General features: G+C 34.1%; 3 protein-coding genes across 6 annotated transcripts in view; all 3 read right to left on the minus strand.

The window, feature by feature from the left end:
* Nucleotides 1–16,665: 16,665 nt before the first annotated feature.
* LOC128239357 (ras-related and estrogen-regulated growth inhibitor-like) lies at nt 16,666–27,282 on the minus strand. The gene is made up of 4 exons (XM_052955977.1): nt 26,583–27,282; nt 24,508–24,564; nt 17,732–17,805; nt 16,666–17,414 (listed from the first exon to the last, which is right to left on the minus strand). The coding sequence occupies exons 1-4, from the start codon at nt 26,647–26,649 to the stop codon at nt 16,974–16,976; spliced, it is 639 nt and encodes a 212-aa protein (XP_052811937.1). The 5' UTR covers nt 26,650–27,282; the 3' UTR covers nt 16,666–16,973.
* Nucleotides 27,283–46,041: 18,759 nt separating this feature from the next.
* LOC128239458 (uncharacterized) lies at nt 46,042–84,155 on the minus strand. Of its 3 annotated transcripts, XM_052956097.1 has the most exons (8): nt 83,709–84,155; nt 81,139–81,190; nt 77,017–77,142; nt 62,484–62,840; nt 61,334–61,702; nt 60,856–61,047; nt 60,233–60,314; nt 46,042–48,509 (listed from the first exon to the last, which is right to left on the minus strand). In XM_052956097.1, the coding sequence occupies exons 3-8, from the start codon at nt 77,090–77,092 to the stop codon at nt 47,516–47,518; spliced, it is 2,070 nt and encodes a 689-aa protein (XP_052812057.1). In that variant the 5' UTR covers nt 77,093–77,142; nt 81,139–81,190; nt 83,709–84,155; the 3' UTR covers nt 46,042–47,515. The 3 variants fall into 3 exon arrangements, with proteins under 3 accessions (XP_052812057.1, XP_052812056.1, XP_052812058.1); XM_052956096.1 differs by lacking the exon at nt 81,139–81,190 and having other exon boundaries at nt 83,709–84,154; XM_052956098.1 differs by lacking the exons at nt 81,139–81,190; nt 83,709–84,155 and adding an exon at nt 79,914–79,931.
* A 33,941-nt stretch (nt 84,156–118,096) lies between these two features.
* LOC128238783 (uncharacterized) overlaps nt 118,097–130,174 on the minus strand; it is a 21,050-nt gene continuing 8,972 nt past the window's right edge. The window contains exons 1-4 of one of the 2 annotated variants that reach the window (XM_052955025.1): nt 129,702–129,833; nt 127,844–128,067; nt 124,012–124,108; nt 118,097–123,541 (exon numbers count right to left, since the gene is read on the minus strand). In XM_052955025.1, coding sequence (XP_052810985.1) covers nt 122,497–123,541; nt 124,012–124,108; nt 127,844–128,042 — 1,341 coding nt within the window. In that variant the 5' untranslated portion in view covers nt 128,043–128,067; nt 129,702–129,833 and the 3' untranslated portion in view covers nt 118,097–122,496. Of the gene's footprint in view, nt 123,542–124,011; nt 124,109–127,843; nt 128,068–129,701; nt 129,834–130,174 lie in introns of those variants that run through there. The other variant, XM_052955023.1, reaches the window with a different exon arrangement.

A 130,174-nucleotide genomic window follows, 5' to 3' on the forward strand; every position in this document is an offset into this window, starting at 1 on the left:
ACGTCAATTTCTGGTTTGACGTATTTCTGATTACGTTGAATGAGATATTACTTTAAAACGTGTTTAAACTCGTTCTAACAACAGCGTTATTATTGGAATATATATTTATTCTGCGATGAACTTCAAAATGTTTATACGAGTGTCACTTTGGCATTCAACATCAGTCAACACTAAGAGCTTACTAAATATTTGCTTGTCGTTTTCTCAAAGATAACATGAATATTACGTTTTAATCACAATGTTTGGTAAACATATACTTCGGCCTCGGGCACGATAAGATTAAAATTGATCGAATGCTAATGAGTATGAAAACAGGGGAATGGTATGGTAGCCTTGACAAATGGCCTTTCATCGATTTTGGTAATATTCAAAGTGCTTGAAGAATATAAATTCCATTATATGCGATTATGATTTAAAGCTCATATTCTGATGATGCTTTAAGCCATTTTACATTACAAACCGCACCAAGCCTTTTCCTAGTTAAGATATAATGTACACCAGATGAATTCACACAAGCTGTTATGACGGCACAATTTGGAGATTGTTGGTTGTTGGTAGTTGGGGCATATTTAACTACCTGCTATATGGTAGTTGGTTATTCGAATTTTTAACTACCTGCTAGTTACCTGTTTGGGATTCGAATATTTCAACTGCATAGTAGTTCGTCGTTGATGTTGATATCTAGTTCCTTGACCATTTACAGTTGGTAATTTGTTAAAATATAACTAACAACCAGTTGGTAGATCGGGATTTACATATCGTCTTGTTTTATGGTTGGAAGGTACACATCTGAAGAAATCATACGTCAAATGTATTTTTATTCATTTTCACAGATGTATCGTCGTGAGAAACATGATTTATTTGAGTGTATTTCTACATATACCAATTGGATATTCGAAAATTACAAGATGGTTATTCGTAAATAACGAACTACATACCAGTTGGTAGTTTGGGATTCAGACTATAACGTGTTCTCTTGTCAAGATGTTTAAATGTTATTAGATAATACGTCCTTTCGTCTTTTTACCTATTTACACATATGTATCTTTGTTACAAACACCGTTTTATTTCGTAAGTAATCGTGCATTTACCAGAAGGTTATTCGAAGATTGCTAATTGGTTTTTCGCAAAGGTCCATCTACTTGGAGATTAAAAATATCCTATGTTCAAAATGTTAAAGTCGAATTTCGCGAGTTGGTGTCTGCCTGTACTTATGTTTAATGTGTCAGGCGGTATGCTTGCATAAAATAACAAATCAGCACAGAGCCAGTTATTTCCTGTACTTGACTTATCTAAATGTACTACGCGATGTACTTGCAGCATACTTTAATGTAAATAATTTTGACATTGTAAACCATCAGTATAAATCTTTTAAGGTTTTTTAAAAGGAAAACGACCGAGGCGCGTTGATTGTTTGTATTTTCATAAAAAAGTGTTCGACGGTGCAATGAAATGCCATTCAGGTGCAGGATTAATACTAATTTATCCGTTTAATGTAGCTATTATCCTGTTTTGCATTAGAAAAGCAACACTCCCTAGTGCAAATAGGAAAAAACCCCATAAAAGATCGAATATATCTCAGAGCGCTGTGCTTACAATTCTCCTAAAAAATGAGATACACGACGGACGTAACATTTATATGGTAATGTTTGTATGGGATAAAAATATTATTATTATTGTTCAACATATTCATACAACCTGATTCGTCATCATTGGGTTCCGGCGTCATGCTCTTCCTCACATGCGTAAAAAATATACCTACATGATACCGAACGACGCATCAAAATGAGATAATACATATTAAAATAAATTATTCCAAAGATTTCTGTGCTTATATGGAGTAATAAACTATACCACTTGTAACGTATTTTTGTCAGACAATCTTAAATAACAACAGCATTGCACATTTTCGCAGGTGTGAAAGTCGTTTCCTTCCTGTAGTTTATGTACACCACAAAACATCCCGGGCAGGGTCGTTTTGATGTCTACGACATAATAATTTAAACTACCTTTTAAATAAAAAATATCGAAGTTTCAGAGACAAAAGAAAAATACAAAATGCAAATTATCTAAGCTTCGATTAAAAAAGTGAATAATTATATTATTTTATGAGTTAATGAGTGAACAATGTCTTTAAATGACATCTTTGGAACTACTTGACCATTTTCTTTGAAATTTGATCAAAAGCTTCCTTGCAACAATTTCTCAAACTTGGTCACATGGTTCCGGTTAGGTGAAACACGTGACTACCAGAGCTTAAAATAGAGTTTAAAGCGATTCTTTAAACTATCCATATCCGATACTTCTGATAAACCTTTTTATCATAAACCAGAAGGCACATGACTTATGTATTTGGTAGGAAATCCAAACCGGGTCCCTACGATCAGATTTGTCCCTGCCCGTCCCGAACTTAATTATTTGAATATTGTAAAAATATGAAGGACCTTCTTTTCTAAAAGCGTACTGTGTAAAGTCTAGTTAAATCTTTATATTTACTGTGAACAATTTGATATATTTGACCCAGATGTCAAGATGCTCCTCGGGTAGCCTTTGAAGTTTGATATAGACTTAATGTTTAACGTACAGAGAGAACGATGTATGCACAGTACACTTGTTTAGTTCAAATTCCAGCTAGGCCTCTAAATAGCTAGCATGTAATTAATGAACATTAACATCGTTATTTTATTTCGTCGAAATTGTTTGCAATTTCAAAACATTTATGTTTTTATTCGGATGAAAATACGTACTTCAAACACATGTATTTCATCAGAATGTTATTCCAATCTTAAGTGCAAAGGCACAAACCTAGTTTTATACATAATTTATCAGGAAATATTCAGATCTCAAAGATAAACATATGATGTAAATTTTGATTTAATGTTAAAACAAGATTTTCTTGAATCAACAGTTCGATTCAGAAAGATACGTCAGTTTGATTAATGGATGTTTTTTCTCCCTAGTAATAATAGCTTGTGATAGCAATACACTTACCGAACGGATGGGTTTATCAGAGAATCACTGGTGGTCTAAATTAAACGAAACTTGGTAGATATTTGTCTGTTAATACAGACAAATGGTGAGCTATCTGATTAAAAACAATATATATATTTTGTGTTCAATGTACATAAATTCATAACTCGAAACCAGCAAGCACAAGCGCTTGTCAACCAACCAGAAACACACTTTTGAACGACTTTGTTATATTCCTCCAAATGATACAACATACCAAATATGATTACCATGTGCCTAACAAAGGCGATTTGAAGTGTATTCACTATGCATTTATGCGAGGAAAACTACAGAGACATCCCCCAGTAAATATCAACTTTGTTTCTTAGAGGCAAGGGCCAAAACGACGTGAACGAGAAACACAAGCAAGTCAGGAATAAGTTTCGAAGCAAGCGCCATGTGTACGTGATAAATATTTAATAACTCTAGCTAATGTTGAGTATCAAATTGCTTAGCCCTAAGGATTTTGAAATCTAGAAACCTACTTAGGAAGACGGGTAAATTGTTACAAATTTTGACCCCCGTGCGCGATTTGAAAAAAAAAACTACTTTCTTGAGACGTTACTTCATACCATATGTCAAAGCTTCCCATGACCTATTTAGTACTTCGGGAATAATGATAAATATTCTATGACCCATAAATAGACAATCTCTCATTAGTCCTGACAGCCATCGACGAAACAAAATATATATATCATATTCACTGTTTGTTTTTTTATAATCCTGATCTAGTTATGGAGTGCAATTTTATTTATAGGTTCAACAGTTTATTTCCGGTTTGGTTCTTAGTTTTTTCCTATTGCCAATGAAATGAACTTGGCTTAATTATATCGACAATTCAAGACAAAGTATAGATGCATGCAATAATAAGATGACTTCGAAGCTAGTAAACGACAAATTTTAATCAAATTTAAATTGCTTGTTATTAGCGAAAATTTGAGAAATGTCTCCCAATTGGTGTCTTGGTTGCTGTGCCATATGCATTCAGGTTCGAACAATACACTTAACGAGGTGCTAAGTGTCCCATTTATCACCTAGTTAACTGATGGTTAACATATGACCAATTGATTTCTTGACGGTTACGAATTGACTAACAAAATGGTTACGATATAACCAAGATTCAGCGGTTACGAAATGGTAAGGTTACGAAATGACCAGATCCCCGATTTTGCATTTTAAGATAAATTGTCATATGATAATACAGCTTCACCTCAGTCAATAGGGAAATCTGCCAGTGAATATCAGACAATATTCAATGGCTCACTAGTCAAAAATTCTCTAATATTACATGATATATATATATAAATAAACCGTTCATTATTGGACAGAGGGCAATATCCATAGACAGAATATCCATCAATATAAATCGGGATTTCCAAGACTCAGAAGTCAATAGTAATATTTGTCATCAACAAAACAATGACAATAACCCCATCGACTTTAATGTTAATCCACAGGATCATACGACAGTGTTTGTTTTGTTTTTCATTATTCACATTTTGGCGACAAACATTATATATAATAGTACAAACAAATATTTTCACTGCCTCAAAGTAACTTTAAAACTGTCATGAACTTACTTCAAATCTCATTTAATTATGTCTTAAGGTAATCTTACACGCCATTTTATAGGTCTTGGTTATAATAAGACATAACCATTTAAGAACATTCTCAAATAATATGAAGCAAGCTACATTACCATATATTAATGTTGAAAGTGAGTTAAATTGCACGAAACTGTATTAAATATTTCATATGTATAAAAAAAATAATTTAGTAATACATAATATGTATGTGAACAATATATACAGGAAGAAATGGATGTAGTTACCTTGAGAAGATCAGAAGATCAGGTCACTATCCTCATGTATATGTCAAACCATTATTTAGGATAGCTGGATTTTCCTGAATACATGTACTTTAAATTGTCTTAGGAAGGCAAAATCCCAATGACATATTCGAAATACACATAATTATACCAAAAACATGCAGGTAAAACTACAACAGTTCATAATAAAGTGTAAATAAACCATTTCAAGAAACAAGACGGCAAGACTTTATAAGATACAAAACTACTAAATCTATAGTTTAACATTTTGACTACTGGTATGCACATCAACAAATTTCTTTGAACGATTTTGACTTAAATACATTTGATAAAAAACACATGGACTTTTCATTTCATTGTATGTTTATTTTATTCTTATTTTTAATAAAATAAATAAAACTGGTGACCACCAACCCCAACCCTAAAATGTGGTATATAAGATGGGTATATAAGACTTAATCTGTTTTTAGTATGACCTGGACAGGTACAAAACATACGGCAGGTCTGACATCCTCAACAGATAGTAAAGCACGGACAGTGTATAATTAGAATAACTTTGTGTGTTGCACACATTCTGACACCATGAATGATGTTACCCATGCCGGTCACCTTCAAATGACATGCATTGGCAAGTGCTTTTAGGCGGCTGATATAATGGGTCATCTGGTATTTTATTGGTCATTTCCATCGCTAATGACTGACATGTACGTATGCGGATTTATCTTAACCTTTTCGGTGTGCATGTTTTACTTTTTGTCTGTAAACAGAGACTTGAATACGACTAGAGCATTCTTCATTCAAAAATGAATGTTCACATAACCCTAGTGTGATCATATTTGTGTATGAACCAGTTGGCGTTATTACTTATTAAACTGTTTATTTCCTTGCTGTACTATCATAAGAGACGTGATGTCGTTTAGCCAAATGTATACATCATTTATAAATCCCCTGTTTTTCCACAGGCGTAGAATGCCGATAAAATATTTATCTCCTTCATTTTACATAAAAACTTTGTAGGTTAAAGTCTGTAAATCACATGAAACGATAAAATGAAATGATTGGTTTCTTCAATTGCATGAATGTACGAACAATACAGATCAATCATTGAATGAAGTATCACATTTCCAAAGAATATAATTGTTTTCGTTCAATGTGTTGTACGCAACTCACGCACAGACATCACTAAAGAGCAAGGTTCTTAATTAAGGAAAATTATATTTGAACAATTTCAAAGAGCAAAAGACCGTATTGATCCTTTCGAACAGAATTTCATGTATAAACAGATATGAAGAACTTTCATATATTAAAATGTTCTTTAATCAACTGGCCATCTCAAAATGCTTTTCGTAAGTGTAAGTTTGGAAGCAATATGGTGAAATGAAATACTGCTTTAATCTTAATTGTTTTGAACCGCTTACATCTGTTGTTGAAGATGACTTTCTTTGAAACAGAAAGAAATGGGGAAAACAAACATGCAATATTTTTAAATAATGACTTCAAAATCAGTTATAAAACAATATACCTCGAAGAAGAAATGTTTTGAACTGAATTACATGTTAAGAAATCAAGCAAAGAACTAAATTAAGCAATATTATATATCCCTTCATCAGTGTTCAATTATTCCTAAATAATTTCTCTTTTTTTTCTTATAGCGTATATAGAAAACATGGGTGAAGCAAAGCTATGAAGGATGAAGGGCGCACTTCTTTTGCTTACCTTAGAATGTACACCCCGCCATTAAGATCTGGAAAATGTGAACTCGAAACGTTGTATCGTCAAATCCTAGTCTAAAATGGTGCATTTTGGTGTATTATATACTTTTTTTGTTAAATATATTGACATAATATCTCACCTGACCGCGCGTCGAGTACGCACACACATTACAGCACTGCATCATAAGGAGTAAAGTGTTTAATGTAATACATTCTTATAAGGCCAATGAAAAATGGGATTAAGTTGGCTTAACATATAACTGTCGAATGTTGCGGTATGACGTGTCTGAATCGCCACGCCGTCTACATAAAATAAATTGTTTGATCTTGTATTATTTATCTGATTGATTTAAAGTAGTTCGACCGCATCAGATAAGAGTTACATCATGTAAATTATATCACCGTACTTGTCTTGGCTTTACCAGAACCTTACTAAAACATAAAATATTAAGACCAATTGTTAGTAATTATGTTCTTTCATCCATATGCCAAAATATCGGAGAAAACATATTGTGCATCTAAATTAAACTATATGTCTTTTGTCTGGAGCAATATTTTTATGTCTATAAATTGCGATCTATTTCGATAAGAGTGCAGTTATCAAGACTTGAATCCACTTGAATGCCAATACATTACAATAAGGCTTTCTTTGAGCACAACAGTTCACTTCAACGAAACATCAAAGCCCAACCACAGATGCATGGGATCAAGGTCAGGTTAAATATTTGACGGGGTATAACCCTAACGTGGATTCAGCTACGATTATTGTTTGGACAAACGTTACAATATGAAACGGGAAGACAATATCTCTCCATTGCAACATTTACAGCCGTAGTTTGATGATTGAAACTTCGGTTATATTTGTTTATTGGCATGGCTTATCCATGTATTTGAAGTTGCTTCACTGTCAACGCTCCATGTCGTTGTATCGATTATTCCTTTTTGTCTAGACAAGCTTATTAATTTGATTGTTTCTTAAAAGGTTAGGCAACACAATAATACTTGCATTACAGGACAGAACACAACAGACAGTTTATTATATTATTGAAAATGTACATCGTCTTAATGCATACATTGAGAAATTAATACATGTCATGTATCTAAACATATAACGAACTAATGAGTTATTTTATTCAAATCAATAGTAGGGTATAAAGCAATTACAATGTATCAGTACTTGTTAATAGTGTCATTGAGAAAAATTATCATAACGCCTAAGCTATGTGTTATTTTAAAAAATGAGTTACGTACAGCATATGCCTCTTTTATATATTTACAAATATTCAAATATGTAGTATACAGCAAGGTAAGATTTATACAATTTAAAAAAAAAATGTGAATGACTACTTCCAATGTTTTAAAGCGAATTCTGCTTAATTATAATCTTATGATTTATAAATGAAAGGAATGCATAGTGTTGTTGTGTTTAAAGGTAATCTAAAAAATGACAACTACAAGCCCAGTCATGTTTACAATTTTGTTTGCCATTAAATACTCAACGAGAGACATGCAAGGTCACACGACGACAAACTCTTTACTCAAATATAACAATATGGTAATAAGTAAATGTTGGTATCACCTTCTTAGAACGGTCAGTAAAACATTTATTACGATTTAATATACTCCTATACATTTGAACATTCTTACAAACATTTTGCTCAAAATCGTTTTGATTTTTAATCTCTCTAATAATTATACACATGTGAAGCCATTATCTCTTACGAAAACGATGTTCGTTTTAACAAATTTGATTTTTCCTTCTCAAATTAAACATCTGAACGCACAACATTCAAAGATACTTATGATGGTATTTATGGCTATTGTTCCATTATACACGTGCATCTCATCAACGAACCTATAGTCAGAGGGACACCTCCATTGCGGCATAACTGTCGTCTAATGGCGACGTTTTACAAAACAATGGTACGTCATAAAAATCATATATCATATATTGTATGTAAATATAAAGGTCTTGGTTTCAATTAAATGCTTCCGTATACTGAACGCTGTTTCTCGAAATTCGCTAATCAACAATTTCCACACTGATTCACAAGATAAAAATACATTTAACCGCTTTTTAATATACGTTTTCTGTTGAAAGTTGCACGGAATACCGCTCTTTCGATACACAACATTCCGAATTCTGAAGATTGCATTGTATTTTGTAAAGGAAAACCGTATCCAAAAATAAGGCCAACCTCGTCTTCCACCATGCGTTTGAACATTATATTGTTCAACCTTTAGTTAATACTGCATGATCAAATTAATACGTAATTAATACTGCAATATTGTAATAACAAATTTAGCTGGAAAATATTCACATAATTCTCATTTCGTTGAGTGTGTGGTACTTATTGATCAAAATATCAGTTAGACTGAGCCGAATTATTAACATCATGTATATATCTACTTTTTAAGAGCTTAAAGATTAAGAGATACATCCTAACTGTGTGATATCTTCTTATGATGTCTTAAACAGAAACATTCTCCCTGAAAAACAGTTAAACCTAGATACTCAAGAACAATATTACCTTAAGATATCATCAACATAACTCTGTATGATAAGGTATGTCTCAGAATATTATGCAAAATTAGCGTATAACGTGATTTAAATTAAAATTTAGTGACTACTGAATAAGGTTTTATTCATTAAAATCACTTGATATAATTTATGATATAAAACATTAGACTATTGACTAAGAGTTTTTAGCTTTATATAAATGAAATACAGTTCAAAAGAATCTGGCATTATGCTTTGAATTTCCTGGTAACATATATGCATTTTTTATATTTCATGCTTTACGATGAAATATGGGGTTTTAACAGTGAAATAACAACAGTGAAAATATCAATTTGATATTTTCACTGCAAAATAAGGAGTGAAAATATCAACTTTCAGAACTACTTTTAAATTCCATTGTAGTTACTTGCCTTGATCAAAACAAAACACTTCACTTTGAACCAGTACATGTTGGCATAAAAAGGTTTAAAAATTAAAGATGCACACTTACTCCCAATTAAGATTTAACAAAATAAATACAAATGTTAAAATATACCAAGAAGGATTGATAAATGATAAAAACAATGGTTCTGATGAAGGACACCGAGTTAAATTGGAAAGAAATGTGCAGAATACACGGTATTTCTTCCTAATAAGAGGATAGTAAATCACAGTTGATCTCTTAGCATTCACCAATCATTTAATATTTTTGCGTTTTCAGCTAATAAATACACGGTTACAGTTTTATTATCAGTAAATAATATTTACCATAAATGCATTATTAAATAAGTAGTTTAAGGTTTATCACTCAAAATTTATGTTTGTTATACATGAGTATGTATTGATTTTTAATAAGAGTGTCACTTTAAAGAAATGTTTAATAAATTTAAATAAATATATATTTGGAAATTAGCAACTTACCGTTTATTACCGGTAATCCCGTGTTTCAAACATTTTCTTGATCTTGAAGCTGAATGGTCGAACATTTGCTTTCATACCAAACAAATTACAGACGAAAACAATTGTTCGAACATAAATAGAATTTTATATCATCGTTAAAATGTATTTTGAACGGTTTACCGTTGTAATACGTTAAATGAGCTTCCCGGAAAATTCACACAACAATTTACAGATAATCCGATATTTTTTACCCCACCCACGCCTCAAAATTTGTCAACAAACTAGCGTGGCATTCACTCTTTATCCGGAAAACAAACCTGTTTTCAAGCGAAACAGACTGGTCTCTGACAGTAAAATTACTGAATATTAATTTACTATGAAACACATGCAGTCTTAAACTAAGAAGAATGTTTAAATTCCAATGAGCATCCGCAATTGTTTTGCTATGGTCAAATACCTTCCAAATTTTCATTCATAAAAAGCGGCGTAGTAATTTGGTTATGTATTCATGCCCCACTTAAAATAAAAGTGTTTGTGTTATTTTTTGGAACAGATGTGCACTTATAAAACTTCATTGATAACTGTTCATTAAACCTTTGCACTAAAAAAGCGAATAATAAACTATAAGAATGAATAGCAGAGAACTATTTCTCAACAAAAAAAACTTGTGACTATAGAAAAACTACATTTTCACTCGTGGCTTCGCCGCTCGTGAAAATATGTTTTTTCTATGACACTCGTGAAATAAAATACGATCTTACACTGAAATAAACAAATATCCTCTATATGATTTGCTTCATGGTTATATGCATTTATATTCCGCTTTTGTCAATTATAAATTTTTAGACTTTTAACTTGAACTTGTTATAAGATTTCGAAATAATATAGTGCTCAATAGGATTTAACGGTACTCGTCTTGTTAGAAATATTTAAAACATTTAGCAAATGTTATTTACACATAGCAATTATACATAAATTATCATTTTCCAGAAAAAAAATCAAATAAATCATTATTACCGACACTTTTGATTTATCACGCAGGCAGCCGGTCTATACCTGGGATTTATTTCAAATATATGTGTGTATCTGTTATGATAGATAAAATACAAAAATCGACAACAAAAGATAAAATATTTTCCTCAATGAATTTTCTTCTTAACATGTTTCTTTTATCACATGTATTATCATGCGAACAGGGGTATATCAAAAAGTATTAATTGGGTATTGTTCTGACCTATTTCTTTCCATCATCAAAACTAATCATGATTGTAACAGAATTAGATATATATATACGAGTATATGTCTTTCATTGTTTTAAGATAGTTAAACTAATTCAGCAGTCAAGTGTAACTTCTATAGCAAATGTTGCTTTCAGTATTATGGAGGAACATGATTTAGTGTTTTATACATGCCTATTCATATCAGTTTTCCTATGGGATAAGAAACACATCACGCTACTTACGTATAAGCATAATGCCGCTTTTTGAGAGCTACCGTTTATCGTGGTTTATTTATGCCATTTTGTTTATCCGTACTTTCGCCGCGTTAATACGAATACACGACAATACAAATACGCTAAATTATCGAAAGTAAGCTTTTGGTATACCGGCGTTTTCAATGACTACAACGAATAATATAATTAATATTTCCTTTAGTTGTTTGGACGACCTGGATCAATGTTCGTACTGATTTTACAGGCGTACGCTGCGATACGTGCTAAAATATCGAATTTGACGTGACACAGAGCGCTATTAAAATGTTTTATCATACTGTCTTCTTTTTATCGCTTACAAATCATTCATTTGATAAGCCGGATGCCGATAATACCAGTTCCTTGCCTCACACACATTTGAATATACATACTCCAGTTTACCAATAGTATTTTAATTTATTTTTCTTTTGATGGCATTTCCCTTAAATGCACAGACTTTGAAACAACGATATTACCAAGCAACATCATGGCCGTTGAGTAAAACAAATATAACTTTTTTTAAGTCAAGCCTAAGAAATATGTTTTATTATCTATTTTGGAATAATTTATTACCGTTATCCCTGTCATATTCTACAATAAAGCTTTTAAAGCACCCGTAGTCTAGACTGTGAGCACATATATAATAAGTATTTGAAACATTTCAAGCCACGCAAACACATATTCTTAAATGTTAATGCCGTGGTCGAATATTCATTAAACAAAATATCTCGTAGCTGAAAACAATATTTAGGATGAAGAGCCATTGTGGTCTACCGTTTTCCTTTCATTTTGTTCATATCGACATTACCATTATTGCAGTAATGCTGTCACGATCTTTCAGCGATTTCTGCATCTTCCTGTACAGGTCTTCTAATTTATATGAAAAACTATAGAAACTATCTCAGTAGCCAAACATTTAAACATAAACCCCGTTAAATTGCACAGGGTAAATGCCAAAGACACAGAACACAAAAACAAAACATGTCTAAGTTCATTTCTTTGAACATTTTGATCCAATCACTCCAGTCGTTCATACTCATCAATTTCACTTTTGAAATAAACAAGAAGTCTTGGAATGTACACCTAGTGATGGTTAATTTATTTGTCAGTCTTTGGTTTTTATCTGTGAATTAAAGGCAGTTATACGTCAAATGTATTTCAAGTAATTGAAATTCCTGTAAATTAGATTGAAAGTATTTTGATCTATCACATGATAAGAGAAGGCATGATAATTTTTGGATAGTTTCTTTCAAATAAATTCAGTTTTTCGGCAATAACTCAATTGTGCGTGTCTCCTTGTTTCGATGAACGTAATAGATCATTATATCAATTTGTTTTCAAAAGCTTTTGAAAAGCGTATAGGTTTATTAGGTTGAACGGTACATTATGTTTATTTAAGTTCAATTTAATTCATTTGCACTGTTTCGTTGTTGATCAAGTGGTTTACTCGTTTCATTTTTATGTTTTAATTTTAATGATAAGAAATGCCGAAGCACTTGGCCCCAAAGTATGAGTATAATGGTCAGGCTTACGGTAATCCGTTCGAAGAAATTCACCAACGAGTGTGGCCTATATATGACATATATATTCACCCGAAATTCATAAATGTAACCTTATGGAAGCTTCTCATATCACAGTGTTTACTTGAAGTAAAAACACGTCAAAAAGTCCGTACATTCTTTGATTTAATATTTTTCTTTTGTCGGTTAGTGGGTACTTATGTTTCCTGATAGAGTTTAAAAGTTATAATTTGCCCAACCGTTTCTAGAAATATATTTAAGATAGATATGGCTATAATTGCGGGTGCAATTTCACCTGTACAGGTCATACACGTAATTTATAGAATAAACGTTGCATTGCTGTGTAATATACTGTGAACTAACATAACTTTTTCAAGCATCACCCAGAGACGTAAGAGGAAACCATTACTCACAGCCGTTCTTGTAATTGGCATTAAGTTTATTATTTTTACCACGACGCCTGTTTGAAACGTTATCTAAGTAGTCATTACATTAAAAACGCATATATTTAAAATGCATGTACAGATTAGAATATTGTTTACTCTATTATAATCTAAGATTGTTGTGTATGCTTTTTCTTTCAATGCCTAATCCTCTCTGTGTGATGAAATGGGAATCAATATGGGCTATCGATACATCAAGGTGTGCATTATTTTCTGGTAAATCTGACGATGCGCTTGGACGTGTTAACTTAACGAAAATGTAAGGTTGAGCGCTCATTTACCGATTTACACCCCTATGAGTTATTCCATAGTCTTAACTGACCTTGCCAGTGTTGTGACCCCAAACTTTTCGAATGACAATGTTCTGTTAGTATTCAATTTACCTCATCAATATTGATTGGCCATTATTTTAAGCATTTTCAGCAGTTGTTTCGTTTCTGTATGTTAAAAGTACTCGAATAAATCTCGTATATGTAATGTATTGGTGAGTTTCATTTAAAACACAACTGGTTATCTGTTTAATAATCCACACATTGGTCAAACTACATGTTCATATACATATCTGCCAACACAGATATCTGCATTAATGCGTAAGTGGACATCATTGTTCTTGTGGCCAAGACAAACGCTAGTATTTATGCCACATTGGTAGTGAACTGAGGGTAGAAATACATATTATATGTTTATGTATGCACACGATTGTGTTTAAACATTTATTGAAGATAAGTGCTAAATGTTCACGGTCAATCTGCATATCGCATTTCATTAATTGGGGGTAAGTATTAACAAGAAACACATGTCAGTTTCTTATTGCGTTTAAGCCTTCTGTGCTTTGCTGTAACATAGGCCATATAACTATACATCATTTAAGCCAGACTTATGTAACATGGTATTACTGCCTGGCAATTAGCCTAGATGATATCTTTCAAATGAATTCAGTAAGTCTTCTAAATTTTCGGTACTGACTCAGTTATGCATATCTCTGGGTTTTGATCTACACAAAAGATCATTGTTACCATGGTGTCATTTGAACATATAATCATTGGAGTACACATGACAATCGTGATTTCTTATCAAGACTTTTGAAACAAAAGGGTTAGGGTATAGAACAGTATAAATTATGTTTATTCCAGTGAGAGATCAAATTAATTTATTGTCTGACTTCGCACAGTTGCGGTGTTGGTCATTTTCTACTTGTTTCTTCTCCAAAACCATTTGATTATGTTGTGCTTTAGTCTATAAAACTATTTTGTTTTATATTTCAATAAAAATAAATCCTTATTATTAATTTGTTCGTCTGCCGTGTCACGTGACACATAGGTAAGATTTAAACGGCACAATGCCTACGGTAATGTCTGCAAAGAGATATACAAATGGTAGTGACCTGGATGACACATTCACTGAAATTTCATTAATTTATCTTTTAGATTTTTTTATATCTCAGTGATTTCCCAAAGACAATGTTAATCTAGAAAAAATCGTCATATTGTATTATATTTTCTTTGTCAGTAAGTAAGTACATATGTTCTGACTGGAGTTAAATCGTGTCTTGCAATATCTTTAAATTTAATTGAAGAATATACAACGACCTACTCGAATGGTTTTGTCATCTTGGATTTGATTTTTACTGGATACCATAAAAAGATGATTTATTCTTCCTTGCGTGACATAAATGCGGGTGAGATTTTAACAGTGCATGTAGTTTACGTGATATTTAAAGAAAAAAAAACTGCTTTGTTGTTTTATGTGCCGAAAAATAACAGTTCTTTTGAAGCATAACCCACATACTTATGTTGGAAACGTGTCACACATGTGTTTGTGATATTGTAACAAATGTTAATTACTACTGCTACGACATTAGATATTGATTTCACAGCGGTAATATTTAGTGTTTATAGTTTGGTCTTTCTGTCGAGAAAGATATTGTTTATGATAAAGAAAATACACTGTTAATTTTTAATATCTGTTGAAGATTTGAGCCATATTTTCACGGTCCATTTGCAAAGAACATTTACAGTTTATTACATGGGGTATACCATTTGCAATGAGGACTAATATTACTTTGGGTATATACGTTCCTTTATAGCTTTTGAGCTATACGCCTGTGTTATGTTATTGCAATGGGAATTGTTCCTTCTATCCATCGCACTTAGTAATGCTATGACAGCGCCGGAATTCTATACGGGATTAAAAAAAATCGGCCGTTAGTAGCGATTTACTCGTGTATCTTTATATACTCTTTTTGAAGATGTTGACATGCATTACATCCATAAATGAGAATCAATTCAGTTCAAAACTCGGAAGATTTTAAGTAAAACCAACTAATGCATGCTTAATTCAAGAATATGTTTTTGTATTAAGCGTATTCTTTATGTATGCTTTACCAGATGTGGAATTAAAAAGATTCAAGATTTGAACTTTTTGGCATTCGTGCATATCTTTATATAGAACTGATCTGCATCTGAAGTTTTTACTTTGTAAAATGCAATTGAATTATTACTAAGTTGTCTGACTAAATGAAATAAGACACTTACTTTTGTTAAGAATCATGTTTGAGATCATGCAACATGTTAAATTAAATGTTGATTTAAAAACGTGATCACTCTCACCTTGACGGTAAATTTTTAAGACGTTAAGTGAACCTTTACTGTAACTTTTTTTTTTGGATTTGTAAGCTCCTTTTTAACGAAACTATCAACTTTAAAAGATCTATACGAGTTTCAATTTGGCCTTAAACTTCAGCAAACAACCGATATCTAACTTGCGGTTTGTTTTATTTTAAATGTTTTCACAACGATTGTGAACAAACTAACATTAGGTTACACTCAGTCACTGATGTTGCCAGAGTATTTTGTTGAAACGGACATCGGATCTCCCGAGAAAAACCAATTTGTCCGACTTGGTGACCAGCAACCAAACTAAAAAAACGCATTTGTGGAAATATTTTAGTTTGGATCAATAACATGTGATTTAATTGTTTCAAAGGTGTATTTCTAGAAAGCTGAAATGCTATTTCACATTTTTGTAAAATTTGAATGTATTTTGCACTTACGTTTTTGAAATAGATACAGTCCAAAAAAATACTCCAGCTCGCCACTTGACATCAAAGAATTGAATACTGCATCATCATCATCATCATCATCATCAACAACGTTGTCGTCATCAACGTTGTCGTCATCGACGTCGTCGAAATCATCAGCATTCTGTATATCGAATTTCGAATGTCGAATGAACTGTTTTAAACTTGTGCAAAATGTATTGACAGACAAATAGGAACAAAACTGTAAAAAAAAAATGTTAAAGTAAACAACTACAATAATATCGTCAAAAATGTGCTTCGATACAAATTGCAATTATTATATCGAACACAAAACTTGCATAAAAACAATGGTAATTGTTCAAACACTGTTTAAAAATGTTGATTGTTTTCCTAATCGAAGCAGTAGTTGCACTTATAAACTGATGAACGAGCGTATATTATACATAATTATGCAGATACAATATCTGAAAAAAGCACGTATGGTATGGCACCAAACCGTTGTAATACTTATTCAAATGTTTTGTCATTAAATGGTGTTTGTATGGCTTCACTAAAATGTATCGCTATGGCTACGATTTATTCTTTTCTTAAATGCTTTCTTCATGCTGTAAAGTTTTGAGCGGGGCTTATTATCAGCTATTGCCAGTTGATTAGAAGTATTCATATTTTTCACAAAGTCACGCTTGATTTGACACATTATTTCATCCATAACTTCCAGCACCCCTTGACTGGTCTCTGCAACGGATATTTCAAATTTAGGACAATCAAATTTTTGTCCAAAATCACTCGATTCCTCATCATTTACTTCACGTGCAGAAATAAGGTCACTTTTGTTTCCCACCAAAGTCAAAGGACAGTCGCAACCTTTGACCTTTGTAATGATGTCCTTGACCTCTGATAAGTAAGTCAAACTTGCACGATCTGTGAGGGAGTAGATGAGAATATAGCCGTCACCCCATTTGGTGTGCTTTTCGATTGTTTCCGTGGACAGCTGAAAATATACGTAAAACGAAAATGGCGTTTCAATCTTAATATTTGATGAAGACTTATAGATGCCTAAGGATATATCTCTTTGAGCTGATGTGTGTGTTCTAGTAATTGTATAATATATATATATTAATATTGGTGTATATGCTCCTCATGGTCTCAATTTAATGTCACCAACGGACGTTTTGGTCCTTTAGGTAGATTTTCGCTACAAAACTTGTCACTTTAATCAGAATATGCATATTTAACTTTAACTTTAATCTGTGAGTGAATGAAGAAACATAATGGTGTAACACAATGTCATGTAGAAATGCCCCCTACCTTTGCGCCGGTGTCGAGGATATCCAGGGTAATTTCATCTCTTGGGGTAGGAAGGTGACGTGTGTACACCATCTCTGAAAGAGTTTAAATATAATAATATTTAGTAGTAGTAGTGTAGAAGCAGTTGCTATAACAGTAGCAGTAGTAGTAGCAGGTGCAGTTATACAAAAATTGGTGGTGTGGTTGAGGAGACAAAAACGGTAGTGGTAACAGTAGAAGCATTTTATTACATTGGTTTTTCAATAAAACAAAAAGAAGACTAGTAAAATCACTTTACGCAGGCCCTGTTTTAGGGCCAAACAGACACTCAAACTTAAACAAATGCCTTGACAACTGTCCACAGCTATAGTTAGATACACCAGAGGAAAGTGTATGCTTGGCAAGTAGTCTAAATGACAAGTGTAATGCACGGTGATGGCTGTCATCGTTTTTGTGAGATGTTTCGTCCGTCATTTCATCAATCTTATCAAATAAAAAATATTGAGTTAAAAATACAGTGTGCACTTTGCTAAATGTTGTGATTGAATTATTGAAAAATTGCGGTTGAAAGTGAGTTCTAAACACATGAAAGTAATATGCATTCATTTGTACAAAAATGGACGCTTTGTCCCATTCAAAAATTATAGCATTATGGAATAATTAGAAACTATCGTTTTTATGCAATGCCTAGCCATTTAATATGTTGTATTTTTTGAAAGAATGAAATCTTAAAACATGCAATATTTTTTCATTTTTCTCGCAGTTCTTAAGACTTCATTCATGACCAAAGTGTTATTTGTTCGAACAGTAAACCAGCAATCCAGTTCGTGTTTTCTCGATTAACAAATATATTAAGAAAGAAAATAAACCAGTAAAATACAGAGTTTAACTGAAACTCAGAAAACCTGGAGAGTCAATCAATGTTTTGTATTACCAGATAGCAAAAACAAACATAAATTGGCATTAAGACTTCCAAACAGGCGTATCATTTACGGAAACAGAAAAAAATGGAAAAATCAACTATGCAATTTTTTTCAAAATATTGGAATACTTGAAAAGCAATGTACCTTGAAGAAGAATTTTTAATTGAATTACATTTCCTGAGATAAGCAAAGGAGCAGGCTAGTTAGCAATATTGTAAATTTATTAGTCACTGTTCAGCTATCCCTAAATAATCTATAAACCTCTTCATGCATTTTTCCTTTGATTTTTTATTTCAATAGCATAAATAGAAATCATGGAATAATCAAAGGTCTGAATGTAGAAGAGGCACACTTTAGGGGTTTACCTTAGAACGTGCATCCCAACATCACGAACATTGTTTTATCTCATTTTAAACATCCGAAAAAGAGTCAAGGCCATGCTATACATTGTCAATCCCAACCGATCAACGTCAGGTTTAAGAATAACCCTTACGTTAATTGAGCATACACTCATGTACAAACGTTACTATATCAAAAGACAGTTTGTTTATTAGAAACAATGTCTTATTCACGTATTGGTAGATGCCACACTTTCATCGCCCCCGGAATTGTGTGTCAAGTTCCCTTTTCACACTGCTTATTAATGTGAATGTTTCCCAATTGGTCCAACAACATAGTATTTGTTGTGTACATTGGTATAAAGGTGGTCAAAGTTATATCAATATTTTGTTCAATAAATTTGTTTGTCTAAAGACCATCTTAAGATTTCATAATCAAAAGGAAACATATTATATATGTTTGTGCTTAAAATTAATCTCAACAATTGAAACTGCAAGTCCAGTAATTTTCATCTTATTAAACGCACTTAGATCAAAGCCGGTAAACACTAAGTAAGAGACCCACAAACTCAAATTACAACAAACACTTACTCATATATAACACTTGAAACAGGTAAATGTTTGTGTAATATTCTGGTAACGGTTACTGAGAAATCTCGAATCTCGTAAAGATACCACAATTCATGCTCCCTATACATTTGAAAATTATTTAAATCACTTTGCACAATTTTCTTAAAGCATTCTTATAATTATACACCTGTGACTTTTACATATAATGAACACATTGCTAATTTTAATGATTTAAACCTAAAACATAGAAACGCTAAACATATAATGGTAGTAACTTTTTTTAGAACCATTTATATTATGAATTGTAATTAAAGATAATTTCTTAAATATTGAATCAATTTGTGTTGTAGGTTTATAGAAAAGAAGAGTCGTTACCCTGGCAAAATTGCTTTCTCCTGTTTTCAAAAGTATAAAAATGGTTGATGTTTGATTGATAATTCAATCATTGTTCTTTTCAAACACAATTGATCTAAAATCAATGTCAATGTGGGAGTCAGTTCAGAGCTTTTTACCCTACGGGTGCAAGGACACACAACTTTGCAAGCTATGACGAACAATTTTGCTCGAATTCGGACAGTTGTTATGTGTTAATTAAAGCGTCATTTTTATGTAGTGTTAAACCTCTTTTGCCATATTTTATATTAGAGGTGCAACTCTATCATAGATGCATAACTCTTTTTCGTGAACACAGCTACCTCTATATATTTAAATGTACACCTTCTATTGCGGCGGCGCAGTCGGCTAAAGGCGGTATTTGACATAAATGGTTCATCATAACAAACACAGATTATATAGTGTGAGTAAATATTTAATTGTATTTACCAATAAATGATTCTCTTAACTGAAAACTGCTGCTCAAAATTCATACATCAACCATATCTAGAATGTTTCACGATATAAAAATACATCAAACTGCTCTTAAATATGCGTTTTATATTAAATGTTGTACTGAATATCACTCTTTTGATAAGCAACATGTTAAGGTTGTTTTATTGCATCCTGAAGTTTGCATCGTGTTTTGTATAAGATAACTTCCATTTAATTGTACTTAGAATTACAATGACAATTAGAGAAATAATTATCACTTGACTATACTAAAAATACTATTTGAACTGCGGGATAGCCCAATATCCAAGTAATTAATAATGACTTTGTTAAATGCCAAGAGAGAAATACACCATATTGCATAAACCAACCGTCAAAATACAACAACCACACCTAACCTTGGACGGTTAGTGGGACAGGACGAATACGGGCTTGGAACGGTCAGTTAAACAAGTTGCTACCGCCTTTTACGGTAAGTGATACAGGGGTCCACCACTTTAGAACGGTCAGTTAAGTAGGAATTCACTTGCAGTTTAAACCCAACCGCTCAATTAGACAACCACCTGTCAATAATAGCACAATTAAGCATTACAGTCTAATAGAATATTTCGGAATGATATGATATTAAAAACATTCTACGTATATGAGAAAGTCCAGTTGTGTTTTTCAAACAACATATATAATTAAAATTATAAAAGTGTATGAGGTTTGCGTGCATTGTGTCAAAGGGGCACAATATAGGTTGATGCATTATTATTATTATTAATTATTATTATTATTATTATTATTATTATTATTATTATTATTATTATTATTATTATTATACTCAGTATATGATCGAAATAGGCCAGCGGACCTTTTCATCCGAATGCTAGGAATGAGTTCGAACCTAGGACGGACTTTCAACAATGCAATGTAATTATTTTTAAAATATCTCCAAGATTTGTAATCGCCCCCGGATAATTGAAATGTCTTGCAAAAGACAAGTCAAATATAATACCATGTACCTCAAGTTTAGTTAGCTGTGTTACACCTGATTAGTTTGATCGATTATGGCCATATTTTGACAACAATTGATATAAGAATGAAAAGAATAAACTATTATCAAAACTCTGAAAAAAGTTACTTCCTAAAGATCTTATATTATATAAGGATAAACAATGATTTTTTTAATATAACAATATTATTTGCCAGCAAATGTTATGTGATATTAAATAGGTCTAACAACTAAAAGAGGATATTTAATATAGATATGTTTTGATAGCCCTTAATTATTAATGATGCTGTAATGTAAACAGCAACATAGCAATGATAACTGTTTTTTCCTCAGAATATTCACATTACTCTCGTTTCTTTGAGTGTGTGTTAATTGTTGATCATCGTTTCACAATATCTTAGCAGAATTATTGGTTTAAAGTCTGAATGTATTTTTTAATATCTTTTAGATTGAGACATAATTCCTAACTGTGCGATATCTTCATATAAAGTTGTTGTGGTGACTTAAACATTAATATAATTCACTGAAAAACCATTTAGCTTAGATAAACAAGAAATATACTATCTAAAGATCTCATTCACAGAAATCGTAAACATTAGGTACCATCTGATTTTCTGTCTGAGAAGATTATGTAAGGTGCGAGTATTACGTGATGTTAATTGAAAAATAAGTGCTACTGAATTTTGCTTTATGTGCGCTAGTTACTCGATATAAAGATATTAATTGAAATATTAGGCAGTTTAATATGGCATATAAATGCATACATATTTCTGTCGGTTCTCGGAATGTTATACATTTGTACATTCCATATTATTAAATATAAGATCATTTATGTGGTTTACAATTATCACAGAAAATATGTGTAGTATTGGACGTCTTACAATATCTTGTATAAAACCATTTTACTCTTCACAGTTAAGTCAAAACTTTATGGTAAACAATAAATATGAACAAACATTTCTCAGGACAGTACATACGGCTTTGGGTCCAACCATATTGAAATGATAGATATGAAATGAGGGTATTAACAAATAACTATGCCCTTATCATCTGCTGGTACTATTCCGACGAAATAATAACCGATCTTTCTGAAAATTTGCCATTGATCATTAAAATATGTAAACATTTACTACTATTTCTGTTGTTGTTGTATTTATAATTGACTAAAACATAACTCTCTAGGTACTACATCCATATTTGTATGAAAATCTACAGAAACAAGTACAGTAGTCGAATGTGTAAACATAAACCCCGTTTAATGACACAGGGTCAACGCCAATGATATAGTACACAAAACAAACAATTACAAACCAGAAACATAGAACAACAGCACAAAACTTCACAAACAACACGCACATAATATATACAAAAACTAGGCTTGTTTATCAAGTATTGTTAGGTACCGACGGTCAGTAAAATGCAAATTTACTGGGGCGGGGGGGGGGTAAACTATTTCGTGTGAAAAACCTCACTCTTATCCCAACAATTCCGAATAAAGTAAAGACGCAAATGGTAAATCATATCAAAGTATGCATTAACTCCAAGAAACTTAAAAATAAAACAAATAATAGTAAACTAATATGTAGACCCCAAGTACTTTTGTGATTAGGGATCCCGACTCTATCTGCAGACGAAGAAATACAATTCAGAGCACCTAATGCAAAACTTTTTTAAAGATATGATGGAGTAATTGTTTGAAACTATAAAAATCTCACACAGTCTACCTTATCAAATAAAAGGTTAAAAACGGTTTGATCGAAAAGTTTCATAATAAGCCATTCCTTCGAAAAATATGTCAAATGTTTTTCTTATTATCCGCTTCGTCGGGAAGACTGTTAAATGTATTTAGATCAAAACTGCAAAGAATCTAAGAAACTCTAGCTTGTTTTTCACTGATATAGTTACTATTTGTGTTCTTTGTATATGTTTTTTTATGATGTATGTTTATAAACGCTACAGGCATTGTATATTCCGCTTATGCCAATTTTCTTTCAACTGAAAAATATAGACCTCAAAACGGTTTCCCGAATATTGGAATCTTTTGAAAGAAATATTTCAATCTTCTAGCATAGTTGTTACCCTTCGCAATTATACATAAATTATCATTTGCCAGAAATAATCAAATATTATTACCGACATTTTTAATTTATCACCCCGGCAGCCGGTCGGTATCTAAGAATTATCTAAGCTATATTTCTGTATCTGCATTGATGGATAAAATACAAAAACAACAAACGAACGAATACTTTACTCAATGATATGTTCTTCTTAACATATGTTTCTTTCATCTCTTTTATGCTCTTGTGAACAGCAGCATATCAAAAAGTCAAAGTATTAATCGGGTTTTGTCCTGATTTCTTTCTATTATTTAAGTTTTTATCAGAAACATTTTTGTTAGTATATATTTACATTTACTTATTTCTTGAATTTTTTACACTGGTAAAATTCATTGCACAGTCAACGAGATTTTTCTGTAACAGATGTTGCTTTTAGTGTTATGGAAGATCATTCAATTTTAGTGTTTAATACATGCCTATCCATGTCTTTTTCCGTAAGGAATAGTGAAAACATCACGATACTCTAGTTTCCGATTAGTACGTATAAGCATCGCTTACAAGCATTGTTTATAAGAATTACGCACAAGCCTAAGGCCGCTTTTCAAGAGCTGTCTTTTATCTGGTGATTGATATTTGCCATTTTGTATGTTTGTACTTTCGCCGCGAAAGTACGAATATACGACAAACGAGTGTAAACTGAAATTACGAAAGTACGTTAATGATGTAACGGCGAATTATTTCGCCACAATCAAGAAAAAATAAAATAGTTAAGCTTTCTTTTAGCTGTTCTGATGACCTGTATCAAGTCCCATAAGGTGTATAAACGTTTTTAGTATAACGCCTCGATACGTGTTTACACAACAAGCGTCCTACTACGAGATCCTTACCTCACACATGTCTTTATAGTTATTTACCAATTGACCAATAGTATATTAGTTTTATTTACTATTGATGTAATTTTACATAATGTTGTGGAACAACGATATTATCCAGCAGCCGAATTGCCGAAGAGTAAATCATTTTTTGTATCCATTAAATGTATCTAAGATATTTTAGTTTTATATCTATTTAACGGATCATGTATTACCTTTATCCCTGTCGTAATCTCCAATAAACCTCTTAGTAATGTATCGGACTGCAAAAGCTGAAAATGGAAAAAAGTATTTATGTACAGAGTAAGTGAATATATATATTAATTGAACATTATCTTCAATTAATTGTTTGGTTAATATATTTCTAAACCATGGTGGGTCTTTTCGGCTGACATACTCTGTATACATTTCATCATTTACGTTCAAGTAATTAGAAGAACGGGTGGGATGCTTATCCGTAGGCAAGTTATTTGCAAGATCTTTAACACGATTAAATATATACAAACATACTGAAGGAAGTACTCAAATTATAAACATAAAATTTCTATTACTAACACAATAGCGATACAGACTTTATCTAGGGTGTTTGGGATGGCTATTGACTAAGTTTTGATGATGAATAATAAACATGTTACTATAAATAGTATCATTTTACTATAATAGAAATTCGTTCCCGCAATAATGATTATCGTCTCCGCCCGTGAGATTATCACGGCACGTCAGGGCGATTATGGCATAATTGACTGACGAAGACGAGAACGTGCTCACTGACGACATTTTAACGAAAATAAAAATGGCCGCCGTATACTTGGTAGGCAAACATTTAAACATTATTAAAAGCTTTAAAGAAATTAAAATGGAACTATCGGTGCAATAATAGTGTAATTAGTTTTACCAATAATTACACCTTCAGTGATTCCGTAACGAGTACTACCCCAAACCGTACCGGATGTTTACATTCGGTAAAGGTCATAAAGCAGTGAGACAAGGAAATGTTTTGTTGAAACGTTTTGTTTTACTTTATTCGCTGAGAAATGTTAATTCTACTAGCGAAATGGCTAGGGTCATTCCGTCAAGCCGAGATGCATATGAAACTGCTCCTAGGCTTGATCGACCCTAGCTGTGCTCACCTATTGAAATGAACATCACAATCAGCCGATGTAAAACAGGAAATATTTGAAGAATGGAAACATTGTAGGCTTATTCTAAAAATTCGTACGAAAAGGTTTGCTTTTTTGATTTTCAGTTACAAGTTATTTATCGCAGCTAGTGCCATTCAAAACCATTTTGTTATATCTCATTTTTAAGACTACATGCTAATGATATGACATATACTTCATTATTCCACAAAATCATTTTTAAATCCATTTGAAATCATTGACAAATGACAAAACACATGTATTATGCAGGATTATACATGGATCACCATCGCTTTTCGTTGATAATTGCCTCAGTGAAAATAATTGCCCATGGGTTGTACATGTAACCAAATTCCCTAAGAGGGCTAAGATAATGTAAAATTTTCTAAAACCAGCAACAACCTATCTGCTTAGGCCTAAAAAAATACATTTGGTGCGGGTTACCTGAACCTACCTACGAAATAGGCGCCGACCCTACCGTTTTTATAGGCAATTTGAAAAAAACTGAAAAATAAATAAAAAAAAACATTTGGGTTTTTTAAATATGGAGTTTTAAATCTTAAATGCTTATACAAAAGATAACTTTAACACCATTCTCCAATGACGAAAGTGACATTCTTATATAAAGCCTAATAATAAAAAAGCCTACCTACCCTACCTATTTTTGAAAAGGATGTAACCCTAACCAAACAATTATTTTTTTAGGCCTTATTGTATAAAAAAACATTATCTTTTTTCCAGATGTTATCTTTCGGTTAGAATGCATTTTTGTATTGGTTAATAATATTTTGATAAATATTCATCCATTAATCAACTCTTTGGATTGCATTGACCACATCAAATAATAAACCACTTTTATACAATTGGCTGCATATAAATTAATCCAACCATTGAAAGGATCTAAACGGATATAAATCCTATATTTATAAGATTCATGTCTAAACAGGAAAAAATATTACGCTGGAAATAAGTAAAATAATATTTTTATCGATGCTTTATATTCAGTCGAATGAATAAGTTAGCAATAATTATAAAAGATAATTGTAAGTTATTATCAATATATTTCTATCACTATATAGATAAAAATTATATAATACGAAATGAATAATACTACTACTGATATATTCATAAATAAATTAACGTTATCTTACCTGTTTTTCCGACACCGCTGGCCCCTAGTAACACAATTCGAGCCCCCGTAAATCGTTTTTGAGACATTTTGTTTGCTTAAAAAAACTCCAAAGTCAGTCCGTTATTTGTTCAATCTTTCTTAGCGATCTTTGGAACGCATACAAATCCGGTGACGTATTTAAAATTTTCCGTTGGCTAGAATATGACCACGAGCCGAATATTCATTAGTATTTCTATTATTCCAGGCACCTAACACATAAACTTAATGTATATTAATGAAGTGAACACAATCCATAATTCAATTAATGTCCAGTAATTCCCAATGGCTGAAAAGAAAAAATCGGGATGCAAAACGCATTGAGGTCTGCCTCTTCCTATCATGTAATTCCTTTTCACATAAGTATTGCAATCATACCATCACAATCTGTGATCGATTTCTGAAACTGTCGAGGATCTGTACAGTTCTGATTTCACTTTCCGAGAACACTTTGATCCAATCTTTCTTGGTTTGCTTACGCCACACTTTTCAAATAAACATTCGAAATAAAAGAAAACTCGAAATGAATACCTAGAGATGTTTAACATCAATTAATGGTTTACAAATTTTCTTGTCTGTCTTTGCTTTCTGTCGGTGGATAACCAGAAGTTATACGTCAAAGGAACTTCGCGTTTATGAAATACCTGTAAGTTAAAATATAAGTCTTGTTTTGTAGCACTTGATAAGAGAACGCATGTTCCTACCAGGAGAGTTTCTTTCAAGTAAATCAACAAGTTTTTCAAATTTTCGGCAATAACTCAAGTGTGCGTGTCTCCTGGTTTCAATCAACGTAACAGATCATTGTTACTATTGCGTCATTTCAACCCTGTATATTATTTTTTATTTTAGCGAAATTTCAACTATTCACACCTTAACTTCCATTGTTAATTAACCTGCCTTATGGCATTTTCGAATATTTTCCGATAAATGCAATATCTTTGGATATGTTCGGATAGAGAATCATAGCATAGTAGTATACATGTAAATTGAAAAATGTTCATTTTTAAATTAGTCAAGTTCATTCGTGTTTTGGAACTTATTTTTTTATCGAATACAATAACTATAATTCGCAATATACCCGAATATTTTCACATGCTTTCTACTACCACAACATGTATATAAATCAATTTATTAAAAGGCAAATACATTACATAACGATCTCGTATGACCGGCGACAAGCGAAATACAAACATCGGCAAATAATGTGTGGGGATGTAAATTCGTTTTAACTCTTAGGCTAATTCATGTTGAATGCCGTTTTAAAAGGTTTACAAAGTTAACAGTTAAATGAGTCAGAGAGTTGTTATCACAAAAAATCGTTTTGCTTATATATCTTAATTTATCCTTAGACATGTCCCCATTAGCAAATGCAAAAATATATACAATATATGCCTGAAAGCCATCTTTAACAAAAGCTGTATTTGTTATTTTACAGGTATCAGACATCATGTTTAGTTTGCAAATGTTGTTATGTCTGCGAAGTTTCTGTTTCTGCAACGCAAATTTTTGGCTTTTTATTAAGAAAGATATTTTCTCGATTGCCTTATTAACGCATAAAAACCCCAACCCAGATGTAAGTTTGTCCTCGTGGGTATAATTGCCACCCCAGGGTCAAATATTAAAGGTATAAATGCAGCACTCTTTTGTTTCATGTTGTAATTATCGCTTTAGGATGCATTATATACTCAGTGATTTGAAAAGCAAAAAAAGAGTTACCAAATAATAAGTTCTTGGTACATTTAATTCAAAATGATTATAAAAGTCGGGCACAGTCGTAAACCATTAAATGCTATGCTTATTATCTCATGCAGTTGGGTTTGCCGCGTGAGTGAAGAGGGTTAGTTTTGTCACGAGCCAATTGTTAGCTTTCATCATTTACATCGCCTTCGAGTAAGACACATAAGGCTCGGTAACACTAAAACACTATTTAGTATGAGGCATTGTCAGCAAAAAGGGAATCATTTTGGAGGTCAAAGTGACTTTTACCGAAGAAGTCTGATATGTGCGCAACAATAGCTCTACTGAAATATGTTTAAGAACAATTTTCGGATTTGATAAGATAAATACATCTCACAGGACTAATGTTCACCATCGACGTCACAATAGTATAGCGCAACACATAATTACATATTAAGTCATCAAAACTTTTTGTTTTTCAGTATAACATATGTGAAATAATTTTGGCTTTGAATTAATTTTAAAAACATCGCAACGCCATTATGATAACGTCATAAGGTATATTAAAATGTTAATTATTGATTTTGAATCGGGTTTCTGATAACGATGCATAATATATTGTTTTGAAACGTGTTTAAACTCGTTCTAACAACAACGTTTTCATTGGATTACGTATTTACTCTACGATGAACTTCAAATTTTTTTATACGTGTGACACTTTGGCATTCAACTTCAGTCACAACTGAGATCTTCTTTGTTTATCGTGTTTTCAACGATAACCTGAATATAACGTTTTAATCACAATGTTTGGTAAACATATACTTCGGCGTCGGTCATGATAAGGTTAAAATTGATCGAATGATAATGCGAATGAAAGTAGGGAAATAGTATGGTAACTTTTGAAAAATGGCCTTTCATCTATGTTCGTAATATTCACGAGGACATTTTATCCGTTTTATGGGATAATAATGTGAAGCTCAGATATTGCTGATGCTTTAAGCCATTTCACATCACAAACCGCACCAAGCCCTTTCCTAGTTACGATACAAGATAAAATATACACCAGATTAATTCATACGAGCTGTTATGACGGTAAATTGGGAGACAGTTGGTAGGTGGTAGGTGGGGGTTCGAACAATTAACAACCTGCTATTCGGTAGTTTGTTATTCGAATTTTCAATTACCTGCTAGTTGCCAGTTGGGGGATTTGAATATTCAAATGCATAGTAGTTTTATGTTGATGTTGATAGTTAGCTCCTTGACCATTTACAGTTGGTTATTTGCAATAATCAAGCTAGCAACCAGTTGGTATTTCAGGATTTTCATTTTGTCTTGTTTTATGGTTGAAAGGTACACATGTTAAAAAATCACACGCCAAATGTATTTTTATGAATGTATACAGATGTATCCTCCTGAAAAAAACGGTTTTAATTGAGTATGTTTCTACATTCGCCAGATGGATATTCGAAAATTGCCAGTTGGTTATTCGCAAAAACAAAACGAACTACCTGCCAGTTGGTAGGTTGGGATACAAATCATAACGAGTTCTCTAATCAAGAGCTGTAAATTTAATTAAATAATACGCTTTTTGTCAGTTTACTCATTTACAGATATGTGTCTTTGTTACAAACTCTTCGTTCCATTTCGTTATTTTTCGTGCATTCGCCAGAAGGTTATTTGAACATTGCCAATTGATTATATGCAAAGGTCTATCAAGTTGAAGATTAAGATTATGTCAAATACTAGGTTAAAATATTCAGGTCAAATTTCCCGAGTTGGTGGCTGCCTCTACTTTATGTTTGTTGTGACAGGCAAAATGCTTGCATAGAAAATAACAAAGCAGCACAAGGTCATGTGTTTTCTGTAATTGATTTTTTTTAATTTACTACGCTATCTACATGCAGCGTGGTTAAATGTAAAACTATATGTTTTATTATTCTGACATTGTAAACCTTCCATATAAATCCTAGGTAGTTTCAAATAAAAATGGCCGAGGTGCTCCGGTTGGTCAACGCAGGACAATTGATGATTACGTCATTCCTTTGAACAGATGGGTAAAACGAACGACCATATATATCTAATTGTTTATTAAATTTAGAACCCATTAACATGGCAATGGATTACTAAAAAACAACCCCCAACCCCACGCACATGTTTCAAAACTCGTCCAAATAACTTCAAATTCAAGCTTAATTTTATAGACTTAGATAATACAAGGATACATTTTAACTGAATATATGTTAGTGTTCTAATTGGCGATATACAGAAAATGGAATTAGCTGAAGCAAAGCCAATTCTTTTTCTGTAAATCGTGCGAGACGGAATAGTTTGTATTATTCATAAAAAAGTGTTCTGTTCGACGATGCAATGAAAATACATACAGGTGCAGGATTACCACTAATATATTCGTTTAATGTAGCTATTACCCTGTTTTATATGTGGTTATGTTTTAACACCGATGAAGGAAAACAAAACGCCGGAACCCAATGATGGCTAATATGGTTGTATTAATTTTGATTGTGCAAAAATACCTTTACGCCGTGTTTAAATTGGTGAAGTTAATTTCTATCAATTAGATTTGACTACACAGTCATATATGTCTTACAAACATAACCATTGAAATGTAACGTCCATCGTGCATCACTTTTTCAGAGATAATTATATTCGTTCTTTTATGTTTTTTCATTGCTCTTCTGAGTGTTGTTTGCTAATGCAACATGGGGTAATAGCTACATTTAACGGAATATTTCATCAGAATGTTTTTCCGTTCTTAAGTGCAAAGACACAAACCTAGTTTTATAAATAATTTATCAGGAATTATTCAGATCTCAAAGATAAACATCTGATGTAAATTGTGATTTAATGTTTAAACAAAATTCTTGAATTAACAGTTCGATTCAGAGAGATAAGTCAGTTTGATTTATGGATATTTTTTACCTTCCTAGTAGTAATAGCTTGGGATAGCAACATACTTACCGAACAGATTGGTTTATCAGAGACTCAGTGGTGGTCTAAACTAGACGAAACTTGGTAGATATATAAATGAGAAGAAGAAGAAGAAGAAGAAGAAGGTTTATTTCATATCCAAAAATATGTTTGTTACTACAAACAAATGATGTGCATTCTGGTTTAAAACCAAATTCATTTGTGTTTAATTTACAAAATAATATATGACTCGAAACCAGCTAGCGCATGCAAGGAACACAATTTTGAACGACTTTGTTAAATACCTCCAAAATGATACTACATACTAAAAATGAAAACCATGTGCCTTACAAAGGCAAATTGAAGTGTGTCTGACATGCAAAAATACAATTAAACTACTGAGTCAAGCCAAGAAATCGACATATTAAAAATATGCTTTGTTAAGAGGCACACGGCTCGGACCAAAACGAAGATGAACGAGAGACACAAGCAAGTCAAGAGTACGTCTCGAAGCGAGCACCATGCGTACATGCTAAATATTTAAAACACTAGCTGATGTCGTGGATCAAATAGTTAAGCTCTAAGACATCTGGGACTTTAAATGTCACTACAATATTCTTTTCTGCTAACTTTATTGTATTTGACGAGTAAAATTCTGATTTTACAAGGTGGTAACCTATCACTATGTTGAAAAAGGCTTTTCTCGGTTTCGACCCGTACAAGGGGTACTTTCTTTCCAAATCATATGCCAAAATGATGGAATATTGACCTTTTTGAAGACATTTACCTCAAGTTTTCTGGTTACTTTTTTATATTGCCCAACATGCGAACAAGTGTTTCCTATGTTGTTTTTCATACAAAACAAATCGTCAAGTTTCAATCGTATAATATTAATATTTTAATATTATCAAAACCGGTTCAAAATTGGGACTTATTTTATACAAAACGATGGAAAAGCTAATGTGTAACCAGCTAGTTTTCACAGTGCTGTGGATGAGCAACAAAGAGAACCGTTGGAAAATTTTATGTTTTAAACAGGTATGCTATCACTAGCTACAAGCAAATAAATTAATTTTAAATATTGATGTTAAGCTTATCAGATTCTTAAACGCCATTTTACTTATCTTGGTTAAAATCAGACATCATCATTTGAAAACAGCCTAAAATGATATAAAGCAAGCTAGATTAACATATATGTATGTTGAATGGGAGTTAAATTGCACGAAGCTGTATTTTAATAGTCCATATGTCCAACCCATTTAACCATGCATGATAACACTCATGCAAGTCACCTTCAAACGACATGCATTTGCAAGTGCTTTTGGGCGGCTAATGTAACGGGTCATCTGGTATGTCCAACCATTATAAAGGATAGCTTGATTTTTCTAAATACTCCAATTTGAATGAGGAAGGCAAAGATCAAATGACTCATTTGAAATACGCATAAATAATAATAAACCACTTCATGCATCTTAACACACAACATATTATAATAACGTGTAAATAAACTATTACAAGAAACAAGACAGTAAGATTATATAAGATACAAACGTCGACAGTTATTAAATCTGTTGTTTCACGTTTTAACAGCTGACACATACAAAATTATTTGAACGGTTTTGACTTTAATGCATTTTATATAAAATACTTGGAGTTTTCTTTCCATGGTTTCATTTTAATCTTTTTTTAATTAAACAATTGAAAAAGTGGCCCTTCAATACTTGTTTCAACTCCAATCAGATACATATATGTCTGTATCGGTTTTTGTTTCGACCTGGACAGTTGTCCATGTGCAGGTACACAAGGTACTGCAGGTCTGACCTGTTCAGCAGATGGTAAAGCACCGACATTGTATTATTAAAATTACTTAGTTTGTGGCAAATGACACACATAAAATAACTCAATCGTTTGAAAAACGTGCAGGTCCCCTTCAAATGACATGCATTGGCAAGTGCTTTTGGGCGCCTGATGTAATGGGCCATCTGGTTTTGTCTTCCCATCAATTATGACTGAAATGTACTTGTTAGGATTTATAGCACTTTCCGGCGTGACTGTTATACATTTCGTCTTTTTACTAGAACTTAAATAGGATTAGAGTATTCTCCAAAAGAACATGAATGGTTAAATTAACCTTGTCTGATGTTATTTTTGCATGAACCAGTTTGCGTTATGAAATAACTCTTTATTTCCTTGCTGCAATATCGTTTAAGAGACGTGATGTCGTTTGGCCAGTAAACAGCAACAAAATCCCCTGTTTATCCACATGCGTTAAATGCCGATAAAAGATTTATCTCCTTCGTTTTACCTAAACACTTTACAGGGTAAATTATATAAATTATATGAAACGATAAAATAAAATGATTGATAACTTTAACTGCATTAATGTACACGTTATACTGACAAATCATTGAATGCCATATCACATTACCAATTACAGGAATAGAATTGCTCTTGTTCAATGTATCGACACCACTAAAGAGCAAGGTTTTTAATTAAGGGAAAACATGCTGAAACATTTTCAAAGAGAAAAAGACAGCATTGACCCTTTCAAATAGAATTTCATGAATAAAAATACAACTCAAGAACATTCATATATTTAAATGGTTTTTTTATCAAATGTCCATATGGCGAAAGACTGCTTTAATCTTTATTTATTTAAACCACTTTATACCATTTTTAATTCTGATGTTGAAGATCACTTGGTTTGACTGTATGAAGTACCCTCTTAGTCGCAGAGCCTGTTGTTTTCGAGATCGGTAACTTGTTTATACAAATATATGATTTGGTAAATCTCAAAATATGAAACAGAACTCAGAGTTATAAATCAGAAGAGCCATTTTGATCCTTAATACTTACATGTGTGCCATAATTTGAACAAACTTGTTTATATTCCCCCATGATAATTCAAATAGAAATAGACACACACTTGCTTTACTTACAAGTTTATATGATGCCACATGGACAAGTAGAACTATTTGACGAAAGGTTTTTAGGGTAGAATTATCATTGTTTTTAGCTGTTGTTGTTGTTTTTTTTTTTTTGTTTTTTTTGTTTTGTTTTTTAAAGCATTCTTCTATCTTGTGGCTGCTGTCCGTTTTACCATTTGGGGGAGCTACCCCTTGAGCAAATGATTTTATATCTTTTTCATTTGAAAGTTGTAGATTATTACACCTATTTTAACCATTTTAAAGTGCATTTTTCACATTTTGGAGAAGCTGGTATTTGAGATGATATTGCTAATATCTGGCATCATTTCATATAATGATGTTTTGGTCAAGCAGCATGGAAGATGCAGACAGAAAGATAAATACTTAATTTAGGATAAAATTGCTTCAGCAGATTTGTATTTATATTTTAGTAACAATTACCGTGACCTTTACACCACCGATTCTTCGAATATCAAGCTTAAGCATTAATTAATAGGTTTTGCCTTTTTTATTTTTTTATGTTCGAAATGTTTTTTGGATGTTGTGCTAAGAATTATAGTAATAATAGTGTGACATGTTTATTTGTCTTGATTATGTATTATGTTTATTTATTATTTGTATTATTCGTATTCATATTGCTTGTGTATCATAATTATATTTATATACTACTTGTGTGATTAATTCTTGTGTTTTATGGCGTGTTTGGAGGCTGCTTGCATAAAATATCTTTGTTTAATTCACTTTACAACCTCCCGTTTTCCGCCAAAATTCATTAAACTATTTATTTTATGTCTGCTTTGTTTTTCTGTGTTCCGTCTTCATGATTTGAGCTTCTAGGATAATTATTTAGTGAGTGTAGATTTGTTTGTATTAACAGTGATCTGTACCACGGCTAAACTGACCCCTCAAGCAGTCCCAAGCCACGAATTCACTCAATCTTTTTACACAATAAGCCATGGGAAAGGGTAAACATTAAAATCAATAATTTGGTTAAAAATCACTGTCATGACCTATTCACATTGTTTATGTTACCTGAAAAAGGCGATATATACATGTATTACTTTTGGTGTTATCACATAAAAAATAACAGTTACTTAAGAATATTTGACAGCCGGTCAGCATTCGTCTAGCTCGGCCACTGATAGTGTATCCTCAGGGATGATCTGCCTTGGACTTTGCCTGGGCCAGCTACCAGAACTCCATGTACCGAAGGAGTAAGGAGACTCGTAGCCGTTTTACTTCACAAATAATGCAAGCACTTTACCACTGTGAGATTTATTCCAGTATTCCATAGGTAAAATGTGTTTTTATAGCTGCGGTTGAACCATCTATTATTTCATAATTTAAATAAAGTGTTTATGCAAAATGTTTTATAGAGTTCTGTTCTCTTGCAATCGGCTATTATATAAATATCATATGGCAGCATGAGTGACATTGATATTTTCAATCCGAGAGCAGAATGTCACCCGAGGCGTTAGCCGAGGGTGACATTCTGTTTCGATGGTTGACAATATCAATGTCACACATGCTGCCATATAATATTTATTTTATTATACCGAACAGAATTAAGTACATTAAAAAGTTTTAAATGTATCTAATCAAACAAGTTTAAGAAGGTAAACAAAATATAACAAAATAAAATAATTATTTCTCGAATAAAATTCCACCGTTGAATATGCGAAAATTCCTTCAAAAACGTTTGTCTGATGTTTTGTGTACACATTGAATAGTGACGTCAATGATGTATGTGTATAAGAGAGGCAATCAAGTCATGATTGAGCTAAAATATTGAAGCAGTTATTTGCCCTTATATGACATTCAAAATGTCACTGTGGTCACATGACCAGACAGTGAATTTTCGCTTGGTCACGTGTCAGAAAGGTTGAAAATGTTTCTGATAGTCAAAAGATCTCTTTTTCGGGTAATGGGATTTTACCATTGTAGACAAAAGTGACGTATTATAAACAAAAATGTTACTTTCTTTAAAATCAGTAAAATAATTGTTTTTAAAATTTGAATACATGTTTTGAAAATAGACATTACATTTCATCATTATATATGTTTGTAGTATATGGCAACGCATGTATGATAAAATAATATGTAGCTGACTTTTTATCAAATTCAATTTGCGAAACAATCGACTTAATAACAGATACAAACTGATTATAAACAAAAGAGAATTTATATATATTGTTCTAAAACGTCGGTCCTAATTCCCTTAACAACATACATATAACACAACATACGGGTAGTAGATTGGCCTTAAATATCGCTAAGCAGTGTGGTTTTTCGGTGTACCGTAAACAGATCGACAATGATAGTAAATAATTCCTAAATTTGAAACATTAAAATGGTTTAAACGGTATTTAAGATCTAAAATAGTAGAGAAAACCGTTTGCCATAAAAACACTTCTCACTAACATCTACTGAAACAATAACACTGTTCATAAAAATATATATTTTTACGATGTCAATAGTAAAGATGCACTTTTACTCAAAATAAGATTGAACACATTTAATACACTTGTTTTAATATACCAAAAAAAGATGAACAATTGTCGAAATCAATAGATCTTATGGAGGATACCGAGTTTAATTTGATAGAAATGTGCAGAAAACACAGTAGTGCTACCTTATAAGAGTATAGTTGATTGCAGTAAATCTTTAAGCATTCACCAATCATTTAATTTATATTTACGATTTCAGCTATCAAAACACGGTTATAATATTGTTAATAGTAATTAATATTTTACAAAAGTTCATTATTTAGTTAGTATTTCACGGTGTATCACTCAGAATTTATGTTTGTTTTACATGTGTGTGTATTGATTTTAAATAAGAGTGTCACTACGCTATCGCATGTTTGACAAGATCTAGATGATCTTTTTTTTATTATTTTTGTTTAGAAATTTTACAATTAATACAATATATAGTCAATGCTATAAAGAAATTCATTCCCCGTTTTTGTTCAAGTTTACTCGTATAAACCTCTGAAAAGAAAACACACTAAATTTCAACTAAATGGAACCACAACAGAAAACGCGTTGGAACATTTCCAGTGCATTACAACACGCTGTGTCTTCAATGAGTTTTCTTTGTGTACATTCATAGGGAAACGCCCATTGTCAGTGTCATAGTAAAACTGAGTGACCTTTATAACTAATATACCATTAGATTACAGACAGCACTGCATTTTGCGACCTATCATTTTTATCATTTTTTTTGAGAGCTGGGATTCTTTACCAAACCGTCCTATGTCACAGTATATAACTACTGTAGAAAAATGTAGATACAGTCGGAACTCGTTGGATCGAACTCCCAAGGTCCCGGCGAAAATACTTCGAGCCTCGGAAAATTCGAGCCATGCAGAAACGTTTACCTTCAGTATAAAGAAATCGGTCCTTTACTTCTAGTTCGAGCCAACAGGGAATTCGGGCCAAGCAAGTTCGAGCCAACGAGTTTCGACTGTATGGATATTAAATATTTGTATACGAGAAACGCCATCGTTATGCTTATTTGATGCTTAGAAAATATTGGAAACTTCCTAGAAGATTTTACTATTTATGTAAAGTATGCATATACTTGCGTGGAAAAATGGTTTCCACCCAAACACTTAGAATTTAAGGAAGATTTTACTATTTATGTAAAGTATGCATATACTTGCGTGGAAAAATGGTTTCCACCCAAACACTTAGAATTTAAGGAAGATTTTACTATTTATGTAAAGTATGCATATACTTGCGTGGAAAAATGATTTCCACCCAAAAACTTAGAATTTAAGGAAACTAAACACCTATGAAACTAAACTAGAGTAATTTTCATTTACATCTCTTTTGTGATAAAAATTGAAATTAAGGCTTATTTTTCTTTTGCTCATACAAGACATGAATTGGCTATAATTGGCTAAATGAATTATAATTTCTGATTACCAATATAAAAAACCTGGTTTCGTCTCATTGTGGCGCTTCTAGTTTATTATGATGGTGTACGTCTTGTTATGATGGTATTACATTTATATAACATTACCGGCGTCATACCGGTATAACGAGTTTTAAAGTGTTCAGAAATGGTGTTTAAATCCTGCACTGCACCTGGGGTCTGTCTTAATACAGATCTTATGCCGTACACTGAACTTATCTTATTATCATATTTTCATAATTTTTCAATATATTTATTTTAAAAATGAAAACACAGCAGATAAAACAACAAAAAAACAAACTTGATATTATCCGTGATGATACAACAGATTTACGATCTGCGGAAACAAAAACCTTTACTAAAACGGCACACAGGCTTCCAGATTGCACCATAATCACTAAATATCATTAGCAAAGGTTTTGTCATGCAACAGTTGAAATTAATATTTCAAATTTGTTGCTGCATGTTTCTGTCCATTCTCCCGATATCGATGAATGTGTAAGTTGTGATCGGATTTACCGTTCGAAAGTGCATTGATGGCCAAAGCGCCAACATAATGATTCAAGTAATCAGCATCAACTTTGCCTTGCTAGCCTATCAAATGGTCGGAATATTGTGTATTGAACGACTCATAGTATTTACTTGGCCAAACACGTAACACCTCTTGAAGAGTAAAGAAAACTGTAATTTGCATATTGCTTCTAATGTCGATTATATTATTTCAGTGTACGTATCGGTACATGTTACCTAATGACGTCAATTTTTACGTGGCTCGACGTCATCGGAACATGTAGCAAGGTTTCCTTAAAAAATGTTCTCAATAGGCGTTTCCATCGTCATTATATCATCGATACTTTGCTACATAAACATATTTAAAATTTTAGAAATGGAGCATATTTCGTTAAAAGCGGGTCGATTGAAGGGTACAGCAACGTCGCCATAACGTTATAAGGCAACAGCCTTATTTTTTATGCACTGTTAGTACGACAGAAGATTACTTAGTTATGATAAAACCACTCTGAAAAGTGACATAGATCGTGGTCTTTAATATTCCATGTGTACGTTGACATTGCGGGGAATATAACTAACTTTCATCTGTACGTTGACATTGAGGGGAATATAAGTAACTTTCAACTGTACGTTGACATTGAGGGGAATACAAGTAACTTTCATGTGTACGTTGACATTGAAGGGAATACAAGTAACTTTCATGTGTACGTTGACATTGAGGGGAATACAAGTAACTTTCATGTGTACGTTGACATTGAAGGGAATACAAGTAACTTTCATGTGTACGTTGACATTGAAGGGAATACAAGTAACTTTCATGTGTACGTTGACATTGAGGGGAATACAAGTAACTTTCATGTGTACGTTGACATTGAGGGGAATACAAGTAACTTTCATGTGTACGTTGACATTGAGGGGAATATAAGAAGCTTTCATCTGTACGTTGACATTGAGGGGAATACAAGTAACTTTCATGTGTACGTTGACATTGAGGGGAATACAAGTAACTTTCATGTGTACGTTGACATTGAGGGGAATACAAGTAACTTTCATGTGTACGTTGACATTGAGGGGAATACAAGTACTTTCATGTGTACGTTGACATTGAAGGGAATACAAGTAACTTTCATGTGTACGTTGACATTGAGAGGAATACAAGTAACTTTCATGTGTACGTTGACATTGAGGGGAATACAAGTAACTTTCATGTGTACGTTGACATTGAGGGGAATACAAGTAACTCTCATGTGTACGTTGACATTGAGGGGAATACAAGTAACTTTCATGTGTACGTTGACATTGAGGGGAATACAAGTAACTTTCATGTGTACGTTGACATTGAGGGGAATACAAGTAACTCTCATGTGTACGTTGACATTGAGGGGAATACAAGTAACTTTCATGTGTACGTTGACATTGAGGGGAATACAAGTAACTCTCATGTGTACGTTGACATTGAGGGGAATACAAGTACTTTCATGTGTACGTTGACATTGAAGGGAATATAAGTAACTTTCATGTGTACGTTGACATTGAGAGGAATACAAGTAACTCTCATGTGTACGTTGACATTGAGGGGGATACAAGTAACTTTCATGTGTACGTTGACATTGAGGGGAATACAAGTAACTCTCATGTGTACGTTGACATTGAGGGGAATACAAGTAACTTTCATGTGTACGTTGACATTGAGGGGAATATAAGTAGCTTTCATCTGTTCGTTGACATTGAGGGGAATACAAGTAACTCTCATGTGTACGTTGACATTGAGGGGAATACAAGTAGCTTTCATCTGTACGTTGACATTGAGGGGAATACAAGTAACTTTCATGTGTACGTTGGTTTAGACACAGAAGAATTGCAACAACTATTGATTGGCGTTGTTCATACAATCAACTGTATGCTCGGCACCTGTTTGTATGGTTGTGGTTCCGGGAATGTCGAAATGAAATTTCCAAGATGGCGTCTCACTTCTGTCCGGGAATAGAGGACAAGGTTAAACGAATGCGCCATGGAATATGTCATGTGGTTACCATGCATAGAGAAGGGAGAGTTTCGTCGGAACACAATTTACCCGGTAATGACTGCTCTACCCAACCTTTATTTTTCGTTAACAATTGAATTTCTAGATTTATTTTAGGTGCTGTAAGATCGACGGGTTACAAACTTATGATAAAACCACACTGACATGTGACATAGGTTGTAGTCGTAAATCCTTTTAGCGTCAATCCTGACATTGCGAGGAATAAAAGTAGCTTTCATGTGCACGTTGACAATGCGGAAATTATAAGTTTATTTTATGTGTACGTGCGGGCAATATTAGTATCTTACATGTGACTGTTGATATTGTGAGGAACATAAGTATCGTTCATGTGCACGTTGATATTGCGAGAGATAGAAGTATCATAAGTATTAATCATTTGTATCTGTAAAATCAACATGTTAAAATAAATTGCGACTAATGAAATAATATGACCTGACAGGGTGTATCTTAAGTTTAAAGAAACATGTTTGTACAATCACGCATAATCCCTTTTAAATAAATCTAAATTCAAAGACATGTGACTTAGTTCCATTCAAAACTGAATGTACAGGTGCGTAGCTGGGCCCATTTACGAAACGTATATTATGGATTCTTGTGTGTTTTATCTTTTTTATATCTTTTTTACCCCACACTGTTTTTTTATCCCACTATCACGTTTTATGGTTCTATCCCACACTGACAGACTGAACAATTAAATGAAACCCTACAAACCTATCCCTAACCATAGCCCAAACAACAAAATATAGCTTTTGTATTTACAAGCGGATTTTTTAATTTTGCCATTTATATTACATAGCTTCCTTTGCTACTTAGTCGCCATTTAAAATGCTTACAGAGCTACTTCTCTTTGTTTTAATTTAGCCATTAAATTACATAGTTACCTCCCTTTACTACTAAGTCGCCATTTAAAATGCTTATAGAGTTACTTCACTTTGTTTCAATTTTGCCATTAACATTTGCATAGTTACCTCCCTTTGTTATGAAGTTTCCATTTAACATGCTTACAGTTACTTCCCTTTGTTTTAATTTTGCCATTTATATTACATAGTTACCTCCCTTTTCTACTAAGACGCCATTTAAAATGCTTGACAGATTTGCTTCCCTTTGTTTTAATTTTGCCATTTATATTTACATAGTTACCTGCCTTTGCTACTATGTCGCCATTTAAAATGCTTACAGAGTTACTTCCCTTACTTTCAATTTTGCCAATGATATTAAATAGTTACCTCCCTTTGCTACTAAGTCGCCATTTAAAATGCTTACAGAGTTACTTCCCTTTCTTTTAATTTTGCCATTTATATTAAATAGTTACCTCCCTTTGCTACTAAGTCGCCATTTAAAATGCTTACAGAGTTACTTCCCTTTCTTTTAATTTTGCCATTTATATTAAATTGTTACCTCCCTTTGCTACTAAGTCGCCAGTTATAATGCTTACAGAGTTACTTCCCTTTCTTTTAATTTTGCCGTTGATATTAAATAGTTACCTCCCTTTGCTACTAAGTCGTTATTTAAAATGCTTACAGAGTTACTTCCCTTTGTTTAAATTTTGCCATTTATATAGTTACCTCCCTTTGTTATAAAGTTTCTATTTACAATGCTTACACAGTTTCTTCCCTTTGTTTAAATTTTGCCAGTTATACTTACATAGTTACATCCCTTTGTTATAAAGTTTCCATTTTAAATGCTTACACAGTTTCTTCCCTTTGTTTTAATTTTGCCATTTATATTTACATAGTTACCTGCCTTTGCTACTATGTCGCCATTTAAAATGCTTACAGAGTTACTTCCCTTACTTTCAATTTTGCCAATGATATTAAATAGTTACCTCCCTTTGCTACTAAGTCGCCATTTAAAATGCTTACAGAGTTACTTCCCTTTCTTTTAATTTTGCCATTTATATTAAATAGTTACCTCCCTTTGCTACTAAGTCGCCATTTAAAATGCTTACAGAGTTACTTCCCTTTCTTTTAATTTTGCCATTTATATTAAATTGTTACCTCCCTTTGCTACTAAGTCGCCAGTTATAATGCTTACAGAGTTACTTCCCTTTCTTTTAATTTTGCCGTTGATATTAAATAGTTACCTCCCTTTGCTACTAAGTCGTTATTTAAAATGCTTACAGAGTTACTTCCCTTTGTTTAAATTTTGCCATTTATATAGTTACCTCCCTTTGTTATAAAGTTTCTATTTACAATGCTTACACAGTTTCTTCCCTTTGTTTAAATTTTGCCAGTTATACTTACATAGTTACATCCCTTTGTTATAAAGTTTCCATTTTAAATGCTTACACAGTTTCTTCCCTTTGTTTTAATTTTGCCATTTATATTTATAGTTCTCTCCCTTTGTTACTAAGTCGCCATATAAATTGCTTACATAGTTACTTCCCTTAGTTTTCATTTTCCATTTTAAATCCAGCTTTTACAAAATTACTTGCCTTATTGGAAATACCGCCATTTTATTTGTATCCCCTTTGATTCAAACTGATAATTTACCTTTAAAAATAACTTACCTTTGTTACAAAATAGTCAAATTAATTTAACATAGTTATTTTTTAGGCGTTTTTTCATAACGGGTTCACATTGGGGTCAATGGGCACTGGCAGACCTTCATTAATTACAGAAACAACGAAAAGTATCAAGCCGCTTGATGACTGAAATTTTCTTACAACTCTTTGATTATTTTTACACATCATCCATTATGGTGGCCAATTTCGAATAATTATCGATTACCAACCATGGCTGCCCCTCCGTCGCCATTATTACTGCTCATACCATTAGTGTTGCCCCTGCTGTCGCCGTTGTTATTCCTCCAGTCACTGATTTTGCTGCTCTCGTCCTCATCGTTCTTATAACCCCTCTGGCATTTTAAATGCTCCCATTATTCTTGATATCCATTCTGTCGCCATTGACTCTTGATATATCTCTCTCATAATTTTATACATGGCTGGACCAAACATGATGATTGTTGACCTTCCCGAGGCCGTTGTTACTGCTCCCATCATCAATGTTCCCCAAGTTGTCGCAGTTTGTATCCCTCCCATCGTCATTGTTACAGCTCTCGTTAACATTGCTCCACTACCCATGATTGTCGTTTAAGCTCCTCTCCTAGCTATTGTTACCCCTCATATCATCATTGTTGCCCCTCAGACACTGTTGTTATTGTAACGTTTCTTCCCTAACTAGCTCGGCCATGCTACCTTAAATTAAACTATTAACCTATTCTCGGACTGCATTGTCCCAAAAATTAAGTATGAAATTAATATTATATACACGTGATTGACAATGATTGCTTACAAAAACCGAATGATTAGAAATAATTGGTATGGTTCAAGAATCAACGTTCAATTATCCCAAAAGCAAGAACGAACAAACAGAAACACTACAACAACTATGCTATAACTTCAAACAGGACCAGCATACAAAACGCTTATAAACCAATCACAATATATCAGCGAAACCCACAGTCCTAAATGTATAGCTTTTACGGGGAATCAAACCATTGACCCTGTTCCGTCTGTATCGCAATGATCCAGGCTTACTAAAAGGCCAAAAAGAAACCCCACGGATGTCCGAACCTGGAAACTAGAAGCTGTAGCGCAATGCTTCACTTTAATTCTCCTAGCCTCCAATAGTTCAGAACCCGCCCTAAACAGTACAAAAAGATACTTCAAAGCTTCCCTATATATTATTAACTTGATGTTCTTACATCGGCGTCGAGACACGAACTAACTATTTCTATGCATTTCGCTTCTTATATACCCTAACATCATGTGACCAAAATGGAATGGTCCATTTTAACAAACATGATGGGCGAAACCATTATATATAACTAACGTTACAGAGTAGGGGTGTCAAGTTTATCAAACTTACGAAAAAGTAGAAAACTATTAAGAATACAACTTAGTTCGTATTAATTAATCATTTACTAGCTAAATTTAGACATTTAATACTAAAACCATAACATAAGTATTAAATACACGAAATCATCATAAAGAACTCATAGCGATAAAGCGAAAATCAAATACTCTATAAAATTCACTAAAACAGAAATGATTATTTTCCGGGCTCCGGACTACATGATTCCATGAACATTACATTATTATCATTGTTGCCCTTCTGTCAACGTTGTTGCACCTCTTGTCGCAGTTCCTGCCGCTCTCATCAATATTGCTGCCCCTCCTTTTGTTGTTATTACCATCCTGTCGCAGTTATTACTGCTACCTTTCGTCTATGTCACCTACTCTGTTACCGTTGTAACTCCTCCTATCTACGGTGTTACAATACTCCCAGACCCCTTTACGGCTTCCATGTAACCCTTCCCAATGCAGTGTGTACTGCTCTTGTTTATCATTGCTCCCACTTCCGTCATTGGTGCCTCTCCTGTCTTCATGATTATGTCTCCCAGATTTTTGGACATTTTACTACTACCGGTATATGCATTTCACATTAGAAACATATTAGTGTCAATCAAAAAAAGGTGCATGGCTTGTTAATCCCCAGCTTTGCACCCCTTCTTTATTGGTGCCACAGTAGTGCATCAAACTTTCTGTGTATATTGTTTATTGGCTAATTACCACTTAGTGCCATATTCTAAGAAATACGACTACGGGTTATGCTTTGCCTGATCAACATTCATTGATCCTAGATGTGATCCATGATACCAGACACCAGGGGGCAATCAAGATTATGACCAATAAGCAATAGTGTTTAATACCCAAGATTTAGTGGGGTCAGGTATAGAATGATTAAACTTGGCCTTCAAACAAGGCATAATCCAAATGCCACTTTGCGGCAAGTAAGTCGTTTTTTATTGCCCTAATATTGGTTTACAGTCAGTTTCAACCCATAAAGAAGATTTGATTGTCAGTGCTATGTTCTTGTGAGCCGAGTTTAAAGGTATAATTTCATTGGCCTGTCAATGAACAGTAGCAAAATTTACATGTTTCGATGTTTATCAGATTTTGCCCGCTTCTTCAGTGATTCGTTCCACGTGATACCTAATATATAATATGCCAATCGCTTGAGTGACAGTCACTTTCTTTGATGTGTACATTTTACAAACAGAATGTTAAACTAATAGAATTAGAAAAAAACAAAGCAAGTAAATTAATATGCTGTTGAATTGTTGCACTGAATTCAGACTGGTTTGAAAATAACACTTAATCCACCCGGACGCTTACACTGACCTCAGTTGAAAACAAGTGACAAAAAATACTTCAGCCAAAGTTATGACACACGTCGGCATTGCTTCTCGGCGGTATATGTACTAAGTTTTGCTATTGAGATGTCGAAGAGGGTCAAGTCATCCGGTTATATTATTTCAACATAAACAAATGCGCTGGCCAACCACTAGAATGCCTATTTAATACCCAGTATCGGGGAAAGCTACATGTCCTTGGAAAAAATAACCCAAGGCATAGTTCATTGGTATGTATTGTGGTATTCATTAAGTACAGTTTCATACACAACAAAAGTGCATGTAGAAATACATCAGTTATAAAGCATTAAATACAGAATTATACAGAATTATACATATATACATGTACACATATCATATTTACATAGATACTTAATTAAATATTGACGAAAGGCAAACTTTCAGAAGTTATTTTTCAATGGAACATTAAACCATTTTACACCTTTCTTACATAATATACAAGTTTTATTCTCTAGCGAAATACCACCATCTATAAATAAGATATCCTGAAAAAATACCCAAGAAAAGCCCCTGTAATTCGCTACAAAATACTGAAAATAATATATTTTTTAGAAACCAATAAACTTGCATCAAATGGGGATTACTTCCATCATTGTGTTACATTGCTAATGAGCCTTTCGGCTTCAAAGTATTTCTGAAAATTGGAAAATAATTCCCAATCTAGCTCAAGCTTCTACCTTCTTACATTTAATGGAATGAATAGATGAATTTTACTTTTGACTGTTCAATGATGTTATAAGACTCTTTAGAAATAGGAATAACGATGAACTAATGTTTATGAATATGGTATTAGGAATACATTATACAACATTATTCAAAATACATTATAAATAATATCAAGACATTAATAAGAAGTTTCAGGTTTATAAGATATATAGCAAATAATACGTAAACATTAAAAACAGAAATCAAACACTCAAAAATCAAATGAAAGCAAACATAAAAATGTTCTTGTTAAAAACAAGCAGAGATAATAACAAGAACACCCTTAAGCCAACGCTTGTCTGATTTCTGTTTCAGTCGAACAGGACATATAACTTAACAATCATTAAAAAAGGTTATGGGCTTTGCTATACATGTGCGTATTGTCTGTGGCAACAGGTGAACCAAGTTTCATTTGAACATCTCAATTTTTTTTTTTTATTTATGGCCAAGGTTAAAAAAATTGCACAACAATATTGATGCTGGGACCGATGACACTAAGGCTATCAAAATAACTTTTTTTCAAAAAACAGATGTGCTGAAAATACATCAGAAAAAAACAAAAAAACAACTAAGTACAACAAGTATCTTGGAAGATAAATTTCGGCTACACAAAGCTATCAATATGATATCTTCACAGCAGGACCAAAAAAATATACAAACAACATAACACACAGTTTGAATAAATAAATATCTTTACAAGTAGTTTATATTGCACTTAAGCCCTTAACAACATTGCCTTGTCATTGCAAGGGGAGTAACTCAATTTCATTACAATTTCTTACTATTTCACAGTTATGTCCCTTGATATATCAAGAGAACTCATCAAATCCCTACAGCAATGTCAGTTAGTTCCAAGTAATTCAAAACAAAAACTACCATCAATTGTAGTTTCTCCTGTAGACTGCAGTAATATTAAATCTTTAGTACATAACTGTCACTTTTCAAAACGTGCATGTTTTTATAATAGAATTTATTAACAATCTATTCCCAAACTCAACACGTTTCTGGGATGCTTTCCATTCGTTGTTCGTTGTTGTGGTGTCTTTTCACAATTTCTCTATATAAGTCTTTGCAAGTATTCTCTGGTGTATTATGTCGACGTAAACTTCCGACGTTTATGTATGGTACATTGTCATACGGATTTTCATCATAATCCGGATCCTCTACATTCTGAACATTTTTGCATTTTACTGGAGTTTCGTATCGAACAACTTCTTCTTTCTCCGGATTATAGGAAGGCATGTTTTCACTGAGTTTTATATGGAACGCCTTCCAAAGGTCGTCTTCCGTTACATTTTCACAGTCAGTTGCTTGATAAGATGCGAGGCACATGTCATCCTGTCCCCCCGGGTATAGCACAATTCGTTTTACCTTCTCCGGTGATCTCGTCGGCAACGTTTTGCTGTACATTTCAAGAAAATTAGCCTTAGGGTCGTCGTTAATGGTATCATCGGGTACAGATTCTTCCGATCCAAATGGAAAAGGTGTTACCATAGCAACAGGCGAAAAAGTGACAGTTTTGTTTTTAATCTTTTTTTTTGGCGGAAGAGTAGCATTTGTCAGCTCCCTTGCAATTGACTGTGGCTGAATTGCCTTTCCGATTGTGACAAATTCGGATTTGGGCATGATAACCTCATCTTCATCTGAGGTTTCGCTCTCTGTAATCTGCTTATCAAGAAGTGGTTCGCAAGGTGACAACTGTTCCATGTAATTAACGTACCCTCCACCGTTCGGCATATTATCCATCGACTCAGACGATGAAACCCCTTGCGAGAAGGCTTCCTTTAATTTTTGCCCAGCTGATGAATTCACATCAGACAGTTTTGTCATCCTCATAGGGCTTCGCTTGATTGAACAATACTTATCCTCATCGTAATCGTATCGACAATAAGTATTTGATGAATGGTTGGTTTCCTTGCTCTTCAACATTGGAGAGGGGAAAGGTGGTGGCTCTTGACGTATTGGTCGACGCTTTGCCCGAATACGCCTGTAATATATATATATGATCATATTATTTAGTACTGTAAACTCTCTTTCTTAGTTCTGTATACTCATTATATAAGTATCAAGGAATATAACAGGGTTTTTTTTGGGTTTTTTATTTGACTTCGTTAGTATTGCAGAGGCCGCAACGCCGTAATTTAATGTTTTTCCAATTGCATAGTGGAAGAATGTCTTATTGGTAAAATCCTAATTGAAACATCCCAACTTTTCCCTGCTAACTTAATTAACAATGCTCAGCTCAACAAATTGATCAGTGGTATAGCTACATGATGACTGCATGCTCCTTATAACCTGAATCTTGACAAAAATAGAGTTTTATGAAGAATACATGAAATTTCTGCTCCATCCACATTTTGACATCAATCATTTATATCGTTCCCTACAGCATTCAAGTCTGATTCTTCGATTTTTTTATTCAGGATTGATTACTAAATGTATATATAATACTATGATTTTATACTGAAATAATATATTGTAACAGTGAAAAAGTTTTGTATCAATATACACATGAATATGATTGTATAAGCAAAAATAAGGTTTATTAAATTCAATTCTATGCATACTGTGTTCGCTGGCTCAACAGAATAAATCTTATAGAAACATTAAAATGAGTTCTGTTGGGTTGCTTTGTATGTGCGTAAATATATTAATTCCTTGACTAATTATCCCCCTGAGAAATTATGGAAAAAATTATGGGATAAAATATGGGAAAACGTCAAGATTTGTTAAATTTATTGAGATTTTTTTATACACCTAATGTTACTTGATCATTAACAGTTCAACAGTTTATCATTAAAAGATGAAAGGCCAATAGTTTAAGTATCAGAGTAGGATAGGAAAATACAGAAGCACAGGATGAACAATTTGATGCCTCATCTATCAATGAACATAGAACATTGATTAAGATGATAACAAACATATACCTATAAAATACATATAAAACATAGGTAGGAAACAGAATACAGGAAGCGATTCATGGCCAGTTTACTATATATAATAACCTTATCTCTGGGATACAAGTCTGTATTTATATCTCTAAATCATATCATTGATCATGGAATGGATGCATTTCCTGGCTTATCAGTAAATTATTAATTAGGTGTATATGGCATGAAATTTTATGAAAATGATACATAATTAAATCATGTAAAATGATTCCATTTTAAATGTTGGAACAATTTAAGTTCATTCTGATTTATGTTAGCTCAATTGTGAAGATGTAATTGTTAGCAGCTTTTATGCTTCAATAAGATTGATAGTCATTTAAGGTTTATTAAATTATGACTGCCAGTGCACTGATGGAATGTAACCTTGGTTTGATAGATCGACATTATAACCCTGGTTCTTTAGCATACACCAGGGTATAGCACTAGCTGTCACACGGACACCCATTTAACATCTCTCCTGGAAGACAATTAGTTTGTCTTTAAAATGGTATTCAGGGGAATCAAACCTCTGACCACTGGATTGATAGCCAAGTGTGTTACCACAGATCGTTAGACCACCCTGGGTAGAAACCAGACCTGGTGTCCTTTTGAGAGACCCTAGAGAACAGATTATAAATACCCCTGATAAGGCTCAAACCAATGCAATGGAGTGTTGGACACCTATTCATCTACACCACTCTTACTTCAAGCATACTTTGTGTATCACATTGAAAATCTAAGCCTCAATGAAGTTTCTTACTTTTCATGAGAATTTCACCACAGCCCAAGTTTATCTTGATCTTCAACCAAAACAAATTCATTAAATAGTAATAATTCTGTCAAAACAACATACAATATCATGTAGTCAAAACATTAACTGGAAAATAATGATAGAGCCAATCTTTGTAAAAGGGCAAACATGACATCATTAAAGGGTCATAACTCTGCCAAGATCTGATTTCTCAGATAATTCATAGGATAGGTATTGTAAACAAACAGGTCATATCCTTTACCAGTTCCACTATTAATTATCTCTAACCATGGCAGTACTTTATAAATCTGGATAAACATCTTTTCTTAGTAAGTTGTGCATGGACAGTTCATGAGCATTCATGCAGAACTACATATAAATGTTCATTTCATCAGCATGTACAAGTTTAAAGGACAATTCATCAGTATTTAAGGACAATTCATCAGTATTCTGAAGGGTAATTCATCAGTGTTTAAGGACAATTCATTAGTATTTTAGTGTTCTGAAGGGTAATTCATCAGTGTTTAAGGACAATTCATTAGTATTTTAGTGTTCTGAAGGGTAATTCATCAGTGTTTAAGGACAATTCATTAGTATTTTAGCGTTCTAAAGGGTAATTCATCAGTGTTTAAGGACAATTCATTAGTATTTTAGTGTTCTGATGGGTAATTCATCAGTGTTTAAGGACAATTCATTAGTATTTTAGTGTTCTGAAGGGTAATTCATCAGTGTTTAAGGACAATTCATTAGTATTTTAGTGTTCTGAAGGATAATTCATCAGTATTCTGAAGGGTAATTCATCAGTGTTTAAGGACAAATGACCAGTATTTCAGTGTTCAAGCACAGCTAGAACAGTCATTTTTCATGAACATTTATGTTAGTTTAAACTTATTTAATTTTACAACGATTGTGAAACAAGCTTTTGCAACTAACATTAATCACTCTGGTTGGCACAATATTTCGCGAGAATGTGGTCTTGTGTTGTGGGGGGAACCGGAGTACCGGGAGAAAACCCAATTGTCCGGCTTCATGACCACTAACCAAACTCACATGCGCCAATGTTTATTATTTAATTAAATCAGCTTAGTCATAAATGAAATTCACCAGTGTTTATGAACAGGCAAACAGTTTTTATGACCAATTAACAGATAGAGAAAAGTGGCCAAACTTACAGAAAGAACTGTTTAAAACATGCCTGGAATACTAACAGACGGATGGCTGCAAATTATGCAAATTTTGCAAGAATAACATAACAACAGACAAGAATACCTAGACAGACAGACAGATCATATTAACTAAATTACATCAGAAGTTTGCACTTTACACAGATGATTATGACATAAGCCACATTTGAAGAACAAAGCAAATTTTCTAAGCCAAATCACTGATTTAAAAGGCTAGGTTTTGGCATTTATATCCCCGGTAAGCAAATTTTCAGCTGATCCAAAACCTACCCCCCTCTGATCCACCCCTGATAAGAAATTGGTTGAAATGAGGTCTTTGAAATTTAAGGTTATCTTTTCAACTTTGAAGTCCGACCCAGTTTCCTGGGCGAACCTTGAAAACATTGATTAGATAACTATTTATGTATTCTGGTTCTTGTATAAATGTTTGAGTATTTAATTCAATCTTCTTAAATGATTCATAGCAAGCTGCTTCAGAATGTTGAAAAGTTCTCATAAAAAAAAAAAAATGCCTGCAAGACTTTCATATATATTGGAGACATGTCGCCAATTTTAAAGTACCGTGTCACTGCAGTCTTCTAGAGTGAAGGTTCTTGAATAATTAATATAATCAGAGAAGAGGTCGGCCAAATTTGCCATAAAGTTTTTGTATTTTACCATGCTTGACAACTTGATACAAATATATAAACCAGACCTACAACAAGAATGAGGTCAAAGTAAATTATTCTCATGCCAATATTGCACCATTTTATGATAAATTTCGTCCAAAACGCCACTAGAATTTGGGAGCCCTGGTATTTTGGAGAATGGCATGTGTCCCAAGTGACGCCCCCAAAAAGATAAGCCCAAGACTTAATAACATCAATTCTAACATCAATTCCTGGAACCTCATTCCTTAAGTAACTAATGTATCATGATGTATTTTGATTAATATTATAGCTCCATATAAATCAAATATATCCTTTCAAGGGTTATAATTATTGATCGAACCACACAGTACTTCAATTGAAAGGAAGGGCTTTGACACTCACTCACTGTGCATTCCGTCAAAACACACTTAATTGTTTGTCGTTTAATTAATATTGGATATAATGATATATGACACAGTGCTCCAGCAAGGATGGGTGCTAGGTCAGAATTTAAAGTGCACTTTTGATGTTCATTGAATGTGTAATGCCCGGGCACTTACAAGGGTCAGAACTGTTCAATTCATATTCTGTGTAAGTGTTGTAACTACTTTCAATACTAATAGTTTGTTATGAATACCTCAGCTGTTATATTTACTTATAAAATTATGCATATTTATAATTTTAATACTTATTTCTGAAAATTAACTCTCATCAAACCAAATTTCAGGGCATTGAGCTAGTGAGGGTGTGGTAAAAAGGCAGCAGGATGCTGGAAAAGGGCAGCAGGGTGCCCCACCCTGCTATTTAGGCCTAGCTGGAGCATATACTGTTTATATTAACTAGAAAATACTGTCTGCATATGCTGCACTCACTGATGTGGGCTTCATTATATCTCTGCAATCAATGTCTATCATGGTCTATTAAATGTATAAGGCATGCCAGGAATGTGTCTGATAATCAATAGTTGATGGAAACCATTTAGAAACATAATGCAGCTGATTTTCAGGAGGGGACCTCTGAATGCTCAATTTTCTGTTATTTATTTGATTCACTGTATGTTTTGAGTACAGTTGCAACAGCCCTATGAACATGGCCATATCGGAAAGATATTGGCATCTGGTCCAACCGATGGCCCGATAACACTCCGATATTTATGTAATTATCCCCCTTTGTGTATTGGTACACTGAAGCTAAATTTTAAATTATATATTGAATGACTAGAAATAATCTTGATATTTATTTAATACTTTAAGTGCTTTTTAGCTGATCAGAAAAAAAGACTGGTCCGATATCGGACCCATGTATTTTGAAAAATTGATAAGAAATCTTAAACAATACAGGATATCCCTGGTAACGGTGGGGGAAAATCATTCTTATTGAAAACATATAATTATTATTATATTTTAGATATTTGAAATGGAAGTTCCAAACAAATAAACTTAAAATCAAGTGAATTAAAATCAACAAGGGAGGTATAAGTAACCCTTGAACTTCCATTTCAAATATCTAAAATATAATAAAAAATTTTTTATCCATTTGAATGCAAACAATATGATGGCATATCTCTGATAAAATATTCCTTCGTAAAATTCGCTCACTTCCTTAAAAACACAAATACAACACATGCTGCAGATGATAATCCATTTATACTGCTTTCCTTGAAAAAAAACTGTACTACAAAACAATTAAGTAAAAATTGCAAATTTGAGATGTCTTACAGAATTCAGAATTATACAACCTACATTTACAGCCGATGGAATTGCATTAAATATGAAGGCTTAAAGGGGCTGTACGCCGTATGATGAAATAGCGAAAAAAAAGAGAAAATTGTTGAAAACTGACATAAACTTGGAATAGATGTGTACAATGCATTGAAACTTACTAACTGAAGTACCACATAGTTTACAATTAATTTATTTTTAGCAGTTATTTGGTATTTTTCCATTAAAAAAGATTACTAGGTATGTCTACCTAGTAGAATTCATTCCTTCACGTAATTGGCTAGTCGATGTTATCACGTGATATTACCAAGTTAAGAATAAAGATTAAATATTCCACTCGTTGGGAGTAAGCCTTCGTAACACAGTGGATACAACACTGGACTGCAATTTTGGCGACACTGGTTCGAACCCGGTGTGCGACTCAATTTTTTTTTTACATTCTTGTATTGTTTTTACATTTATGATATCAAAGAGTAAAACATTCTATTGAATAATTGTCCTGAGATTGGTTACAGAAAAAAACATTTTTTGGTACCAATTTGGTGTACAGTCCCTTTAATCATTAAGAGTTTCACCTGTGCGAGTGTTTGAAGGTCCGCTTACTGTCACTCATCTGCTACACACTCCCTGTGTAAAATTTTGATAATTTGTCAGCCAATGATGAAGTGTTTTAAGGCAGTAAAATGACCTGAAGTAATATTTTAATGATAAAGAAGGGCTGGTTCCCTATGCTCAAACTATCCATTCTTAATAATTTAATTGTTACTTCAGGTCATCTAATTATTACTAAAAATTGGTTTTGACCACCCAGTTTGTGTTGTGAAAGCTAGCTAAGCTCTTAATTTAGCTTAAACACTGAGGGCTTTATTTATATTTCTTGTATAAATCTTCCTTGAAATGTTTTTAATCTGTTTTGTAACATCAAACATAAGCTCAACAAAGCATGATCTTCTGATAATGCATTTGGAAACTATCCAAACAGGAAACACTGTAAAATTGCACTTCCATTTCTCAAAAGTTATGTTCTGTATGAACTTTCAACAACAATAAAGTTTTAATAATCCATAATTACCCCAGGGAGATTAGATTAGTTTTATATAGGGCCTCAAAATTCTCCTTAAAAGTTGAAGGGAAATGTGGCAGCTGCCATTTAAAAGTGAAATTTCACAGACAAAAAAGAATTTTAAAACAAAAGTTTTAAAAATATTTGGTAAAAAATTATTCTTCATAGACTGTTAGCTAGAGAAAATTAGACCCCAAAATGGGGAAAATTGAATACTTTTTAAGGTGGTGAATCATGCAGACTTTTGGTCAAACAATCAACTAAAAGACAGACATGTTTTGGAAATGTTTTAAACTAAGACAATCATCCCCAATCAATAATACCAGAAATAAACCAAGGGCAAATACTCTGACAAATGCAAAACAGAGTTGTCTTAAAGAGTTGTCTTGCAGTTATGGTTAAAACTTTAAATATAAATAAGACCTATTAAGGGCATGCATAATTATGAAGATGACATTTCAAAGACATCTATTAAATTTTGTGTTATAACAAAATCACGTTTTTATGTATCGATCCTTCACTCTCCTAGCATACAATGATTTTGCAGGGTTTCTAAAGAATGAGTGCAAAAGCCAACACAAATATAATTATAAGAAATACATCCAGCCTACCACACATTATCATAACTCTGCACTAGATTATCTTTGTAGATGAATAAGAAACACTGGCTTCAAATACTTACTCCTGACAATAATTGGTAATACTCACGGAGGTGTTGATATATATATATAATTAGGTTTACCCAGACAAATTACAGACCACAGTACTTTGAAGTCTTCATGACAATGATTTACAACACAGTGTCTTACAAATTGTTTTAAGTGCGTAACCTTGGCACCGAATGAAAAAGAATATATACATTTTGGGACATACACATTTTAAAACTTCTTGAAGCAAAACAATCAGAGGAGGAGGGGGCACCCGGCGAACACCCCCTCAAAAATCTTCCAAGTTTACTTTTGATGTCAATATCGGTGATAAAAATAAATGATATGCGCTCAAAATGCATAATTTCCAATAAGAAATTGTTAAAATGTTTTAAGGGGAGTACACCTAACCCCTCCTGCCAACATTTTGAAACCATTTAAACTTTCGTTCTGAGGGAGGGGCTTAGATCAAAAGGCTGTGCCCCTAAGTTACACCCCCTCTCACATCCATTCATGGAAATGCCCCTGATGTTAAAACAACAACTGCTTGGTGACATTACTGTGAACCAAACTCACATGCCCCCAGGCCTGGAATCAAACCCAGATCACCTAGGTGAAAAGTGAGTCCGCGTACAACTGCACTTAAACCCTAAACATCAGCACCAAATGCCTGCAAGATTTAACTCACTGTTTTTACTTAATTTTCAAAGTTAATCAACATTGATCAATAACAATTTTATTAACTTTCAGGTGGGTAAATTGGGAGTCATTACAAGGACGTTTACTAAAAGGTTCCACCATTCTAGTGACATTAAGTGGGCTACAATCATTCACACATCTGGCTTTTTATTTGTGTAAAACCACTCCAATTTTTCCTCAATGACAGCTACTCAGCCATAATTCATAACTTAATTAACCACAAAACAGTTATTACATGAGCTAAAACCATTCAAAGCGCTCAGTTCTATTATACATCCCCTGGCAACCCAATATGCGTGTTACCATTACCTAGATAGGAAATGAACCATTTTTGGTCTGACAATGGTTTACATTATATGATTGATTAAACAGAAAAACAAAACAGCAATATTCTACGATTTCCAAAAATATACACTAGACTTATTTACAGGGGCGTAGCTATTCATTTGGATTCATAATTGTAATAGGTGGGTCCGGGGGCATGTATCCTCGGAAAATTTTGAAACCATGGTGCAATCTGGCGCTTTCTTGGTGTTCTGAGGTGCCTTTTTTAGTACTGGAAAATGGACTGTTTTAGGATCACGTACTCCCTCTGCAGCTTTGGCTTAATTTTTTGTCAGAATCATGTGGATTCAGCCGCGTACTGGCTATTAGGCAGCTAAACGCCTGATGTAGATGGGGATTTGCACAAGATGAACTTGGCTACTTCGCACTTATATAAATACCTCCGGACATTGTAAATACCAATTATGAATATTAAAACTGATGATTATCAAAATTTGTTTACTAATTGTAATATATGAGCCAAAACAGGAAATGTTAAAGTACTCATTATATAATTCCTCGTGGGAATAATGCTAGATCATGGCACCAAGTGACATGGAATTATAAAAAGTTTAACTGGTTCATGAATTGTGGCAGACATGAAAACTCTACCGGCAGTAAGTAAATTCTTCCTCTTTGAAGCCTCCTTACTGCTCTACCAATGTCCCAACAAAATCTACCGCTTTTTTAAAAATAAATCTTCGGGCATTACCGTTTTCCAAAAAATTATGAAGTAGATATGCAGAAAAGTCATCCAATTACACTACCATTCACAATAAGAAAAAGTTTCTAACATTTGCCACGTTTTATAATATTAAGTTTGAATAAAGAACCGGATTGAAAATAAAAATCATTTTCTGGAAATAACACAAGGGAACAAATATTCTAGACAGTCTGCAAAAAGAACAGCATACACCACTGAAGTTTTATGTAAATAAACATTCTCAATGGGTCCATTATGGGGTCATTTCTCCTTTTGTGCAAAATGAATCAAGTAATTCTGATGTCTAGATGTCATATATTATCAATGCTCTAACAGTCAGAAACAATCATCATATCAGATATAAAAAATATTCAATAGAAAAAAAACATCTCTATGATTCTCTGCTTGCCAATATTAAGAAGTATGCAAGGCTGCAGAATATCACAAAATTGCTTAGTGTTGCTTTTATTTTATTTTTGATGAGATGGCAGTATTTTCCAAATCTGCAAAAGTTACATTTATTTTTATAAATCAGCAGTAAGCCCCTTTTTATTGTAATTAGGTGAATCAGAATATTTAAAAGAGGCTTGATCAATAGACAAAATATAATCTCAAACACTAAGCTGACTAAAAGGTTATTTTAAGTACGCTTTTACCCCAAAAATGGGCCGAGTGTCTGCAAAACTCATGGCCATTTTGGAAAATGCATACTAAAAACATTTAAACATTTATACTTTGATTCCTATAGTTACTTTTTATAAGAGTCTTCAATAAATTTCAGACAAGAACAGAACTTGCAATAAGTCAATAATGTTTATACGGTTTAAAAAAAACAATGATAACATACCACAGCTTATACATTTAAATATTAAGCGAAAAACTTAAAATTAAAAAAAAAAAATTATGCACTAGTTCATAGTTTATAGTAATTTTCACTTTTAGCAGTTAAATCTGAATGAATCGCTTTCCAGTCCCTTTCCTAAGTAGAAAGAAACCTGTACTGCTGTCCTTTAAGAGAAGCCAAAAGAACATACCCCTGGTGGGGCTCGAACCCACAACCTCTTGGGTGAGAGGCGGACAGAACCCTCACAAGACCACATTAAATGCCCTAGCATTTTATTTCACACCTACGAACAACTTCAAACAGAAACCAAAATATTTCTCAGGAAAAAGCAACAGTAAATGATTGCACTTGGCACTATGTTTCGTACATTGAACAATAAAACAGTCTGAACAATAATCAAAGTAAGACAGCCTAGAGTCACATTTCTCAGAAGAAAATGAGAAAACAACAATATTGCTTGATTTTGCACTTGCATTTCTTGTTTATATTGCAAAAACTTGGCTCAAACAATACTGAACTGCAGACAAGACTTGATAAAACTTCTCAGAAAAAAACACACACTTGCCCTGGCATTTCATTTTCTATTCCTTAAACAAAGCTGAAAATTATCAGTAAGCATTTCATTATGTACACACAGCTTCTCAATTCATTGCCTGAGGGTTAAAGGTCTTGTAATCTTTTTTTTTTTAAATGAACAAATAACTTACAAGAGCACCATAGAGCGAAAACCAAAGGCTATTCTGTTTTTAAATCGAACAAGGTTTTTCAAGTCGATCAAGGGTATAACTCTTCAAATTATTGAAGCCAGAGTAGTTTCCCTTATAATACACATTAGCTAAAGAACTTCAGCGAACACGTTATATTACCTTTTTGGATGTGTTCGCTGAAGAGAACGCCGTATCCAAACCCTACCAGAATTCGTAACATTTTTATGTCACGCAGTTATTTCACTTGTATGCATTGTACAGACAAAATAGCTGTATCCTTAGGTTAATGAAGTAAAATGTAGTTCACAAACTCATTTTCAAAACCAAAAATCTCTTTAAAGATAGTTGATTTAGCATTTTAATAAATCCTATTACAAGCATTCGTTATCTAGGTCATAGTTGTGTTCAAATTTAATCACGTGACATCAAGATTTTCAGAAAATACCCATGTGACCTAGTGTTTATTTTACTGTTATTTTTTCTATTTCGAATAATTAATAATAACTAATAACAAATTTGGAATAAATAAATTGTTTTTACTTATCAAAAGGTATTTACAGCCTTACTGCAATTGGATTCAACTAAATGAACAATGCGAATCCGAAGCTATAAATAGAATCAATCGACGTCATCATGGTCATGTGATTGCATTGCATCGTCACACTCAATTGATTCTGGTTGACTTTACCATGGGGGTTACGCCATCACTTTAATGTGTTGTATAAATTCAAAAAAATAAATATCAACATTAAAGTTATGGACACCAGAACTAAATACACATTTACATACCGTCTATGGCAATACGTGTACCAAGTTTCATTTCAATATCTTGAACAGTTTTTGAGTTTATGATGACCAAGGTAAAGTCTTAGGACAACAACAACAACACTGACAACGATGACGACAACAACAACAACACCAATGCTTTGAGGTTACACACCACCATTGTTTTTCCCTATATAATTCAATGTAAAATTATAATTTTTAGACAACATTTAAAGGCATTTCGAGCGAATGCAGGCTATGATAACCACATATATTCTTAAAGTACAAGCTTTAAATTACATTTTAAGCCAATAAAACAGGGGGGGTCAAGTTATTCCTAAGAAAAATCACTCCACTTGAAAAACAAACTCTAAAAATTGCACCGTCCGCCATGACAGTTCTTCCAAAATGACTTTTCAACTATAGGGCAGCGGTTTATGCTTTAATCTCTACTCTAAATGATAAATCAAGCAAGAATAGATATTTAAGGTATAAAAGTTTCAGGAATAATGATAGTTTTGATTTACAGTGTATTGAGCATGTGAAAACATGTCTATCAATCATAAGAACATTTTTTTTTTATTGAGAATTTTCCACACAACGGAAGTACATATGACGTAATGGTGACGTCATTCCTTGACAATTCCAGCCCATTGTCCATCAACACTTTTTTTTACGAAAAATATATGTGCTAAAAGTCATTATCCAAATACTTTGTTTTAAACAACCTAACACATTCATACCTGACACACAAAATGATGATGCCGATGAGCCCGATAATGATGACGAAGGCCACTGCCACTGACACACCCACAATCAATGCAACTGAAAAATAATAAGTGTCATTGTTTATATAATCATCACCAGGATTATCTTTGTAAATGTAATGAACACACTCTTTTCAATGTAGATCAGGTTTGATTCCCGGCCTGCAGGTTTTATATTTAAGTGTGAATGTCTAACTACAGGACTAATATTCTGAAGGTCCTGACAAACTGGGAATCTTTGGTGACTGCAAACAGTCACAATAATATGATTAATACTCTACAACAGTTTAATTTTGAGAGTTCCAGGGATGCACATTCAGTCGAAATAAGTGTGTTTAATAATCTGGAAAATGAAATCATTGAAAAAAAACTTTAAATGCACATTGTCCAATAAATTTAAGTACGGTATCAGCCTGTCATCCAAGAGATCACAGGCTCAATCCCCAGCAGGATGTATTATACCTTTCTCATGGCCTATAATAATATAACACAATTTCTGATTTCTGCCATCTGGAAAGTGCATAAAATTCACATATTTCATACACAAGTTTTCATAATAAAACTAAGAGATATTTTTAAACACCACCCCAGAATTTTACCCATGTCAGATATGGTACTGGTTGCCCCATCCTTGGTTGCGTTACTCTGGGGTCCAGAGTCCCCTGGTTCAAGGGGCGGAGTTGGATCATTCTTATTAAGGGTTCGGCTTGCTGCATCATTCACCGGGTAACCAAGGTAGCGCTTTCTGGCATCACCGCAGAAAACTTCGACAAAGTCTCGGTCTTCTTTGGCTACAATAATAAAGATGTTGTTATATTCTATAGATCTTCACTTTATAATTGCGAAAAGAAAATATAAATTGTTCTTCAAAATATCTGTCATCAATATTTCAATAAAATACTTAGATTCCACAATTTACTTGGACAAGCTATTGCAAAAGGATCATTTTATTTAGCTTTTAATAACTTATTAATACAGCTATTCTGATTAAATTATTAATGTCGGCTTTTCAAATGAAGTTAAACATTGTTTTAAGTTTGATAAATATGTTTTTTAAGATGAATATGATAAATGTACCTTTTGCCTGAACCCAGACAAAACCTTTCGCTTTTGGCGCTCGTGTATTTAACGTCAAAGTCACAGCTCGAACATCGTTATTATAAACATTCCTGAACGCATTTAATCCAGTATGACCACACGTGATCACTTTTCGATTCCCGTCATCGTCTCGAAGTTCGATATCTTGATAACACTTGTTACCAACTTCAGAACGATAGAAAATAATATCCAACGCATGTATGTAAATCCCCACTTGGTTTCCCGTCTTAATAAGGCACTGACATTGGCGTTCCCCAGCTCTTATCGGGTATGGATAGTTCTCGTTAGAGATGTAAATCTGTTTGCTCTTTTTCTGCATGTTGGAACACACCGGTAATATGTCAACATCTGAAAAAAATGTAATTATCAATGTACATCAACATTGATATATTAACAATTATCTTCTCAAAACTGTCTCCATGGCCTAGTGGTTAAGGCATCCGCCTACTGAGTGGGAGGTATTGGGTTCCATCCCTGGCCACGTCATACCGAAAGACTAAAAGTTGCTTCAAGTAGCTCCCTGGCCTAGCGCTAGGCATTTAAAGGGTAGTACTTGGAAAAGTGGTGTACTCAGTACAGGTTTAACCCAGGATAGTTGTACCCCGTGTGTCGGTACTTTACACCGAGCACATTAAAGAACCAAGGGGTCTCTTCAAAAATCTAGAGCTAGGGTATCGCACCCGGACTTCCTTGTATCCCACCACTACCTCTTCTGAGAGTTGCTCCTTCAGCAAAAAACAAAGGACTCTTGTCTTGCGCGTTCACAGGTTATCCTTGACCGCAAGGCCTAACAAATACATACATCTTTCTTAATATATGTGAGGCGCTCATAATTAAAATCCCCTTTGAGTACTCTTTCCTCGCGCCCCAAATACTCTTTCAATTATTAAACTTATCTTGCATTAAAAGTCAATAAAATTATTTTGAGAGTTTCATATAGAATAATGTTAAATTTTCACTTTCTGCATAGTGTGTTCCACCCCCTGAAGTCCCGATCAAGTACTCCATAAAAGCTCCTGAATATATATACACTAAAAAGGGGGAGGTTGGAGGTTTCATCCTCAAATTATTGTATATATATAGTCATAAATTGCCATTTTTAAAAACTATTACTCTTAAATATATTTACCTGGTATACAGTCATGAATGACAGTCATATAATCAGTCATTGAACTGTAACCCTTGGCCCGACATTTATCCCCTGACGACGCATTATTTGCCTCAACATCGCACCCTGGTAACCCCGAACACATCATATTCAAATACGGGTACTTGGAGTCATCCTCGCTGACCAGGCAGTCATTGTATGTCGGATGACAACAGTCGTCGGAATATTTACGCCCTTGACCAGTGCATCTTGGGTTACTTTTAACGCCAAAGTAGAGTCGTTTGATCGCAATCTTATGGCCCTTCGGACAGTTGAGGCGAATTCGTTCCCCACTACAGCCACTCGTGTAGATGTTTTCGAGTGTCGAAGCGCTCGTGACTGAAATTAAAAAATAAATTTTATCATAAACCCATCATAAATCCACACTCAATACATATCACAAAATACGATTGTCCATATTCCACTCCAGTGGATTACGGCGGTATTCATTTCTTGTGACATCATGTCATAACATGTATCGTTGCGCGATGTTAAAATGACGTCATTAAACAAAATAGTGCTTCGTTAAAATGACATTTATTATGAAAACATGTGGCTTTTAAGTGATCTAACCAGTAATGTATATAATAAAAGGGTTATCAGTATTGCATTTTGATCTTGGATGTCATGTTCGACTCTCGTGGATTTTTGCAGATTATGATTTTACTAGGCTTGCGCCTCGTAAAATCCGATTCTGCAAAAATCCACTCGAGTCAAATACAACCTCCTGGATCAAAACCCAGTACTAATAACCCTATTGTATATACTCCGTGAAGGTTATACAGATAATAGAATTATATGCCGCAACACTTATAGAGTAAATGCGCATCAACAGTTAAAAATAATTGTTCACAATATGATGGAGTACATTAATTTTGCCTAATTATTGCTTGGCCCATTATCCTGAAGAGTTTCCAGCTCACAAATTGCACAAAGATAGGTAATCACCTTATCATGAGTACCGGTATGCATAACCTAGCTACCTGGACCAAAATAAGTCTATGAGTAAATAAATTAACTGCATAAAAATGTGCAAATCTTCTCAAAAAAAAACTGCAAGAACCAATATTTACAGGCTTGTAATTTTCATGTAAACAAAACCTAATTCAGGAGCAACACAAAATCATTTATTTGATGTGAAAATTATCTGCAAATGTCTGAATGTCTACCATCTCAGAAAATTGACCTGATCATGAGTGTGTCCAAGGTCAATTAGCCACCAGCACCAGCAAGATAATCAAGATTACCACAATTACCACCATCATTAATGCTGTATAATGGTCAGGACAAGTACCTGTGGTATTCATCAACATTGATTGTACACAAATGGAAAGAAATATACAGCACATGATAGCATCTGAGAATGTAAGCATTAGTCTGGATCGAATCAGGTTTGAATAACTAATTGCTGTTACATATATTGCCATATCTTATTTTTGCTTTATTTTATTTTATAAAATTCTGACATTTTGGTCAATTGAATAATTAGAGGGGGTGGGGCAGCATAAAAGGAGACTTAATTAGTCATTGGTCGATTCCCATAGGTGGGACTTTGACAATTAAGCCTCAGGTAAGTCCACCACCCAGGAAATAATAAGGCTTGGCCAGATTTTTTCCAAAGCCATTTTAATGAGGGTGAACTTTGACCCCAGACATGAGACAACAAAAGTGCTATTTATCTTTTAAATTCTCTAGGAGTGCCTGCTGGCCCCAATCCCCATCCTCTGACCCCAACAGGCCAAACATTGATAGCTAGGTGCATAAGTTAAAGTTTTATAAAATGTCCTCCCTATACTGTATCTAAAATGTCGACCAATTCATTTATGTTCATGTGATAAACTTTGAGCTCTAAATTCCAGACACAAATCTGAAAAACTATGGGAGGATCTGAAATATTAAAAGCTTGTAAATCAATATTCTTTTTGCAAAATGTGTGTGTATGTGCAGAAAAAAATGAGAACTTCTCATAAACCATGGCTCTTGCTGTTTTATGGTCCATTTTCCAGAAAACAGAGCATTTTTTATTACCTTTATAACTTTCTTGAATTAAAGAAATGAAGAGTATTGAATTTCAGACTACAAATCTGTTTCTTACATCTAGCTTTTAACTCCTATTGTACTTTTATTTTCTACTGTAAGGTCTCTCAGAGGGCATGAATGCATTAGCAGATTTTTTTGAGGGGGGTGGGTGGGGGGGGGGGGGGGTCATCAGGCCTGTCAAATTAACAAATTCTGTTGTGATTTGCCCTGAATACCTTGAAATGAAACCAGTCAGCAAATTTAATCGGCAATTTAATCGGGATAAACCCATGTGATGTTGTTTATTTTTCAGTTAAAATTTTCTTGAATCAGTACAATTTTACGTATTGATTATCTCCCTTTTAACAAACGCAAATGCACCCAATTGCCTTTAATTAAGATTGTAAACAAAAGCACTTCATATATGTTGCCCTCAATTACACATAGAATTGAAATTCTCACGAAATCATTCTGATTATTACAACTCGACAATCTCCGGCAGGCTAAGCAGTGTTCTGATTGAAAAGCAACCATTTACATAAATTGCAACAAAAAACTCACGCCTATCTTGAAATTTCGCAGCTGCATGCCAGTAGCTTTTACATGCAATCGCCATACACCTTTCAGGAGGACGTTTATAACAATTATCGGCACAGCAGTATATCCTAGATGTCAAACTCTCACCTAAATCATTGTTTACTTGTCGGAAAACAAGGCACTTGCATAATGTAATAAGGTGTCTTAGATAAAGTTAAATCTTGGCAGGATCTGGGACATATCTTTTCATACAAATGAAATATAATAACTCGAACAAACATTCACGAAAAGTAAGTGGGCCAGGCGAGGATATGACATCTAAAATTAGGTGGATCAGAAGTTCTATTGCCACTAGCAGAATCAGGCTGTGCGCGCACCACCTAAAATCGTACAAATTTACTTTTGATGTAAAAAAACAACAAGTGTCACCAAGCGTACGCCAACACAAACTCTATTGTTTTTATCTGTCAAAAAAGGGACATAACTCAACAATTATTACAATCAAAGTAACAGGCATTGCTGTAAATATGTGTATTGTCCCTAGCAACATGACTGTGTACCAAGTTTCATTTAAATATCTTACAAAACATGCACCATATGGACTGTATCTATGACTATAAGTAACAAACACATTTATAGGGTCAATGCCCACAACTTGAGCTAAGAAATATTAAGGAAAATAACCATAACTCTCAGGTCAAAAAGATACAATCAGAATTCATGATGTTCTCTGAAAAAGCCAGAAAAAGGCTTATCAGAACATGACCAGATACCACTTATCTCGAATCTTTGCCCTGAGGTATGGGTGCTCTTGAATATGACAAAACACAAACTGTTACCCCCTGTGATTGTTTACTTGATGAAGAATGGCAGCAGACCTCTCTATTGTTATTTATAATAAGCTACTGGTAGAACCTGAGTTGGAAAAAAGTTATTAGTGTCAATATAACCAAAGCTGCAAAACTACAGACTCATGCAATATCACCTATTTAGGCCAATGCGGGATACAAAATCAGTGTTTGGGGGGGGGGCAAAAGTTTGATTTTTTACTCATTATCATCACAAAATTGAATTTCCCTGACCCAATGGAATAATTGGTAATTTGATCAGAGAATCGGCCACCCTGCCAAAAACACTTCGCCATCGCTATAATTTTATTGCCTTAGTAAAAGAAAGATATATATGTATAAAAGATACTACAATAAAGATTTATCTATAAATTGCAATCTCATTTTTGTTTAGTTGATAAAAGTCTGCTGGTCACCAGAAAAAAGTGTCATTAAGCCCTGAAAAGTACTGGTTGTGCCAAACATTTAATGTTACTGATGAACCTGTGGCTTTACTAATCACCACAAAAAACATAAGCCATCTTGTTTAATACAATAATAATATCTATTATTAGCTACATACAGGGTTCAAAAGTTTAGATATATTTTTTTGCCATCCAATTTGTTTTTATAATGAAAAGGAAAGTAAAGGTAATGTATGTCAGTTTCAAACTCTTTTCTCCCCCAAATACATGTTTTTCTTCGAAACTTAGTAACCCTAGGATCACATTTAGGCCAAACAAAAATAATGTTGGTGATCTTGTTACTTGACAAAATTCCTGTAATAATTATTAATTAAGACCTATAATTATCTTAAAATAATTATATAAATGGAATTCTTTGGTGCATATTAATTGCAGCATTTATTCATCTGCCATTTGATTCTATCTATATATAAACCACTGCGCGTCTATAAACAAAGTTTCTGGTTTCCTGACAAATCCTATTCTTTTACACTGACCCTTATTTTATTCATTGCCACCTGACAAAATTTATTTGACCGATTATAGTTTATACTCCATGTAGGTATATCTTTCCAGTAATTTTTGCACTGCGTAAAGCTGCGAGGTCATTGCGAAATAGTTATTGGGCACTGTTTATAAGTTTAAATGTTGACCCACACGAAACAGCGTCAATGCCCATTTACATTATGTATTGGGTGATAGCTCTCGCTATGTTATGTTGACCAAACAAAACAGTGCTATTTAATGTATGAAAATAATATTAATATATTGCAAATTGATATTATCTTTACTTAAAAAAAATAACCTACCATGCAACCCTGTGTTTTGGAAGTGGAATCAGAAACAAACAATATTTTTCTTGACCTAAATACGATTCCATTACCACTACTGAATCATAGTACTTCAAAAACTGAATCACAATACTTTAAAAACAGCAAATCTTTTGTGTTTTATACATGTTTGATCCATTATGAAATTTTACAAAGCCATTGATTAAACTCTTAAAGGATGAAACAGATGTGAATATTTCTCATCAATTAATTGTGCCATCTGCCTTTTGAAATGTAAATCCTGTTGCATTAAATGGCATTGATGACAATGAAGAATTCAGATTCCAAACAAAAAGAATTTGGATCCCCAGTACTTAACCGTGTTCATGTTGTCAAGATTGATATTAGTTAAGTTGTTCTTAATGATTCTCTACTTGTTATATCATCGTTTTTCTTCAATGACAATCCATTAATTCTCTCGAAGGTAAAATATCATATCTGCCATGGGTTTTTTACCAATTTCCACAGCTAAAGCGCACTGGCAAAAACTCCGGCATTATGCTTCACATCTAATAGGCTCTGTAAATTATTTTGTTCTCAAATGGCTTCAGTATCAATGTCACAAATGTGTGAGCAAGTGGAATATTAATGTTTGCTTTTTGTTTTTTACCAAACTTATTATGTAAATTATTTCCTCCCAAACGCCACAGTGACTCGAATTTTGTCTACTTTATATGTATACTTATAAGTATGGGTTTTTTAACTGCATATATATATATATAAAGTTGTATCTTGATTAATTTGTGAATGGAACATTTGATAAACAATAACTTTGATCATAGTCACGACACATTTATTATCAAAAATAAAGTTCTATTTTCAGATATAATATTAGTTCACATGTGTGCAATACAATATAAACTAACTTTATATTAAACAACCCCAACACCTCCAAATTATATTCCATTTTTAGCCACTCACTGTGACTTACTTTAAAGCGTAATGTTCTTCGAAGCATGGCCTCACGAGTCACGAGATGTTTCCAGCTGGGTATACATATATGTATATATATAGTCGTGGCTTCCATAATTCTTTTATTTCCTTTTAATGTTTATTTATTTTTGGAAAAAACAGACTCATTATTAAAGTAAGAGTACATGCTCTATGTTAAGCTTTAAATTTAAGTAACAGTCTTAAAATAACATTTTCATTTTTATAACATAACAAAAGAAAGTTGGTTTGGTGTTATGTAGTTTAAACTTTGAGGTATAGAGGTAAAAGATTGCTTTTAACTGTTACAAAAACTCATTATTGTAGAAGATATAAGTTATTATTGATCTAACACAATTAATTTGTAAACTCATTATATGATATATCTATTTGATATACAAGTTTTCAAATCTTTTCGAATACTGCTATTATTATAACTAAGCTCCAGCCAGCATTCTTAAATACTATATTTTCATGTAATAATGTAATACGAGATAAACATACTTTTACGCATACAACACTTGAACTGTAATCTTTTAAATTTGATTTTGAAAATCGAGTCAAGTTTAAGACATAATTATTGACTTAATATTTTTTATGAATACCAGCCCAGGCAGGGAGCATCATGATATATGCTTCGGAGTGTCTTATTATATAGAAGCTTGGACCATAACAAGTGTCAAACATACATGTGATAATTTCTTGGGTCGATTCCGGGACACCCATCGTAATGTCAACGCACACTAGGGGGGTCCGGGGGCATGCCCCCCCGGAATTTTTTTTAAATGGGGAACGTCTGTGGTGCATTCTATAGCATATCTGGGGCTATTTTAGTCGTTTTTAACGTCGGGAAAATGTACCTATTTTGACTGCCAAGACGTATTTTTGACTTGACATGGTTTTTTTTTTTTCTGCATTTTCTTGAAAAAATAAAACCACCAGATATTTTCCCAGGCTTTAAATGAAGTGCTAACCAGGAGGATATGCAGTCTACTTTCGGTTTCATCAAAACAGGAAATAAACAACTATACGGGCACCTGTTTTCCCGCGCTTTTGAGAACATGCGTTACAAAATATTTATTTTTTCATCACATTTAAAACGTTTACAATTTATGACACACAATATTTTTCAGACGATAAAGAAGATTTTCCAGTCGATGAGCTTTTTTCCGTTTGGAGATGCATATAATTTTGATAGAGACGTGTCAACAATCGGCTGTATAAAGCAATCACGTGACTTACCATGGTCACGTGATTAAAGCACTCTATATAATCACCTGTAAACCCCATATCGTCAGTTTTATTTCGGCGTAAAAGTACACACGATAGTTCGGAAAAAAGGTCAAAACACTAAAATTCCTTATGGACGCATAAGTTGTTAAAAGTATAACGACGTATCGACTTTGAAATTTGAAAGGAATATGGGATGTTTTCCGTGTTTTAATTTTGTTTTTTTTACTCATTTTGTCACTTTCTTTGAACTTACCTTCATGTTTGTTGGTAAAATGTGTGAAAAATATCAATTCATCAATTAAAAGCTATCATTCATAAGACCAAACAAATCCATATGAAAACAATGAATTTGTATACAAGAACCCTCCCCCACTCGTTAAGCACAACAATAGGCCGATAGATCAATTATCGGGTGATTGACGATGACCTCGACGACACACGTACCAATTAACGGATTAGTGTCAACATGTCCTGTGTTTTACGACCAGTGTCCCGGACAGGCAAAATAGCTGACTTACATTGGTAAAATTAAGATAATCGATTCCGATTCCGAGATTTTTTTTTTTTTTTTCGTTTTTTTTTTTTTATGACTTTCCGGGACAAACATGCACCCTCCGTGACTCCGTGACAGAGATACGATTTCCGGGACAATCCCGGACGTCCGGGACGTTATCACATGTATGTGTCAAACCAGGCAAAACTGGGGGGGGGATGATAACCAAGATGTGCTCTAACAGTATGGCTGATCAAACCCATCACCTACAGCCCCTTGGGTGAGAGGCAGATCCTATAGCTACATGAAGATCATTGAAGATCATTGGCCACTCTAGTTTAAACCTTACTCAGGCCAGACAGCTAAGACAAAATTACAAAAGAAACCATATTACAAGGGGGGAGTTAACAAATCTCTCTGGGACTATATCAGTTTTCCCAAAAGAATTATTAATTTCATACACCATTGATTTTGGCTCCAGCACATCCAAATCATTATAATCTGTCTGGCTTATTATTGGCACTTTTGTCTGTCCAAGCACTCCATCATGTCAGTATTTATTTAAGGACTTATTTTTCTTGACATAATAAAGAAGTTTTTTTAATTATTTTTTCGTCTTTTCCTGTGTTACATAAAATATATATTATGATTGATTATTTAAGTGTAAGTCGATATTGGACAAATTTCATTATCGATATGTAAATATAATCTTACTGGACATCCACAACTGTTCATTAAATCCTAAATAATCGAAAGTCAATAAAAAATGAATATTAAATGTTGTAATGAAAATAAAAATTATGTTTAAATAAAAAATGAATTAATAAAATTATATTGTGATTTGGTAAATTCATTACATCAATTTAAATGATTAAAATATATGATGTTTAATCTTCTGCTTAAATCCTATTTTAGGTAAAAAATAATCAAAAAATAAATAATCATATCATCAATTATCGCCGATAATTAGGGAGCTCATCAAGGATTATTGATTATATTCATTCAATTATTGCACCATCTGACAGACTAACATTTCAGGACTTCTAAAGACTAATGATGATTTTCTCCTGCTACAATTTCTGGATAATAAAAATGTTATGTGGTTTCACTATTATGCACCAGTCAATTGTAACCACGCCCCTACCCCCCAAGGTCCGGGGGTGGTATACCGGGCAAAGCCAGAGAAATGGGCTGTGATTTTAGTCCACGCTATTCCCTGACCTGGGGGGGGGGTACAAATGACTGGTGCATAAAGAGACAGTGAATGCCCTCAGATAGTGAATACATCTATATAAAAGAATGTTTTAAGATTTTTACTAAATTTACGGAGATAAATAATCCATAAATATAATTTAAATTCTCATTTTTATAAATATTCAACAATAGTAAAGTGATACACCCAAGTTTAAAGTGACCTTATTAAAGAAGAGAAATAAAGCAAATTTTCACACATGTCAAACACAAATTAGAGATGTCAGGTTCCAGTTACAATCAATTATTAACCGCAGCCACCACCACAACCAAATTAAGCACTGAAGCAAGAAAAAGGGGCTATCGAATTTCACCAGGGAACAACTTTCCTCTCGCAAATGGACATAATGTTCATGATTTGGTGTCACCACATTCAGTTCTCCATCCTCATAAGGACATCCCATTAAATTTACGCTCGCAATATTTACTCAGTATCAAATTTCGTCGATTAAGGATGTTGAATTATGAGCATCTTCAAAAAATTATGGATTTTGTACAATTTGTTTGAAAATGTAATTATTTAAACATTGATAATATTATGAGTCAAAATTACAATCATGTTACCATTGCCTGTAATAACTGGAAGATGTGCATCAGCTGCTTTAACCTAGCTGTAATGTCTCTATCTGATATAATGTCTTAAATTACAATAATATCAATTTTTTATTGACTGGGGTGATCTATGGGAATGAACTTTTCCCTCAGATTATATACCTACAAACATATAAAACACTTTTGTAAGCAAGCTTCTCTGAAATGACTCATTCCAATTTCAATATCCATCGAAACCCCCTTATAATCCCCCCACCCTGAAACCAACCAATTAATCTGCCTTAATTTGGCCTTGACGAGATAAAAGAAAGTCAGAAAATGCTCTTAAATTTTAAGTTTTTGTTACAACATAAAATTAAAATTTTAATGAAAGAAGGGCAGAGTGAGCATTTATTAAGCAAGAAAGCCTTTCTTAAGTCATAAGGATTTTACATAATTTGCTCTAACAGACTTATATTTTAATAGTGTTTTCGTGAGGCCAAAAATTATTATGATATGTCAGTTGTCTAAAATAAAGTAATAAAAATGCAATTCAGTCTTTAAACGATTAAGTGTACGTGGGAGAATGCATGATAGTGTTGGAAATGTAGGTTATTATCTTTATATCATGCTCTAAAAATAGTCAAGGTAATAATTGAGAAGCTAAAAATCTGATTTTCTGGCTGAACTATTAAATTTGTAAGTCCAGTACTCTGCAAATATCAAAATCTTTCATAAATGATAAAAGGCTTCACCTTTTTCATATAATTACTATTTTATGCATTTATTTTATTTGGACATAATAAAATAAAAACTGCAATAAAGATCATTTTCGGATAAAGAAATCAAATCAAATCACATCAAAGGTTAAAACAGGTCGTAAAAAGAGAAACATTATCTCAAAAGGTTATGATTATTATAAACTTCAGATCACAGGCCAACAATTTAGAGTATTTCTTTTTCTCATTAATGTTGTGTATACATTTAAAATTATAAGTCATAGTTTATACATAACTTAGAGCCATCACAGGAGTGACATATGCCCCCACTAGCCGTATGGAAACAAGAAGAGCAAACTAATTTCCACACCACTACTAATGTATGTATTTCATGGTGATTAACGAATGTACCAATTAAACTCATGTACCTAAAATTATTTAAATCTGTTGACCTTTCATCACCATTTGTTTTTACCAAATAATTTAAAAAGGGGCAAAAAGGGGCAATAACTCTGATAATCATTGGTCAATTAACTGAACATGATAGTGCTTTATAGTATTAATAAGCACTAACATGTTCAGTTGATGTAGTTATAAACCCATTGAGCAAATGCTTTTAAATCCATTGAATTGTCCTATATAACACCGTATTTTTGGCAATCCTTAAAAATTTATAGTTTGATACCTGAAAGTCAAAACTGTATTTGCTTGCGACAAACATGTGTACCAATTTTTTTTAATATTTCAACCCCTTCCTGAGATATTGCGTGGAGAAGACCAACAGTCCAACTGACTCACAGATATATATTATACTCAGTATAGACTAATGAACAAGGTCAATAGTATATATATTAATATATTGTACCCGCCCAACTCAGTTTTCTGAGGCTCATGTGCGCATGTAACACTACTGTAAACAGTTGCTTTAAGAAGTTTTGCATAAAACTATTGCATGGATGAAGAGTATAGTCCTCAGCAGGCATGCATGCATGATGATTATTAAGAAAACTTCCCTGTTTGAACCTTTAGTTATTTTGGGAACAAGATTCATCACAATTAAAGTGCTTTAAATTTGGATTAAGGGAATTACATGGAGATATAGTTGTTTCGTAATTGAGAATTCTGCATGATTTAAACAATTTCACCATCAATGCCTGAAGATGCCCAGTTAAAAAAAAATCTGTGTCATGTAAGACAACTCCAGTACTGTAGGGCGAATTCTTGCAGAACATGAAAGAAACACATTTTAAGGATGAACTAAGTTCATCTGATAAAGGCAATTATTTTTCTAGCTTGATAGCAATCTGTGTATATAGGAAGGTGTGATATTATATTGATTTTGGCTTGTTAAACTGTATCTATAATGCCATCTTATTGGGGTATAAATTATATATTTTTATGGTGTATGAATATCTCTTTATGACAAATATAAATCAATCAGACATCTAACAGCAAGAGTTATATGTAATAAATATTGATCAAACGATATGTCACAATTTACCGTATAGCAAATAAAAAATGAATGCCATTTAATTATAAACAAATTGCATCATAAATAATAGCAGAAATAAAATTACTGTTAAACCGGTTTAAGAATCATTTCAACTCCTTCGCAGTGATTTCCCTTGGCAAGAGTTGTGTTTAATGATGCAATGGGAAGGAAGCTCTGTCCGGCGTTTTTAAACGATTAAATTCAGCTTTATAATAGGATTAAAAAATTCTTGAATGTATAAAATACATGTTTGCACTTCAATTGTGCCATTTTTAAGACTTTAAAAAAATCCCCATTACGCTTATTGAATGAAACCAAGGTACATTACACTTTACAAAAAAACATATGGGCGTACAATACACTTCAAGAAAAAAGTTACCTGTAGCTCTGGATAAGTATTAACTTACTCTTTCAGACTCACTCATCATGATTAGACTATTCAATAGGCCTAAATAATGTTTGAAAGTTGTTTATTTCCAAGTTCCTTCAATTAATTGCTTGTAAAAACACCATTCAGGTATAATTCAACAAACAAAAAAGATCTTGAGACTCTTTAGTTCTCCAGTATTGATTCACTAGAAAACAGATGTTGTTTAAAGTGTTTCATGCATGGAAAATATAAAAATGTGAGGATGAAGACTTAACATTCATGCACTTATTGTCTGAACAAAAAAAAACTCACCAGGTAAAAACGATTAGTCAATTGCATCATTGGATCTTATATTATAGCGGTCTCAAGTTTTTCCCTTTTTCATATTCAAGAAATATATAAAAATGGTTGTTAATAATTATGGCAAAAAAAAAGCTGACTCTTCACCTGTTAAAATTGTTTATACTTGAATCATGATTTTTTTTTTTAATTGTGAACATTATTAACCTAACAGGATGTTTGAAATAAGCACTCTAAACAGTAAAATATAATATATTGTAAATGAATAGCATTAAAATGATCCTTTTTAGCATTAAAAAAGGAACAGCTTTAAAGTATAAAATACGATAAATTCATAGGGGCCGAATGGCCAAGCTTTCACTATGTTGACAGCCACGTCTAGTATTTCAACAGATGGGACGTGCATTATAATAATCTGTTTTAATCGCCAGCATCAGGTATTGATTTTTTGAAGACAAAGAATATTTCTGCTTGAACACGTTTTTTAATGAAAACTATTAAATTATGGATTCTGATTCATATCTGATGAAACCAAAGTTGTGAATTTGTGGGCCGGGAAATTTGAATTAATTATTTATTACGGTACCTTTAATAATCATTCAATAGAGGATTTTACTCACTCAGTTAATAAATTTTCTACTGCCATGATATAAGACCACCATGCAGATGCATACATAACATTTTACAGTTGTATTTTACTGTTTGTCTTGTTTGAAAAAGACTTTAAAAATTAAAAATTAATTGTATATGTATATATGTATATATAAGAAGACCATTGTGACATTTAAGTTATTTAAACTATATTCATATATACAAAACATGTCATAAACCTGTAGTCAAAGTAATCTTTTTTAAGTTTAGCTTAAAATTAGTTCCATTTTTAGTTAATACTAAAATGATGTTTTTAACGAACTTTATCAAACTTATCAAACTTTAAGTCTTTTAATTGTCTCACTTAATAATGAATCAAGTCTATACAATGTTTATACAATAAACAAACAAAGACCTCGTTATGACACGTACTGGCCCAAGATAGACATAATTAAATACAGTCAAAAGAACAAAAAAAAATGTTTTACTTTTCCTTAAGGCCGCCAGCTTTCTTTGGACAAATACTCATCATTTAAGGTGGACATGTCTTCGTCCATATTAAAGTATAATAACCTGAAGGCTGATAAAAATATATTACAAAAAAACTTGTTTGGTTTATAATAGTACAGTACTTTGTCGTATGATCATTAATTATAGTCCTTAACAAAGCTGCGACATGTGTTTATTAAGTCTTAAAGGCGATGTTTCATATAATTACAGAATAACATCTATAATATAGGTAGTTTTAATATATGAACATTTTGTTGTAATTTTACTAAACTTTTCTTTTAAATTTATTTTTTTTGTTGCCAAGCTGAAGTATATAATTTAAACTTGTATAATTAAGCAATTTAATTTATCATTATAATTAAGTTGTACAACTTTTGCAATTTCAAGATAACTTAAAATTCCCCAGGGCGCCATGTTATAATTTACATTTGTAATTAAAACATGGCGGTAATAAGGCCAGCCTGTGATGATTGTACAAAACATTTTTGTTTTGATAAAAAAATGGCAGACCAATTTACTGCTCAGACATAAGAAACATAATAATAATGACAAAGTCAGGACTAGGTATAAACCTTTCTTCACAAAGATATGACCACCTGTTTCTAGCAGATTCATGTCAATTAGGACTCCTACAACCACTCAGGAGCTGATAAGCCTTTAGGCCGGCAGGGTGTGAATAAGTGATTATGTATGCCCTGTGTGGGGTCATTCAGTTGATCTAGTGGAACACAGTGTGATTTCCTGCCTATGTATACATGTGTTCAATCATGAATAGTGATTGAATCATAGACATGGTGCAAAAACCAGGATTTACATTCATTTAAAATGCATACAATTACATACACTGATAAAATTGATATAAGATTATTATTAAGTACTTCCAGCCACCAGGTCCATCAGAAATCGTAGTATCACCAATGGTGGCTGAGAAACAGTTATATGGTCCAATTTAAGTATAAGGGGGTGCACCGCACTCCCCCCCCCCACGCCCCCCACTCCATTTCATAACGAATGTTCCTTTTTTATCTACATGAATACAAATTAATATTTTACAATGTTGTAACATGGACCTATAAACCATAGGTCCGTGGTTGTATGTATATATCGAATAATTCCAAATTTCTAGGTTTTGCATTACACTGCATACCAATATCTTGAGTCCTGAGCCCCAGAATACTGCGGTGGTGGTGGGTGTGATACTGGCAGATATAGTCGAAAAATTCTTTTAAATTACTATAAATTAATTCCATAATGTTTTTAAAACCATTTTGTTTTCTCATTGTTCACATGGACATTTTTGGCGCTTTGCACGAGTAATCGGCGCATTGCAACATCAAAGCATGTAAAGCTGCACAAAAACAGCTATTCAAAGAAAATCTTCATAATAACGCTCTGATGAAAACACACACAACACTTACCTGAAATAAGGAAAGAAAATAATATCCAGGCACATATCGAGTAAATCCAGGTGTTCACCATGATTTCAACTTTCATTCTGTCAGTGTTCGTCTGCTCCGAGTTACACGCTGTTACGATTTTCCGATCTAAAATTAGAAGCAGAATTGATGACGAGGCTGCGCGCACCTGGTAGTTAATGAATATTCAATTAACCGGAACATGTTTTATTACATCTCCGCAAGGGAAATAGTGCTATGATTACGGAAATGTTTAGATCGATGCAATAAAATTCAAAATGCTTCAACGGCCTAATTGAAGGTAAACATACGCCTGTTTACCTAATTTTACGTACTTTTAAAGGTAATCAACACCGACAGCGAACATTTCATGACAAATCCAATTTCGAAATTTGACCGCAAAATGTCTTTACTTAAAAAGATAATCGGGTTATTCACCACAACTATGATGTTACCATTTAACTTTGGTTTCTTTTACTTCTCAATCATATCCATTAAGTTCTTTTAGGTTATTAAGTTCGGTTAAATGAAGATGACACGGACCTATTGTGATGTCAGTCTGGGGCCAATAATACAATCTGACTCCCAGGTGATGTTGATGATATTTCTAATTAATACATTTTCTTTCTCTCATATATATATATGAAGCTGAACAACCTAAATACACAGTATTATAAACAACATAATTATGTCCATTGTCATAAAACTATTAAATGAGTCGTGTAACATGAAGCCTAGATAGAGAAAACAAAAACTAGACTATTTAACAGGGGATGTTATCGCACCCCAATCACCATCATTGTCCATCAGAATCATCCAATGCCAGATCCTTGTTTATTTCCCATCAGGAATAATAATAATAATAATAATAATAATAATAATGATGATGATGATGATGATGATGATGATGATGATGTTGATGATGAGGAGGAGGAGGAGGAAGAGGAGGAGGAGAAGGAGGAGGATAATATTAATAAAAATAATAAAATAATAATAATAATAATAATAATAATAATAATAATAATAATAATTGATGATGATGATGCTGATGATGCTGCTGCTGCTGCTGCTGTTGCTACTGCTGCTGCTGCTGCTGCTGCTGCTGCTGCTGCTGCTGCTGCTGATGATGATGATGATGATGATGATGATGATGATGATGATGATGATGATGATGATAAAAACAATAATAATAATAATGATAATAATAACATCAAACCACGCATAGTTTTAATTCTACATTTAAATACATGTGCGAGTACTGTACATGATATATACATGTCTGTCGCAAGCCACGCATGTCAGTACATGTATGTTTAAACAAGGCCATCATTGTGAGGTTCATCCATATCAATGATCGTGTATTTCGACATGTAAACATTGGCATCACCCGGTATCTTTGCAGGTAATCGACACCACTCGATTAATGAGCTGGACACGTGCCATCGGACATTAGTTCGGCACCCACGGGCGTAGCTTTACGCGAATGTCTAAGGATGTGGGGCCATATTAATATGATATGATACGACTCAAAAAAGTATAAACATTGATTTATATCGGGACCAACAGCTTTCGTAAATAAATTCTTTGAAACCAAGTCCAAGCTAGGTGTTATTATATACGACATGATACTTCCAGCATCGGTTAGAATCTCAAACCCCGCATAATTCCGATATCTTCGGGAATGTCCGTTAAGACCAATAGCTTCCGCTACTACATTCATCATGCTAAGCGGAGAACAACAGCCACGCCGGATGTATGCGCCGACTTGCATGTTGATTCAGCCCAAGCTACGCAAATAGCTACCCCGCCGGTGCTCTTCCGGTAGCTCAGCATAACTTCGGCGCCTTCGGGAATGTCCATCGGGACTAATAAATGTTAACATATTAACATACATCCGTCGGGAAAGTACCATGCACTGTCTCAACTGTAGACACGATGCTGTGATATGAATCCCAAATGGGCTATAAGGTTACATGTCAGTAAGAGAGGTTCCTGTCAGGGCTTGGTTTAACCTTGATCTGACACGACACATATTTGTCCTTTGAAAGTTATAATAATGGTTTTCATTAATCATAATTCCTGAGTCATTGTAAGGATTATTCGATAATGCGTGCCCTTTGTAAACTTAAGATGCTCTTGGAACTATTGAGTCATCTTTAATAGTTTTCTCTGAACAACTTTAAATGGACACTCTATCAGTGTTTGGCCGCCGCGATACATCATAGAAAAGAGAAATTCTAGATTGTATTTAACGATTCAAAGCATAATCGTAGGCCTATTTAAAGTTGCATTCTCTCACAGATTGATTGTTTTGACATTTTTTGTCTTGAAATGAGCATTTGTTTTGGAAACCAGTGATATAAGACTTCTGACAAACGAGCATATCGCAGTTTCCTTATTTACGTTCGAAAATTGATGTTTTATGGCTAAAAGAGTTACTTACGCTTTAAGAAAAATAAAATGTACGGCGGTTTACTGAGAGAATCTGCGAGAATGGAGCTTTAAGGTATCTGAAGTACATATAAGATTAACTCGTCTTCAAAATCATGCCAATGGTCATAATATTACATTGTGTTGCCTGGTGATCCTCCTATCATTTATGTTTCATATGGAAAGATACTGCTGGCTGAAAACGTGCAGTATATGTCAAATATAACCAGATATTTATTATATATAACGTTATGGCTGTTAGTATTTTGGTCTAATACTTCAACTTGTTTACATATAAAGTTATAGCAGATTGAATTGTTGTTCTTACATTGAAATGAAAACGGACGTTCAATTACCAATGACATACAATATAAGTGTATACGTGGCATGTATTTATGCAACAATCAATTGTAAGCGCCCCTCCCCTGGGGGGAACCAGGGTTAGCCTGGGTAATGGGCCGTGTTTTTACCTTATAGGTGGCCCCGAAGTGTCGGGTGAGTGCGGTGGTTTTGTCTTCGCGCCCAAAATAGCGGGGAATCTGCCATACCTAGGGTCCCTGGGGTGCGGGGGCATTTGGCGGGAATTTTACCAGCAGTTCGTCTCCGCAGGGCGGTGATTTTACCCGGGCTTCGCTGACCCGAAAGTGAAAGTACCCGTTATTCCCCGGACCTGGGTGACCGTGGTTACAATTGACTGGTGCATAATTTGTACCATTTCGGTACAATATAAATAAAGAATATATCTAACATGCCTGAGCTTTAAACAGGTACTCCTGTGAGCAAAAAATTCACATTCCATGAATCCAGGTAACAACAACTCGGTCAAGGGTTGACTTACACAAATATTTGTTTCTCTTCGGCACCTATTTTGCTTTTTTTCTGCCCCAAAAACAGAATCTAGGATTAAGTGTCTTAATTTTGTACTGTCTAACATATTTTAGCTCGACTGTTGCGAAAGCTGACACTAAGTAGCTTATATAACCACGCGCAAGTCCGATCAGGATTGATCTATGTCCTATAAAAGAGAAACTCGGCAGCGCTCCCGCCAGAATTTGAAAAGGGCAGGGTGCTAGAAAGGGCACACTTGATGCGCCTTGAATGAGCCTTTTTGGGGCACTTGCGCAAGGGCCAATGCTCAATTCGTATTGTGTATGTGTTGTAACTACTTTCAGTACTAATAGTCTGTTATGAATACCTTAGCTGTTATCTTTACTTTAGTGTCAAAATTAATTATATTTATTGTTTTATACTTATTTCTGAAAGTTGACTCTGTGAAACAAAAGTGTACGGCACAGCAGGGTGAAGTGAAATGGCAGCAGGGTGCTGGAAAAGGGCAGCAGGGTGCCCCATCCTACTATTTAGGGCTAGCTGGAGCAGTCTATCGTATATACAGATGAAATGATCATGTAGTCATGTCGACTCTTATATTTTTATTTTTACTTGCGAGTATAATAACACGACATGTCACAATCATTATGTCGACTTATCAGGTAAATATGTGAACCAATCCGACATAATTATTGCGTGTTAATAACTCGTTAGTCAACATAACAGAAGACGACATGAATAATTGATCACATGAACATTAAACTATGCACCCCCCCCCCCTTCCAATAACATTTTGAGGGGCCATTTGCAATCATTAAATTGCATTTTTTCTTTGCAATTTAATTAATAAAAACCCCGCATAGTTACCATTTGTTTATGTCTATGACTTTTACTGCTATGTTCTTTGATCGTAACAAACCTACAACGTCACAAGAAGATATTTAAACTATTTATCTCCAATGCTCATCGTGGCTTAAAGCTGCACTCTCACAGATATACCATTTTTTGTCTTGGAAAGAGCAAATTTTTGGTTAAATATCTGCGGTTACTAACGGTTTAAGAAAAAATGCCTAAAATATCTTTTTTTTAACTTAAATATAAAAATCTGCGGTCTAATTTTTTGTCAGCAGTCTTATATAACTGGTTTCCACGGATTTTCGCAAAAAATGGCTCGTTCCAAGACAAAAAAGTCAAAACGTTCAATCTGTGATATTGCAGCTTTAACACGTATTCAAAATCAATACATACACAAATATTATTAACATCAATTTTGACTGATAAACCTTTAACCACTTACTAAATGATACATCTGTGGAAAATATTTATTACTGATAACAAGATTGTAACCGTGTATTTGATAGCTGAAACTGCATTTTTTAATGATTTACTGTGATCTACTATCGTTCCATTAGGTAGAAATAACTCGGTTTCTGCACCTTTCTTTTAAATAATCTCGGTATCCTTCATAAGAACCATTGATTTCGACATTTATTCATCCTTTTTGATATATTAAAACAATTGTATCATTTGGGATAAGTCTGATTTTGGAGTAAGAGTGCATCTTTAACGCATGCGCATTTGTTTGCCAATTTGTCTTATTTGCAAATACGGCGTTCAAACAGCAGTCTGTGAAAGTGAGTGGTCGATAATACAAATACGGATGAGTCATTATGTCATATCAACATATATTCAGTTTGGCAGTCAGTTTGCAAAATATCACATTACATAACTTACTAATATCTTATTTACATTGACACGGATATCATCAGCTAATTTAACATCCGCCTTTGGCGTGGGCTTTGTCAATTCGGCACGTAGGTATGCTTTTATTAGATCTGGGTAACAAACCACTTTCTACAAGGAACCATATTACTTTTATACCGGCCTAAATTGCTGTAAACCACCCGCAGCGGTTGACATGCGTAAAAGTGACAGCTATGCTCGAGTGATACACGTGAAGCTCGTGCATTCCTGCGAGCAAACAAGTCAGCCTCCTGGTATAAATTCCGCAACACGTGGATTCATTCAAGGTCAAGAAAATTACGTTCTGTAAATTCTTTAAAATATATATCCAATTTACACTGTTTTTGAAATACATTTTTTAAAATTCGATTATTGTAGTAAGCACTTTTAAAAAGCTGTTGTTTAACGTTTTATCGCTAGAGAAAAATCGTGGAATAGTTCATGTAAATATGCCAGATTCATTAACATCGTCCATAACCATTGCTAGACAATGGCCATACCTCCTCGACTAATCCGGTTATCGATGATAAAATCAATACCGATTGACCAATACCCGATCAGCTGTCATTTCCATGGACACCGACCGTGTGGTGATAATCCCTAGGTGACAGTTTTCGGAAAACGTAGCTTTAAAGTCATAAAAAAGATTCGCACTGTTTCCAATGTTTGTATACCAGAGCGATGATGCTATGCGTTAGATATATCATTATCAAACCTCTTTTGAATGGGAATGCGGTTTCCATTAAAAGCCAAAATATCCTGGCGTCCCTGCATATGACCCGTAGCTGTGTTTCATAAACTACGTTGTCATGTTGACTTGTAATCATTAAAATGTACTTTCAGTCGTGTATTTCCTATAAACTTCAAGTAATAACACGTACCATTGAAATAAAATACGCAAATACGCATTAGCCTCGCATAACAAGAGGCTCTTAAATGTTCTTTGAAATATTTCCGTTACTTAAAGCTTGCATGGCTAATATGCTTGAACAATATTTAATGGTTACTTCAGTGTAATATATAAGGGTTTAGAATGAAAATGCGGCTTTATTGTATTTATGTGACATCATAACATCATGGAAATCATCGTACAAAACAACATGTTTAAAATGGGACATTGCACTTTTATTCGAAGTGCGCCGTTTCACAAATGTTAAATCACTTAGGGATAGAAAGAAAATTGATGTGTCTAACTTTTGTAACTGATGTATGCCTTCGAGCATCTTATGCATTATTCATATGTTTCTGTTTAAGCTGTAGTTCTTTTCTGAAGCTGGACATGTCATCCCATGGACAAAACATACCATGCCATTTGACAAGGTGGACAAAGATCACACATCATTTTAACAAGGTGGACAAAAAATCCCTCAAGTTTATTTTTGACAGTCTGGACAAAACAAGCATGAAGCTGGATCCTTTTTCAACCTAGTCAAAAATGGCATGGGATGCTTTGTCCATGGGATGTTTTGTCCTATATTCGTTTTATTTATATGTAAAAAATGTACCAAAAGAGAAAACAAATATGGAAAATATATATAACAAATGAAAACAATTATCTTCTAATTGTTTGAATGTTTTAATTATTGCCTTCTAAATATGTTGTAATACATTACGTAATAAGTAGACACAGCATGGATATTCACACTAGTCACCGACTCCAGATTTTGAAAAAAAATGCTAAAAAATATACATACCTCCGCACTAATCTTCCATGAAACTGTCACTGTAATATTCAAGTTATTTAGGCCATCCATCACAAGCACAAATTTATTGACTCAAAAAATATATTTCCCGGAAACTCTCAAACTTTTGCATCCATTCCCAACTATCACGAAACAAACTATTCCAAACGACCCATTGTAAATACATGCCATAAATAAGTTATATAGTTCAGATCGATGAAGTCTAATCAGATCCGGAAGGAAATTGTTCAACGATTCTAGTGCTACAAGACCGCCCTAGCCTGATACATTTCAGTATTCATTCACAAATAACTGCCTGGCTCTACGTTCCGGCAGTACTTGAGTATCTAGCTTTTCTGTTGCTGCATTTCTCCTGTAGCAGCATAATGTTATAGTATGTATGTTTTGTTGTTAATGCTGTTTCTGGTGGCTACGCTGGTGCTGTTACTGATGGTGTTGCCGAAGATGTTATAGCAGCAATAACACCCGCACCAGTAGAACTAATAGCCAACTTTCATTTACAAATAACTACAGCTGATAAGCTAAAAGTACAGTCATTTATATGTTGGCTGATTTCTGCCATTTCGTGTTTAACTGACGGGGCGAAAATGCGGGAAGAAGCGCGGCAAAAGCCGAAAAGTAGCGTGCGAAAAACCTTCATTTAGCGCAGTGTCGCATTTTTGCCCTTCAAATTGGTGCATTGTCGCTTTTTGCCCTGCCGTTCTGCGCATTGTCAGAAGTTCACCCTGCCACTTGACGCATTGTCGAAAGTTTCGCCCTATCACTGGACACATCGTCGAATTTTCGACCTGTCACTTGACACATCGTCGAATTTTCGCCCTGTTACCTGACACATCGTCGAATTTTCGCCCTGTTACTTGACGCGTTGTCGAAATTTACGCCCTGCCACTTGAAGCGTTGTCGAATTTTCGCCCTGTTACTTGACGCGTTGTCGAAATTTACGCCCTGTTATTTGAGGCGTTGTCGAAATTTACGCCCTGCCACTTCACGCGTTGTCGAATTTTCGCCCTTTCACTTGACACATCGTCGAATTTTCGCCCTGTCACTTGACACATCGTCGAATTTTCGCCCTGATACTTGACACATCGTCGAATTTTCGCCCTGTTACTTAACGGGTTGTCGAAATTTACGCCCTGCCACTTGACGCGTTTTCGAATTTTTGCCCTGCCACTTGACGCGTTGACGAATTTTCGCCCGGCCACTTGACGCGTTGTCGAATTTTCGCCCTGTCACTTGACGCGTTGTCGAATTTTCGCCCGGCCCCTTGACGCGTTGTCGAATTTTCGCCCTGTCACTTGACGCGTTGTCGAATTTTCGCCCGGCCCCTCGACGCGTTGTCGAATTTTCGCCCGGCCACTTGACGCATTGTCGAATTTTTGCCATGTCACTTGACGCGTTTTCGAATTTTCGCCCGGCCACTTGACGCGTTGTCGTATTTTCGCCCGGTCACTTCACGCGTTTTGGAATTTTCGCCCAGTCACTTGACGCGTTGTCGAATTTTCGCCCGGCCACTTGACGCATTGTCGAAAGTTTCGCCCCGCCACTTCACGCATTGACGAAAGTCTCCCCCGCCACTTGACGCATTGTCGAAAGTCTCCCCCGCCACTTGACGCATTGTCGAAAGTCTCCCCCGCCACTTGACGCATTGACGAAAGTCTCGCCCTGTTACTTGACGCATTGTCGAAAGTTCCGCCCTGTCACACTGTCGAATTTTCGCCATGCCAGTTGACGCTCCCCCCCCCTCCTGACGCTCCCCCCACCCTGCCAACTTGACGCATTGTCAATTTCTCGCCCTGCCACTTGACGCATTGTCAGAATTTAGCTCTTTCGTCTTGATGATACGACAACAAGAAATGGCAGAAATAACTCAACATCCGCATATACCTAGTACGTAATGTACAGTCGCGTCTCCGGGCTCAAAACATATCTGCAAACTTGGTCCATCATCCTTAGTATTTCCTGAAAACATTGAGTATTTGTAATACTAAACTTTTTATATGTTTGTAAATCATCTATATCGAGGGGTAAATGCGAAAAGGTTTTAAGTGACATTAAATAAAGAAGAAGATAGAACCTTTCGCTTTCACCCCTCGATATGCAACGCAAAAATACATTAAGTTTACGCGTAATAAAATATGTTCTGTTCCGTTCTAACCTATTGTATTTCCTAGAATCACATCACAATCAGACATTAATCATGTACATAATATCCGTACGTGTTAATTGAAAATGCCTCAGACGACATTAAAACCCTTAGGGTGCCATAAGTCACTTTGCGGGTCTTGTCTGAATGACATGGAAACACACCTTGATTTGTAATTTGTGTCCGATATTATCGCGAAAGTACTTCTGCGCGACGATACCGTCCATATCTATTCGATAAAATTAAAACGACTGCTTGTTAAGTTCATTATTCATGTCGTTTAAAATTTGCAATAAGTTACTAATAATATTAGTCATATGTATGAATGCACAATGTATTAATCGGAATAATTTATATTTTTATTTTTTTAAGATGTAGTCTAGAGTAAGTAATGCGTTTGTTTATTTTAGTCACTCCTCCCAATAAGTCCAATCAGCTGGACTCATGAGCCATCTTAGTTAACGAACATCTCTACTCCCGATTCCATTCCTATAGGCCGGGCTTCTGGCAGTAAAGCAATCTATCATTTAACTAGCTGCTGAGTCAGCAACAACCCATATCAGTACAAGCCTTTAGGAGGCTCGCACATTTGACCGCCCGCTCCACAGACGAACGCCCTATCCAACAGGCTACGGTATTTAGCTCATTGCACTGTATTGGAAATATATAGAGTTGTTCAGAAATGGGTTTCATTTGCAAATAAACTGCTTACTAACACAGCTGCGTATCTCAGACTACGGCCGTGTCATGTTTAAGTTTATTGCAATACATATTCATATCCCCGAACGGAACTAGAACTCTTTGAAATGGCAATCCCACCCCACTCGGCCCAACTGATACGATCAAGGTGTATGACCAACACATATGTGTTAATCATGTTTATGCCTTGTGAACCCATATTATTTTTGGCATCAACTGAAAGGGTTTTCTGTGCAAACTTGGAAAGAAAATGTTAAAATTAGACATAAAATAATATAACAAACAGCCTTTTCTGGCCTTGACACATTGCAAATACAGTCGAACCCCGTTGGCTCGAACTCCCAGGGACCGGCTTTAATACCTCGAGCCTCGGGAAATTGGAGCAAAGCGGGAATGCTTACCCTTAGTAGAAAGAAATCGGTCCTCTACATCAAGTTCGAGCCAACGAGGAGATCGAGCTAAGCGAGTTCGAGCCAACGGGGTTCGATTGTATGTCTTTTCAAGTCCGATTTCAGCTGAAATAAAGAGAAAAAACACACACAATAAGGTTTTGTAATATGAAATTGTGATCATTTTTTTAAAGATGCACTCTTATTCCCAAATAAGTTATACCGCAATTAATACAATTGTTTTAATTTACCGAAAAGGAGGATACATATCGAAAATAATTGTTCTTAAGAAGGGTACCTTGTTGAATTTGAAAGAAAGGTGCAGAAAACACAGTATTTCTACCTCACGAGATGATAGTTGATCACTCTAAATCTTTTAGCACTCACCAGTCATTTAATAATTGTGCGATTTCAGCTATCAAATACACGGTTACAATCTTATTATCAGTAATTAATATTTTCCATAAATGCATTATTTAGCAAGTATTTAAAGGTTTATCACTTAAAATTTATGTTTGTTATAAGTGTGTATCTGTTGATTTTAAATACGAGTTTCACTTTTTTCAACATTTTTGTCGAGTTTATGGCTCGCCAAATGATAATTTTTCCTACTCCATTTTGCGATTTGCTAGATGCAAGCAATATCCTTTCAAATGAAACAAAAACTATGTGTAAGGTTACCTTATACATCAGCATTTGACATGATAGTTAATTGAGCTATATATGGAAAGCCCGAGGAAAGGTTCGAGATTTAGGCCTTAAAGGAACACTTGGAGATAAATAATCATATTTTGTATACGCTGACACTCTAGAAAAATATAGACATGGCCAAACATGCAATTTGATCGAGTCTCAACTGCCAAATTTCCTGAAAATGTAGTATGCATTGTATAGTTTCACGAGATTTTGGACTCAATCAAATTAGTTGTTTTGTCAGTGGTAATGCATTTCTAGGTCTGATATACGTGTAAGGGTACTGGTGTATAAAATATGAATGATGTTTTTTCAAAAGAACTAGGCTCTAAATCGCTCACCTGTCCTCAAACCATTGTGAACAGAATGCGTTTGGCTTTTTGCGATTTGCATTTTCATAATTTTGCTTTATCCCTTTTGCTATTTGTCGCGAATAGCAAAAAGCGAAAAAAAAAGGTTTAAAAAGGGGAACTTGAAAGACAGTCACGGAATTTGGCGGGTCATGAACGCAACAAATAACGCATTTACCAAATAGCAAAAAAAGCATCTAGCAAATAACAAAATTGGCTTAGAATAAAAATCTCATTTGGCTAGCCATAACCGCGACAAATAGCAAGAAGCATTCAGAAAAAAATATGTCTTTCAAGCTTCTAATAGCTATCAAAGAACTTAGCGTACTTGCGCGTCCGATTCCTTAAGTGCATGGTGACTGTGGTGAAATTAAACCATTCAAGTTAAATAGCGCATACGATCTCCACTGCCCCAGATATTCCACTTTTATTGCTAATTACATCCGCCCTATTTTGCCAGACACCGTTTCTGGCTTCGGGAGAGTAGCACACTTCATTTAAGGTGCAATGTCTGTTTTGGAAGACAGGAACACAAAAACGGTTCAAACAGCTGCATGAGATGAAAGTGATAATTTTGCTGCAAACGCGCATACAAGTGCATCATGTTTAGTGTTCCAAATTATATCTTGTTCAATGGGATGGCGGTATTTTTCAAATCTGCCCTACATATGCATTCATTTTTCAGCAGTCAGCTATAAATGACTTTAATGAGGTGAATCGGAATATTGTAAAACAGATATTGGGTCATTAGACCAGATACAATCTAAAACACTAAGCTTGTTAAAGGATTATTTAGTATAAATTAACCATATGTGTGAGACACACCAGGCAGTCGATTCGTTACCTTGAAATTATAGGAAAAAGTAATGGTGTTTGATTCGTCAATTTAAAGGAGAATTGGTTATTTGTTGAACGTATTTATTTAAATGCTTTCTTTTTTATATTTCATCGACTTTGTATGCGGTGTTTTCTTCACTTTATACATTTTATCACTAGAGTCCAAACCAGCTTTCCATCAAATGACCTTGGCGTTATTCAAGGACACTTGAAAGGTCTAACTTTTCAGATGTAAACGTCGCTACTTTGTTTTTGAGCTCTGTAAAGATCAATTTTGTTGTATAATAAAGTGTGTTTTAAATTTTAATGACTATTAAACACTGGAAAGCATTGTTGCTTTCTAAAATGATCCACCTGACATCTTCTGTGTGATGTTTTATGAATCAATTACAAATAATCTGAAAAACAGTAAACTTGTTACTGTTATAGACAGAAAGTAGTGAATGATTCACATTCTGTTTGCGTAGTCAATTATTACGTTATGTCACGTAGAATTCATGAATTATCTGCATTTCTGCTTAACCTAGTTATGGCATGAATTTAACGAGAAAAGCAGCTAGAATCATACGTTATTGCTGAAAGTAATTGCAGAAACGTTATATTTAGTTAACTGTGTTGATTTTGCGCTTCCAGTGGTATATTTATAGACTCAATCGACTCATAGGACCTTGAGAAGGCAGAAAAAAGCTTTATAAGCTGAATATACAGTCAAACCTGTATTAAGCGGCCACCCTTGGGAAAAGGTCAAAGTGGCTGCTTAAGACAGGTGGCGACTTAATCCAGGATGGGCATTTCCGCCACTTTAGCTTTGTTAAAACAAGGGCGAATATTCATCTTAACCACAACCTCACACAACAATCAGTAGCATCAGTACTATTAGTATTGAAGAAGATAAAATACAGATGTATATAAAATGACTTTATTTGAAATTTACCACATGGAAATAGGGTTTTAGCCAAATTTTAAACAGGGCAGGTCACATAGCATATACACTGGTGATTCAGAAAAGGGACTGAGTGCTAAGCATGATAAAATCACATTATTTGTTTAATTGAAGAAGTTTTAGGATTTATATGCCCGATATATTGAGTTATTTTAAATTATGTTATGTATTTCAGATAATAAACTTTAACAAAAAACAAAGGAAATATTTGAATATCCAAAGAATTCAATTTTAAGAAGGCAGAAGGATGCATATGCTTGTCTCCATGAGGGCAGAGGTGTGCTACCAGAAAATGCTACCAGGATGCAGCACCCTTCAATACATCTTTAGGTAAATGACTATATAAATGAACAGATCGAGTTTAATGACCGTGAGAAAAGCACAGAATTGTTCATAAGCTGAATATATGTAAACTGGAAGAATACTAGTTTCTTACATAAACGTTATACATTTTAGCTGCCATCTTATTAACGTACGTATCATGCAGTTGCGTTTTCGAATGAGTGGTCAACATAATATTTTTTAAAATGAAAAGGCAGTATTTCTTAAGTTTCAATAAAGTGAAACAGTAGATATAAACAGTGGCTGGTCCAGTTAGTCGGTAATTTGCAAAATATTATGTAGACCACTAAAATGTAAAAAAATGTGCGTCGCATCAAAACATTTATTATTTCATTTATTTTTGTAAGTGTATACCAACAATCTTAAACAATAACTTAATATGAATTAGCTGTTGTAAGATTTTTTTCCAAAACTCATGATATTACATTTATTGGTGAGTCTAGGCAACGTTTATACAATTTCGCAAGAGAATATTTCCATTGCATTTGACATTTTCACTAAATATTTAATTGAAACCCTCAGGATGTTTTATCGTGCGCCGGTTGATAAGCTCTAAGTGAAACTAATGGCACTCTCGTCAGTTATATAAGGCTGTCTATCAGGGGCTGTACAACACATCTTCAATCCATAACTTAAAGGTGCACAATATAGGTTGGTGCAAAACAAAACATTTTATCGAAAAACTGCGATCATTCGTCAGCAACATTGTATCACTTGTTTTAAGACATTCACGCCAAAAACTGGTTCATTCCAAGACACATATATTTATATCAGTTGTCAAAACGGTTAATCTTTGAGAGTGCAGCTTTAAAGTATTTCTAGTTTAGCATAATCTTATACACTTCATATGTAAACGCTTTTGAGATGCAGCGGAGCAGATTTTACAAATATTTTGTTTTCCAAACATGCGTGCACAACAAACGTGTTCCATTGACTTGAACAGTAAAACTGTCATCCGAAGGTATCCTGACGTTTGCATGAAGTTCTTTCCTTGCAAAGAATGGATCCTGTTGAAATAATTATCTAATTCCTCTCCGTATAATTGCCTCTCCATTAACTCTATTACTCATCTCTTATATGGAGTAATAAAAGAGTTACTTCAAGTGCTATTTTGTCTGTGAGGTTATCTAGACGAATGGCTTTTTTCGTGCATATTGTCTTTCTTGTCACAACACACCCAAATGTTAAGGTCACGATGCATTGCTTTGCTTTGCAAATTATATCTAGCATTCGGAACTCCTCGGTTATTTTTCATCGAAATCAACCTCGGGTGTATGCCGATAAAACAGTAGATTTGAAGTAGTTCATAAAGAGCAGGGGACATTTCGCAGAAGCTGAATCAAGAATTTCATGTTAGAAGTAGGTGGAGGTGGAAGAGAGCAAAGCCTCCTTATAATTCGACTAGTGGAGCTAAAAAAAAAACTAAAACACATTCATCCACTTTTCTGAAACATCTTGAATACTATCTGACATACCAGCTTCCTGTAAAATAAGATACGTGAATTGATCCTGCAATTTATATAATGTCTTGTAAAACACGCGATAGTATATATCTATGTGTCATGATTGAAACACTTTGGTTATATCTTGGAATCGAATTACCCCGAACTGTCGTTTCTATGAATACTTAAGATGATATTTTTGAAGAGGTCTAAAGTGATATAACTTTGAGTCATCAGATGGACGCGGGTTCCTCAAATTATGAAGAAATCTTCGATAGTCAGAGAGGCATGAGTTTATTAAAGGGGAATATGTTATTGCAAAAAGTATCAACATATACCAGTATTTGCTTGTCTTGTAAAACATATTTTAATCATTTTACCTATTTTCGATATATGTACATGTATGCCCCGTCTTCGTTTTTAATTTACCGCTTTTAACTCCAGGCGCTATATACTTCTCTGCTTGGGAATTACAAAAAAACCTGCACTAGCTTTTCCATGTACACAGATAAAAGATATATAATTTATCCCCAAAAAATCACCTGCACGAAATTACGTGTATGAAATCGTGCATTCATAACTCCAGGTAATATTGACGCACATCTGTTAACATATGTTATAAAACTAGAACATCATGTCAGAATATTATCAGAATTGTTTATAAATCGCTGCATCAAGCGCATCATCACAGCAAAATATTTAGACACTCTATCTCCCAGTTCACCTTGAGCCCAGGTAAGTCAATATTTTTGCAACATCCGAAACTTTTCGGGGGATTTCCCGTAGATAAACGATACTGACATACATATAACTCGGGCAGCACCTGAGCACTATCAATAACACAATTTTCTATACGCCAATTTATTAGGGGTCGTTTTTTCATTCGTCCATCCATTTACCCTATGTTTGTTCTAATTGTAGTCATTAGTTCAGTGATAGAATTACGGATCGTGTATGAGAAAATTAAGTTCCCCTGTGTGTTTGTGTATTTGAAGGTTCTGTCTGTCTGTCTGTCTGTGTGTGTGCGTGCGTGCGTGCGTGCGTGCGTGCGTGTGCTCTTTCCGTCTTTCTTTCCTTCTGTCTGTCATTCTATCTGCCCGTCTGAGTGTCTGTGTGTATGTCAATGTGTCTGTTTGTCTGTCTGTGTGTCTGTGTGTCTCTCTGTCTGTCTGTTTGTGTTCCTGTCTTTCATTCCGTCTGTCTGTGTCTTTCTGTCTGTCTGTCTGTCTGTCTGTCTGTCTGTCTGTCTGTCTGTCTAACAGACAGCTGTCTGTCTGGCTTTATCACAAACATGTCCTTCTGCCAATGTGATCTTCTCTCAATCTGTCTGAGCAAACCCCTATCTATTGTAAATCTTAAAGTTTGTTCATGTGTTAAATACCTCGCATTTTGTCCCGCTTTTTACTTATTGGCAGATAAATTACCTCTTAAAAATTCAATGTCGAATGCCATTTATATAACGTGTTTTCGTCCTACTTTTGTATCATCTCAATTGAAGATAACAGTTCTAGGTCGGGTTCTTATTGAGATCAGAGTGTTTCGACCCCAATATACTCCAAGAAAATGAAAACGCCGCGCACACGGAAAACCATTTATCAAAGCTTCATATTTCTGTCAATTTCAATTTTTCCTCAATTCTCGCGAACGATACATTAGGTTATCATATTTCTGCCGAGACGAAAGATAAGTTGTACAATAAAGGATGGAATGTACATTTTTGTTACGACGATGGAAGCTTTCTTAGGCACTGATGCCCATTCGTTAACAGATACAAAATCTGATTCGGTTCTGCACTTTGGTTATTAGCGTTGCATAAAGATTCTCCGCCTAGCTTGGGAGAAGTTTGTTTATATTGTGACTCAGTCCTTGCCTTGTTTAAAGGGGCTAGACACCAGATGATACAATTGAAAAAAAAAACTTACATGAAATTGATATCGTTGTGTACATTACAATGAATCTTACTTACTGATGTAACACATCGCTAACGACACTTGCATCTTTCGCAGTTTCTGCGCATTTTTCTTATTTGAAATAAGTTTAAAAATAGCATCTATATATTTATCTGTACTAATAAAACAAAATTAATATTATTTCTTATCTTATTATTATAAACTTGGAAACCATTTTTCGCTATTTTTAAACGGGGAAACTCAGATGAGACAGCAACAGGTTGGTTGCGTTTATTCTTCTAAGAATGTTAAATGATGATTATTATCGGCCTCCTACTAGCTCGCAATGACGAATCTAGGAATACTTTATTTGCCGAATTTTGGACCTTCTGGTGACTAGTTCCATTAAAGACAGAAAGGAAGTGCTTCGTCACTGAATATCTTACGAGTAGTTTTGAAAATCATAGTTGCTATACGGTACAACAGTACACGTATTTGGATAAATATTGATCAATTTAAAAAAAAGTCGGCTAACGTTAACCAAACCAACGATTTGACAAATTAAACGCGTTAAATGGAGCTCCCGCGTGACAGGGCACGTTAAAGAACCAGAGTTTCTCGAATCACGCTTACATTTTTTCTATGCACTATGCTCCAAAAATAAAATAAAAAATGATTAACAATCTTATCAATATCAATAGCTTCTGTCCTTTGTTACCCTCAACGTATCATCAACTTAATAGCCATCTACGGGGTAAAGTGAGTGAGTCAATTAACTGGACACTGGCTGGAGTCAATTTACACAAGATGAGTCTCCAGGATCATGTCCGGGGGTCTTCGTCAAATATGAGTCACAGGTGACTGTCATAGAACTCCATGTAAAATGAGCATATATGGAAATTGTCTTTGATGTTTTTTTCATGCAAATGTACTCCATTTTCGCGACCACGTCCATGAAGTTGCTAATCAGTCGCTGATGAAAATGGTTGGAGTAATGACAAGCTTTTGCCCTGCTTATCTTTGGCGGTGTAGACGACAGATTTGTCATACCTTAAAGGCCAGAGGAATGTGTTTCTCGAAGCCGCCCTAATCCTTTAATTATATTAAAAACAGCAGGCTTTTGCGTTTAGTTATGAAATGCTTGAAAAAGACAAAAGCGCAGAACTTTAATTCATACTTATCTTCTTAGCACTAAAGTGAAGAAAGACAGCTTCAACGACATCCGTATCTAAAATGAATAAATATGCAAACAAATATATATAGTGAGTCATAGTCCTTTAACTATCAATAAAAATATGGAAAATATTAATTACTGATAACAAGGTTGTTACAGTGTATTTAATAGCTGAAAACACACATATATTAACTGACTGGTGGGTCGAAATTTACAGTGATCAACCAGCATCTCAGGTAGAAAAATCCGTGTTTTCTGCCCATTTCTTTCAAATTAACATTGTATCATTCTAAGAACCATTGTTTTTATCGATATTTGCCCATCCTTCGGTAAATCAAAAAATTGTCTTAAACTGAGGTACAACTTTTTGTAATAAGTCTGCATCTTTAAACTCGTATAACGCAGTCTCGGGTCCGTGACCTGGCTAAAACCCCACGCTATTGTCTGTTTGATATGCCAAGAAAACGTACCCCTAGTGCGACTCGAACCCACAACCTTTTGCGTGAGAGGCGGGAACCGTAACCACTAGATTACTCTCACCCTAAAAACGAACTTGAAATGCAAACGTTTTATGTGTTCTGTTTTAAAAATATAAGAAATAAAACCTGCCCTCGCCCCGTTTTATTTTTTAATTTGAATATGAGGAAAAATGAGCCAAAATTACAACAAAAGGTCTTACTGTCAATGGTGGGTAAATGGCAATTATTAATTAAGATAAGGTGAATCGGAATATTCAAACAGATGTTGGGACATTAGATAAAATGTATTCTAAAACACTAAGCCGGGTAAAGGGTTAAGAGTAAGAATTAACCATATGAATGATTCATTCCAGACCAATTTATTTCTTTCGATTCGTTACCTTGAAACTACGAGAAAAAAAACATTCAAGTGTTTGACTCATAAATCAAAAGTGGAATTGATTATTTGTCGAACGTTTTTATTTAACATCTTATCGACATAATAATATATTTAATCGAATTCGTATGCGTCTTTTTTTCGTCACAATATACATATATCACTATAGTCATAACTTGCTTTCCATCAAATTGACCTTGACCTTATTCAGGTGCTCTTGAAAGGTCATTTTTACAGGTAAATATCGCTACTTGTTTGAGCTTACTGTAAAGATAAATTTTGTCGTATTATAGTATGTGTGTTGTAGTTTTACATTTAAAAAAAAACACTTTTATACAGAAAGCTTTGTTGCTTCCTCAATTGATCCGTCTTACATCTGCCATGTGGTGTTTTATGAATCATTTACAAATAATCTGAAAAACAGTCAACTAGTACCTCCTATAAACAGAAAGTGAATTATCTGCATTTCTGCTTAACCAAGTTATGCCATGATTGTAACTGGAGGAACGTTAAGTCTAGCAAATTGTGTTGATTTTGCACTTCCAGTGGTATATTTAGACTCAATCGACTCATAGGACCTTGAGAATGCAAATAAAGCTTTATAGGCTGAACATACCAGGGGCTAGGCCTAAAAAGCTTGTACGCCTAATAGTTCTATGTAGGTTTTGGGAATTTTATATGCACATCACACACAATTATATTTGCAATGATAACAATAAAATCAAGCAATACACCCTGCATGTAATTTAAATAAACATCAAACTTGCTTTGGTAAAAAACACACCAACTTTTGTTCAAAGTGTTTGAGTAGCTATTCATTTTTATTGCATTTTTGGGTTACTAAAATTTTGTCATTTTTCAAAAAAGTGGTAGGTCTACGCCTACAAGGCCTATATTTAGCTACGCTATTGTATACCACATGGAAATAGGGTTTCAGCCAGGTCTTAAACAGGGCGGGGCACAGGTGATCAACACATAGCTTGAACACTTAAATAAGACCCTTCAGGGCATGGTGATTTAGAAAAGGAACTGGGTGCTAAGCGGGATAAAATTACATTATATGTTAAAAACGTGTTTAATTGAAGTATTTTTAGGATTAAACTGCCATATATATTACGTTATTTCTCATGAGTTAAATTATTTATAAAAAAGCATATGATAAGCTTTTAAATAAAACAAAGATGTGTGCTACCAGAACATCCTGGATGCAGCACCCATCAATAAATCTTTAGGTAAATACCTATATTAATGACAAAATCGAGTTTTATGACTGAGTGAAAAGAACAGCAAGTTTCATAAGCCGAATATAAACTTTAAATGTAGAGCGCACTGCAAATAATACTGGTTTCTTAAATTAACGCTTTACATTTTAGCTGCCATCGTATCAACGTACGTATCATACGATTGCGTTTTCGAACGAGTGGTCAACACAATATTTTGTCGAATGAGAAGGCAGTATTTCTTAGTTTGCCTTGTGCGTCGCATCAAACCATTCATATTGGTATTAAAGTATATACAACAATTCTAACAATAACTTAATATGTATGAGCAGTGGTAAGATTTGTTCCAAAACTCAGGCTTTTGCGTTTATTTGTGAGTCTAGGCAACATTTATTTCATTTTGCAAGAGAATATTTCCATTCCAGTTGACATTCTCACTAGATATTTAATTGAAACCCTCAGAATATTTTATCGTGCGCTGGATGATAAGCTCTAAGTGAAACTAATGGCACTCTCGTCAGTTACATAAGGCGGTCGATCAGGGGCTGTTCAACACATCTTCAATCCATAACTAAAAGGCGCACACTATAGGTTGAAATAAAGAAATATTTGCATATAATTCTTTTGACGTAAACGATCAAAACAAACACAACAAATGTCATATTATTTGATTTTGAAAAATATTAGCCTTTTTAAATTAGCGTTTTGGATTTATAGATACGTGGCCACAAATTCCCCAGTTAAAAAGCTCCAAAACATCGCTAATATCTTTCTAACTGCAAAAATCATATGTTTTCGTTTGATCATAGGAGTCAAATGAGTTAAACATAAATATGCATTAAAATACATCAACATAAAGTGTGCCCCTTTATAGCTGCACTCTCACAGACTGTCAGAATCAGCTGATTTGAATATCAATGCCTTCAATTCAGTCATATAAGATCATTCACAATAAAACAGACTTAGTGTTCACCAAACTGCCGAAAGTTTTATTTAGCGTAAGTAAAGACTTTAGCCATAACACATAAGTATTCGAAAAACTGCGATCATTTGTCAGCAACCTAGTATAACTGGTTTCAAAACATTCACGCCCAAAATGGCTCATTCCAAGAAAAATATATTCATATAATATGTCAAAACGGTCAATCTGTGAGAGTGCAGCTTTAGAGTATTACTAGTTCATATACACTTCATATGTAAACGCTTCAGAGATGCAGCGGAGCAGATTTTACACATATATTGCTCCAAAAATGCTTGCACAACAAACGTTTTCTAATAACTTGAACAGTAAAACTGTCATCAAAGGTAATCTGACGTTTGCATGAAGTTCTTTTCTTGCAAAGAGTGGATCCTTCTGAAATAATTATCTAATTCTCCTCCGCGTTATTATTGCCTCTCTATTAACTCTATTACTCATCTCTCATATCGAGTAATGGAGGAGTTATTTCAAGTGCCATTTTGTCTGTGAGGTAATCTAGACGAATGGCTTTTTTCTTGCATATTGTCTTTCTTGTAACAACACACCCAAATGTTAAGGTCACGTTGCATTGCCTTGCAAATTATTTTAAGCATACGGAACTCCTCGGTCATTTTCCAGCGAAATCAACCGCGGATGTATGCCGGTACATAGTAGTTAGTAAATGATAGTATTAATTGATAATATATATATTAGTTTAAATTGATTGCCAGTTAAGTGTTATATTGCATAAATTAGTAAGAATCCAAAGAGTAAAGTCATTAATGTAACTGCTAAATTGAAATTACTACGCGATCTACATACAGTGTAGTTAAATATAAATATTTCTGACATTGTCAACCGGTCATTTACATCCGAGGTTGTTTTTGATGGAAAATGGCCGAGGAGTTCCGAATTTATTTCAAGGGGACGGTGACACATTATGGTTGCATCATGTCTTCCTTGTAACAATACGCCAAACTGTTAAGGTCTCGTTGCTTTGTCTCAAATGCTTTAATGCTTTTGTTACATGAAGTAATTGTCAATAGAACAAAATAGGAGGAGGCATTTCGCAGAAGCTGAATCAAGAAATTGATGTAAGAGGTGAAAGGGGGAGGGAGCATAGCCTCCTTATTATTCGAGTAGTAGAGCTTAAAGGAGAACTAAATCACATCCTTCCATTTTTCAGAAACATATTCAATAATATCTGAGCTACCAGCATTAAAGCTGCACTCTCACAGACTGAACGTTTTGACAACTTTTTCATTTTTTTGTCTTGGAACGAGCCATTTTTTGTAAAATTCCATAGAATCCAGTGATATTAGACTGCTAACAAAAAAATCAAATCGCAGATCTTTATATTTAAGTACAAAAATGTTTTATGATTTTTTCTTAAACCTTTAGTTACGGATTAAGCCATAAAACATTGATTTTCAAACGGAAGTATGAAAACCTACGATCTGATTTTTTGTCAGCAATCTTATATCATTGGTTTGCAGATATTTACGCAAAAATTTGCTCTTTCCAAGAAATTAAAAAAAAAAATGTTGTTAAGGTGATCAATCTTCGAGAGTGCAGCTTTAACTTCTTCAGGAATCCAATGTTCTTTTCCTGTGAAATAAGATACGTGAATAGACCCTGCAATTCATATAATGTCCTGTAAAACACACGAATGTCCAACAGAATACATCTATGTGTCATGATTTAATCATTTTGGTTATATCTTGGAATCGAATTTCCCCGAATTGTCGTTTCTATGAATATTTAAGATGATCTTTTACGAAGAAGTCTAAAGTGATATAACTGAGTCACCAGATGGACGCGGGTTCCTCATTTTTTTAACATTTCTCCGATTGTCAGAGATGCATGAGTTATTGAAATAGAGAATATGGAATTGCAAAAGTATCAATATATACTAGTATTTGTTTGTCTTGTAAATATATTCTAAAAAAATATCTAATTTCCATATTTCCATGTATGCCTCGTCTTTGTTTCTAACATTCTCATCCATCAGAAGTTTGGTAAAGATATGTTTTACGCAATAAAGCATCATCGCTTTTTAATTGATCGCTTATAACTCGAGGTACTGAGTTTTGTAACAATGTTTACTTTTATGCCAGTTTGGAATTACATAAATATGAAACCTGTACTAACTTTTCCATGTTCCAGATAAAATCTATAATTTACCCCCAAAAATCGCCTGCACGAGATTACGTGTATCAAATCGTGCATTCATAACTCCCGCTAACATTGACGCACATCTGTTAACATATGTTGTTATAAAACTAGAACATCATGTCAAAATATTATCAGAATCGTTTATAAATCGCTGCATCAAGCGCACCATCACAGCAAAATATTTAGACACTCTATCTCCCGGTTCACCTTGAGCTCAGGTAAGTCAATATTTCTGCAGCATCCGAAACTTTTCGGGGGATTTCCCTAGATAAACGATACTGACATGCATATAACTCGGGCAGCACCTGAGCACTATCAATAACATTGTTATATATATATATATATAACACAATTTATTGGGAGTCATGTGTTCATTCGTTCGTCCATTTGCCCCACGTTTCCTCTCTCTATTTTATTCCAGTATTCTTAAATAAACGTTATACATTATAGCGACCATCTGCAGTAGAAGGCAGTATTCATTAAGTTGTCCAATACATTTGTTTCAGTTAATCAGAAGTCAGCCATTTTATATTTCAATCAGGTGAAACGGTAAATATAACAGTGACTGGTCCATTAAGTTGGTGGGTTACTAAATATAATGTAGACTACTCAAAGTTAAAAAAAAATGTGCGTCGTATCAAACCATTTATTTTGGTAAGTATATACGAACACTCTTTAACAATAACTTAATATGCATAAGCAGTGGTAAGATTTGTTCAAAAACTCAGGCTTTTGCGTTTATTTGTGAGTCTAGGCAACATTTATTTCAATTTGCAAAATAATATTTCCATTGCATTTGACATTTTCACTAAATATTTAATTGAAACCCTCAGGATATTTTATCGTCTAATGGTTGATAAGCTCTAAGTGAAACTAATGGCACTCTCGTCAGTTACATAAGGTGGCCGATCAGGGGCTGTACAACACATCTTTATCCATAACCTAAAGGCGCACAATAAAGGTTGATGTAAACAAAATCAATGTTAATGCATTATCATGATTAACTCAGAGAACTTTTATGACCGCAACAAACAAAAAAATCATATGATTTATTTACGGATAAAAAAGTAAAGCCTTAATAAAAGTTCTTTTTAATGCATAGCTACGTGGCCATAGATTACACAGTTTAAAGCGCCAAATTGTTGATAATATATTTTTATCTGTACCTTAATCATATGCATTTTTGTTTTGGATCATAAAAATCAAATGGGCTTAACACGATAATGCATTAAAATAGAAAAAATGGCAACATCCATAATTGTGCGCCTTTAAATGGCACAATTTAGGTTGATGCAAGAAAGTATTTGCATATTGGCATATGCATTATTGTATTTAACTCACTTGACTTCAATACTCAAAACAAAAAAGAAACATATTAGGTCCATTTAGAATAATATAATAGCTTTTTGGCCACACAATCCCCAGTTAAAAGAAGCTGATAAACATCGCTATATTAGCAGTGGTAAGATTTACATGTATTTCAAAACTCAGACTTTTACATTTATTGGTAAGTTAAGGCAACATTTATTTAATTTCGCAAGAGAACATTTCCATTGCATTTGACATTTTCACTAAATATTTAATTGAAACCCTCAGGATATTTTATCGTCTAATGGTTGATAAGCTCTAAGTGCATAACCTAAAGGCGCGCAATAAAGGTTGATGTAGACAAAACTAATATCAATTAAATAATGCATTAATAACTCATAGAACTTTAATCACCGGAATAAAAAAATGCGTATAATTTAGGCACTGATAAAAAATATAGCCTTTATATAATTTTATTTTAATTGATGGATACGTGGCCACAAATTTCCCAGTTAATAAAGCTCGAAAACACCGCTTATACTTTTTATCTGTACACAAATTTTGTTTTGATCATTGAAGTCTAATAAATTAAACATAATAATAATAATTTTGTAGTTCTATATCTTAAAGACTTTTATACAGAAATCTTTGTTGGTTCCTAAAATGATCCGTCTGACAGCTGCTGTGTGATGTTTTATGAATCACATATAAATAATCTGAAAAACAGTCAACGTGTTACTCCGGTATAGACTGAAAGTAGTGAATGATTCACATTCTGTTTGCAAAGTCAATTATTACGTTATGTCATGTAGAATTCATGAATTATCTGCATTTCTGCTTAACCTAGTTATGCCATGAATATAACGAGAAAATCAGCTTGAATCATACATTATTGCTGACTGTAATTGCAGGAACGTTATGTTTAGTTAACTGTGTTGATTTTGTACTTCCAGTGGTATATTTATAGACTCAATCGACTCATAGGACCTTGAGAAGGCAAAGAAAGCTTTATAAGCTGAATATACAGTCAAACCTGTATTAAGTGGCCACCCTTGGAAAAAGGTCAAAGTGGCTGCTTAAGACAGGTGGTGACTTAATCCAGGTTGGACATTTCTGCCACTTTAGCTTTGTTTAATCAAGGTCGAATATGCATCTTACCACAACCTCACACAACAATCAGTAGCATCAGTACTATTATTAATAAAGAAGATTAAATACAGATGTAGATAAAATGACTTTATTTGAACTTTACCACATGGAAATAGGGTTTTAGCCAGGTTTTAGACAGGGCAGGTCCCATAGCTTGGACACTAAAATATGGTCCTTCAGGGCAGGGTGCTTCAGAAAAGGGACTGGGTGCTAAGCCTGATAAAATCACATTATTTGTTAGAAATGTGTTTAATTGAAGTGGTTTTAACATTGAACTGGCAAATATTTTAAGTTATGTATGTATGTTAAGATTAATCATGTATTTATTATCATATAATTAGCCGTTAAACAAAGCAAATAAGATATTTGAATATCTAAAGAATTCAATTTTAAGAAGGCAGAAGGATGCACATGTTTATCTCCATGAGGGCAGAGGTGTGCTACCAGAAATGCTACCAGGATGCAGCACCCTTCAATAAATCTTTAGGTAAAAGCCTATATTAATGAACAGATCGAGTTTTATGACCGTGAGAAAAGCACAGAAAGTTTCATAAGCTGCATATATGTAAACTGGAAGACTATTAGTTTCTTAAATTAACGTTATACATTTCAGCGACCATCTCATTAACACACGTATCGTACGATTGTTTTTTTTTCGATTATGTGGTCAACATAATATTTTGTCGAATGAGAAGGCAGTATTTCTTAGTTTCCCTAAACATTTACGCCCGTAAATCAGCAGTCAGCCGTTAGTTATTTCAATCAGTGGAAGCGGACTATATATAAAAAGTGGCAGGCCTAGTAAGTTGGTAGTTTACAAAATATTATGCAGACCACTAAAAATTTAAAGATTGTGCGTCGCATCAAACCATTAATAGTGTAAGTATATACATGTGTACCAACAATCTTAAACAATTACTAGAAATTTATGAGTAGTGGTACGATTTACATGCATTTCAAAACTCCGACTTTGACATTTATTGGTGAGTTTAGGCAACATTTATTTAATTTTGCAAGAGCATATCCCCACTGCATTTGACATTTTCACTAAATATTTAATTGAAACCCTCGGGATGTTTTATCGTGCGCTGGTTGATAAGCTCTAAGTGAAACTAATGGCACTCTCTTCAGTTACAACACACATAAGACTGTCTATCAGGGGCGTCTGCATCCATAAAGGCGCACATGAAAGGTTGATGCAAAAAAATCAATGTTAATGCATTATTATGATTAACTCATAGAACTTTTAAGATTAGAATAAAAAAACTGCATATAATTTAGGTAAAACAAAAACAAAACGTATAGCTTCGTGATCACAAATAGCCCAGTTAATAACGCTCAAAAACATCGCTAACATTTTTATCTGTACACAAATCATGCTTTTGCTTTTGTTTTGATCATTAAAGCATACATACCATATCTTCCGGCGGGGGGAAAACCCCGGAATTTCTATCCATACCCAGGTCTCTCGGCGGGAAATAAAAATCTCCCGGAATTTAATATATATATATATATATATATATATATATATATATATATATATATATATATATATATATATATATATATATATGACAAAGTGAAACCACACACTGCTAAAAATCCCCGTGAATGCTACCAAAATCCCCCTGAATTTTCAGCCTTTCTGAACAAATCCCCCTGAATAGTCTCCAGAAAATATGGCATGTATGATTGAAGTCAAATAAGTTAAACATAATAATGCATTAAAACTGTATCAACCTACATTTAAAGCTGCACTCTCACAGATTGACAGTTGTGACATTTTTTTCAGAAGCAGCCAATTTGATGTCAATGCCTTCAGTTCAGTTCTTATAAGATGACTCACAACAGAACAGATCTTAATTTTTTGCGGAAATATTTAATATTTCTTAAAGCGTTAGTAACGCTTTTAGCCATAGAAAAACAATGTTCGGACGTAAATACGAAACACCGCGATCTGATCTTTTGTTAGCAATCTTGTATCACTGGTTTTAAGACATTCACGCCAAAAATGGCTCATTTCACGACAAAAAAGAAAAGAAAAAAGTTGCCAAAAAGGCCAATGTTTGAGAGTGCAGCTTTAAGGAATTTCTAGTTGAGCATAATCGTATACACTTCATAATTATGTAAACGCATCAGAGATGCAACGGAGCAGATTTTACACACATTTTGTGCTCCTAAAATGCATGCACAACAAACGTTTTCTAATGACTTGAACAGTAAAACTGTCATCCAAAGATATTCTGACGTTTGCATGAACTTCTTTCCTTGCAAAGAATGGATCCTGTTGAAATAATTATCTAATTCCTCTCCGTACAATTGCCTCTCCATTAACTCTATTACTCATCTCTCATATGGAGTAACAGAAGAATTATTTCAAGTGCTATTTGTCTGCGAGGTAATCTAAACGAATGGCATTTTTCTTTCATATTGTCTTCCTTTTAACACACCCAAATGTTAAGGTTATATTACATTGCTTTGCAAGTCATATTCAGCATCCGGAATTCCTCGGCCATTTTCCATCGGGTGTATATACATATATTCGGTTAACAATGTCTTTACATTTATCTACGCTGCAAGTAGATCGCGTAGTAATTTCAATTTAGCAGTTGTACTTATTAATGACTTTACTCTTGGGAATATTTATAATATATGCATAAAAAACCCTAAGAAATACAAAATGCACGTTAAAACACTACATGAACCGGCATACACCCGAGGATTTTTTCCGATGTAAAATGGCCGATGAGTTTCGAATGTCTTTTAAGGGGACGGGACACTTTACGGTTGCCTATTGTCTTCCTTAAGGCAATACGCCAAAGTGTGAAGTTCGCGTTGCTTTGTGTCAAAAGCCAAGGAAACAGCATGTATTGCTTAAAATTAACTAATTGTCAATAGAAAAAAGAGGAGGGACATTTCGCAGAAGCTGAATCAAAGAGTTGATATTAGAGTTGGAGTGGTGGGGGGAGGAAGGGAGCATAACCTCCTTATTATTCGAGCTAAAAAGAGAACTAAAGCACATTCTTCCATTTTTTAAACATCTTGAATAATGAATGAGCTACCAGCATTAACTTCTACCGGGATACAGTGTTCTTTTCCTGTAAATTCAGAAACGTGAATTGATCTTGCAATTTATATAATGTCTTGTAAAACACACGAATGTCCAATATAATACATCTATGTGTCATGATTGAATGGTTATAGCTTGGAATATAATTTCCCCGAATTGTCGTTTCTAGGAATAGTTAAGATGATCTTTTGCGAAGAAGTCTAAAGCGACTTTGTAACTTTGAGTCACAAGATGGACGCGGGTTCCTCAAATTTTGAAGGAATCTCCGATTGCCGGAAAGGCATGCGATATTAAGGTTAAGAGAGATTGTGGAATTGCAAAACGTATCAACATATACTAGTATTTGTTTGTCTTGTAAAGCATATTCTCATTATTTTACCTATTTTCGATATATTAACAAGTGTGTCCCGTTTTCATTTTTAACTGGCCGCTTTTAACTCCAGGCACTGAGTTTCCTAACAAAGTTTACTTTTATGCTTGGGAATTACAAAAAATGAAACCTTTACTAGCTTTTCCATGTACCAGATAAAATGTATAATTTACCCCCCCCCCCAAAAAAAAAAAAAATCGCCTGCACGAGATTACGTGCATCAAATCGTGCATTCATAACTCCAGGTAACATTGACGCACATCTGTTAACATATGTTATAAAACTAGAACATCATGTCAGAATATTAACGGAATTGTTTATAAATCGCTGCATCATCACAGCAAAATATTTAGATACTCTATCTCCCGGCCCACCTTGACCCAGGTAAGTCAATATTTCTGCAACATCCGAAACTTTTCGTGGGATTTCCGTAGATAAACGATACTGACATACGTATAATTCGGGCATTACCTGAGCACTATCAATAACACAGTTTCCTATATATATACGTTTCCTGTAGCTGTCTATTTTATTTCAGTGAATATTTCAGTGCAAATCCGTATATATGTCTGTGGTTGTGTGTCTATCTTTATGTCTGTCTGTCTGTTGGCCTGTCTGTACTCATCACCAATATCTCTTTGTGCCAATGTGATCGTCTCTCAACCTGTGCGCCTAAAAACCCTATCTATTTTAAATCTAAATGTCTGTTCATGTGTTACATACCTCGCATTTCTGTCCGGCTTTTTACTTATTGGTTGATAAATTTGCTGTTAAATTCAAAGTCAAATTCCATTCAAATAACATGTTTTCGTCAAAATCTGATTCGGTTCTGCACTCTGGTTATTAACGTTGCATAAAGAATCTAACTCCTAACTTTGGAGAGGTTTGTTTATCTGCCCAGTTTAAAGGGGCTAGACACCAGATGATACAATTGCACGAAAAAAGCTTACATAAAATTGATGTATCACATCGCTTACGACATATGCATCTTTCGCAATGTCTGCGCATTTTTCTAATTTGAAATTAATTGGGGTTATGTACCACGTAAATAACAATACAAGTCAATTTAAAAATAGCATTGGTATATTTATCTGCACTAATAAAACAAAAGTATTATTATCTAAACTGGTAAACCATTATGCGCTATTTTTAAACGGGGAAAACAGATGAGACAACAACATGAGTATTGCGTTTGTTCTTTTCAAGCTGCACTCGCACAGATTTATCGATTTGACAACTTTTTTAATGTTTGTTGTTGAAAGGGCCATTTATTTTTAGAAACCAGTGATATAAGACTGCTTAAAAAGATCAGATCTCCGTTTATCATATTTACGATCCAAAATTGAAGTAATATGATGAAAAATGAATTTTTCGGCAGTTTACTTAATTGAGATCTGTTATATTGTGAGTTATTTAATATGACTGAATTTAAGGCATTGATGCCATAATCAGCTTATTCTGGGACAATCATTTGAAAAGTGTCAAAACTGACAATCTGTGAGAGTGCAGCTTTAATTAATATGTTAAAAATGATTTATCGCTCCCCTACTAGCTCGCAATGACAAATCTAGGCTAGTTTTGTGAAAATACTTTATTTGCTGAATTTTGGACCATCTGGTGTCTAGTTCCTTTAAAGACAGAAAGGAAGTGAATCGGCACTGAAAATCTTACGAGTAGCTTTGAAAATCGAAATTTTACGGTAAAAGAGGAGCCAATTGTACAAAAACTGGATAAGTTATCCTCATGTTATATTTTGGAATGCTTGCACACAAAAGCAATTTGATTGGTCCATAGTAATCATTGGATAAATGGCGACCAATCAACGACTGGCGATATAATTGACAAATATAAAGTTCAAAAGAGAATTGGTTGCATATGATTTTAATTATTCAAGAGAAAATAACACGTATGAAAATGACATTAGCTGAATCTTTGATTTTAATCGAAATGAACGCGGCATTTTCTTCTGTAAAGTGCCCATACAAACCATGCTTTCAATAGCTTCTGTTCTTTTTTATCCTCAACATATCATCAACTTATGAGTGAGTCAATAAACTGGACACTGGCCGGAGTCAATTAACACAAAATGAGTCTCCTGGCCACTTGACAGATCTGGTGTCAGAAATCTGTCATCTCAAGCATGCTCGGAAGAGAACGGAAATAGCCGAGCTTGATCCGAGTGTTGACCGTATCCAGGGGTCTTCGTCATTCATGAGTCACAGGTGACAGTCATAGAACTCCTTGTAAAATGAGCAAATATGGAATTTGTCTTTTATGGGTTTTTCATGCAAATGTACTCTTTTTTCGTGGCCACGTTCATGAAGTTGCTAATCAGTCGCTAATGAAACCGGCTGGACTAAAGACAAGGATTTGCCCTGCTTATCTTTGGCGTTATAGACAAAGGATTTGTCATACCTTTTAGATCAGAGTTGTGGTTTTTAATTCTCGTATCCGCCCGGCAAATCCTTTTTTATTTGACCATTAAAGGCTTTGGTGTATAATGTTGAAAATTTAAAAAAACAGCGCAGAACTTAAGTTTGTACTTATCTCCTTAGCTCGGTTGTGAAGACAGACAGCTTAAAGTGACACCAGTGCCTAAAATCAATATATGCACATGTATAACAAACATAATTATTGAGTGATAAACCTTTAACTACTAAATAATGCAATTATGAAAAAGATAAATTACTGATAACAAGATTGTAACCTTGTTTTTTATTGCTTAAACGCACTATTATTAAATGACTGGTGGGTCCTAAAGGACTACAGTGATCAACTTTCGTCCCTAAAGGTAGAAATAACATAATTTCGGCACCTTTGTTTCAAATAAAACACAGTGGTCACGATTGTTTTTGATATGTCTTCATCCTTTTCGGTAAATTAACACAATTGTATTAAGTGTGGTAAATCTTATTTTTGAGTAAGCGTGCATCTTTAAACTGATATCACGCAGTCTCGACTCCGTTTCCTGGCTAAAACCCAGCACAAGTGTCTTTTTGATATGCCATGAAAAAGTACCCCTAGTGTGGCTCCAACCCACAACCTCTTGCGTGAAAGGTGCGAACCGTACCACTAGGTTACTCTCACCCTTAAAATGAACTTTAAACGCACACGTTTTATTTGTTACGTTTTAAATGAATAAAAAATCAAACCTGCACCCTCCCCCTTTTAAATTTTAAATCGAATATAAGGAAAAGTCAAAAGGAAGACTACAAAAAGTCTCAAGCTATTTCTGTTTTAAGGAATCGTACTTATACATGTATAAATAAGCTAGCTGATTTTAATTCAGTTACTGTCAATGATGCGTATATGGCAATTATTATTGATTTTAATAAGGTGAATCGAAATATTCAAACAGAAGCTGGGTCATTAGGCAGGATATAATGTGAAACACTTAGCGTGTTAAAGGATTATTAGTATGAATTAACCATATGAATGATTCGCGTGTCTGCTACAATCCAGGCCAATTTATTTTGTTGATTCGTTACCTTGAAATTAAAGGAAACAATCAAAGTGTTTGTTTCGTCAATTAAAAGGAGAATTGGTTATTTATTAACGTTTTTATTTAAAAGCTAAAAAGACATATATTTAATCGATTTCATATGCGTTCTTTTTCTTCTCAGTATACATCTTATCACTAGAGTCATATCTTGCTTTCCATCAAATCGACCTTGACCTTATTCAGGTGCACTTGAAAGGTCAAACGTTTTAGATCTAAATGTCGTCACTTTCTTTTTGAGCTTTCTGTCAAGATCAATTTTGTCGTATAATAAATTATGTTTGTTGTTGTTCTAATTTTAAAGACTAATATACAGAAATCATCGTCTGACATCTGCTGTATGATGTTTTATGAATCACACATAAATAATATGAAAAAAACCAGTTAACTAGTACCTCCTATTAAAAGCTACAAGGAAAACTTTACTTGGTCAAATTATTCCAATGCATAAGGAAATAATGGCTCTTCAAAGGTTTGCGGCTTAACATTTGAGGGAAATGGCTGTTTCTGCATTTTATGAAAATACCACAGGTGCTAATACTTGTCTCATTCATTTAGTGTATGATATATCATTGCCAAACTTTCAGTATGTGTTGCATATAGCCTGAAGCTGAACTATAGGAGTTTTGAAGTCTGTTTCTGAAAAAATGTTGCTTAAATAGGCTCAAGACCAAAGTTATCTGCCCCCCGTTGACCGGATCCGGATGTGAATACAGAAAAAAGGAGTGCTTGTGTTCAAGTATCAATATTTTATTAAAATTGAATGAAAAAGAAGCAAAAAATGTTCTTTTTGCAGAGAACTTGACTGAATTTGACACTCTATTGCAGAAATTGATAGTTTTCAATGTAAATATTGGAAAAATCATAGCTTGTGGAAGTCTGAAAATTAGTTGTTTGTAGCCGATTGACTCCCCGGCGGAAGGGTTATGTATTTGAACTCAATTTTGACAGTCGGGTCAATGGTCAACATGGTGTTTTCTTGTGATTATATTTTGTGTCTTGAATTGTTCTAGAGATGCCATGTCCTTGTTTTTCAATTGGGGTGTGTATAAAGTCAAAAGCCAGGTTAGTGTCTATATGAAACATATAGTAAAAATAACTGTGGTCTCACGCCAGAAAGAAGTGAATAATGCACACTCTCTTTGCGAAGTCAGTTTATAGTCACATAATCAGCTTTTAACAAAGCATATAAAATATTTGAATATCTAAAGAAATCAATTTTAAGAAGGCAGTACGATGCACATGTTGGTCTCCAAGAGGGCAAAGGTGTGTTACCAGAAAATGCAGGATGCAGCACCCTTCAATAAATCTTTAGGTAAAAGTCTATTTTAATGAACAGATCGAGTTTTATGACCGTGAGAAAAACACAGAAAGCTTCATAAGCTGAAAGAATATATGTAAATTGGAAGAATGCTAGTTTCTTAGATAAATTTCATACATTGTAGCGGCCATCTTATTAACCTAGGTATTGTAAGATTGCTTTTTTCGAATGAATGGTCAACATAATATTTTGTCGAATGAGAAAGGCAGTATTTTTTAGTTTTCCAATAAATTTATTACAGTAAATCAGCACTCAGCCGTTATTGGTTTCAATCAGGTGAAACGGTAAATATAAACGGTGGCTGATCCAGTTTGTTGGCAGTTTACAAAATATTATGTAGACCACTAAATGTTAACAAATTGTGCGTCGCATCAAACCATTTATTTTGGTAAGAATATGCGCAATCTTTAACAAAAGCTTAATATGTATGAGAGCTGTAAGAGTTATTCTAAAACTCAGGCTTTTGCGTTTATTTGTGAGTCTAAGCGAAATTTATTTAATTTTGCTTGAAAATATTTCCATTGCATTTGACATTTTCACTTAATATTTAATTGAAACCCTCATGATGTTTTATCTTGCGCTGGTTGATAAGCTCTAAGTGAAACTAACGGTACTCTCGTCAGTTACATAAGGTGGTCGATCAGGGACATGGTTGTACAACGCATTTTCACCAAAACCTAAAGGGACACAATATACATGTAAGTTGATGCAACACATAATCATTTTTAATGCATTATCATGATAAACTCATACAACTTATATGATCAGAACAAACAAAAAACGGATTTAATTAAGGTACAGATATAGGAATATAGCCTTTGTAAAATGTGTTTTTAATAAATATCTACATGGCCATAAATTACACAGTTGCAAAGCGCAAAACCTTAAGCGATAATACCTTTTTATCTGTATCTTAATCATGTGCATTTTTTTGTTTTGATTATAAAAATCAAATGATTTTAACACGATAGTGCATTAAAATGGGGAAAAATGGCATCAGCCTATATTGTGCGCTTTTAAATGGCACAATATAAGGTAATGCAAGAACGTATTTGTATATGCATATGCATTAATGAGTTTAACACATTTGACTAAAATAATAATAAAAAAACAAAAACATATTATTTCATTTAGAAAAATATTAGCCCTTATAAATAGACTTTTTCGGAATTAATAGCTACGTGGCCAGAAATTTCCCTGGTAACAAAGCTCCAAAATTTCGCTAGTATCTTTTTATCTGCACACAAATCATTTTTTTTCTTTCGTTTTGATCATTGAAGTCAAATGAGTTAAACTTAAATAATAAATATGGATTAAAAAAATGCACCAACCTGTATTGTGTCCTTTTGTGTCCTTTTAAAGTTGAACTCTCACACATTCACAATTTTGACATTTTTTTTGTCTCAGAATAAGCTGATTTTCGTATCAATACCATCAATTTAGCCATATAGGTGACTCACAATAGAAGGATCTCAATTGGTTGGAAAACTGGCGAAATATTTTGTTTTTTCTTAAAGCGTAAGTACCGCTTTTAGCCATAAGGCAACGATTTTCGAACGTTTATTACCATAAAAATTTAACGTTGTCAGCACTTTAATATCACTGGTTGACAGACATTTAGGCCAACGATGACTCATGCCACGACAAAAATGTAAAAAAGTTGTCAAACCGGTCAATCGTTGAGAGTGCAGCTTTAAAGTATTTCTAGTTCAGCATACTAAAGTACACTTCATATGTAAACGCTTTAGGAATGCAGCGAACCAGATTTTACACACATTTTGAGCTCCAAAATTGCATGCACAACAAACGTTTTCTAATGACTTGAACAGTAAAACTGTCATCCGAAGGTATTCTGACGTTTGCATGAAGTTCTTTCCTTGCAAAGAATGGATCCTGTTGAAATAATTATTTAATTCCTCTCCGTATAATTGCCTCACCATTAACTCTATTACTCATCTCTCATATCGAGTAATGGAGGAGTTATTTCAAGTGCCATTTTGTCTGTGAGGTAATCTAGACGAATGGCCTTTTTCTTGCATATTGTCTTCCTTGTAACAACACACCCAAATGTTAAGGTCACGTTGCATTGCTTTGCAAATTATCTAAGCATTTGGAATTCCTCGGCCATTTTCCATCGGATGTATATGGGCGCTTTACAATGTCAGAAATCCTTACATTTAACTACGCTGCAAGTAGATCGCGTAGTAATTTCAATTAAGAACTTAAACTTTGACTTTATTCTTGGGAATCTTAATTATTCATGCAATAAAACATTTTATTGGCAAAATTGTTTAATCGTTATATATGCAAAATACACGTTAAAACACTACATTTAATTAATACTCTTATTTAAAGATTTACGAACTACTACATCTGCTGATGTACCGGCATACATCCGAGGTTGTTTTTGCTGGAAAATTGCCGAGGAATTCCGAATAAATTTAAAGGGGACGGGACATTTTAAGGTTGAATCTTATCTTCCTTATTACAATACGTCAACATGTCAAGGTCACGTTGCATTGTCTTTCAAATTAGTTTAAGGGGATGGGACACTTTACGGTTGCATCTTGTCTTCCGTGTAGCAACACGCCAACATGTCAAGGTCACGTTGCATTGTCTAAAAGTCATGGAAACATCATGAACTACATGACGTAAGTGCCAATATAAATAGAGAGGAGGAGACATTTCGCAGAAGTAGAGTCAATATTTGATATAAGAGGGGGCGGGGGGGGGTGTGCATTTTATTGGCGCTATTTAGCGTATGGGCCCTTTGCACAGGTTACAAACTATCGTGTTTAAAGTTGTACTGCCACATACATATTTTTGTTTTGACCCATAATGAGCTGATTGCAACGAATATCTGGACTTTTAAAAACACGCTTGAATTGGCATCCGGGGTAGTGCAAGAATAAAAAGAGATGAAGAGATACATTCTGGGAGAAAAGAAATAACTATTGGCCTAATAAAAAGAGATGAAGAGATACATTCCTGGAGAAAAGAAATAACTACTGGCCTATCTTTGCATTTTGGTCGATTCTGCAATTTATATAATGTCTTGTATGACACATGCATGTCCAATAGAATATATCTATGTGTCATGATTTAAACGTTTTGGTTTTATCTTGGAATTGAAATACGCATCATTGTTTCTAGGAATACTGATTATCTTTTGCGAAGAAATCTAAAGTGATAAAACTTTGAGTCACCAGATGGGCAAGGGTTCCTCAATTGTTTAAGGAATGTCCGATTGTCAGAGATGCATGAGTTATTGAAATAGAGAATATGGAATTGCAAAAGTATCAACATATTCTAGTATTTGTTTGTCTTGTAAATATATTCTAAAAAAATATTTAATTTCCATATTTCCATGTATGCCCCGTCTTTGTTTCTAACATTCTCATTTATCAGAAGTTTGATAAAGATATGTTGTACGCATTAGAGCATCATCGCTCTGGTGTACAAGCACGTTTTTAATTGATCGCTTTTAACTCGAGGCACTGAGTTTCGTAACAAAGTTTACTTTTATACAAGTTTGGAATTATAAATAATGAAACCTGTACTAACTTTTCCATGTTCCAGATAAAATCTATAATTTACCCCCCCCCCCAAAAAAAAAAAATCGCCTGCACGAGATTATGTGTATATAAACTTTTATTCATAACTGCCGGTAACATTGACGCACATCTGTTAACATATGTTATAAAACTAGAACATCATGTCAGAATATTATCAGAATTGTTTATAAATTGCTGCATCAAGCGCATCATCACAGCAAAATATTTAGACACTCTATCTCCCAGTTCACCTTGAGCCCAGGTAAGTCAATTTTTCTGCAACATCCGAAACGTTTCGGGGGATTTCCGGAGATAAACGATACTGACATGCATATAACTCGGGCATTACCTGAGCACTATCGCTCACACAATTTTCTTTATATATACGCCAATTTATTAGGGATCGTTTGTTCATTCGTCCGTCCATTTACCCTACGTTTGTTTTAATTGTATTCATGAGTTTAGTGAAATAATTACGGATCGTGTATGGGAAAATTAAGTTTCCCTGTGTGTTTGTGTATTTGAAGGTTCTGTCTGTCTGTCTGTCTGTCTGTCTGTCTGTCTGTCTGTCTGTCTGTGTGTGTGTGTGTGTGTGTGTGTGTGCGTGCGTGCGTGCGTGCTTGTGTGTGCGTGTGTGCTCTCTTTCCGTTTTTTTCCTTCTGTCTGTTTGTCTGTCTGTCATTCTGTCTGCCTGTCTGAGTGTCTGTGTGTCTGTCAGTGTGACTGTTTGTCTGTCTGTGTGTCTTTCTGTCTGTCTGTCTGTCTGTCTGTTTGTTTTTCTATCTTTTTTTCCGTCTGTCTGTCTGTCTGTCTGTCTGTGTCTTTCTGTCTGTCTGTCTGTCTGTCTGGCTTTATCACAGACATGTCCTTCTGCCAATGTGATCGTCTCTCAATCTGTCTGAGAAAACCCTTATTATCTATTGTAAATTTTAAAGGTTGTTCATGTGCTAAATACCTCGCATTTCTGTCCCGCTTTTTACTTATTTTCTGATAATTTGCCTGTTAAAAATTCAAAGTCAAATTACATTTGAATTACGTGTTTTCGTCCTACTTTCGTATCATTTCAATTGAAGATTACAGTTCTAGGTCTGGTCCGTATTGAGATCAGAGTGTTCCGACACCAACATACTCCAATAAAATAAAAACGCCCCGCAAACGGAAAACCATCTATCAAAGCTTCATATTTCTGTCAATTTCATTTTTTCCTCATATCTCGAGAACGATACATTAGGTTATAATATATCTGCGACAAGACGAAATTTAATCTCTACAATAGAAGATGGAATGTACATGATAGTTAGGACGATGGAAACATTCTCATTCACCGATGCCCATTCGTTAACAGATACAAAATCTGATTCGGTTCTGCACTTTGGTTATTAAAGTGGATAAAGATTCTAACTCCGCTTAACTTTGGAGAAGTTTGTTCATCTTGTGTCTCAGTCTTTGCCTTGTTTACAGGAGCTAGACACCAGATGATACAATTGCAGGAAAGAAACACTAACATAATATTGATGTTGAAGTGCTCATTTCCAAGACTTCATACAAACCATGCTTTCAATAGCTCCCTCAACCTATCATCAACTTGATGGCCATCTACGGATTACAGCTGAGTGAGTCAATTAACTGGACACTGGCCGGAGTCAATTAACACAAGATGAGTCTACCGGATCATTGGCCACTTGACCGATCTTACCGATCTGGTGTCAAAACTCTGCTATCTCAAGTATGCTCGGAAGATCACGGAAATAGCCGAGCTTGATTCGAATGTTGACTGTGTCCAGGGGTCTTTGTCATTTATGAGTCACAGGTGACAGTCATAGAACTCTTTGTAAAATGAGCAAATATGGAAATTGTCTTTGATGGGTTTTTCTTGCAAATGTACTCCATTTTCGCGAGCCCGTCCATGAAGTTGCTAATCAGTCGCTAATGAAAATGGTTGGAGTAATGACAAGGTTTTGCCCTGCTTATCTTTGGCGTTAAAGGCGACGGATTTGTCATACCTTTTAGGCCAGAGCAAAGTGTTCTTTAAATCTCGAATGCGCCCAAATCCTTTATTATTTTATAACAAGGTTGAAAAGTGTAGTGTTGAAAATGGAAAAAAAAAACAGCGCAGAACTTAAGTTTATACTTTAAATAATGGCTTGATAGTAAAGAAAGACATAGTAAAGTGACCTTCGTATCTAATATTAGTACACGATATATTCACATGCATAACAAACATAAGTTTTGAGTGATAAACCATTAACTATTTATTAAAGAAGGCCGTTTTTTATCAGCACAATGTCTTCATGCACGAAAGAAATGAATGGAATGGGAATATAAAACGGGCAAAATCACTTTAAATCCACCTCATAGTTACATGAGACGTGCATACATACAATATGAATGCTGGCCGTCTATCATGTGGGTGAATTACCCCCCCCCCCTCCCCCTTATCCAACACTCACACCGAATTGTTACGCGAGATATGTATACATACAATATAAATGCTTGCCTATCATGAGGATGAATTACAAGCCGCCACACTCTGAATAGTTATATGAGACATGCATACATACTTCATTATGAATGCTGTCGTCTATTATGAGGGTGAATACACTCCCTTCCCCACTACACACCTATTTGTAATGTGAGACATGCATACATACATAACGAATACCGGTCGTCTGTTATGAGGGGTAATACCCCTCCCCCCACCCATAATAGTGACTTAAGACACGCATACTGAATGCATGTTGTCTATTATGAGGCTGAATCCTCCCTCCCCGAAAGTAAATTGAGACACGTATACTGAATGCCTGTCGTCTGTTATTTGGGTGAATCCCCCCCCCCCCCCCAGCCGAATAATAACGGACACCGAATAAATCTTCCAAATAGTAATCTGAGACATGCATAACGCACGCTATCGTCTTTCTTGTGGTGAAAAACTCCTCCGAATAGTTACGTTAAACAATCATACTGAATGCTGGTCATCTATTTTTAGGGTGAATACCCTCCAATGGATAGTTATTTGAGACAAGTTCCTGTTTGAAAGCAAATCCTGAAAACGGTATGCAACACGATACCAACAAGTAAACTCCCTAAACATCCGCTCTAGATATGCCAGCATAGTAACACATAAACTAAAACTAGTTGATAACAAATGATAATCGGATCAACAAAACACCCGTAAGTACTTGACATACAATCTAGATACAAATTACACATTTTTTTTTATCAAAAATCATGTCTAAGAATTTATCCATTTACCATTTATAAACTACTGATAAAAGAGTATGTTTGTTCCCCTTCTTTTATCGCTAAGACGAACATTTTTCCTCCAATTTCCATCAGGTTGTTAGGAGAGATAAGATTCATCTTTAGTTGTTCTTCCGCCGTTTGTTGTGCGGTAATGATGGTATCTTTGTGTGAGAGATAAAATGAAAGTTTTCTTTACGTATTTCTATAGAGAAATTACTGGCAGAGTAGAATCTAAATTATATACAGTAGAAATAATCGATTACAGTTTATGCATTGGTATTAAAATGTTGAATGTTTTTGTTCGCATGTATATATACATGGGTGGTTCCAGGATTTGACTTTAAAAGTGGTGAACTTGAGGGACGCATATCGGGTTCATACGCCCCCATCCTCAGGAACCTTGAACCTGTAAACCTGTAAAGGTGGCGTTGGTTATTCACCACGACATATTTGTCTAATTTCAGTTTAAAAATGCGCATAGATGTTTTATAGTACATAATTTATCTACCTTTTTGACGTGGGATGTTCACTTGCAGAATATTAGGAGGGGGGGGGTGTTTGGGCGGGGGAGGTGGCGTTACATTAAATATGTGTTTACCATGTGTTATCAATACACCCACGTATGAGACAGATTTGTTATTTTGTTTATGGCATCATAACTAGTCTAAATAGTGTTAACTTTATAAGGGGGTTTCCAACGCATTGAATATCGATCCGTTTCCGCTTAAATTTCAAAGCTGAATAACTCATAATGTGTAATACATTTTTATTAAACACAGTTATTTCCCTTCGGAAAATAAAAGACTAGTGATCATTTTAAAGAATCAGTCACACATATCATGTCACTAAATATCTTAATTTGGTGTGAAATGTTCGTTATCAATAATTTAACGAAAATGACTACAGCTGTGTGTGTTTTTTTGTAAATATGACAAGTTGTTTTCTTTTGCGTTCAATATCGATCCTTTTCTGCTTATAAAATTACGATACAAGGCTAAATAACTCGAATGAAGGATACAGTTTATTAAACACAGTTGTTTCCCTTTATAATTTGTTAGTCATCAGATTCGGATCACCTCGGCCATTTTTATCGAAAACAACCTCGGATGTATATGGACGGTTTACAAAGTCAGAAATCGGTACATTTTAAGTGCACTACAAGTTGATCACGAAGTTATTTCAATTAAATAGTTAAATTTAATGACTTAACTCTGGTGAATCTTAATTATTTTTGCAACAAAACACTTCAACGGCAATCAATTTAAACTAAGATCTAAAAAAATATAGATAAAAACACTACATTCAATTAATAATATAATTCAAAATTTTACTGCTTCTACTGATGTACCGGCATACGGCATGGTTGTTTTCGGTAAAAATGGCCGAGGAGTTCCGACTGGTTAGTCATATCAAAGACTCGCCTCACATGTTCGTTTAGCCCAAGCACTGAATATTTAAGTTTTGTGTGAACATTTCGTCATCAATATATATATATTTTTAAAAACACTAGAGTCGTGTTTTTTGGAAAACATGACATTTTTTTCCGTCTGCTTATAAACTGTTTTGATTTATTTGAATCCAGAATTTCCCCCAAATTTTTTTCAAACGAATAACTCAAATGCCACCAAACCAACTATGTGAGCGAGCCTCTTTACACATTACAGCTGTAATAAAACTTTTTCATTAATTAATAATTATCTGCTTAACAACAATTAATCTCCATTTTTAACTTTCCTTGTTTCTGCACAGGTAAGGCCAATAAAACAGTTATTTGATCTGCTAACTAACATCTTCAAAAAATGGTAGGTAGGTAGCTATATAAGCATATCATTTTTATCATTTTTTGAGAGCTGGGATTCTTTACCAAACCGTCCTATGTCTCAGTATATAACTTCTGTAGAAAAATGTAGATACAGTCGGAACTCGTTGGATCGAACTCCCAAGGTCCCGGCGAAAATACTTCGAGCCTCGGAAAATTCGAGCCAAGCGTAATTACTTACATTCAGTATTAAGAATTCGGTCCTTTAAATCCAAATCTAGCCATCGTGGAATTCGAGCCAAGCGAGTTTGAGCCAACGAGGTTTTATTGTATAAAATAGTCAAAATTTAACGTGTTTACTCAAAACATGGCACATTTTGTTTTAGGAAATGATGAAAAGAATTCACATTATGACAAAAAGAAGTGTATTGCCGGGAGGAAAACATAGGGTCGTTCGGATCAGTGGAAACAAACAGTTATTTTTACGCCTTATATATTGAGCATACATCTTTACATAATTACATTATTTTACATAACATTAAGTCGGTTGATAAAAATCAATCGGCGAAATAAAAACGATATTTCACTGTTACAAACATTGACAATATCAATTTGATATTGTTCACAGTTTTGCAATTTGAGCCCGTTCTAAAGTCAATATCAAACACCAGCGGGCACAGAGCTGGGACACAATACCAGCGGAAAGACACCCCCGAAATTTGGCGCGCTTTTCTTAAAAAAATGCACACTCATTTAAGATCCTTTTTAGTCACACAAAATAAAGAAAAAACTGTTTCTTTCAGTGTAAGATTGCAGTAATTTTCATCTAATGAGCATCAAAAGGAAAATGTCGTTCCGTGAAATTCACAGCTATCATACAAGGAAACAAATAATTATCCTCAAACCCTGTCATCAATATATTGTTTATCTCATTTCTTTAATGTTAACTTTTAATTTACATATTCAAAGCTGCATTATCACAGATTGATAGTTTTGACTTGGTTTTGGTCTTGTCTCAGAATCAGCTGACGTTGGTATCAAAACATTAAATTCGGTCATATTACATGACTCACAATAGAAAATAATATCAACTGCTTGGAAAACTTCCGAAAAAATCATTTTTCTTTAAGCGTTAGTAACACTTTTAGCCATATAACATTTTGCACAAAAATGTGATAAAATCTGCGACCTGGTCTATTGTCAACAGTGTTGTATCACTGATTTCCAGACAATAAGATAAAAATTGGCTCAGTTGAACACACATATATAAAAGAAGTTGCCAAAACTGCCAATCTGTGAGAGCATAGCTTTAAGGCCACTGCAAATGAAGTCTATGGCCGCCTTTTTGATAAGTTTAAAGTTCATGTCAGCGATTGTCTTAATATGTTCAAATTATAATTGAGATCAATATAAGTTTCTATACTGTACGAAAGGCACGTCTCTGATCATAGGTGGTAGTATCAGTTAGAGATTGTGAACAATGTTTTTGTAAGGTTCAAGATTCAGGATTATATCATAAGGTATCCATATACCAATTATCCAACACTCATTCGGAACACATGGGTCATTTTCCCTAGAAACCAACCTTGGAAAGTAAAACTGAAAATATTTCAGATATTGGCAACTGTCCAAATGCATCCGAGGTAGTTTTCGATGAAAAATGGCCGAGGAGTTCCGAATACCAACACGCTATAAAAGGTATACACCACTGTTTTAACCCCTTCCATATAAACCTGACGTTTTTTACGTAATACCTTTATAATATTAATGAAGACAACCGGCCTCCAATACCTCAGAAATACCTCATTTTACCGCATAACCGCATATCATGATTAAAAAGTTTATGTTTTACTCTTTTTTAAGCGTATTCACTCAAAGGAAATGTTGATACAAATATTTGGGCAATCTTTCATAGAAAGAAAAGGAATGTTAATCAAGAATGTGCTTTCAAAAAAAGTTAAACATTTTGACTCATGTAATCCTGTAATTTGTAAAAGTGAGTTGAGCTGGAGATAGTGGAATGGATTGAGCCAGTGGAATAGATTAAGCTAGTGGAATGGATTGAGCTAGTGGAATGGATTGAGATAGTGGAATGGATTGAGCTAGTGGAATGGATGGAGCTAGTGGAATGGAATGAGATAGTGGAATTGATTGCGATAGTGGAATGGATTGAGCTAGTGGAATGGATTGAGCTAATGGAATGGATGGAGCTAGTGGAATGGAATGAGATAGTGGAATGGATTGAGATAGTGGAATGGAATGGAATTGAATGGATTGAGATAGTGGAATGGAATGGATTGAGCTAGTGGAATGGATTGAGCTAGTGGAATGAATTGAGCTAGTGGAATGGATTGAGCTAGTGGAATGGAGTGAGCTAGTGGAATATATTTAGCTAGTGGAATGGAATGAGCTATTGGAATGGATTGAGCTAGTGGAATGGAATGAGTTGAGCTTGTGGAATGGATTGAGCTAGTGGAATGGAATGGATTGAGCAAGTGGAATGGATTGAAATAGTGGAATGGATTGAGATAGCAGAACTGAATGGATCGAGATAGTGGAATGGATTGAGATAGTAGAATGGATTGAGATAGTGGAAAAGATTGAGATAGTGGAATGGATCTTGTATTTACGTGATGTTAGGTCCTTCAATATCCTTGAAAAACATACGAGTTGAATGCCTTATTATAAAATATATCCAAATGTATCAGTAAAAACTACAATGCACAAGCTTACCAAAGTTTTTAAAACTTTAATTGTGTTCTCAAAGAGGAAACTTACATTGATACTTACATATAATCTACATAGAGCATCATCTTGTTAAGGAAAAAGTAACAAAAGGAGGCGGTTCTCCTTCAAAAACGAAGATCTCATAATAATTAAAATACGCAGCCAATAATAATTCAGTTTTAGATTATTTACATGTATATAATTGTGATTCTAGGAATACTTTTTGTTGTGTAAGGCACGCTTTGTATCATAAATATCAACTGTTTTAATAGTTTTAAGGTATCCGACCCATAATTACCATAATTTTAGATGATTCCATAATATTGAGGTTTCGTTTAAAGGTTTTGTGTGTGCAGGTGTGCGAAATGATAAAACAAACCTTTTTGTTTTGACATTTAAAGATTGCTATCAAAGAGATTTCTTAAACACTGTCTTTGCGAAAGGTATATGTTTTATCCCAAAAACTTGTTAATAGGGCAGGGTTTGAAACAGTATTTCATACCTTATAATTATGTACGTAATTATATCAAAACATACTGCCACCTATGAGACTCGAGAAATCACCACTACCACTTCGGAACTGGTCGGCATATCACGGAAAACTACGAATAGTGCCGAAAATTGCCGAATGGTTTATTATTATTTTTCAGTGCACTGCTTGATCTGCCTTTTAGGATTCATCCTCATAAAATGCTTCTTCAACATGGTCTGGTGACGACGCAATGATTCCTTCGTTATAATACGGTGTCTTGTTAACATTTGCGTAACTGGAACCTGTATTTTCATAAACACTTTGATCTTCAGATCCGGCTTTGTCCTCATTGCTTTGTTCGACGCTACTCTCCTTTGCTTTATTTTCTTGAGATTTACTGTTAGAATTTGAATTATTGGCTTTCTTAAACTTTTGAGGTGGTTTAGGTGAAACTCCAAACACTGCTCCACCTTTTTCTTGTCCATTCAGATTCACATACGGCGCCAGTATTCTACCATCTACGTAACCGGAACCCTGCTTCTTTTCACTAACCTTTTCTAAACTCTGCCCCAACTTGCTATTGTTGTCGTCTGCATTCGACGGAGACGGCGCCAAGCTAGGCGGAACGGATGATCCATTCTTATGAACACCCGCCGTTTTATCTTCAGACTCAGCATTGTCCAGATTTTCGCGTTTTGGAACTTTACTGTTCTTCGCTTTATTTTCTTTAGATTTACTGTTTGAACCGAATTGATTATCTTTAGCATTTGCACTAGATTTAGGTGGTACTCCTAAGACTGGTCCACCTTTCGTTTGTCCATCTAGGTTAACATACGCCTCTTTGTCAACTTCACCACCAACGATTCTACCATCTATGTAACCGGAATCCTGATTCTTATCACTAACGTTACTTGAACTCTTCCCCAACTTTCCAGTTTTAGACGCTTCGATCGGCGGAGATGGGGCCGATTGGGGCGGAACAGATGATCTATCTTTAGCAATCTTCTTATTCTTATGTTTGGCTTTTGATTGTTCCATTACATAGCCATGGTTCTTTTTCAAGTAACCATCAGCCCCTATAGCTGGGTCGGTATTCTGATTTATATTTCCATCACCATTCACATTTCCGTAATGTAGGTCAGCCTCAAATGCTCTGTTTATGCGTTCTACATCCATTTGTTCAAGCTGTTCTCTGCCGGGTATGAATCTAGCCTCTTTGGAGCTCCTTTTCCTTTTCAGTCGCCTGAAGAAACAAATCATCATCATCATCATCATCATCATCATCATCATCATCATCATCATCATCATCATCATCATCATCATCACTCTCACCACCACCTCCACCACCACCACCACCTCCACCATCACCACCACCACTACCATTACCATCATCATCATCATCATCATCATCATCATCATCATCATCATCATCATCATCATCATCATCACCACCACCACCACCACCACCACCACCACCACCACCACCACCACTACCATCATCATCATCATCATCATCATCATCATCATCATCATCATCATATCATCATCATCATCATCATCATCATCATCATCATCATCATCATCATCATCATCATCATCATCATCGCTCACTTATATGCTAATACACTTAAGCTCACCATGTGTAGTCTCTTGTATTTCTAATCGAATCCTAGTAGTAGTTTCTAAAAATATCCTTACTACATGTATAAATACCTTCGGAGGATGAAAACTACAGCTATAGCGATGACAGCAACAACAATTACAGCTCCAACAACTGCACCAGCTATAACACCAAAATGAACACTGGTCCCTGAAAAACGTCACGTAACTATATATGTATTTTCTATAAACCAAAGAGTGACACTTAGAGATGTAGATCGTCCCAAGATTGCAGTTGACGACATTAAGGGCAAGCCAACACCCCATCACCACCAACAACAATACCAACACGACGACAAAAACAATATAATGAAACACAAACAAAATTAATAATCGAGTTATAACGATCCTGAGCTTTCTTCAATATTTTGATTGCAAGAATTCCTGACGGATGCTAATACGAAAATGCAGATAACAGCATGTTCTTTTAGAAATATAACTAACGGGAATTCAGAAATATTAAATGCCCAGTTAATTACGCCTTATAGCTGCACTCTTACAGTTTGACCGATTTGACAAAATTTTAATGTTTTTTTTATTTGTCTCAGAGTCAGCTGATTTTGACATCAATGCTTTCATAACTGACAATAGAACAGGAAAACTGTCGAAAATTTTAATTTCTTAAAGCGTTTGTAACACTTTTATCCACAAAACATCAATTTTGGAACGTAGATGTTAAAAACAGCGATCTTATCTTTTATTAGCAGTCTTATATCACCGGCATATCTAAATTTCAATCTTAACTCATTTTACCACATAACATAAAAAAGTTATTCAAAACCTTCTATCGTGAGGTAAATACCAGAACGTACCAAGTGATATTGAACTATAGAAGGTTATGGTACATTATGGCAGACTTGAACGGAGCTCACAGGCCATTTCGCATAGAAAACAACCTTGGATACAAATGGACGGTTTACAATGTCAGAAGTCTTTACATTGAACTACACTGTAAGTAGATCGCGTAGTAATTTCAATAAGGCAGTTAAAAGTAATGAACTTTACTCTTGGGAATCAATTCAAACTTTGTTGTACAAAATACACGTTAAAACACTTCAATTAATTAATACTTTTTTTTTTAAAAATGTACCATTTACTAAATTGAAATTACTATGCGATCTTCCTGCACCGTAGTTAAATGTTAAGATTTCTGACATTGTAAAATGTTCATATAGATCCGATGTTGTTTTCGACGGAAAATGACCGAGGAGTTCAGAATGATTCTGGCATTTAACCCTCTTTATGATTGAACTATTTTTAAAATCACATTCTTTCATGGAATACGTTGGTAAAACAACTCATTGTTTATTTTTAAATAATTACTCAAGTATATTTTCTGCTCTAGAATAAATCTCTTTCTTGAAATCTTTGAAATGTTATAAACATATTCTATGACTAATACGTATTATTTTTAAAAAAAATGAGTAAATACATACTAGAATGTTTGTATGTGGTAAAATAAGTTCTGATTGAGACTGGGATATGAGTTGTGAGTGTTTGTGATAATGACGCCAGGTGTAATATGTAGTTATACAATACAAGTTCCATTTAGAAGGGCTTTGCTCGCTGATAGAATTAAAGACTAATGTAACACAAATACCAATTAAAGTTACAGATACAACTTTGAGGAACGGGGCATACATGTTCACATCAATATTAGATAATTATTTGAATATTTTTATGCACCAGTCAATCGTAACCACGGCCCTTCAGGTCCGGAGAAAAAGCGGGAGCTTTGACTTTCGATCAAGCAAAGCCCTGGCAAAATCTCCGCCCTGCGGGAACGAACTGCTCGTGAAATCCCCGTCAAATGCCCCCGCACCCAAGGGACTCTAGGTAAGGCCTGTTCCCCGCTATATTTGGCGGGGAGACAAAACCACCGCATTCACCCGGCACTGCGGGGCCACCTGAGAGGTAAAAACACGGCCAATTTCCCCGGCTATCCCCGGTATACCCCCGGACCTGGGGGGCGTGGTTATAATTGACTGGTGCATTATAGCTTTACTGTTTTTTTAAAGAAACAATATAATGGGTTTATAAGTTGTTAAATGTCGACCTAATTTGGGCTGAATTTAGTTCAATTTTTGTACAGTCGAAACTCGTTGGCTCGATCTCCCAGGGAGCAGCGAAAATACTACGAGCCTCGAAAAATTCGAGCAACGCGGAATTGCTTACATTCAGTTTTAAAAGAAAAAAAACTATAAATAATCGGTCTTTTAAATCCAGATCGAGCCAACGAGGAATTTGAGCCAAGCGAGTTCGAGCCAACGAGGTTCGACTGTAGTATATTTTACATAAAATGTGAAACAGGTTGAAACAACATTATATGTATCACTCTCGTATGCACGATGTTACGCGAGAGTATGGGATAATGTTGTCAGGAACAATAATGCTACTAAATTGTTTTATACTTAACCATCGTGGAATCTGTCTAGTATATTTTCAAAATAATTCTGAAACATTTATCTTAACCTTTTTTCGTTTTTCTACTCAAGTTATAGTGCACATGACACTAATGGTGCAGTTCTAAACCTGTTCTATGTCTTGTGCTAAGCTTTTTTTCGTTTTGGGATTGCTGTTATTTAAGCATATAAACTGTTACAAATGAACAATAGCTGAGGTATTTGAAGATTTATTTTCATTAGTATTAAAATTATGCATTCCAAAAAACATCTGACTTAAAAAGTTCAACATGTTAAGGTAGCCGAATCTTTCAATAATAATGCTACTAAATGTTTAGTACTAATGCACCGGTCAATAATACCCCCACCGGGTCCGGGGAATAGCAGGGACTTTGACTTTCGATCCAGCCAATCCCTGGTAAAATCCCCGCACTGCCACCGAAACCCGGGGACATCCTGTAATTTGAAACTGATTTCTTTCAAATTGGGAGAAAATCAGGATGAGACGCCATTATTTTTAGATATCTCGCAAGAACTCGTTAAAATTCCCGGAAAGGTTGGCCAAACGCGGACAAGCTCCGCTAAATTTTTAGAACGGATAATTCCCGACACAAAGCCTCGGCCCATTCACCGCTATTGTAACCACCACATTCACTCGGCACTGCGGGGTCATCTGGAAGGTAAAAACACGACCCATTTCCCCCGATAACCCCGGTATAACCCCGGACCTGGGCGGGGGGCGTGGTTACAATTCAGCGGTGCATGAACTAAACGTGTTTCTTTCTTTTCATAGCATTAAGTAAGTTATCGTTAGCCGTTTTCCTTTGTACATTTCATGTTTATTTATTTTATCCGCTTATGTAGCTTATGTAGCCTGTAGTGCATGCAGGACTTGCATACGTTTTGAATAAAGTTTCAAAGGGTACCCGTGGTACCCGAGGAATCCCACTTGTCCGGTTCGATCATCAGCAACTAAGACCAAATGAGCCAAGCCCGGGTATCAAACTCAGAACGCTTAAGTGAATAAATGAGAGCGCTAGCAGCTTACCACTGAGGTTGCGGTTTAAAAACCTTTAAGTGACACTCGTATTTAATATCCATACATACACATTTATAAAAAACATAACTCTTGAGTGATAAACCTTTAACTACTTACTAAATAATGCATTTATGGCAACTATTATTTGCTGATAACAAGATTGTAACCGTGTATTTATTAATATCTAAATACGCACACATATTAAATGACTGGTGAATGCTAAAAGATTTACAGTGATCAACTATCTTGTCATGAGGTAGAAATACTGTGTTTTCTGCACATTTCTTTCAAATTCAACACGGTATCCTTCACAAGAACCATTGTTTTCAACATTGGTTCATCCTATTCGGTAAATTAAAACAATGGTATTATTTGTGAAAAAAACTTATTTGGGAGTAAGAGTGCTTTTTTAAAAGTGTGGAAAAATAAAATAAAAGATGTTCACCAGGGGTTGTCGAAGTGACAGTGGTACCAGTGGTTTGGACGCTCGTGGTTGGAGGTGTTGTGGCTTCTGTTGTAGGCGAAATTGTTGTCGTCGTTGGAGTTTCAGTCGAGGTCGTCGTTGCATTTTCTGTTGTTGTTGTAGTTGACGCCCTTGTGGTTTCGATTTTGGTTGTTCGGAGAGTTGAAGCTGTTGTAGCCATGATCGATAATATGAGCTGAATGAATCTGAAATGATAAACCGATTTTTTAAAGCTGCACTCTCACAGATTGAACGTATTGACAACTCTTTTATATTTTGTCTTGGAACAAGCCAATTTTTGCGAAAAATCATGGAAAACAATGATATAAGACTACTGAAAAAATTGCTCGCATATTTTCATATTTAAGGTCAAAAATGGATGTTTTATGCATTTTTCTTAAATCGTTAGTAACGCTTTAGCAATAAGACATACATTTTTGAACGGAGATATAAAAATCTGCAATCTGGTCTTTTGTCAGCAGCCTAAAATCACTATTTTGCAGATATTTCCCCCCAAATTGGCTCATACTAGACAAAATTAAAAAAAAGTTATCACAACGGTAAATCTGCGAGGGTGCAGCTTTAAAGGCGGCTTAAAAACCAAATTAATGATTGAAAATCTATTTTTAGATCTGATTTTAGCATTGTTATGACGTGTTTATGCAATTTCTATTACATTTGTAGGAGTTTATTTACATTAACTTACCAGTATGATAATATTACAATTTATCTAATGTTTTTCGGTACACGCTACTTTAAGTGAATTTTCACGATGTATTGAAGATATATTAAATGCAACTCTTGTATTTACAATTTCTGTTGAACAAATACATATGTTTGTTTTTTAAATTATTGTGTTTAAACATTAATTGCTTGCAATTCTATTTGATCTAACATTTTAACTTTCAACACTTTTGTCTTAGTAACGAAATCATGGTAACGTAGGTTTTATCACTGGTTCAAATTAGAAAAAAAACAACAACAAAATATAAAGTGTGTATAACTGCACTAATTTATTCTGTAAAAAGTATTAATAATTTAAAAGCATGAATAGTTATTGTTCAATATATGACTATGCAATATAGTAACGTAGATTACACACGCTTAATCTACAGAATCTTAAGAAAGTTAAGGGATTTATTGATGGCATCGTTTAATGCATAATTAAAATATATCATATCTCTTTCATCAAGCAAAATGACATGACTATATTTGTATAAGCACTCTGCGTAACATATTATTGCTTGTAAAAAGGTTCCTTTTTATGTTACATTTTAACAGTAACGTAATTTACACCAATTAGTGTGATTTGAAGTATTAAAAAACCATTACAGAACTTAAGAACGATGATTTACAAACTGTTTATCTCATAAACTATCATTGTAATGAAAGACATGTTACATATACAACTTAAACATAACTACTTAGGGTAACGTAGTTTAAGTTTCCGTTACTCACTTATGCCCCCTCCCTTAGCGCGTAAACATATCTCATTTTGTGGCGTTTTGCTTAAGCTTTGGAAAAATCATAATTGTCCCTGTGGGGAGCAGAGTCAATTGGCAGCTTAAGGTCTACTTGATACTTTACGGTATACTTGTAGTAATACTTAAGATATTCTCCATATAATAATGATGATAATTATTGTATTCAGTTTATAACCTTTGTTTAATGGTTTAATGAATAGTTAAAATACTTATAATGCCTATTAAAACGGACGTGCAACACTTTATATAAAACAGGATGATAATATTACCTTATTCTGATACGAGTACAACCTTCTCTATATACATACTAACTGAATGACTTATAAATATATTTTCATGAATATTATAAAACACACTTTATATTTCCAACGCTAGAATTGTATTCAATATATCCATTCTTAACTATAATTAACTTCTATGATTGATAGATAGAAAGAATAACGTATTGCACGAGTTTACATTGTTTATTCTAAACTTCCTGATTAAGCCATCTAACAGACCGGCTTCAGTTTTGTAATCCGTAATAACATATTTCCGTTGTTTAAACTTTAAGATTCAAATGTGTCACATTTAAGGTGTCACAACTGTGATGAAGATTATACTGAAAATGAATTCATGACATCTATAAACAATGTAACATAACTTGAGATGCCCATTAAAGATGCATTCTCAAAGATTTACCGTTTTGACAACTATTTTTATATAATTTGTTTGTATTGGAATGAGCCATTTTTGCGTAAATAACTGCAACCCAGTGATATAAGACTGCTGACAAAAGATCAAATCGCAGATTTTCATATTTCCGTTAGAAATTTTACAAAAAATGAGC

Source organism: Mya arenaria, chromosome 6, assembly GCF_026914265.1.
Source record: "Mya arenaria isolate MELC-2E11 chromosome 6, ASM2691426v1".
NCBI classification, from domain to species: Eukaryota; Metazoa; Mollusca; class Bivalvia; order Myida; family Myidae; genus Mya; species Mya arenaria.

Excerpts from the sequence above, each read along its gene's own strand:
- LOC128239357 (XM_052955977.1), bottom strand. The coding sequence starts at position 26,649 with ATGTCTCAAAAACGATTTACGGGGGCTCGAATTGTGTTACTAGGGGCC. Across the intron at positions 17,806-24,507 it reads AGATTACGACAGGGATAAAG|AGATGGTGTACACACGTCAC; the intron begins GTAATACATGAT and ends AAACTCTTTCAG. Across the intron at positions 17,415-17,731 it reads TCCTCGACACCGGCGCAAAG|CTGTCCACGGAAACAATCGA; the intron begins GTAGGGGGCATT and ends GTATATTTTCAG.
- LOC128239458 (XM_052956097.1), bottom strand. The coding sequence starts at position 77,092 with ATGAAAGTTGAAATCATGGTGAACACCTGGATTTACTCGATATGTGCC. Across the intron at positions 61,048-61,333 it reads TGTCTGGGTTCAGGCAAAAG|CCAAAGAAGACCGAGACTTT; the intron begins GTACATTTATCA and ends TTATTATTGTAG. Across the intron at positions 60,315-60,855 it reads CAGTACCATATCTGACATGG|TTGCATTGATTGTGGGTGTG; the intron begins GTAAAATTCTGG and ends ATTATTTTTCAG.